This window comes from Apodemus sylvaticus, chromosome 9, assembly GCF_947179515.1.
Source record: "Apodemus sylvaticus chromosome 9, mApoSyl1.1, whole genome shotgun sequence".
In the NCBI taxonomy this organism is placed as follows: Eukaryota; Metazoa; Chordata; class Mammalia; order Rodentia; family Muridae; genus Apodemus; species Apodemus sylvaticus.
The window spans coordinates 94205526-94349704 of record NC_067480.1 but is presented as its reverse complement, the minus strand read 5'-3'; the positions used below and the strand labels follow the sequence as shown (position 1 = coordinate 94349704).

The 144179-nt window shown below is 40.4% G+C and overlaps 1 protein-coding gene across 1 annotated transcript; it reads right to left on the bottom strand.

Moving 5' to 3' along the window:
* Positions 1 to 56792: 56792 nt before the first annotated feature.
* Lmbrd1 (LMBR1 domain containing 1) lies at positions 56793 to 142934 on the bottom strand. Its single transcript, XM_052192616.1, has 16 exons — positions 142821 to 142934; positions 136404 to 136580; positions 129059 to 129119; positions 112476 to 112573; positions 111423 to 111490; positions 105960 to 106048; positions 101611 to 101684; positions 94339 to 94464; positions 91208 to 91360; positions 79596 to 79660; positions 79145 to 79247; positions 78508 to 78612; positions 76411 to 76560; positions 75283 to 75361; positions 58066 to 58157; positions 56793 to 57748 (listed from the first exon to the last, which is right to left on the bottom strand). Exons 1-16 carry the CDS (start codon positions 142878 to 142880, stop codon positions 57635 to 57637), a joined length of 1614 nt encoding a protein of 537 aa, XP_052048576.1. The 5' UTR covers positions 142881 to 142934; the 3' UTR covers positions 56793 to 57634.
* Positions 142935 to 144179: the final 1245 nt, after the last annotated feature.

Sequence of the window (144179 nt, the reverse complement as noted above, 5' to 3'; positions counted from 1 at the left end):
AAAGTAAACCAATCTGTAACTTTCTCCGGCTCTGGATTGGGGCTGTTGTCTTGAGAGTCACACCCGTAACTGGCCCTGGAATAGATTTGGGGATAGCACAAGAACCTTTTGACATCACACAAAATTGGATGCTAATGATGCAGAGCCGATAATTAAAACACTTAATAAGCATATGGCTCAGGGGCAATTCCAACTGGAATGTGTCTGGCCAGTCCAGAGAGCCTCTACAACATCATGTGTGTGTCCCGGAGGGGGGGGCAGGGAGGGGAAGGTCTGGGCCTGCTATTTCCAAAACTGTTTTAACCTTCATTCAATGGTTAAAGGACTGAGTGGTCCAGGCAAAGGCCTGAAGCACAGCTGTGAGTGGATTGTCGCAGGCCATGGAAAGGAACACACTTCAGAAACATGGTGGAAATGGACAGAAGTTATTATTATCACGTGGTCATCACGGTGTATTTTTCAAAATCGTTGTCACTGAGTGAAATCAGAGTTGAGTCTTCAGCTTTCGCTGGGGATTAACGAGGAAGATTCTCATGAAATTAGCTGTTAAGGGTTTCTTAGAGCCCACATGCAATTTATTTCATTGTGTGTTCTATCCAACACAGTTCCAGATCAATTGACCAGAAGTCAATTCAGGGACTGTCTAATTAGAAAGTAGGTTAAAAAAAAAAACTACTGTTACCATTTGCTGGTTTGAAGCTTACTTTTATAATATGATTAAAAGGAATGTTTTCATTCCCTCTCTATAACTGTACAACTCTTCTAACTTTGTAGAGAGCTCAGCTATGGCTACCAGAGAGAAAAATTCTCAAGTGAAGAGTAGAAGGCTGAAGAACTAGGCAGCGAAGATGACAACTCACTTCAAAAACATCAGCAACAACAACAACAACAAACCAACAACAGCAACAAACAAACAAAACAAGCAAAGAAACCCACCTTATCCGTCTTTTGAGAAGCAATGCAAGAGCCCACCATAATGGGATATATACCTATAGTAGTTAACTGTGATTCTCCTTTGAGGGGTCTGTACCACACACTAGCTTTCTATAACTGTCTGTTGGAGAAGCCCATTCTCTGACTCTCTGACATGTCTTATTTCCTTTGTTTAATGACTTTTCCCTTAGCCTTTAAGCTTAAGCCTGTGTTAGCTCCAATTCAACCCTTGCCACACAAGCTATCCCTATTCCCCCAATCTAAGTCAGGAATCCTGGTTGGGCCTAAATAGAGTTCCTGAACGTTTGGAGAAACGCTTTAGGCCGCCATGTGACTACTCAGGGCTGTGTCTCTGTCCCCTTACTGCTGACAAATGAATCTTGGCAGAGGGTGATTCTAGGCTGAGCTCTGGAGAAGCAGAGAAGAGGGCCCAGCCACTCAGGTTCTCACTCCCTCACTGGGGGCTATAGGCAACCTGCAAATATCTGCACAACCACCATAAGAGCACAGCAAAGAGAATCGCACCAGATCAAGCACAGATACCCAAGCCCCAGCTCCCAGGGTCCATCCAGTCTACTCAAGGTGGCTTTTTCATCTTCTGCTCTATGGCCAAGGTTTGAGGGTGTTGTAACTCCTCATTCTTTCTTTTCAGAAACTCCAAGCCCTGCCTATTCTGCGTGTTTCTTTCTTGTGTTTTAAAAAAAATCGATGAAAAGAAACAAAACCCATGAAACAGACAAACAACTCACCTCAGTGCTGCAGGGTAACCTAGTCAACCTTTAAATTAAAAAGCCTGGGGTTTCCAACAGTCTGCCTCTGAGTGTTGTGCGCACAGCCTGTCTCCCTGCTGATAGGAGCAATTCAGGAACTTTATCTTAAGAAAGAAAAGTCTGGAACAAAAAGCAGCAAGGGATACAAGCAAAACACAGCAGACCGTGAAAAGAAGCCGAGATGCAGGGAGAAAGGCAGCTGTGTCACCTGTGGGGGCAGGAGAGTGGCCATCTTTGAAGGGGCGTGACTGGTTTGGGGTCTTTGTCCATGAATAACAGATGTCAGTTTGACTGCAATTTTTCCGTTACAATTTTTAGACAAGAGATGTTGTACATATGATGTTAAAAAGGACTGGGAATACATGGTGGTTGCTCCGTGAATTATAAATGAAAAGGCTATAAAAAAAAAAGAAATTAGGGCAAATTTTTCATAAACAAATAAAAAAATGGATGTACTGACCACATTTGAAAATAGTGCTTAAACACTGAGAAGAATGAGACTAATAATAGCCAATAATATCTTTTTATACAAAGAAATCTCATTAAGTCATATTTGATATGGTCAAACTTATTTTTGTATAATTTAGCTCATAAATCAAAGGTTGGACTGGTCTAGAAGGTGATTCAAAATTCATAATTAAAGCCATCTGGCCCGTTACTGTGAAGTCAGAATAATCTTTCTTTCACTGCATAGCTAAAATAAAAGTCCTTGGCCCTGTTTCTCCAAATTCTCTTTGGTGCTATCATGAGTCCTATTGTTAATTTTATTCATTAGTCGTGTTATGCTTTTTAAAAAGCTCTATCTTGGTATCCTTATTTATGTGAATATGTGTGCATGTATGTATGCATACATGTGTATGACTGCCCCAGGACACGGGAAGAGAATGTCGGATTCCCTAGAGCTAGAGTTAAGCACAGCTGTGTGTCTTCTGACATGGGTACCAGTAGCCAAATCCCTTTAGGCCTTTGTTGTAGGTTTTGTTTGTTTGTTTGGTTGGTTGATTTGTTGGTTTTTCTGTTTGCTTTTTATCTGTCACTTCTTAGTGTATAAAACAACTTCAATCTGCGAAGAAAAAGAAATACACCTTTACCTACAGGTCAGAGGATTCAAGACATACTACATAAAGTTCCTTTTAGTCCACACCAGTATCTCAAAGCTGGCCTGCGTCAATCCAAAGCAGAAGGCTATTGTAATGGGAAAAGAGCAAAACAAAATGACCCCCCAACCCATCCCACCCCACCCCCAAAACACCAAAACAAAAATCATGAAGACCAGCATTTTGATTTTCTCTGTATTGCCAGGATCAGAATGGCCATGTCACATTCTGTTGTTTTGTTAATATTCTTTGTTCATTTTTTGAGGTGAGACAGTTTTACTTTGAGATTTTTTTCCCAAGATTTACTTTTTTTATCATGTGTCCAGACTGTGCTTATGTGAATGTGTGTCATATGTGTGCAAGTGGTCAGGAGGCCCAGAGAAGATGTGGAATCCCCTGGAGCTAGAGTTACAGGCCATTGTAGGCCACCTGATGTGGAGAGAAGATACAAAGTAGGTTCTTTGAGGAGAGCAAAGACAAAAACAAAAACAAAACAAAACAAATTTAACTGCCGAGCCAACTTACAACCCTGAGAAAACACCATCCTTGATACATTTTTTTAAACTTGTTTTTAAATTTATTTGTTTCACTTTTATTGTGACCTATACTTATGACATCAAATACAAAAAGGGGATAAATAGGCTTTTTGTTTTTGAAGAGTTATTAAGTTGTTACTATAAAACACAATCCAGGGTGTTGAGATAAAAGATAAATGTTACCAGACATTTAAGGGCAAATACTGGGCTTTGGCAGCCTTAACAAGCTAAGGTTAGCCACCCATGCCCAACATGCAGACAAATGATAGTGAGGAGAAGAGAAAGGACAGTCATTTAGTGTGACCATGCTTAGGTTCATAGACCAACCCCACGTCCATCTTTGTCGAAATGACTTAAGCTTAAACTTATACAGAAGAAGAAGCACAGTCTTCCTGGTGGAGTGGTCTCATCCATCACTGACAGCATCCGTTATGCGAATTATCAGAGCTGTGTGGATTCTCTCCTAGAAGAAGCTACTCCTGTGGCTGGGATGTATTTGTAGACTTGAGCCTTTTCCTCCTCCCAGCATGTGATTCCTGGGATGTTTTTTTTGATTCTATGGAGTCCATGGTTTCAACAGTCTTGTCTCAAAAATTCAAAATATAGGCTTTTCTGCCAGAACAGTTGCACTCCCAATGAGAAACAGCACAAGTGATACGGGTCCTGCTGAAAGCTCACAGTTAGGATTAGAACACAAAATATCTTAAGGATTCTGTTCAGGCCCTTGCTAAGGCCCTCTAACTATTTTACCTGATTCTCCCGAATAATTCAATGGTAGAATTGTGTCCATTTTTTTTAGATCAGGAAACTACAGTTTAGCAAAGTCAAGCAAATGACTCAGGTGCCATATGTGTCACTAAATTGGTATGAAATTGCTTTCTTTTCCTTATGAATACAACTCGTCATGGCTACTATTGGTGGTCAACTTGACTACATAGGGAATCAACTAATGCCCGAGCTACTGGGTGCTCCTAGGAAGGGATTTCTTTAATCAGATTATTTAAGGCAATCTCACCCTAAATCTGGGCCATACTTTGCAGATAAGAGGACCTGAAAGAAGTTTTGCTTTTTGCCTGCTTTCCCGCAGGCTGGCTGGTAAGGTCATCAGTCCTGAGGGGATGCTTAGTCATTCACTGATATTAGAACAAACTTCCTTAGGATTCCAACCTAGATCGAATATTGGCAGTTCTCCTGGACTTCAGTGCCAGACTGGGACCTCTCAGACATCCAGCCTTGTGGGATGAACAACTAGTAGATTCTCAGACTGATCAATATGAGAAAGCTATTGTTGAACTAGTCAAACCACAGCACATCCTCTAGTCTCTCTCTCTCTCTCTCTCTCTCTCTCTCTCTCTCTCTCTCTCTCTCACACACACACACACACCACATGCATGCACGCACACACATCCATACACACACATATGAATATGTAATGCAAGCATATGTATACAGATATGAATAATGCAAAGTTAAAGCAAGAACCAAACAGATTTTGAAAATGCTGCCTAAAGAAGGTTGGCCTTTTAAAAACCCAATCCACTCCAACCCGTTTCTATGCTGACTCTTCATTCCAAGCAGGTGGTAGCAACATTAGTCAGTCTCCTCTTGCAAGGAAAACAACCACCTCAAACCTTTAAACCTCTATTTGAAAAAGGTCATAGAGATGTCAACTGAAAGGGTCTCCTCTAGTATCATGGTATAGGTTTGACTTCTTCCTACTAACTGTATCAAGGAGAATCACTTGGATGCACCTTAGTTTAGCAATCAGGATAACATGATGCATTCAATTGGACCCACACTTGCGTTTTCCTAGAAAACAGAACACATAAAAATAATCACCCCTGTTGCAAACAGCCAGATTCTATGTGTGAAGAGGAAAACTAATGAATTCTTTCTTGATAGACAAAGGATAGAAAGTCCAAGCGAGACAACCAAATCCATTCTTTAATTTGCAGCCAAGTAATTAGACAGCAATGAAATGCATCCTTAAGTCCCTTGTACAACACCCAGGAAACAACCAGAGAGGGAATGAGCCTGCAGTTATTTAAAGACAGTGGAAGTTTGTATATATGCTAATGACATGATAGAAAATAAATCCCTTATCAAAAGAACGTCTAACGACAGAGAACAGTGCACAGCATCCCTATGATGAAAAGAGATAGAAAAATGTAGTTTTCTTAAATTTGTCAGTCTCTAAAAGCTGCTGCTCATCAGTCAGGGAAACCTGGGGATGGAGACTATTCAGCTTTTAATCCTCATATTCTTTCTTGTTCAGAATCGATCATAATACTTTGGTATTGTAGAAATGTAATGCTTTGAGGCTTGAAGAATATTAAAACTTGGGTGTCCGACATCTCATTAAATTGGACAGTTTTACTTGTTTCCAGACAACAGAATAACTTAAAATTGGAACCTGATATTTTTATTACACAACCATTGTCCCGTGTTTTAAATCAAAAGTAATAAATGTGTTTGTTTTATGTGTTCTATACCAAAAAATTCTATGAAAGTATTTTACATACTGTAATTATATAGAATTATATGTACTTACTGTTCAGATAATTGTAAATTTTACAAAGAAGCAAGAGTTAAATTGTAGGCTGGCATTTTAAAATATGTATTATATACAAATTGCAAGTCAAAAAACATACACTTTTGTGTTTTCTGAGCTGAGAACTTTTGTATTGCAGACTAGAAATGTATTCCTGTGACATTAAAGAGAATCCTAAGCCTGTTGTCAGCTCTTTATTATGATAAATATGATATATATTTATATTAACATTTTCTTTCTGTTTCTAGTTAAGATTTTCTACTCTATTCCTCTTAAGATATGCTTAATTCCTTGAGTAAATTAACATTCATTTCTACTCCTTCAAACAAAAGGCACTGCGGTTTTTGATAATTGCACTCACTCATGGGTCACTAATTACCTTTGGTCTTGCTCTCTATGACTCCATGACTATTTTGGTTCTTTTCCTTCATCCGACCTTCTGTTTTCATTTCATGTGTCCCCCTCAGATTAATGAACACATGGCTGTTGGTTTTTGTTGTACAGTGGTTGGAATGAAAATGGCCCAGGGTGGGCAGGCTCCTGTGTTGTCATGCTTAGTCCCTAGTTGATAAACAGTGTGTCCTTGTAGAAGTAGGTGTGTCCTTGTGGGAGGAGGTGTATCACTGGGGGTGGGCTCTAAGGTTTTTTTTTTTTTCTTAAAGATTTACTTATTTTATCTATGTGAGTACACTCTTGCTCTCTTTAGACACACCAGAAGAGGGCATCGGATCCCATTACAGATGGTTGTGAGGCACCATGTGGTTGCTTGAAATTGAACTCAGGACCTCTGGAAGAGCAGTCAGTGCCAGTGCTCTTAACCACTGAGCCATCGCTCCAGTCTGAGCTCTGAGATTTCAAAAGCCCATGTTAAGCCCAGTGTCTCTGTGTCTCTTTGTCTCTCTCCCCTCCTCTACCTCTTCTCCCTCCTCTCCTTCCTCTCCCTCCTTCTCTGTCTCTCTCTCTCTCCTCTCTCTCTCTCTCTCTCTCTCTCTCTCTCTCTCTCTCTCTCTCTCTCTCTCCCTGCTGCCTGAGGATCAGAATACAAAGTTCTCAGCTACTACTCTAGAACCATGCCTGTCTACTTCCAACTACAACCCACAACTGTCATGGACTAACCCTCTCAAACTATACGCAATCCCCAATTAATTGTTTTCTTTTATAATAGTTGCCTTTTTTCCAGCCTTTCTCTTTAACTGCAATAGAACAATAAATTAGTCATGCTGGTTTGTCAGCAGTAAGAGACAGAGAGCCTACTCTATACTGTCATCTTTGGAAGCCTGAAGAAATCCCTAAGTCCTTTGGGATTTTGACTCAAATCCAATCAGGATTCATGGCAGTGATACAGAAAAGAATTACAGACATAGCCAATTGGATGCAAAGTTGGAGGTTTGATTAAAGATACTTTCATGTAGGCTTTAAGTGAGGGTTTGGGGATGGAGAAGTATGTGTATAGAAACCAGAACACATCCAAGTGAGCATACCAAGGGAAAATAGGAAGAAAGTAGGAAATATCTAAGAGTGAGTATGGTCTCCTCAAAGGAGAGTCACTAGTGATCAGATTATAGTATCCACATATACCACTTTGGGTAGCTTATAAAGGTTGTTGTGATGGCTATTCTTGGTTGACAGCTTGCCTACATCAGGAATTAACTAAAATAAAAAAAACAGAGGGGACACCTGTGAGGGACTTTTGCTTAATATAAAGTAGAAGAATCCCCTTCTAATCTGGATCTTTGAGGTAGGAAGACACACCTTTAATCCCCATCTTCTGAGATGGGAAGACCCACCTCTTACCTGGGCCACATCTTCTGCTTCAAGCCTATTTAGGGACATTGGAAGTTCAAGTTTTTGCTCTCTCTGCCTTCTTGCTCCCACCTTTCTAATAAATCCATTATAGATAGATAGATAGATAGATAGATAGATAGATAGATAGATAGAGACAGACACAGAGAAACAGAGAGTTACTCTATACATTCCATTACTCTAGAGAACCCTGACTAACGTAGTTACTACAAAAATGTATTTTTTTCTTTTACTCTCTTCTGTTGATGGAACTCAAGGGTGGTTCTGCAAATGCTTTGGATAGAATATAATCTGATAAAATAAAACCAAGAGATACAAGGCTTACATGGATAGGTGGGTGGCCCAAGGGGTAGTTCATGTTCTTTCTCTGCAAATGGGATTTCCAGTGAGATTCCTAAAACTTTTCAGGTTTATAGCTAGAAGGGGCATAATGCCATAGGTTGTTGTTAGTTGTGCTGGGATTCTTGGCTTTATGCTGGTAAGAGACTTCCGATGGCTTCTGGGTGAGAAGCTCTACCTCATTCTCTGTGTTCTCATCATGTCTTCAGTTTCACATTTACATTTATCAGTTATGAAAGGGGGCTTAAGTATGGCCACTGAAAGTATGGTAACCCTAATCCATAAAAACATACATAAAGACTCTTGGATTAGGGCTGGAGAGATAGCTCAGTGGTTAAGAGTGCTGACTCCTCTTCCGAAGGTCCTGAGTTCAAATCCCAGCAACTACATGGTGGCTCACAACCATCCGTAATGAGATCTGTCACCCTCTTCTACTGTGTCTAAAGATAGCTACAGTGTACTTACATATAACAGTGAATAAATCTTTTTTTTTTAAAAAGCCTCTTTGATTAGAAAACAGAGGAGTCATTATAATTCAGATGGAAATTTTTTTATGTAGAAAAGCAAAAAAAACAAGATCCTTTACACAAATTAATAATAGTTTTATATAACTGGTATCTAACTTATCATCCTTCATTGGACTTAAATCTTCTGTTCTTTGAGTTCACCAGTTGCTGCTTCAAGGTGTACATATACCTATATTTCATCCAAAGCAATTCTCTATAGTTACCTTTAATTGATATTCACAGAGGATTTTGTTTTATAATTACATTATTGATCACTGGAACAGCATTATACAATGTTCCTAGATTAAGAGGAAGTTAATGACTTCAGGTAAAGTGCTATACCTGACTCTAGTAGGCATTAGCAAACTGGAAGGAAAGAGAAGAGGCAAAATAACTTCTATCTCCCTGTGGGCCATGTGAAAGAATATTTGGAAGAATATTTGAAGTCCCTGCTACTTCTGAATTATTAATATAAAAAATTTTTGAAGATGAATTTTGTGGGACTGCTTATTAATAGAAATGATATCCTTGTTCCACTTAGGTTACTGTGGACACCCTTCAGACACTACGAACCCATGGCCCAAACACATGCCAATTCTCGTTGCTTTTGAGATTGGACTAGAGAATCCTCCTAGTGCAAGACAGGCCTATCATGAGAACTAATACTTGCTGAGGATTTAGTATCTGCCAGGTACACCCCTTAATATTTCACACATGTGAGTCTACTTTAGATTTTCAAATCCCCAGAACAAATCTTTCTGATCTCATTTTACTTGTGAAGAAATTGATATAGTGAGCTAGACAGCTAAGTATATAAAAGAATTGACATTGAACAGTTTCAGTGCCTAGGATGTTAACCAGAACACTGTGCTTCTCTAGATTTGTCCAGGAAAACACACACACACACACATGCATGTACATGCACATGCACACATTCATACACACACATCATACACATATATATACCCACACTCACATATACCACCACACACATGATACACACAATCACATATACATACCACACACATACATATACTCATACACACATGCCACACACATTCACATATACACGCATGCTCATATACACACTCACATACACAAATCATACACTCACAAATCACACACACACACACACACACACACCCCTGAAGCCAGGTTCCCAGTTACCACATCCAAAGTCCCTGCTCTCGTTTAACAATATGAATGAGGAATACTGAACTTGATCTTCCATTAGCTCCTCCAGATCTACTTTATCCTCCTCTATGTCTCAAGAGCGTCCTCTGCTATCTTGAGAAAGGAGGCAAGAAGAACCCAGTAAGTAACTCTCCTACTTGCTTCATCTTACAAAAGGCCTCAGGCACAGTCAGGTTGCAGTGATCACATTTATTTTGTGACTTCCTGCCTCGCTGTATTTCCTCATGTCTTTGTTCATCTCTAAGGCACAGTCATGGTTGCTTCTCCTCCAGGTTCTCCCATTTGTGATGGTTGACATGGATCACCCATTTAACAGGATCTAAAATCATCTAGGAGGCCCGGTGGTGGTGGTGGTGGTGGTGGTGGTGCACACCTTTAATCCCAGCACTTGGGAGGCAGAGGCAGGTGGATTTCTGAGTTCAAGGCCAGCCTAATCTACAGAGTGAGTTCCAGGACAGCCAGGGCTACACAGAGAAACCCTGTCTCAGAAAAAAAAAAAAAATCATCTAGGAGACAAAGCCCTAGTTATATCTGAGAGCTGGGTTTTAGACAGAGTCAACTCATGTGGAGACCTAAATTTGGGTGTCTCTCTTCAATGTGCTGGAGTTCAGGGTTGAGTAAAAGAGCAATGTAATCTGGCTACCGGCATTCGTCTCTCTCTGCTTCCTGACTGTGGACACCATGTGCGTAGCCACCTCACATGCCTGATGCTATGTCTTCCTTGCTATAAGGCATTGTACCCTCTAAAGTGTAAGCTTGCATACTCCCACTCATTCTTAAATTGCTTCTGGTTGGGTATTTAACTTCAGCAATGAGAAAAGTAGCTAATACAAGTGCTTTGATTAACCACCACCACCAGTTATACAGACAAAACATGCATGGGCAAGTTTTGATAAATGGACTGCTAGATACCATCCCCTGCTCCCCTAACCTCTTGAGTATCCTCAGGATGTCAGGGTCATTAAGATATGTGAAAGTGACTTTTATTTGCCAGATATATTGTTACCTTGGCAGCATGCTGCTGGATAAGTTCTAGTTCTTTCTAGTTCTTTCTGAACCCTGGCTGGCTAGTTCAATTCAGCTGTTCTGGTTCAAAACTCCTCTCCAAACTGACGGATTCAAACTGGCTTCTCTCAGCTTCTCACTGAATTGCTCTGATTGGAAAAGCTGCCCTCTCCCTGACTCACTCTGTGCTGACCTTCAGTAGACTTTCTTTCTTATCTGTTCTCCTGAGAGTTGTCTGTATCCTATCTCTGAATCATTCTGTCAAATCTTTCTCTGATTCATCATTTTGTTTGCCCCTCAATTAGATGTCACTCTCACACATGGCTTCTTAATTCTACAAACTAAGTTTGCTTTCATTTTGGGGGGATTAAAGATGGGTGATTAAGGATGTGTCTGTATTCCAGCCAGATCACACAGACCTAGAAGGTGTTTGGATGTGATCCCTTGTCAGAGCAGCCATGTTGCTGAATTAAAATTCCTTTACACTGATATATGTCAATGTACAAGGTATATCGTGAGGCATAAAAGGAAGGCCCCCATTATTTTCACTTGTTTATTCAAAAATATTTTCTGAGCATTTATGACTAATTAGTCATTGTGCCCTGTTCTGGAGGGACAGCCATCATTATGACAGAACAGAGCCTAGCATGCAGCTTATATTTCAGTGGGTGGAGCAAATTTTTTTCAACAAACTGTATAATTTGGTAACCACTAGGAAGAAAATAATTATAATAGCAATGCAGAAAGCAGTTGGAGGCTGAGGGTATGCTGTTTCCCACATAATAGTCTGCAGAGGTTTCTTTGAAAGTTGTCTTTTGAATCTAAGATAAAAGAAAGCAGCTGGTGATGTGGAGAACTGAAAATGCAGAGTATTTCATGCAAAGCAATGACTTCCAAGACCACGAAGAACAGCAGCACTTTTGATGAAAGGAAAGAAAGGGAACGTGTCCAAGCATGACAAGGAATGAGGAGAGAGAGGGATAGATAGTAAAAAAAAATCATGTAGGGCTTTCTAATTCTTCAGAAACTCTTAATTCTTTGGCTCCTGGCAAAATTTAAGATTCTGTACACTACTGATTTTGATCAGGAAGGATATAAAGAACTATGGGTGAACAGAGTCCATGGAAGGTAAATATGAACGCAAAGGTGAGCCTTCATGGGTTGAAGGGCCTGTGAGGATTCTGCTCCCTGAAATGATTCTTGTTCGTTTGCTGACATTTAGAGTCTGAGAGAACTTGTCCCGGTGGTCAACGTCCATGTCTCCGAGCAGTGAGAAAATCTTCAGATGAGTAGAGTACATTCAGACATTTGGAGATGTTTTATTTCTCAAGGGTACTCTCCAAATCACATAGACAGCAGTTTACCTAACTCCAAAAACATCCTAGAAGTGCTGATAAATGTTCCTTCGGTTCTATGTTAATTCAGCATCCCTCAACTAGTTGAAACTTTCTGATAGAATGTGGTTTGTTTATTTTTTTTCTGATCTCTGCCATTTGCTTTACTTCAATTTCTGATTTGCACACTTTAAATTTTCTATTTTTATGTATCCCCCAAGAAGTATGAAAAGCATCCAGAAGTGCTAATATGGACACACACACACACACACACACACACACACACGCACACACTCACTCTTGTATGCATGTGTGTATATAGATATAGATAGATAGATGCAGATGTAGATGTAGATGTAGATGTAGATATAGATATAGATATATGCATACATATACATACACATACACATATTCCTGAAGTTATGAAGTTTTCAAAGTTGCCAGTACTGGAATTCTACATAAAGAAACTTCACTTCTTTTTTTTTTTCTAAATTCTTTGTTTACATTCCAAATGCTTTCCCCTTTCCCAGTTCCCCCCACCCCATATGTCCCATAAGCCTTCTCTATACCCATTCTCCTAGTCTTTAGGGAAATGCAAATCAGAATCTTCACTTCTATGGGCAAGGTAGGCTTTAGCTTCACCTCAAGGTTACATTCAATTCCCCTGAGACAAATCTTATTTCCAGTTCACTGCTGATCTAAGACTTCCTCAAATCTATATAGTAGTCCTATCCTGATTCTGCCATTCAGACAGCTGGAGCTTTTCTGAACCTCTCTAATGCTTGTCTTTCCTGTGACACTCATCAGTTTCTGTGAGGCCCATGTGCTTGGGACTCTGCAATGATTCACATGTTGAGCTCAGCTGAAGCTGAGATAGAAGTGGCCTTTGGCAGACACCATTCTTAATGAGCAATCATCACTTCCTTCGCCCCGTTCTGAGAAGTATCTTCTCTCTTTATCTCTCAGCTCTCCATGGCTTCTTTTCTCCTTTGCCTTTGCTTTTTCCTCATCCCATGCTTAACTGATCTACTCGAAAAGCCTTTCATGCTTCTCACATCATTGACATTTCTAGGTGACCTGCTTCATACATTTAGCAGTCCTTGCTGCTTGATGGACTCAGTGAATCTCAATGAATCTACATTCCACTGTGGAAATGCATCTCCAGATGAAGGAAGAAAGAATAGAAACTGGATCTTCATTTTAACATTGCATAAATGAAGTGTTTGAAGGCACAAAGGTCTTGCAGAAGTTAGAATTCCTTTGTTTTAAAATCATGTCTAAATTTACTTGCTCGCATCATCTGTGAAGTAAACCTGACATACATATGAACAATAAAGCTTAAGGAGATCAAGGGGATGGTGCCATGTGTAAAATGGTGGCCGTACAGGCATCAGGACCTACATTTGTAACCCCAGCATTCACGGAAATGTTAGGTTTGGAGGCAGGTATCTGAAACTCTTGCTCTGGAAATGTGGAGTCCTGGAAGTTTCCTGTTCATCTAGTCTAGTCAAAATAGGAAGTTACACGATCAATGAAAGAGACCTTGTCTCAAAAACTAAAAATAATGAAATGTGGCAGAGGGCCCAGGAGATAGCACGCTAAGTAAGAAATTAAAAAAAAAGCAACCCAAGCAACTATGAGTTCAGATCCATGAAACTCATATAAAAAGTTAGACATGGTAGTATGCATCTGTTATCTCAGCAAGCCCAGAGCCAAGATGGTGAACAGAGACAGGAGAGTCCTCTGAAAACTATCTGGCTAGCATTGAGTGCCAAGCACAGTGGCAGAAGCAAGAGTGGCTTTCCTTAAATCAAGTAGAGGGCAAGAACTGACTCCTCTAATACAATCACACCACAGCATGCATTCACACACAGTTGTTATAATTACTGTGAGTTATTTTTAGTCAAGACAGAATAAGTCATGCAGAATAAACAGGGACCAAATAAAACATAAAAACCAACTGGGTTTCAGAAAACAAAGAAGAAGAGGAGTGTTTTCCTTTTCTCATTTCTTTAGCTAAAGTGAATGTTTCTACTGGAAGAACTACCTGTGCAACCTCAAAGAGGACAACATCATTTAATGAAGTTAATGAGGTCAGCGGATAAGAACATACAAGCCTGAGGGTAGTGGTTTGAATAGGTATGGCCTCGTGGATGCATATGTGCTAGAGTGCTTAGCCCACAGGGAGTGGCACTATTAGGAGGTGTGGCCTTGTTGGAGGAAATGTGTCCTGGTGGGAATGTGCTTTGAGGTCTCCTATTTTTAACCTATGCCCAGTGTGACACAGAGTCTCCTTTGGCCTATGTATCAGGTGTAGAATTCTCAGCTCCTTCTCCAGCAACACCTCTGTCTTCAGGCTGCCATGATTCTGCCATAACAATACTGAACTAAACCTCTGAATGTGTAAACCAGCCCCAGGGAGAGGTATGTGCCCTTTTACCTTGATTGGATGGCTCTATCTCTAGGGGTCTGACTGCTTCTATAATTGGTTAGGGCTCTGGAGACTTTCCAGAGTGGTTACTTACTCATTGTAGCTACCTATTCTAGCTTCAAGCCAGATGAAAAGGTGTCTTCAGATTGGCTGCCCAAGGAGGCTGTGGTTGGCTGACCACTGCTTATGTTAAATGTTTTCTTTGTAAGAGATGCTGGATCCTCTGCCACAGGACTGCATACCCAGGTGGTTTAGGCACTAAGGCCTGTTGGTTTCTGTCTGCTGCTGGAGATCATCCTCTGCCACAGGGCTGCATACACAGGTGGCTCAGGTGGCTCAGGGAGATGGCTAGCCTTCCAGGAGTGCAGACAGGCCTGAGAGTGCAGGCAAGACCACCCCTGCTGCTTAGATGAACCTGCCCAAAACCCTCAGGACACAAGAACACAGAGCAGCCAGGGACAGGAGTCTTCTGATTTCCATCTACACCCAGAGCTGATCCTGGGCCACAGAGCTACATACACAAATATCGCAACGAGAGAGCTACTCTCCCAGGAGTACTGATAAATAGGCTTGCAGGACATGAACAAGCCACAGTCAGAGACAGCAAGACCAGCTATCACCAGATGTAACCAGGTGGCAAAAAGCAAACATAAGAACATTACCAACAGAAACCAAGGTCCTCATGGCATTATTCAAAACCAGTTCTCCCACAACAGCAAGTCCTGGATACCCAAACACAATGGAAAAGCAAAATTTGGATTTAAAAATCACATCTCATGATGCTGATAGAGGACTTCAAGAAGGATATAAATAACTCCCTTAAAGAAATACAGGTAAACATGTAGAAGCCCTTAAAAAGGAAATACAAAAATACCTTAAAGAATTACATGAAAACACAAACAAACAAACAAGTGAAGGAACTGAACAAAACCATCCAGGATCTAAAAATGGAAGTAGAAACAATAAAGAAATCACAAAGGGAAACAACTCTGGACATAGAAAACCTAGGAAAGAAATCAGGAATCATAGATGCAAGCATTAACAACAGAATGCAAGGGATAGAAGAGAAAATCTCAGGTGCAGAAGATACCATAGGAAATATTGACAAAACAGTCAAAGAAAATAGGAAATGCAAAAAGCTTCTGACCCAAAACATCCAGGAAATCCAGGACACAATGAGAAGACCAAACCTAAGGATTATAGGTATAGAAGAGAGTGATGATTTCCAGCTTAAAGGGCTAGTAAATATCTTCAACAAAATTATAGAAGAAAACATTCCTAACATAAAGAAAGAGATGCCCATGAACATACAAGAAGCCTACAGAACACCAAATAGATTGAACCAGAAAAGAAATTCCTTCCATCATGTAATAAAAACAGCAAATGCACAAAACAAAGTAATAATACTAAAAGCAGTAAGGGAAAAAGGTCAAGTAACATATAAGGGCAGACCTATCAGAATTACACCAGACTTCTTTCACCAGAGACTATGAAAGCTAGAAGATCCTGGGCAGATGTCATATAGACCCTAAGAGAATACAAATGCCAGTCCAGACTACTATACCCAGCAAAACTCTCAATTACTATAGAAGGAGAAGCCAAGATATTCCATGGCAAACCCAAATTTATACAATATCTTTCCACAAATATAGCCCTACAAAAGATAATAGACAGGAAACGCCAACACAAGAGGGAAACTACACCGTTGAAAAAGCAAGAAAGTAATCTTCTTTCAACAAACCCAAAAGAAGATAACCACACAAACATAAATATACCATCAAAAATAACAGGAAGCAACAATAACTATTCCTTAATATCTCTTAACATCAATGGGCTCAATTCCCCAATAAAAAGACATATACTAACAGACTGGATACTTAAACAGGACCCAGAATTTTGCTGCATTCTGCAAATTCTCAATGAATTTTCATGCATTGAGGTGCATGAAACACATCTCAGTGTCAACGACAAACACTACATCAGAATAAAGGGCTGGAAAATAATTTTCCAAGTAAATGGTCCCATGAAACAAGCTAGAGTAGCCACTCTAATATCAGATAAAACCAACATTCAACCAAAAGTCATCAAAAAAGACATGGAAGACATGGAAGGACACTTCATACTCATCAAAGGAAAAATCTACCAAGAAGAACTCTCAATTTGAAACATCTATGCTCCAAATTCAAGGGTACCCATCTTTATAAAAGAAACTTTATTAAAGCTCAAAGCACACATTGCATCTCACACAATGCTTGTGGGGGACTTCAACACCCAACTCTCATCAATGGAAAGGTCAGCGGAATTCAAACTAAACAGAGACACAGTGAAACTAACAAAAGTTATGGACCAAATGGATTTAACAGATATCTACAGAACATTCTATCCTAAAACAAAAGAATATACCTTCTTCTCAGCACCTCATGGTACCATCTCCAAAACTGAACATATAATCAGTCAACAGAGCTCAACAGATATAATAAGATTGAAATAATCCCATCCCTGCTATTAGATCACTGTGGATTAAGGCTGGTCTTCAATAGGAACACAAACAACAGAAAGCCCATATATACATGGAAGCTGAACAATGCTCTACTCAATGTTGACATGGTCAAAGAAGAAATAAGGAAAGAAACGAAAGACTTTTTAGAATTTAATGAAAATGAAGGCACAAAATACCCAAACTTATGGGACACAATAAAAGCAGTGCTAAGAGGAAAATTCATAGTTCTGAGTGCCTCCCAAAAGGAACTGAAGAGAGCATACACTAACAGCTTAACAGCACACCTGAAAGCTCTTTAACAAAAATAAGCTAATATACCCAAGAGAAATAGATGGCAGGAAATAATCAAACTCAGGTCTGAAATCAGCCAGTAGAACCAAAAAGAACTATACAAAGAATCAACAAAACCAGGAGCTGGTTCTTTGAGAAAATCAATAAAATAGATAAACCCTTAGCTAAGCTAACCAGAGGGCACAGAGACAGTATCCAAATTAACAAAATCAGAAATGAAACAGGAGATATAACAACAGAAACTGAGGAAATTCAAAAAAATCATCAGATCCTACTACAAAAGCCTATACTCAAAACAATAGGAAAATATGAATGAAATGGACAATTTTCTAGACAGATAACAAATACCAAAGTTAAATCAGGATCAGGTAAACCATCTATACAGTCTCATAACACCTAAAGAAATAGAAACAGTCCTTGAAAGTCTCCCAAAGAAAAAAGAAATAAAAAAAAAACAAACATGGGACCAGATGATTTTAGTGCAGAATTCTTTCAGACCATCAAAAAAGACCTAATACCAATACTATTCAAATTATTCCACAAAATAGAAAGGGAAGGAACACTACCTACTCATTCTATGCAGTCACAATTAAGCTGATTCCAAAACCACACAAAGATCCAACAAAGAAAGAGACCCTAGACCAATTTCCCTGATGAATAGCAATGCAGAAATACTCAATAAAATTCTTGCCAACCAAATCCAAGAATTCATCAAAACAATCATTCACCATCATCAGGTAGGCTTCATCCCAGGGATGCAGGGATGATTCAATATACAGAGGTCCATCAATACAATCCACTACATAAACAAACTCAAAGAAAAAAAAAACACATGGTCATTTCATTAGATTCTGAAAAAGCATTTGACAAAATTCAGCATCCCTTCATGTTAAAACTCTTGGAAACATCAGGAACTCAAGGCTCATACCTAAACATAGTAAAAGAAATATACAGAAAATCAGTAGCCAACATCAAATTAAATGGAAAGATACTTGAAGCAATCCCACTAAAATCAGGAATTAGAACAAGGCTGCCCTCTCTCTCTCTCAGTATCTATTCAATATAGTACTGGAAGTGCTAGTTAGAGCAATCAGACAACAAAAGGAAGTCAAAGGGATAAAATTTGGAAAAGAATAAGTCAAACTATCACTATTTGCAGATGATATGATTGTATACTTAAGTGACCCCAAAAACTCCACCAGAAAACTCCTACAACTGATAAACAACTTTAGCAAACTGGCTGGATATAAAATTAACTCAAGCAAATCAGTAGCTTTCCTATACTCAAAGGATAAACAGGCTGAGAAATAAATTAGGGAAATGACACCCTTCACAACAGTCACAAAAAAATATTACACACCTTGGTTTGACTCTAACCAAGCAAGTGAAAGATCTGCATGAAAAGAACTTCAAGTCTCTGAAGAAAGAAATCAAAGAAGACCTCAGAAGATGGAAAGATCTCCCATGCTCATGGATTGTTGGGTTTAAAAGAGTAAAAATGGCCATCTTGCCAAAAGCAATCTCCAAATTCCCCATCAAAATTTCAACTCAATTCTTCATAGAGTTAGAAAGAGCAATTATCAAATTCATCTGGAATAACAAAAAACCCAGGATAGCTAAAATTATTCTCAACAATAAAAGAACTTCTGGGGAAGTCAGCATCCTGGACCTCAAGTTGTACTATAGACCAATAGTGATAATAACTGCATGGTATTGGTACAGTAACAGGCAGGTAGATCAATGAATATAATTGAAGACCCAGGAATGAGCCCAAACACCTATGGTCACTTGATCTTTGATAAAGGAGCTAAAACCATACAGTGGAAAAAAGATAGCCTTTTCAACAAATGATGTTGGTTCAACTGGTAGTTAGCAAGCAGAAGATTGAAAATTGATCCATTCTTAACTCCTGTACAAAGCTCAAGTCCAAGTGGATCAAATACCTCCACATAAAACCAGACGCACTGAAACTAATAGAAAAAAGAGTGGGGAAGAGCCTGGACACAGGGGAAATTTTCCTGAACAGAAAACCAATAGCTTACACTCTAAGATCAAGAATTGACAAATGGGATCTTATAAAATTACAAAGTTTCTTTCTGAAAGGTAAAGGACTCTGCCAATAGGACAAAATGGCAACCAACAAATTAGGAAAAGATCTTTACCAACCCCTACATCTGACAGAGGGCTGATATCCAATATATACAAAGAACTCAAAAAGTTAGACTCCAGAGAGTCAATTAACCCTATTAAAAAACTGGGTACAGAGTTAAACAGAGAATTCTCAATTCACCAAATTTGAATGGCTGTGAAGTACCTAAAGAAATGTTTGACAGCTTTAGTTATCAGGGAAATGAAAATCACAACAACCCTGAGATTCCTTCCAACACCAGTCAGAATGGCTAAAATCAAAAACTCAGGAGACAGAAGATAGTGACAAGGATGTGGAGAAAGAGGAATACTCCTCCATTGCTGATGGGATTGCAAGCTGGTACAACTACTCTGGAAATTAGTTTAATGGTTTCTTAAAAAACTATACACAGTACTACCTGAGGACCCAACTATACCACTCCTGGGCATATACCCAGAAGATGCTTTAACATGTAGTAAGGACACATGCTCAACTATGTTCATAACAGCCCTATTTATAATAGCCAGAAGCTGGAAAGAACCCAGATGTCCTTCAACAGAGGATTGGATACAGAAAATGTGGTATATTTACACAATGGAGTACTACTCAACTATTAAAAACAATGAATTCATGAAATTCTTAGGCAAATAAATGGAACTAGAAAGTGTCATCCTGAGTGAATTAACTCAATCACAAAAGAACACACATGTTATGCATTCACTGATAAGTGGATATTAGCCCAAAAGCTCAGAAAAACAAGATACAATTCACAGACCACATGAATATCATGAAGATATAAGACCAAAGTGTGGGTACTTCTGTTTTTCTGAGAAAGGGAACAAAATTCTCACAGGAGCAATTATGGAAACAAAGTGTGGGGTAGAGATTTTAGGAAAGGCCATCCAGAGACTATCCTACGTAGGGATTCTTCCTATAAACAGTCACTAAACTCTGACACTATTGTGGATGCCAAGAAGTGTTTGCTGAAAGGAGCCTGATATGGCTGTCTCCTGAGGGGCCCTGCCAGAACCTTACAGATACAGAGGCAGATGCTAGCAGTCAACCATTGGACTAAGCGCAGGGTCCCCAATGGAGGGATTGAAGGGAGGAATAGAGGAGCTGAAGGGGTTTGTAGCCTCATGGAGAGAATGAAGATGTTGGCCAACCAGACCCCCTAGGTTTCCCAGGGAATAAACCATCAACCAAAAGCTACACCTGGTTCTAGCTGCAGCATCTGTAGCAGAGGAATGCCTTATTGAGCACTGGTGGAAGGAGAGGTCCTTGGTCCTATGAAGGCTCCATAAATGCCCCAGTGTGGGGAAATCGGGGGGGGGGGGGGGCGGGGGAGGGGAGGGGAATAGGTTGGAGTGGGTTGGACAAAGGGGTATCTCCTTGGAGGCAAAGGGAGGGGGTTTGGGGGTTTTCTGGGAAGGGGGAAACTAGGAAAGGGTGTAACATGTGAAATGCAAATGAAGAATATATTCAATTAAAAAAAAAGAAATGTTCAACATCCTTAGTCATCAGAGAAATGCAAATCAAAACAACCCTGAGATTTCACCTCACACCAGTCAGAACGGCTAAGATCAAAAACTCAGGAGACAGCAGGTGCTGGTGAGGATGTGGAGAAAGAGGAACACTCCTCCACTGCTGGTGGGGTTGCAAGCTGGTACAAGCACTCTGGAAATCAGTTTGATGGTTCCTCAGAAAATTGGACATTGTACTATTGGAGGACCCAGTTATACAACTCCTGGGCATATACCCAGAAGATTCTCCAACATATAATAAATACACATGCTCTACTATGTTAATAGTAGCCTTATTTATAATAGCCAGAAGCTGGAAAGAACCCAGGTGTCCCTCAACAGAGGAATGGATACAGAAAATGTGGTATATTTACACAACGGAATAGTACTCAGCTATTAAAAACAATGAATTCATGAAATTCTTAACCAAATGGATGGAACTGGAAAATATCCTGAGTTAGGTAACCCAATCACAAAAGAACATACATGGTATGCACTCACTGATAAGTGGATATTAGCCCAGAAGCTCAGAATACCCAAGATACAACTCACAGACCAAACTAATCTCAAGCACAAGATGGCCTTGTTGATCATCAAAGGGAGAAGAGGCCCTTGGTCCTGGGAAGGCTGGGTGCCCCAGTTTAGGAGAATGCTAGGACAGGGAAGAGGATGTGGGTGGGTTGGTGAGCAGGAAGTGGGGGGTTTTTTGGAGGGGAAACCAGGAAAGGAGATAACATTTGAAATGTAAATTAAAAAAATATCTAATAAAGAGTTGTTATGGTTGTAATGTCTCTCTAGAGTGATAGAAACCTTAACTAAGACAGGGGTGACTTAGTTGTTTTGTCCCCTTCTCTAAGCTAAACACTTCAAAAATCAATGTTGTTTAAATGAGCAGATGGAATATTCTCTGGTGTTACTAGACACATCTAATAAAATAAGCCCATATCCATTTTGAAGAGATGTCAACCATTGACTATTTTTCAGGAAGAACAGTATTTTACTTATGGAAACTTGAGAATATCTACTGAGAAGAAGCTGATTTTAAAAACAGGTCAACCTCCTTCATTTGAAGAAGATCAGTTAGAGTGTAGAGTTTGAAATAATAATAATAATAATAGTAATAGTAATAATAAATTCTTTGGAATCACGGGGTATTTGTTGCCCCATGGGATGTCTGTAAGTCACTGGAGCTTGCCAGTCTGAAGAAGGGGGAACAGAAAGGTCTTCGAGGCCAGGATCAGTCTCCTTTCCAAAAACACATATATTATTAAGAGTTTAGATATCAGTCACAGTAGCCACATGCAGATTTCTCAGAAGCATATTAATAAGCAAGAAACAAAAACTGTAGAGTTTGTCTTAGTCAGGGTTTCTATTCCTGCACAAACACAATGACTAAGAAATAAGTTGGGGAGGAAAGGGTTTATTCAGCTTACACTTCTACATTTTTGTTGTTCACCAAAGGAAGTCAGGACTGGAACTCAAGCAGGTCAGGATGCAGGTGCTGATGCAGAGGCCATGTAGGGATGTTTCTTACTGGTTTCTTTCCCCTGGCTTGCTTGACCTGCTCTCTTATAGAACAGAAGACTACCAGCCCAGGGATGGCACCACCCACAAGGGGCTCTCCTGCCTTGATCACTAATTGAGAAAATGCCCACAGTTGGGTCTCATGGAGGCACTTTGCCTACTGAAGCTCCTTTCTCTGTGATAACTCCAGCCTGTGTCAAGTTGACACACAAAACCAGCCAGTACAGAGTTACATTTTATCACTATCTTAAATTAATTTACATGACCTTGGATGGATGACATAGGAAACCATCTTCAACAGAAACCCAAAACCCCATAGGTTAAATTCAAGGGAAGTTGAAGAAACAGAAAACAGTAATCTGGGTCACTTTTCTCCCACCAACATTTTTTTTTCTATACTAAAGTAGAACAAAACTGCAGGAGCCCAGAGATAAACACTACCCCAAAAATACATTTGCTGCAAAACAATTTTAGGAAGAAAATAAGAACTATCCTCAAGGAGGCAAAAAATGAACAAGGTAACTATTAAATAAGATAAATAAGACAAGTCTGGGGCAAAATAAAAACAAAATGAAATCTATAGCAGAACATGGGAAGTCACTGGTGGTAGCTAAGAATTGGTTATACTGAAAAGATGCCCAAGAGTGTGGGGTGGACAGAGTCGGGCAGCTAAAGCTAAGTTGTTTCGATGGAAATTGGTTTGTCTACTTACTAATTGTATGATGGTGAGAAGTATCCCACAACCACTGGATTTCTTCATATGTTAAGGGAATTGAAAAGAAGCATGCCTCTGTACTACTGAGACACAATTTGTTATAAAGTATGGTAACGTGACCAGGTGAAGTCCTACTTTGAGAACGATCTGCCATCACACCTCTTAAGCACACAGCAAACACTCTCACACATGTTAATTATAGCTGAAACCATAAAAACTCAGGCATCTGGCAAACTGCTGAATCTGTAAAGAAGAGGAAAGTAGCCACTATACTCTGGCTACTGAACAATAAACATACATAGCTAAAATTTCTTGGAAATGTGATGATCAAGACGAGGAAGCCCAGAAATTTATAAATGGCTACTTTCCCCAAAGCAGATGTTAGCATCACCATGACAGCTGATCTTTTAAAAAAAAAAATTAGGTATATTCTTTGTTTACACTTCAAATGTTGTCCCTTTTCCTGGTTCCCCACTCTCCCCCATTTGGTGTCCAACAAGATCATCCTCTGCTGCCGATGTGTCTGGGGTCATGCACAACTCACATATCAAATGATGCCCAAGAAGGAGGAAGAACAAAGGATGGATCCTTGGATCCTTTGTAGAAAGGGGGAAAACACCCACAGAAGGAGATACAGAGACAAGGTTGGACAGCTGATCTTGATTGTCAGCTTAATTGAGGAGCAAAGGTGAGCGCCAAATATGAGCAGAGCATCCCAAGCCTGAGACCCGTGACTGAATGATGGAGAGAGTGTGCGCACGTTGAGCAGCGTGGTTTCTTTTTTTTTTTTATTATTTTCTTTTTTTTTTATTCGATGTATTCTTTATTTACATATCAAATGATGTCCCCACTCCCCGAAAGTCCCATAAGCTCTCTTCCCTCCCCCTCTTCCTCCATCTACTCCTTCCCACTTCCCTGTTCTGGTTTCCCCTGTACTGTTGCACTGAGTTTTTCCAGAACCAGGGGCCATTCCTCTGTTCTTTTTGGACATCCTTTAATATGTGGATTATTTCTTGGGTATTCCAAGTTTCTAGGTTAATATCCACTTATTAGTGAGTGCATACCATGATTGATCTTTGGAGTCTGGGTTACCTCACTTAGTATGATGTTCTCCAGCTCCATCCATTTGTCTACAAATTTCATGAATTCATTGTGGTTTCATTGTGACCAGCTGCCTCATGCTGCGCCGGCTGCCGTGCCTTCCCACCTTAGGGCACTGTACCTGGAACTCAGACTCCAGGCAAGACCTCCACTCATTGTCAGGTATTTTGCCATGGGAATGAGACAAATGATACTCTCTCACTATGAACAATGTCTAGGTGAGGTGGAAGGATCCACATACTGGCATATGTCATGATCCTGATCAGGTATTTAATATGGGGAAGAGGGCATGTCTGTGTTTTTTCCTCAGGATACTGAAGGAGTGTGGTAGCTGCCAGAGTGATTGAGACTTTGGGATCAAGAGATGCTATAATAAAATTGTATCCCACAGTATCACAGAACATTTACATATTAACTTTTCAGATGACAGTGGCATCTGTAAAATCACTCAGGAATATATATAATATATATATTATATGTAGATATCATATACCATATAATAAATGTCATATATAATATATGTCATATATGATATATTTCTAATGATACATTATATTTCTATATCATATGTGAAAATATAATATATGTCATATATGATATATTCCTAATATAATGTTACATGTCACATATCATATATCATGTATCATGTATTATATATTAGTTATATATTAATTATATATTCATTATATATTATATATTATATATTGTATTATACATGTTACATGATATATATTATGCTATATGCTGTATGTTATATGGTATATATTATATGTTAGTTGTATATTATACATGTTATATATATTACATATATAATTATATATATGGAAAGGTTAAAATAAGACAATTAACTATTTCAAAAAATTTTTTTAAATCCTGGATGCTGGGATTCACAGACAGTAAGACCATGAAAGTAACTTTTTTATGCATCAGAGTTAGGGTTACCCTTCATATGTACAGGAAAAACCCTGTAACTCATAGCATACATTAGTCCTGAATGTGATCTGAAGTATTGCAGGCAGTGTTATCAGTGTGCGATGAGACAGTGTGCAATGTAGAGTAAAGCACGTGTGCTGAGTGCTCAGAACTGTGGTAATGCAGTACCAGTGACAGCGCCAGGAACTGTCTCATGCTGTTGATATTGAATCAGTCATTGGTCACTGAGTGTTTAAGAAACCTTTTATGTTGTACCGAATGTTAATGACCTCACCCCTCTCAATTTTGTTAAACAGTTCAGGGAGCTAGAACACATTTTGTAAGTCACAAGTGAAGTATCTCTATTTAAATCTTTTAGCTATTCCCAACAGCCTGGTTGTAACTACTCCTGGTCATTTTTTTTCTAGCTAGAATGGGCAACCAGGGGCTATTTATTCCACTCCAGTCAAGCGTAAAAGAAGTCATCCACTACATAAACAAACAAAGAAAAAACCACATGGTCATTTCATTAGATGCTGAAAAAGCATTTAACAAAATTCAGCATCCTTTCATGCTAAAAGTCTTGGAAAGAACAGGAATTCAAGGCCCATACCTAAACATAGTAAAAGCAATATACAGCAAACCGGTAGCCAGCATCAAACTAAATGGAGAGAAACTTGAAGCAATCCCACTGAAATCAGGAACTAAACAAGATTGCCCCCTCTCTCCATATCGTTTCAATATAGTACTTGAAGTTCTACCTAGAGCAATTAGACAACATAAGGAGGTCAAAGGGATACAAATTGGAAGGAAGAAGTCAAACAATCACTATTTGCAGATGATATGGTAGTATACTTAAGTGACCCAAAAAACTCCACCAGAGAACTCCTACAGCTGATAAACAACTTCAGCAAATCAACTCAAGCAAATCAGTAGCCTTCCTATACTCAAAGGATAAGCAGTCTGAGAAAGAAATTAGGGAAATGACACCATTCACATTAGCCACAAACAATATAAAGTATTTTGGGGTGACTCTAACCAAACAAGTGAAAGATCTGTATGACAAGAACTTCAGATTTCTGAAGAAGGAAATTGAAGACCTCAGAATATGGAAAAATCTTCCGTGCTCATGGATTGGCAGGGTTTTTACAAACAAGTTAAAAAGCAAAGACTCTAAAGTATAAAATAATTTGTGTAAACACCATCACGGGATTAGAAAATATTAACACTGGGCTTTGACTTACAATGTTAGGACTTAGAAAACAAATGTTTACAGGCAATAAGCAGGCTGATCACGGCAAGAAGCTCGGAGAAATTACCCACTGTTCTTGAGTGCCTGTCTTGCTTCCTTGTGTTTCTTAGGTCCCTAAGGCGATCTGAATACATGCAGTTTCTAGTTTATAAATAATGTTAAAAAAAAAAAAAAAGCGAATCGAATCTGCTTTTCAAAAGAGCCCCTTTATCTAAACATCCAATCCTGTATTTCCAATTTTAGTAAGATCTGAAGTCAACATGTTTAAAAGGGAAGTATATCTCTGGTTAAAAGAAGCAGTGGAGAAAAATATTCCTTCTTTTCCAGAAAACTGATCTGGAAAAAAATCTTCTTAAAAGTTTATTTTAAGCTGTTCAGAGAGAGAGATGGGAGATAGACATATCATATAACATCAAGCTTGCAGCACTGCCGAAGCCAAGGGCCTGCCAGTGTGCGCGCAACTTTCATGTCAAACTTCTTACAGCTGTGCTCAGTTTGGTTGATACGGTGAGGTTTGATATTTCCGTGGCATTTCTCACTTTAAATGTCTTCAACCTTTTTAAACTTTCATACATGGAGATCCGGGGGTGAAGGTTTCGTTATTAAATGCTAAAGCAAAAGAGAAGGTTTTAGATAGTCCGCCTTCGATAGCCGTGTGGTTCTCAGAGTCTGGGTCTGAAACCTGCTACCTAAGGTGAAGGAAACGGCTTGGTATCCAGTGGGCTCGAGAAAAGCTCGAGTATCCGGGCTTTCAGAACCGCTCTTCCCCTTTAGTGCTGCTCTGTGCTTTGGGCCTGTTTTGGTTTCTAGACTATCAAAAATCATTTTCTTTTGTTCTTTTGTGACTGTCTTCTCTTTTAATTCGTCTATTGATTTTGTTTGTTTGTTTGGTCTTCTAGAGAGGGTTTCTCTGGGTAGCCATGGCTGTCCTAGAACTCAAAAGATCCGCCTGCCTCTACCTTGCAGTTTCTGGGACTATAAGCATGGGACACAACTACCTGTGAGCCTATTGAGTTTTCGAGACAGTATCTCATGTAGCCCAGACTTCTCTCAAACTGGTAATTCTGAGGACAAGTTTGAATGTTAGATTACCTCCCTGCTGAGCACGAGGATTACAGGCATATTCCACCACATGGGTTTTTTGTGGTGTTGGGGATTGGTCCCAGGGCCCTCTGCATGTTAGGCAAGTACTCTAGCGACTGAGTTACAAACCCAGCGTCCATCTACGTTTAATATAACTTATTATACACATATACTTATTCATCCAATTTAATGATTATTGTAGTAGAAGTCCATTTAGTTAGACGATTATATGATAAATATATTAAAATCACTTAGATTTATTTACATTTTTTAAGAAGGCCTATTTTGCACCCTGAAACATTTCTGAGGTTTATTTTAATGTATTTGTGTTCTCATTTCTTTATCAAAGAGAATTCATTATTCTACATGAGCAAGCTCAGAGCGTGGGAGAGAATCTTTGACTCTACACTTGATAGAGGATTACTCGCCAGAATATTTAAGGAACTCAAAAAAAAAAAAAAAGGAAAGAGTCAAGAAAACAAAAGTTCCAATTTAAAAATGGGCTCTGAACAGAGTTCTCAAACAAAGAAATAAAAATGGCTAAGCAATATCTCAGAATGTGTTCAACAGCCTTAGCGGTTAGAGGAATGCAAACTAAACTACTTAGAGGTCCAGCTTGCCCTAGTCAAGGCAATGATTGAAGACAATTAGTGCTGAGGCCCTCCTGTTGAGATTGCAGACTGGTGCAGCCACTGTAGAGATTAGAATAGAGAATACCCAAAAGAGTTTTGTTTTTCAAATATTATTTATCTTTATTTATATGAGTACATTGTTGCCGTCTTCAGACACACCAGAAGAGTGCAATCAGAGCCCATTACAGATGGTGGTGAGCCACCGTGTGGTTGCTGGGAACTGAACTCAGGATTTCTGGAAGAGCAGTCAGTGCTCTTAACCACTTAGCCATCTCTCCAGCCTGATTTTTGTTTTTTGTTTTTTGTTTTGTTTTGTTTTGTTTTTCTTTTCTTTTTTTTTATTCGATATAATTTATTTACATTTCAAATGATTTCCCTTTTCTAGCCCCCCCACTCCCCGAAAGTCCCGTAAGCCCCCTTCTCTTCCCCTGTCCTCCCACCCACCCCTTCCCACTTCCCCGTTCTGGTTTTGCCGAATACTGTTTCAATGAGTCTTTCCAGAACCAGGGGCCACTCAAGAAGAAAGGAGGAGTGGCCCCTGATTTTTGTTTTTTAAATGTTTCTTAGGCCGTTTTCTAATTTCATTGTTCTTCCTCAAGCAATTGTGTTCTTTCAGTGTTCAGAGTGTCTCGGATTCTCTGTCACCATCTACAGACTATCCATTCTTGTGTGCCAGGGGTGGGTGAATTGGCCGGTACCTCTGTAGGAGGGAACATCATAGACTTCGAACCATGGAGAGAATTTTCCATATCTGCTTTTTGATGGTTTTTCATGCATTCCCAATACAAGTCTTTTTACCAGTTCAAATATCTCCATTCAGATCTCTTCATCTGGCCATTTTGTCTACAACTTTTAAATGGTAGAACTTCTCAATTTTGATGAAATATAATTGACAATCTGTTCCTTTATGTTTTGGTGTTGTATCTATTAAAAAGTTGCCCAAATAGTTTCCCTAAATATTCTTTTAAGTTTATTACAAGTTTGAGTTTTGTTGTTGTTGCTTTATTTTGTTTGTTGTAGATTCCTTTATTTTCTTTTTTATCTTTTCTTTTTGCTTGCTTTTGTTGGTTGAGACAGACAGTTTCTCTTGTAGCCTAGATTGGCCTCAACCTCTTTATGTAGCTGAAACTGGTTTTGAACTCTTGATTCTTTGTCTTCCAAAGTGCTAGCATTACAGTCATATACCACATCCTGCTCAAAGTTTAAGTTCATCTATGACAAAGCTTATATTGAATGTTGTGTGTGCTACTCCGCACTGCTTGAGGGATCGACTACCCTTTAGCCAGCTCATTGCATTTGTAATCACGTAAGCCTACTGCCCACAGGTGCTTGGATATATTTCTGTTCATTTCCTTTCTTAGGCACTACTATTTTGTCTCTATACCAACATGACATACTTTGAGCTATTTTATCTGGTCTTGAAAAGAGGTTCAGTGAGTTGTAAAGGTTTTTTATCTCTTATTATTTGTTTTGGCGGAGGGCAGAGGGTGGAGGGTGGAGGGAGGAGGGCAGAGGACAGCCGCGGTTTTGAACCTGGCCCCAAGCGGAAGTGATCCTTGCACATCAGCCTTTGAGTGCTGGGAAAACAGTTGAGCATCATAGTGCCATTTCCATAGCTACTTAAAAATATATTGAAGGGGTCTAGAGGGATGGCTCTGCAGTTAAGAGCCTGACTGCTCTTCCAGAGATCCTGAGTTTAATTCCCAGCAACCACGCGATGGCTCACAACCATCTGTAATGGGATTCAATGCCCTCTTCTGTTACATCTGAAGACAGCTACAGTATACTTAACATATAACAAATAAATGAGTCTTTAAAAAAAATTATTGGTAGTATACATGCCTTTAATCCCAGCACTTGGAAGGCTAATCTCTGAGTTTAAGACCAATCTGGTCTACATGGCAAATTTCAGATTAGCTAGAGCTAAATAGTTAATCTGCACATGAATTTGGGAGATAATTTGCATCTTAAAACGCAGAGCTTTAAACCCATGACTGTATTTCTATTTATTCATGAGTTTTTCTCAGCAATGTTTTACAGTTTTTTTTAAGTCTTGTATATATTTGTCACCTTAAATCTTAAGTACTTTTATGCTTTAATGCTAATGAAAATGGTATTATTTAAACTCTGACAGTATACAAGTATGCTACTTGTATATAAAAATACAACCAGTATTTTACATTGCCCTTAAACTGTTCAACCTTATTTAATCCACTTTTTCAACAATTTTTTTTTCATAGATCTTACTATGAAGCCAGGTTTTTTTTTTTCTATTTCAATATGTGTGCCTTTAATTTCTTCTGATGCTTTTGAAGCCTTCCCTTTGAAGTGTGTTGTCGAGATCACAAATGGTTGAGTGGGAGGGACTTTTCCCCTGCAAGTTTGGGCATGTTCCTTACTAAGTGCCCCCTCCAGTTGAAATTTTTCCTATTTCTAGACACTCTGGCAGCCCTAAATTCTGTCCTTTGATACCTCAGTAAGAGATTCCTTGCTTGAGATTTAATGGTTATGTTCCCCATAGGCTGGAGGGCCCCTTTGAGAAACAGTTGTCGAGAAGTGTTTTTACTCAATGTACATCTTTACTTTCAAAGTTGAAATTCTGAAATTCCTTCAGATTTCTGCTTGCTTTTGATCATTCTCCAATGCCATCCTTGTTCTTTTTTTTTTTTTTAACAAAAAAACAAGCTCTATTTAGAATTTATCATTGTCATGCTCAGGAGGGATGAGGAGGTGCTCTATGATGCCACCAAAACATTTAATGACACATTTTGTCTCAAAAATGGTCACAAGAGTGTTTGAAAAGAGTCCCAAAATATACAGCTTTGTGCTCCAATACATCATGAACAATAAGGTCTTTTAGTTTGACCCCAGGGACTCTATTTTGGTAGCAAGTAGGAGACTATGGCAAGCTAACTTCTTATCTTGAAAGTCCAGGAAAGCTGAGGCCTTCCATGATCTAAACAATGAGCTACTCCTGTGCCTTTTCTGTTACAATCAAAAATCTGAACCAGTTTCATTTTTTGTACTAAATATAATATCCCATGGTGTGATGATGTGTTAACACATTTAACACAACATTTCCATGTTAATGGACATTCTGTTTGTCTTAGATTTTCTCGCTAGCTCTCTCTGCCACTCAGAATAATGTAGCAGTGCATCTCTCTCTCTCTCTCTCTCTCTCTCTCTCTCTCTCTCTCTCTCTCTCGTCAAAATTCTGTTCTACTTTGGCATGTGTATTTTCCAGTTGCTTCGATTGCTAGGAAAACAACTTCTCTGTGCTATAATTCTGTGTTTATTATCTCTTCACCACAAGAATATTTTAATGTTCATAAAGTCAATTAAATATATTTGCACATGTTCAAAAGTGAGTCTTTTTAGCCATAATGACCAAAGTGACTCCAAGTGCCGTGGTTGATACTTGTGAGACACGTTGTGATACTTGTTGATACCAGTCCTGCTTACTCTTCAACTTCTTCGTGGACACGAGGTGAAGATCTGCAGGTTCTCCAAGCACCGAGCTTCTAAGAATTCCAGAGACTTCTCTCTGTTCTCCCAGACCTGGTGATAGGTAAAGGTAAAGGATGTGGTGGTAGAAGCCTGCCTTAAGCAATTAGCAATCTTTGGGTATCTTCAGTGTCTCTGTTGCCTTTGAGCCTCCAGCACTATGTGCCCAACTTTCTACATTAAATGTTCTGTGTCAAGACAACTAGAGTATGTCTTGCTTTCCTAAGAGGACCTACTATACAATTATTTAACATTTTAGGGTCTGGTGGTTGAAAAAGAATAGGCCCCATAGGTTCATATATTTGAATGCTTAGTCATAAGGGAGCGACACTACTTAAAAGGATTAACAGGTGTGGCCTTTTTGGAGGAAGTATGTCAGTGGGGGTGGCCTTTGAGGTTTCAGAAGCCCTATCTAGGTCCAGTGGTTCTCTCTCTCTCTGAGGATCCGAATATAAAAACTCTCAGGTACCTCTCTAACACCATGTCTGCCTGCATGCCACCATATGTCCTGCTGTGATGATAATGAACTCAACCTCTGAAACTGTAAGCCAGCCCCAATTAAATGCTTTAAAAAAAAAAAAAAAAAAAAAAAAGAATTGCTGTGGTCATGGCGTCTCTTCACAGCAATAGAAAACTGACTAAGACATACAGTTAAGTTTTAAAATATATTCTTTAAGCAATACCTTGTGTTTATCTTTTCTTAGACTTTTCTATAGTATTTAACTTTCTACATGTTGAAATCTGAAAACAAGTTGGAATCATTGGCATAAGGTAAAATTTTTTATTCAGAATGACTATTCATATAGTATAGCAAGAATTTCTTAACTGACTGAACCTATCCTGATTCAGAAAATAAAGTTATATTGTCAATTACCATACACTAAGATGTGTATGATTTACTTCTGAAGCCTGATCAATTTTTTGATTTCTTCTGGTCTCCCCACCATGAGAAGACAAATAGACATAGTGTTTAATATTTCAAATAATCTTGGAATATACAAATGATAAGTTGTGGTTTGTTTGTTGGTTGGTTTTTTTTATAAAAGTCAGAATTTGATTTTGGGGCTTGCTTATAGTATCAGACAGTCCATGAATATCATGGTAGGGAGCATGGCAGCAGGCAGGTAGGCCTGGTACTGGAGAAGTAGCTGAGAGCTACTTATATATGATCCACAAACACGATGCAGAGAGAGAGGGGGCGGGGAGAAAGAAAGAGAGAGACCTAATTGAAAATGACAAATGGATAATTTTAAAATATCATGTTATATTTTTCTTTATGTCTATATTATACAATGTTGAGTTTAGCATTAATATCTTTCTAACATAACTTTTACTAAAAGCATTCAAAGACCTTCTAACTTTTCAAAAAATGTAAGACACATTATCACTGTATTCAGTCAACCTACTGTTAGAACAGAAACAGTAGAACAGTTCTTGTTTCTCTCTTGTATCAATGTGCTTCCTTTCCCTTTTATGGGACTATGGTGGATGTTCCTTTGAAGTAGCATTTCATATCTTTCAGGTAAACACTCAGGAGTGGGATTGCCAGGTCATAGGATGATCATATTTTTTTATTTTTGAGGGAGCTGCACACTGTTGTCCACAGTAGCTGTACTGATTTTTATTCTCCAACAGTAGACAAAGCCTCCTGCTTCACATCTTCAGCATGTGTCACTTCTTACCTTGTGTCTTCCTGAAAATAGCTAGTACAACAGGTATTACCCCAATGAAGTGTGTGTGTCATGGTAACAAGAAGTAAAATCACATTAAAAGGAGGAGAAATTTACTTTGGGTCCCAGTTCCAAAGTTTTCAGTTCATACTCCTCATGCTCCACAACCTTGTTTGCTCCACAACCTTTTGGCGAGACCAAACAGCATGTGAGGGTGTGCACGGTGGGTGAAGTATCTTGTGGTGTTCACGTAGCTTGAGAGTATGGATGAGGGATTCCAATGTTCCTTCCCAGATCACCTCCCAAGTTAACCACACTCCTCCCACTGCACAGGGATGACAGTGACCCCCAGTGGTTTGGGCCTTCCCAAACCAGTCATTAATTAAGAAAATATCATACAGATTTGTCTATTGGCTAAACTTTTTTCCTGAGAAAATACCTTATTCAACTGAAAATCAGAATTTTTATTTGAAAAGTTTTAAATATTAAACCTCTTGCTTTTGCATTGTAAAAAATATCATTAAACATTACCTTTAATAACGTCCTAAAATTACTAATAAACGATGTAAATTTGGCTGAATACTTATAAATCAAGAAATCCTCTCCGAATACCTTCAACCTTTCTCCTATATTTTCAAAAGAGATTTCTTTGGTTTAGGGCTTAAAACTAGGAAACACTCCCACTTTAGACTGGATCGAGCACAACGTGAGTAACAGAGAAGCAAAATTCTTTGCCAGTGCATGGTGAGAACCACAGACTGTCAAGGCATTCCAAATCTGCAGCACCTGGATTGGGGATGCCCAGCCCCCAACATTAATGTCTAGAAATTCTGTAGTGGGTTTATATTTCTGCTGTCCATTCAGTCCAGAGGTAGTGACTATAAGGTTGCTTTTCAGGTAAGAGGGCCTAAGTTTATTTATTTTGTTAGAATTTCCAGTTTCAATAAATTTTATTTAGAGTAATGTATATATCTACTTTATAAAATTTACTGGTACTCTTCTTTATGACCAAATTAACATATTTTAAATTATCTTCCACATGTACTTGGACAAAAGTTATATTCCTATTATCAGATGTAAAGTTCTAAGATAAAATACACACACACACACACACACACACACACACTGACTGGTTTTATGTGTCAACTTGACACGAGCTGGAGTCATTACAGAGAAAGGAGTCTCAGCTGAGGAAATGCCTCCATGAGATCCAGCTGTAAGCATTTTCTCAATTAGTGATCAAGGTGTAAGGGCCCCTTGTGGGTCGTACCATCCCTGGGCTGGTGGTCTTGGGTTCTATAAGAAATCAAGCTGAGAAAGCCAGGAGAAGCAAGATAGTAAGTAACATCCCTCCATGGCCTCTGCATCAACTCCTGCTTCCCTCCCTATGTGAGTTCCAGTCCTGACATCTTTGGTGATGAACAGCAGTGTGAAAGTGTAAGCTGAATAAACCCTTTCCTCCCCAACTTGCTTCTTGGTTATGATGTTTGTGCAGGAATAGAAACCCCGACTAAGACAAATTGTTACCAGCATAGTGATGTATTCCTGTGACAACCTAACCATGTTTTGGAGAGGACTGTGGCATGACTTTGGAACTTTGAGCTAGAAGATCCATTGGGATGTTAAGAGCTCTCTGGGATATTGTGTAAGAGCTTGGAAGATATAATGTTGAGAACAGGGCAGAAGATGGAGGCCTCTGGCTTGTGAAATTTCAGAGGAAAAATTAAAAACTCTTATCAGGGCCATTGCTGCTTTGATTGTGAAGATTCTGTGGTTTAGGTTAGCTGGGACTGAAGAATCAGCTGTAATTAACAATATACCAGAAATACTAAAGCAAAAACTGCATTACTAGGATTATTGATGCTCATTATCTGTAGCTAAGAAATTAGTGGTGATTAAGAAGAGACTAGCATCATTGAGGTGAAATCTTCTGGGAAGTGTTTTCTGAGAGCACAAAGAGGCTGTGTTCCAGAGATAGCCAATGTTGTACCTCGTGCTGCAGTGGGATGTGGTAATGTGTAAAGAGTCACCCAGGTGGTACTGGTTTTGAAGGCATGAAGGGGTCATGAAGAGCAGCTGAGGCTCAGCACTATGAGAGGCCATGAAAGGCCATTGGTAAAGGCATAGCCTCAGTTGCACTTGATGGCCCAGGACTGAAGGGGTCATGCAAACGAGTTGAGGCTTGGCACCATGAAGAGAGCCTATGAGAAGCTATTGGTGAAGCCTAGTTGAAGTGTTTTGGAGATGCCAATACTGTGAGATGACCACCAAGAACAGCAGCAGCAGTGGAATTCAGGTAGCTGGAGCCTAGAAGACACGGTGTGCGCTACAAAGGGCAGGGCCAGAGAAGTGACCCACGCCCTTGGAGGGGCCTAGAGAGAGGATCATGAGTAGATCCCAGATGTTGCACGTTTTAATTTTGTTTTTGCTTGTGACTGTGCCCTGATATTTTTCCCTCTTGAAGGAAGAAATTATTTAGTGGAGCCCACAGTTAAGAGATTTTGAATTTTAAAAGATATTGGATATTTTAAAGAGATTGAAATTTTAATATGTAAGAATTTGCAAAGATTATGTGACTTTAAAAGTTACTTTCGGGAAGTGAGGAGCCAGAAGAGGGGAAATCATTTGAAATGTAAATAAAAAATATATCGAATAAATAAAAAAAAAGAAGCATTTCAGAGGCACAACTTTTTGGCCAATTGTGCTGAACCACATAACCACACACCATGTTTTCAAAGGACCAAATGATTATACTTGTGAACACTGAGAAATAAGTCAGTATAAACTTCATTATCACATTTCCAGCTTTCTACTGCATATATATGCGTTTAACAATGATGGGCATGTTATAGAGTGCTGGTGGTTATGTCTGCCCAAGCAAATGCCATATAATGTTGTATTAAATTTAATCATATGAAATCTAATTGATCATTGTTATGTTAGGCCCATGACAACATAAAAAATAAAATGCAGAATAAATCACCCATGTCAATCTCTCACATTCTAAGAAAACTCTTACATTCTGAAGTAATTTAAATAGATCAAGAAAGAATCAATTTTGACTGATCACACAGAAATGTCTCGTTTTGTTCAATAAACTTAGCATGATGAAATTACAAAAAAATAAAAAGTTATTTAGACCTTGGGGATGAATAAGAAAGTAAGAGTTGAGGTGTAATAGTGATGTGTTTGCATGTAGTTGACAAGGGATCAATTGTACTGACTGGTTTTGTGTGTCAACACAAGCTGGAGTTATCACAGAGAAAGGAGTTTTAGTTGAGGAAGTGCCTCCATGAGATCCAGCTGTGGGGCATTTTCTCAATTAGTGATCAAGAGGGGAGGGCCCCTTGTAGGTGGTGCCACCTTTGGGCTGGTAGTCTTGGGTTCTATAAGAGAGCAGTCTGAGCAAGCCAAGGGAAGCAAGACAGTAAGTAACATCCCTCCATGGCCTCTGCATCAGCTCCTGCTTCCTTCCCTATGTGAGTTCCAGTCCTGACTTCCTTTAGTGAAGAACTGCAATGTGGAAGTGTAAGCTGAAAAAACCCTTTCCTTCCCAACTTGCTTCTTAGTCACGATGTTTTGTTCAGGAATAGAAACCCTGAATAAAACAATATATATACCCAGAAATCTGTCTTTTACTCTAGATAATCAAATTTTCTGGCATGAAACCATGTTGAAGAATTTCCAAAGAGCCTCTGTATTTCTGTAATATGTCAATTGTACCTTTCTCCTTGAATACTTACTTTCTTCAGTCTTGCCTCCTTTTCTTAGTCTACTGATTTGTCTATTTTATGTTTTTAAGGAAGCCACTCTTTGCGCACTGATGTTTGTATTTTGTGGTATGTGGTCATCTGTTTCTTCGATCATGTTTTCTTTTCCCATTCTAGTTCTCTAAGCCACAGAGGTAAGTGCTTTATTGAAGAACATGTCTTTTTTTGATGTAGACACCAAATGCTATAACCTTACCCCTAAGTACTGCACACATATTGTACCTTGCAGGATTTGGTATGTCCTGTCTCCACTTTGATTTCTTTCAGGAAAAATAAATTTAATTTACTGCTTCAAAGCCAAGCACAGGAGTATATGCCTGTAATCCTTGCTCTAGGGCATTGGAGGAAGGAATATTGCTTGAGGCTAGCATGTGCTACAAAGTAAGTTCAAAGCCAGCTTGTCCTATATAGTGAGACTGTCTCAAAGAACAACACAAAAAATTAAAAACACTGAAATTCACTTCATGATTTTCCCCCCTTGATCCATTCTTGTAAAGTAGGTTATACAGAGATGGAAAAATGTTTCAGTAAATAATGGGCTTGCTGAGTGAAAACTGATGTTTGAATCCTCAGAGCCTACACAACGCTGGACATGGCCGCATCTTTCTGTAATCCTAGGACTCCTATAATAATATGAAAGGTGGGAGGAAAGAGAATCCTAGGAACTTCTGGCTGCCCTAACTGACCTGTAGAGTTGTGAACAACAAAGGCAGGCTGTCTCAAACAGCATGGAAGGTAAGGGCCACTGACTCGCCAAATGCTTGCACACACACGCTTAACCACAAACACACACCATACACACACATATGCAAAGTCAATTATATACTTTGTATGCATTTGTGTGTGTCTCAGTGTTCCATCACTGTGAAGAGACACAATGACCAAGGCAAACGCTTAAAGGAAAAGTATTTAACTGGGGCTGGCTTACGGTCCAGAGGTTTAGTCCATTGTCTTCATGGCAGGGGGCATGGCAGCGTGCAGGCAAGGTGTGGTGCTGAGAAGGAGCTGAGAGTTCTCCATCTGGATCTGTAGGAGAGACACTGAGACTGGCTTGGGCTTCTGAAACCTCACCAACCACCCCCAGTAGCACACTTCGTCCAGCCTCCACCCAATCCTGACCAGTGCCCCTCCTGATAACTAAGCATTCAAATATATGAGCCAATGGGAGCTATTCTTATTCACACCCAGAACCTTTTCCTTCTAACTTATTTCTAGTTTTATTGTAGCGAAGCCAGAAAACAAAGCATACTTCATAGGATTTATTTTTTTTTTAAAAAATGTATTTAGAATTATTTTGTAGCAAGCCTTATGATGTATGAGGGGGAAATGTAGCATGTAGTGATAAAAGAGATATGTAGCAACTAGTGTTTGGATAGAATGTTATAGAGATCACAGGTTCTTGTATGTGTGTGTGTGTGTGTGTGTGTTGTTGTTTTAATATATTCATTTCTCATACAATACATCCCCAGTTCAGCCTCCCCTCCCTCCACTCCTCATAGTGCCCCCAACTTCCTCTCTTCCCAAGATCCGTTATGTCTCCATTTCCCTTCAGAAAAGAGAAGGCCTCCCAGAGATACCAACTGGACACAGCATAACAAGATGTGAAGAGATTGGGGACAAACTCTCATATTAAGGCTAGATGAAGCCACACCACAGGAGGGAAAGGGTCCCATGTTCAGGCAGAAGAGTCAGAGACACTCACCCATACATACACGCCTACTGTTAGGAGTTCTAAAAGTAAACACCAGGCTAATCACCCAGAACATCTATGCAGGGGACCAGCACCCACACGCATGCAGTCCCCTTCCTGCTTGCAGCGTCAGGTTCTGTGAACTAAGAACCCTGCTTAGTTGATTCTATGGTCTGTGTTCTCTTGGTGTCCACAACCATTATGGTTCCTGCAATCCTTTCTTCCTTTTTCGAGGGGTTACCTAAGTTCAACCTAATGTTTAGGTGTGGGTCTCTGCTTCTGATGGGTGCAGCCTTTCTGGTGATGATTGATTGGGCTAGATATCAGAGGTACCAGGGGTGTTTTCTTGTTTTGTTTTGTTTTGCTTAGTTTTGAGACAGGATTTCTCTGTGTAGCCCTGGCTGTTCTGGATGTTCTAGAACTCACTTTGCAGACAAGGCTAGCCTTGAGCACAGAGATCTGCCTGCCTCTGCCTCCTCAATGCTGGGATCAAAAGCACGTGCCACCACACCACACCTGGCCTTTTTAAATTTTTAGATTTTTATTTTTATTTTATGGGCATTAATGTTTTATCTTCTTATATGTCTTGTGTAAGGGTGTCTGAGCGTAGAAGGTTATCCAATGATCAAGCTAGCTTTTGTCTTCAGTGAATAATAGTATTATATGTGTAGCAAATAATTGTTTAAAGGTTTTGACTTATTATTCGTAAATGTTTGACTTGTGAACCTATTTTATATACATATACATATACATATACACATACACATACACATACACATACACATACACATATACATATACATTGAGTCCCAGGGTAGTGGGTAGTTAGAAAGGAAAAATATTAAGAAATCTCTTCTAAAATACCTGGAGACAGTTGGAAGACACCGTCATTGTTCAAGTATCCAACTGTCAATCAAATTCAGAATTTCTTTGGAGCAAAGGTCGTAAATTACATGCAACCACCATGATAAGGGATTTGGGAGATAATGTCCAACTACAGCTACCAACAACAGATGGGGTGGAGGCTTTGCCATTAGGGCTGTGGTATTATGAATGACTGAGCCATTAGGGATCTGGTATTATATGTCATTCGTTCATCAAATCTGGACTTTTCCAAGACCCCAGGAGTGAGCCTGTGTATGAAATGTGACTTCTTCCAGGCTGAGATTTTATCTTTCAGCTCCTTTGTCTTAGTGTGTCAGCATCACCCAGATTCTGTCATAGAGAAAACTTTGTTATGCTTCACTTTGAAGAACTTTGGGGATGTAACTCTCATCGCTTGTATTGATTGCTGTTCTCAAGCAAGTATCATAAAAATCCTGCTGCAATCAAAGATTTGTCTGGATTCACTGTCAGTACCTGCTCACTGAAGGCTGGGTAAGATGTCTTCTAGGCAATGTCTCTCTAAAATTGCACAACTTGCAGGCATAGCACACCTATTATATCAGCAATTGTGTGTGGAGACAGTGCCCTTCCCCCAGCCTTGAGCAGGCTAAACAGACCTTAATTATTTGCCACAGTAGGTCTTCCACCCACTTAACCCTCCTAGGGTGGAGTCTTCTGACCTAGGTGGAGTCTTCTGCCTTGCTGCATCTGCAGATTCCTACAGGAGCAGACTGCCTGCTGAGCTTGCTTTGCAACATTGTCTAGCTGAAACAAAGCAACATAATCCAGCTGAAACATAGGATGGGTCTTTGAGTTTTTCCCTATTCAAACACAGAGCTGAAAATTAATCTTTGAGCTGTGATCAGAAACCTTTGTCTTGGCTTCATTCTACTCTCGTCTGCCCATTCCTTTTTCATTCCCAGCCTTCCTTTCTGGTGTCCAGTTCTCTGCGGCTGCTGAACACCTACAGGAGATGTAGGATGCTGCTGGTTTCTGGGCCATCCTAGAATTACAGAAACACATTTTATCTAAATAAACAAGCAAACAAACAACCAAAAGTATTATGACTCTCATAAGAGTTGTTGAAGTTTCCTTTCACAGAAACTATCTGCTGTACCTTTAATGCCTAAATATTCCCCATAAAGGTAATTTTCATCAAGGTATAAGTATAATTGTGTGTGTGTTTTGGAGGGTTGGGTGAAGAAAATCTAAGAACAAGCTATTGTTTCAATTATTAACCATGGCGTGATTGGGTAAAAGTCACTGTGAGCAGGTATGCCAATGGGTAAGATAATAGGTACTAAATGCCTACTAAACTCAAAGCCCCACCCCAGGTGCTGTATGTGGCTCATTCTGACAGTGATCGTGCTCATGCAGGCATGCAATACAGGCAAATACAGCATCGAGCTCCACCAGGCTCTGCAGTTACCCAGGATGAGTTGACTTCTCAAAGGTAGAATTATGGACCAAGGTCCCTGAGTTGCAGCCAACACAAAAGGTTGGTTATTTTGTGGGAAGAGCTAAGTAAGTTTACTTATGCCAGACTTTAATAATCTAGTAAATTCCTGGGATTCTTGGGTTTTTTTTGTTGTTGTTGTTTGTTTGCTTGCTTGTTTCCCCCCTCTGATGAAAGTGCCCAGATGTTTAAATACTGTACACAATATTTATTTATCAGTTCCAAAACCACAGTCTGTATAGAAGGGACAACTTTGAAGTCGCTATAACTTTTATATAGTGAGAACTAGTGTTTGTTTGGATTCTGATTACTTTATTTGACCATTATGGTAGAGGGCAAATTCACATATCCATTTAAATATGGTGAGTAAGATCCACTTGTCAACATCATTTTGATATATCAGAGAGTAAGCAGAACAAGGTGGGCCAAAGAAAAACTCTGCAACACTCATAAAGGAACCTGTGAGTTTAAGTGAGTTCACTGAGCTTAGTCAAGGTGAAAAATTGAAAAAGAATCATGCTGGGAATGGTGGGGCCTCCCTATTCGAATTTTTTTCTTTTTTTCTGTTAAGCCAAAGGGAATTGATAGTTTTGAAAGAGGTGAAATTCCCCTGGAGAAATTACTTCAACTAAATAGAGAAGGACTGAGGTAACAGACAGCCACCGTGTTGGGAAAGCTACTGGAGGCCATCCATCTTTGATATGCATGAAACCGTATCTTTTCCACAGAAAGTATAGACTCAGAGTAGCGTATATGAAACCTCAGAGGTTCAGCTTTCAACGCATCAGGAGGAAGAGTAAAGGGATTGTGGCTGAGAAGAGCTAACGACAGAAACAAAGCTAGGCAGGGTGGCCTTTTGTGGTCTCAGCTACACTGGAGGATGACACAGTAGGACTGTGGCAGCTCAGTAATTTGGTGCCTATTTGGGAAACCTCACAAAACCCATGCCCCTCGCAAAACAAATGGAGAAGATGATGAAATCTGGAATCCCCAAAGAGAAAAACTCAGTTCATGATATACTGGTGTTCTTGTGCCTTTAAATTTTCCTGTATGCCTGTTCTGGACATAAAATAGTAATTTTGAAAATTAACTTGTTCAAAGCTTTATGGAGGCATACTTAGCAAAAGTTTATATATTTTAAAAGTATACAATGGAATGTTTTGATATACTAAAACATTGAGAAACAATTACCAACGGTCAAAATAATTAGCATATTTTTCACCTCAACTAGTGTTGTGTTGTGAAAATGGCTCAATTCTATTCTTTGCAAATTTGAGTACACATTGTTATTAAAATCACTAGGTCTACAGAAATTATTCATTCTATAGTTGAATATTAATATACTTTATCAGTAGCTACACCAGGACTACTGGTCCCAGGTAACCATCTTTCTATTTTAATTTTATGAATTTTATACTTTTAAGTTTCAGAAAAAAATTCACTGAATAATAAGTATCTTTTGATTGCTTTCTATGCTTTAGATATCTTTGTGGCCCCTTTCTTCTGGTGAGTCCACAGAAAATATTCAATGGATGGGGTGAGGGATATATGAGAATATATATATGTGTTTGGTTTTGTGTTTTTTTTTTTTCAGCATGAGCTTTGGGTTTTATAGTTTACTCTCTTGACATAGATATCCATTTGAACTCTGGTGATAGACCCTAAGGTCCAGTGTTCAAGCCAATAGCCTTCTTTGGGCATGTAGTAGTCAATGTGTGTTGGTCTAAGTGGGAAGGGTAGAATTGAATATGTCTTACCCCATGGTGCACAAATCCCACTGTGGCTGAAAATGTGTTTTCCTAAGGCTATGCATATGCAGCAATTATTGGAAATGTCAGCTGAGAGCCCAATATGTTCTGGATCCTGTGATTTATTTTGATAATCTGTAAGTGTTTTACCAAAAAAAAAAATTGTAGAAATAAAAATTGCTCCCCTAAAACCACCCAGTTAACTAAGCATCTCTGGTTGGATTTTGACCCCAGGTCTGTCTTTTCTTTCTCCTTTTGCCACAGTTAGCTGCAGCAAGCTTAGAGGGTGTGAGAAAACCAACGTCTATGTACTGAACACAAATTGTAGCCTCCGAAGGGACACCAAATGTTTTATTCAAATTTACTTTGTTTTTATACTCTGTAGTGATTAAACATGTACAACTTTTTTCTTTATCCTGAAAGGGAAAAAAAAAGCTTTACAAATGTTAAAATTTCTGACTTAATATATTCTGTGCAGAGCTGAAGAGAAATCCTTTACTCTGTACATTAAAGCAAGCAGACAAAGCAAGCTTGGGAGACAGAGATGATACTGTTGACATTGCTAATCACCCTGAGAGAAATGGAAGGGGGGTGTGCAGTGGCCCCTGCTTCCAAATGAAGCAGGAAGTGCTCTGACTGCTTCTGTGCTGAGTAACTATCATGCTTTATTCTTGAAACTCATTATGTAAAGTTTTGAAAGCCAGCTTGAAGAAAATCCCATCACTAAACAATAAAAAAATGGATATATTGATACTGAATACTTAATTTACTGAGTTTTGTGGGGTTTGTTTTACTTTAATTGTTGATAATGGCTAAGGTATTTAGGCGTTGGATTTATTTCATGCCAGTTTAGTGGAATGATAAGAGTAGGTTTCTCCTCTAGAAAGTAGGATCACTTTAAACACATCTTCTTAATCCCAATAATATTGCCAAGTATGGGTGTCATTGTGTGGAGTAGGACTTAAATGCTTTTGTTGTTGTTGTTGTTGTTATTGTTGTTTTAAAGTGGTTGGTTACTTTCATGCAATGGACATGTTTGGCAAACTGACCATTATAGTTTGCAGGATTACCCAGCTGGGTAATACTGACAATTGCTTTTCTCCTCTCATAGTATTCATAGAGCTTTCTTTCTTTTATTTTTCTCCTTTTTTCTAAGGGGGGGTTGTTTATTTTATTTATTTACATTTCAAATGCTGTCCCCCTTCCCACTCATACCTGCCTCTCTCTGCCTGAGCACTGCCCAACGCTGGGGCATCAAGCCTCCACAGGACAAAGGGACTCTGTTCCCTTTGAGGCCAGATAAGGCCATCCTCTGCTGCCTCAGCATCCTGCATTTGCTGCTGGAGCCATGGATCTCCCATGTATACTCTCTGGTTGGTGGTTTAGTCCCTTGGGAACCCAGAGGGGTGGGGTGGGTGTCCAGTTAGTTGGTATTATTGTGCTTCCTATGGGTTTTTTAACACGGTGAAAAGTAGCCAGTAGTGATGAAGCTATCAGGTCAGTATCAGCTTGATTTATCCAAGTGCTATGACTCAAGCATATGGTTTCTCCAGCAATAGGTTCTCACCATGAAATTCTGGAGTGGAACTAAGATCATTAGCCTGTGCCATTTGAGGATCTATGGTAACTCACTGGTTAACAAATCCAAAGAGGTCACCCATTACTAGCACTGGGCTTCTTGTTACCCTGTGATGTCTAGTGGGGCATTGTTGCCCTGTGATAATGTAACTTGATTTAAATCCACTCTCTCATATATGTGTTGTAATGGCTATTCCTGGTTGTCAACTTGACTCTATCTGGAATGAACTATGATCCAGAATTGGAGGGCTCACCTGTGATCCAGATCTTGAGGCTGGAAGACACAAGTTTCTGACCTGGATCTTGGCAGGGAGATCTTGAGGCATAGTGGTCATGAAAAGCTTAGGCCCTGGCAAGGTAGTATACATCATTAATTCCAGGAGACTAAGACAAAGAGGTCTCTGAGTTCAAGGTCAGCCTAGGATAAAGCAAGCCTCAGATCTAGGCCTGAGATCCACACCTTTAATCTGGATGACACCTTCTGCTGGAGGGCTACATAAGGACATTGGAAGAAGGAAGATCCACTCTTTTCCTGCTTGCACTTACTTGCTAGCACATATGTTGGAACCTACTTCTACCTACAGAAGACCAGCTGAAACAACTAGCCTTGTGTTACTGAGCAACTACTAGATTCTTGGATTTCCCATTCACAGCTGCCTATTGTTGTGTTTGTTGGACCACAGACTATAAATTCCCTCAATATAGAGACACTCCAAAAGTTCTGTGACTCTAGAGAACCCTGACTAATGCATGTGTGCATATATAAATTTTATATATGCATACAGATACATACACACATAAATATATACATGTATATATGTATATATATATACATATATATAATATGTACATATATATAAAAGCATCTATAGTGGTCACTTGCATGTTACTTTTTCAAAAGGTCTTTGGTATATCACTTAGTTATCTCCTTATCTCTCCTCATAGATTAGTGAATCTCTCAGCCCTCGTCACAAAAACTTTTTGTAATAAATGGCAATTAAAACAGAGATCTAGAACTGGTCAACGTGCAGACAGATTAAAAAATACTCAATCCTAACAGGTACAGCCATCCTACGCCCCTCTCTCCTAAAGCTCAAAGATCATTGTGGAAGACGTAGCAGAAAGACTGTAAGAGCCAGAGAGAGTGGTAGTGGTGGTGGTGGGTGGCTCCAATGTCTTCTGGACACAGAAGGGCAGTCACACATATGAATTCACGGGGCTCATGACAGCATGACCAAGACCTGCATAAGCTCAAGCCAGACAACGTCCTAGCATGGAGAGGGGAAGGAAGGGTCAGGTATCTGCCCAAGTCAAGGAGCTACTGGGAACTGATGAGGAGGGTCAGTTAGGTTTAGCCATTACAAAACTATGAAAGAACACATCAACTATCTTTATAAAACATGCCCTTTGTTTAGATCTACAATCCTCCTTTTAATTTTATACTTTGGTGCCTACTTAGTGTTTCTTTGCTCAAACTTATACTAGTTTTTCTCCCCAATATGGGTCCTTTTTGCCTCTTAGCATTGTGGAACCAGTACCATGCAGGAGACATTTACTTTGGCCAAGAATGAAGGTGAGATAAAGCAACTAGGCAGGAGGAATTCCCACATATTTCTGGAACTAGACAATAGATTGCAGGAAATCCTGTTACTGCTACATTGGATTGCTTTTATGGTCCTTTCCAGCCCTTGACATGTCAACAGGTAACTGTTCTGGATGGAATTGTAGTGCTGCTAGAGTTTGCTTGGGCAGCTGAAGACATCCTAGATCAGAGTGGTGAATTAACTGGCACTACAAGCACCCTGCCCTCAAGTGTGAACAGGTTTATGGCAGGGGAGAAATCTAGCTAGGCCCTCTACATGGCGTGCATGGTAATAAGCCTACTTCAAGCAATGCAATTAATGGGAAAGTATAGTTTGATATGTTATATAATAAACATAACAAATCAAAGTAGATTGTTTTTGTTTTTTAAAAGGATTGTAAAAAGAACAGAAATGAAAACAGAATATGTGACAAAAATCCTTGTGTAGCCTACCAAACACAAAAATCCTAACTATTCTTTGCCCTTTCCAGAAAGCGTGCTAACTAAAGGGGCATTCTCAAATAACAGGTACAGAACAGTTCCACTTTTACACTGTAAGTGTAAAATCCTTTCCTCTGCTTCCCTAGAGGAGTAACTAACTATCTGCTTGGATTTAGCAGATTACTAAATACAAGTGTATTCATGTGTATTGGTATAGCCTGGATATAGAATGATATCACCTTTTGAATTTTGGCTTGAGAAAGGCTTTCCACTATTATTTTGGTTCTTAGCACACTTGAACTGAAGATAGTGTTCATCAATTTCTGGTCCCCACTTCTACCTCAGGCCTAGTTCTCAGGCTGAAATATGGTAAAAGGGGAACCATATGTGAGTACGACTTAGGCCCTTCTGCTATGGTGTTCCCATCTCTCTTACTCTTAAGAAGCAACCCCCACTTCCCATGCACACAGCCCCATCGGGGCTTATCCATCATTATCTTTACCTCTGTCACAGACTCTGCAAAAATACTGCTTTCCTTCCACTTGGACAAATGATTGTTTAGAAGTGGGTTCGCATTTGTTATCTCAAGTGTTAGCTCCTCTATAACTTCAAGAAGTCACCAGATAACATAGTATCCCTTTGATGACATTTGTGATACCAAAGTGTGTCTCAGGATTTCTAACACCTTGAAAGTAGGTACTATTTTGCTTCTGTGCCTCTAGTATTTATCTGTTTCTGATACACACTAGGCATCCAAATACTAGCACATGCATTGGCAAATCCATTACCAAAAGCTTTCAGGCTAGATTATATTGATGATCTTGTATACATGGGGAATATATTTATATTTCTCATAAATTACTCTTATTTGGGAAGGTTGTTCTTTCCTTACATAGACTTAGATCTTATGTATACATATATTTTTACACACACACACACACACACACACACACACACACACAGGTCTGAGGTTTTCAATAGCTTTAGGTGAATATAGTGAAAATGCTACCAAGATTAATTATACTTGCTACTTTTCTCATATCTGTCACAATATCCCAACAAACACAATGCAATATAAAGAAATAAGGGTGCATTTTGGTTTCTGGTTTGAGGGCACAGTCCATCATAGCAGGGAAAGCATGCTGGCAGGGGCTTGAGTCAGCTAATCACAGTGCAGCTCTAGTCAGGTAACAGAAAAAATAAACAGTGGTGGTCAGTTCTCTTTCTTCTTTTAATTGAGCTTGGAGTCCCAGTTTGTGGCATGCTGTCACGCATATCCAGAGTAGGTTCTTTCTACCCTGTCAAACAGTTCTAATTGCAACCATGCAGAGACACACAGAAGCATGTTTCCATGGTGATTCAAAGTTCCATTTAATTGGTGATGAAGATTAACTATCCCAAGTCCCCCTCTAGTAGACCCAACAGTACGCCTCACAGTCAGGATGAATCTTGCCTGCTCTAAATCTTTCGGAAAGCATTGTCTCAGACATGCTCATAAGTGTTTCAAGACCCTATCTATCCTATAAGATCTTTATAGTTGGCTATAAGATTAATCATTGCACCTTGCCATTAAACATTAGAATAAACCATACAACATAACCCAAAATATCAGTATATTATAGATGCAAGCCACATAGTCTTCAAATGAACTTTGGCTTCAATATAAGATAAAAAATTTTAGACATAAAATTTATTGTTTCATGAATCATCCTATGGTTTTGTGCATGAATGTCGGAAGGGATGTGTTCTCTGTACCTCCTAATCTCTCCAAGTGGCACCCTAGTCACCTGATTATCTACTATCAGAAACAGATGTCTTTTGTGGACAACAGGTGCTGCTGCTTCACATATATGTGCCATAGTACTCAACCTTGACCCCATTCCTGTTCAGCAGCTTTGGTATTGACCTGGGGCAGAAATAAATTCATAGTGAACCATCTTGGAAGTGAGCCAACTTAGCTTTGGTTGCTACTAAAATGCTATCCATAAACTGTGGCTTACTTCTTATTTGCTTTATTATTAGTTCATTTTCCTTGTCAAATCATTATCAAAAGTTATAAGTGGTTGTAGAGGTGCCTTCATGAGAACATTCCAAAGAGTGTAATAAGATGTCTCTCAATAACAATGTGTATGAGGAGAGGAACTTTCCTAAAAACAGTGTAGCTTAATCTCCATATATAAAGTATTGAAAATGCATAGTCTGGGATTTACTTAACTAATCACTGCTCATCCGTTCATGGCAACACAGTTAAGCTTAGTAAATGAGAAATTTGTTCTCCTTGAAAGTAGATATTACTGGAGAAGAGAGAATGTGATGGTTGGTTTTTGACTGGCAACTTGCTCAACAGATACACGGGGGACTAAAGCTTACTTCTAGGTGTCTGTGAAGGTATTGCCAGAGTCCTACCATATTGGGACACCATGAAGGCGAAAGCCCCACACTGAATGTTGGCAGCACCAGAAAATAGACTGAGTCTAAGGACAGAACAGAAGCAGAAGGAAAAGAAAAGCCAGGCAGCACGGGTGTGTTTCATTCTCCTCAACTCTATAGGCCTGGTGTTGCTGCCATGCCTTGCAGACATCATCCTATCAGTGACTCTCAGCCTCAGGTTTCCAGCCTCAGACCACAACCACTGGGCTTCCTTAGGCTGAAGCTTGAAGCCTCTCAGACTGAGTAGCTACCAAGTTCTACCTCTCCATCTTGCGTGGCCAGTGTTGGATGATCTATCTTCTGGTTGTGTAAATCAGCCTAGTAAATTCCCTCATGTATGTATAGCAATACATTCTTTTCCTCCAGAAAAGTTTGAATAATGAAAGGGTAATTTAGTCAAGACTAAAACGGCCCTCCCAACTACATATCTCACATATCTTCAACCCCCCACTCATCAAAAACTTGATTATGGTATCAGAAAACAGTATGTTGGACTTTGAAAACATAAGTATTTCTGATACTATAACATTTTTATTGTAATTAAATTTCAATGAAGTGACTTTTCTATATTAAAGATATGGAGTCCATTAATTTTAGTATATATGAATGAGCCCATTTACTGCAAAATGCTATGTGCCCAGACCACATTCTGAAAGGATGGGACCATCATCTGAATTCCTAGAAACTTCTCAGTGGCCACTATCATATGGAGAATGCACAGGCACAAATGTTTGCTGAGCAAAATAAGTCAAGTATAAACCCAATGGGTGTTGAGAATTCTTGACAGAGTCAACATTCTGCATCCTTATAGTCTTTTCTGTTCAAGCTCTAGTCGTCATTTGCTCATTATTCAATGTTTATGTAAGGATTCCTGTTGTAATTTCCTTTTACGATTCAATGCCACTGGGAAGAACAGAAAGAGACAGGAAAGTATCTGCAGGGAACTGAGCACTGCTATCTCTTAAGTGTAAAACCCTCATCTATCATCCTTTAGTCCCATCTGCCAGGAAATTCCAAGACTGATTTACATATAATTGCAATGGACAATTTATCTTCTAATGAAATTTCCCCATAAATAATATGACTTTTATCGTTAATGTATTTATTACAGACTTTAAATCATTGTTCCTAAGTTTATATATTTTAAGTGTCACCTACTGAGTTGCTATGATAAAAGCCATTTGCATGTTTGAGACAGTACACCTTACCTCTACCTCCTCGTCAAGATCTTTCTTCCTCCTCCTTCTCTTCCCAAGTGCCCTTGCTGTATCATCAGTCGAAGGCTCAGCTCACACTTACCCTCACAATTTTTGCACTTCAGTGAGAGAATGTAATCTCTTCTCTATTTTAGGATTCCAGCTGGGTCTCAGTAATAGAGAAGAGGAGAAAATAATACATGTTCACTTAAGTTTTGAAACAACATAGAACCCATATGAAAATGAAGTCTCAAAGAGTAAGTAAATTTGAATGTTTCTATGTTGGACAAAGACCAGTAAGTCATGGAAATGGAACTAGACATTAGAAAACTAGACTCTAGAAGATGACCTCAGGTGATTGATGGTGGATAAGTAGCTAGGAAGATGAGAGTCAGCAGAAAATTTGTACAGAATATGTTTTTAGGGGGTGCTGGTGACAGGGATGTTACTTTTTCTCCTAGTATGGAGTTGACAGCTTCTATGAAGGGGCTCATCTCCTGATTTTAGAAAGAAAAGATGATTAGACAATATTGGGCATGTTCAGGGTGGTATGGCCCTAGGCAATGCTACAATCCACAGACCCAGAGAGGCAAGCAACAAGGATGGCTCTAAGTGGGGAACATATGGGTCTCCCTGGGAAGGGGAAACAGAATATGACTATGCATGTAGACTGGGGACAGATGGGAATGGGAAGAGGAGGGATCCGGTGTGGGGAGGATGAAGGGAGAGTATGGGGAGAGACAACTGGAGTTAAAAGGCATTGGGGGGGGGTGATGTGGAAACCTAGTATAGTAGAAACTCCCGAATTCTATGAGGGTGACCCTAGTGAGGACTCTTAGTATTGGAGGATATGGAACCTGAACCAGCCATGTTTTGTAACCAGGCAACTTCCAGTGACAGGGTTGCAACACCAATCCAGCAACAAAACCTCCAACCTACAGTCTATCCTGCCAGCAAGATGTGCTGGGGCAGTGGAGGCATGGAACTTGTGGGAATGGCCAACCAATGACTGATTGTCTTAGGGTTTTGTTGATGTGAAAAGACTCCATGACCAAGGCAACTCTCATAAGGACAACATTTAATTGTGGCTGGCTTACAGGTTCAGAGTCTTAGTTCATTATTATTAATGCAGGAACATGGCAGTGTCCAGGCAGGAGTAGGACAGTTCTACATCTTCACCTGAAACCTGCTAGAAGACTAACTTTTCTGCACTAGGCACAGCTTCAAAGCCCATCTTCATAGTGACAAACTTACTCCAATAAGGCCACACCTATTCCAACAAGGCCACGACCTCCAAATAGTGCCACTCACTAGGCCACGCATATTGAAACCACACTGGTCTAATTTGAGGCCCATGCTAACTAAGTGAGGGAACCCATGTCCAATACTACCTCAATGACTAGGAACAGAGAGTGATAGCCAGAGACCTAGAATAGGGGCGAAAAGATCAATAAATGGTTCCTAATTATATCCTGCTATACTTACAGATTAGTGTCTTGCCCAATTGTCATCAGAGAGACTTCCTCCAGCAGCCAATGGCAGATAGAGACTGACCGCCAAACATTAGGTGGAAAGAGAACCCAAACTGGAGATCTGTATGAGGACCCTTCCCTTGAAGCCTGGGGGACACCGCAGAAGAGGAGGAGGAATCAGAAGGGTTAAGGACACCAAGAGAACAGGCCAACAGAATCAACTAAGCAGGCCTCATAGGGTTTACAGAGATTGAAGCAGCAAGCATGAGCCTGCGTAGGTCTGTCCTAGATCTTCTATAAGAACATTGTAGTTGTTTAGCTTTGTGTTTTTCTGGGACTCTTTTTTTTTTAAATAAATATATATTTATATATGATTATACACACACATATGTTTGAATTTTTTTTACAAGTGAATCACAGTGGTTCAAAGAATATACATTCTGGACAAATGAAATAAATCAGCTAGTATCAACCAATTAGCTATTACTTAGGATGTGCCTGCTATGTTCTTTTTTTTTTTTTAATTTTTTTTATTCGATATAATTTATTTACATTTCAAATGATTTCCCCTTTTCTAGGGACTCCTAACAGTGGGAGTGGAGGTGTCTCTGCCTCTTTCACTGTTCTTGGGGCCCTTTTCCTCCGACTCGGTTGCCTTGCCCAGCCTTGATATCAAGGTTTATGCTTAGTCTTATTATATATTGTTATGCCATGTCTGCTCGACATCCTTGGGAGGTCTGCTCCTTTTTCAGAGGAAATGGAGGAGCAGTGGATCTGGGGGAGAGGGAAGGAGGAATTGGGAGGAGTGGGGGGAGTGGAAACTGTGGCCGGGATGTACTGTATGAGAGAATAATAAAAAGAGAGAATGATAATGACATGCAATGATTAAGGAAATTGAATGGTAAATTAATGCCACATTAAAAAATAAAATCCCTATTAAGTATAACCTTATAGATTAAATATAAAAATTGATATTTGCCTTATGCAAAATCCTCTTTTCTGTTCTAAAATGTTTAGTGCACAAAACAATAATTACAAATGAATAATTTGCCTATACAACATGTAATAATGAATGGAACCAACCCAATGGCAGTGGATTTTAAGCAGTGAAAGACAGAATACAAAGTTTATGAGACACAATGGCTTATACTTTTGGAATGATTGGAGTTGGTTTCCATCTTCCTGCCCTTTATATGGTCTTTCTCCTCAGTTTGATTGTACTTTTTTTCTAATGCGAAAGTAAAATGTCTAATTAACAAATTTCTCTTATGTTTTCCTTTATCCACATTGCATACTTGCACATATAATAAATATTCAAGTTGTTTTTCAAATGATACTGCCCTGAGTATTTAAGTATCTCTGGCAAATGTGTCAGTATTTAATGAATGAGGGAATACTTGAAAAATCAAGTAAATGAGCTTATATCAACACAGGTAATAATCAATAAGGTCCAAGGATTTGTAACACAAAGAAGAGGAGAAGGAAGGAAGAGGAGGAAGAGGGGGAAGAAGAGGAAGAGGAGAGGGAGGAGTTCCCAGTGCCCTTGCATTTGCCATTTTTGAAATACCTTTAGCTCAAAATGATCCTTATACCAATATATTTTAAATGGTATAATTTGTCATACATTAGTATAACTAGTCATATTAGTATGACTTGCATTAGTATGACCCTTGGATAGAGGTAGAATATTTGATGTCTCTTCCATTTGCTGACAGTTCTCCATGAGCACTCAATGGCTCTTCCAGCCTAAGGTTCTAAACCCTTCTCCAATTTTCAGAACAACATGGTAGGTCAGGTCTGTTGCAGCAATATTGTGCTCTGGGTTCCTTCTCTCTTCTAGTTTGCTTTCCATAGTTGAGATAAACACCATGTTTAAACGCAGCTTGGGGAAAAATGATTTATTTCACTTACACTTCCTTGTAACAGTGCATCACTGAAGGAAGTCAAAGCAGGGAATAGAGCAGGGATCTGGAGGCAGGAACTAAAGCAGAACCATGAAGGAGTGCTGTTTATTGGCTTGCATGGACTCAGCTTGCTTTCTTATACTACCCAGGTCTCCTTGCCCAAGGGGTGGCATCACCCACAGCATGGGGCCAGGCCCTTCCACACTAATCATTCATCAAGAAAATGTCCTACAGATTTGCTTACTGGCCAATCTGATGAAGGCAATATTCTCAATTGAGGCTCCCTCTTCCCAGATGTCAAGTTGACAAAAAATTAGCCAGCATGCCCTGTGATAGGAAGATGCTAGCATCATTTCCTCTAAGGTCTTCCCCTTCTCTCTGCTTCTTTTATTTTTTTTACCAACTATCATCTTACCTGCTTGCTATGGCTTGGATCTTAAGTAAATTCCAAAATTCTGGTTGCTAGTCTGTGGCACTGTTAAGTAATGGTGAAACCTTCTGGAGATGAGACCTAGCAGTTCAGTTCCTGGTGGCGTGTGCTCTGGAATGGAACACTGGAACACGCGCACATGCGCGCGCACACACACACACACACACACACACACACACCCGCCCCCCATGCACTACACTCTCACTGCTACTGGAACGCAAGACATCTTGCCCATTGGATGATTCCCAGCATGCTGTTTGGTCTCACCAAAAGGTGCGGGGTGAGCAGAACATGGACTGGAACATTTGCAATTGGGAGTATATCCTCCTTTTAATAAGATTTTACTCTCAAGGTTGTTTGTTGTTATGTCATAGCTACAGAAAGATGACAAAGTGACCAAGACCCATACATATTTTTCTGTGCTATGATCAACCGCAAGTGCTGTGTCTGTAGATTGTTTCTAAATCCGTACATTTCTCTAAATAGTGTACTAGACGACATTATTTATTAGTTTAAGCTACGTGTGTGGGAGTGCAGGCATAGGCAGGTCAGGGGACATGTCCCAAGGACCTGTTCACCTTAGAAGACTGCGATGGGATGCAGGTGAGAAGGTCTGTGCGAAATCTACCTGCTGATTCATCTTGTAGGCTCATGAAAACATTGCCACACCGGTTTTCTCCCTGCAGCTCCTAACCGGGTTTCTTTACCTACTTGGTAAGATATTTTTTTTTAAAACTTCCTTTGCTATAGCATCACTGAGCCAGCTAGAAGCTGGTTCAAGTTTCTCATTTCCCTGATACACTGCTACATAAATTAATCACTTTGAAGTCTGCATGGAACATGAGGGCCCTCAGTCTTTTGGAAAGTCAATGCTCTGGATGATCTCTAATTTAGGCATTTCCGTGAAGACTTCAAAGGGGATAAGCCATTCATTAGTGGAAGTTGTGACACTTAGAAGTCAGCTTTATGGAAATATAAATCCAAAGCATTCGACTATATCAAGAGGGGGACAAAGTAGCATTTGACTAAAGTAGGCTTCTAAACACATAGCAAATGAGAGGAGCAAAACATATATTTAAATTTTCTTGTTTAAACAATAAAAGAGTACCATGGTAAGCTAAGAAGTTGGTCTAACAAAAAAAAATCCTATGGTAAGTATATAGAATAATTAGGATATTTCTAAACTTACTAGATAGTGAAAAAAATCTCAAAAGATATATATGCCTCCTGATATTTTGATAAAAGTATAGTTTACGTAGGCTTAATCAATGTGGACATGTTTACAGCCTCAAATGGGCAAATTCACCTATCAGTACTCTCTACATGTACGGAGTTATTCTGGGTCCCAAGAACAAAGTCAGAAAGCCTTTGCAATGTGCAGGTGCACAGGGAGGCAGTCACCATACATTGCCCTGTACAAGGTCCACACGAACAGGCAAGGGCCAGCATCTCCCCTCCTCAGGGCCTTTGAGAAGCAACACAACCCCAAGCCCAAGGGTCGATAGAATTTCCTTAGGGGACCTAGGAAAGACTGCCTGGGTGTTTCAAGCAGAAGGAACCATTCCAGTGTGGCCATGAAGAATCAGTCATGTCAATGCAGAGGAAATGGCCAAGAGCCCTGCAAGCAAATAAAAACACCAGAACAGCCTTAAATACCATGCAGGGAATTACAGGTTTCATTTTAAAATAAGTGAAAGCCTTTCACAGCGAAGCAATGAACTAATTCCATTTCTGTTTTAAATGTCAAGAAAAGGCTGAGAGGAGTCAGGACTTGGTGGAACAGCCAGTGAAGAAGTTTAGGAGTCAAGGTGTGTTAGTGTGCCTCGGCTCAATGACTCAATGGGTTGTAAAGTGACAATGTGTTATCCAGCAGCTATGGAAGTCAGACGTTGACGGTAGGGCTAGCTTCTTGAGGTCTCTTTGGCTTATAGATTATCTTTTTCTGTGTCCTTCCATGGCTTCTTCCCCATGCTGCCTCCTGCACATCCCGGATGTCTCTGTGAGGGATCCACTCAACTGCCTAATTTCGCCTAGATTACTTTTTTAAAAAAGATTTTACTTATTAATTAACTAATTATTTTATATATGTGAGTACACTGTTGCTGTCTTCACACACATCAGTAGAGGGCATCAGATCCCATTATAGATGGTTGTGAGCCACCATGTGATTGCTGGGAAATGAACTCGGGACCTCTGGAAGAAGAGTTAGAGCTCTTAACCACTGAGCTATCTCTCCAGATGGTCAATTACCTTTTTAAGTGGCCTCTAAATAGTCAGGGAGTGAGGGCTTCAACATGTGAGTTTTGGAAGGATTCATTCTAACATGGTAAGTGGCACTAAGAAGGGAGAAGAGTGGACCGAGTAAAGGAAGGCTGGGCAGAAATAAAACCAACACAACTTCATAATGAGCTTCATATACAAGGCTGTCCTGAAGCTTGGTTGGTATAATCAGGGAGCCTAATACTGACAGATCAGGCCAGTCTGGTCTTTGCTATAAACAAAAAAAAAAACAACACAGAGTGAGCCAAAAAGGTGGTTCAATTCAACCTGTTGCAGTTGAAGCGGTAATGGAGCTTACAGGCAAGCAAGAGTACAGGTCACGGGAAGAGTAACACAGGCGGAAGCTGAGTTAAACCTGGAGCAGAAGGGCCTGACATCCTTGCGAGTCATGAGAGTGGGAACAGAAGCCAAGCCAACTAGAAGGCTCTAGACATTCATCAGGAGAGGCAGGAGAGCCATCAGAACAGCAGGTACTGTCCGAACTTGGGCAGACAGAAGATCCAGTTGCGGACAGGGGTTAACTCTTAGGTCTTCTCCAGCAGCATACGGGTATTTTACTTCAAGCATCCTGGTACATACTTTTGAATGAGTCCTAGTTGACATTAGCAAATTTTAGTTTATTTTCACCGCCCAGAACACAGTTGGAAAACTTGTGAATAACACAACTTTCATTTTCTTTCACAGGTTTCCATGAAATGCAGCTAAGTATGACATTACATATCTTACAACACTTAGTAAACTCAACCTTCCGCATTCATTGCTCTTGATATTTCCATTTATGATAATCCAAGTTTCAAAGTCTTCTCGAAAACAAATCATATCTACATTGACCAGTATATTCTTGTGGACATAGCAACACTCCATGGATTAAGATTTGAACACTGAAACTTGGAACACATCTTAGAATACCACAGTCTTAAGCAGCTTAACAATGTTTCATAAACTCTACTTGAGTTAGACTCATAATTTTATGGACAAAATTGAAAGCAAGCTGCCCGTGAGTTATGCTTATCCATAAGCAATACTGCGACACTGTTTAGCCAATCAGAGGAAGATACTTAAAAGCTTCACATTATTCCAGAGACCCTAAGGCACAAGACAAAGTGACTTCTTGTGTTTTTAAAAAGCAACAAAGGGAATGTATATTCTGTAAGATTTTAATAAATTTAACACTATTATACAATAAAGAAAAATTTCCACAAACATTCCCTCACAAACATGGAAACTTTTGTATTTACACAGTATTATAGCAATTTCAAATGTTAATCTATGATACAATAATGTTACTTCAGGAAACATAAAAAATATAGTTCTTTTTAATGGCCATGCTCTCACTTCTGATGAAAGCTAGACAGTTCATTTTAATGTTACTTTAAACCTTTGAAAACCTCTAACAGGTATTCAGCTAGCTTCATTAAGCCCTTAGGACAGAAGCTGTTCACGCGGAGTAGGTGGACGGCTCATCATCACTTAAGTCCGAATCGTCATCCACTCCTTCTATGACTGACTTCTTCCCTTTACAGCAGGATACAATTAATCCGATCAAGAACACCTATAAATTCAAATAGACAGTGTTACTAAAATCTAAACATTAAGCAAAACAGTGCCTTCTTAGCAGCTGGAGTAAAAAGTGTGACATAATCACTAAGATTGTCACTTGGGACAGCTAGCGACCTCCCATAAGATCAGCTCCCGGACCCTTGATCTCCTTCTGGGTTCCATGGGTGCCCTCACACACGTGGCATTCACTCACATACATAAAGGGCACCTTTCAATGACAGTAATAAGATTCAGGCAGAATACTGAGACAAGAGCATACACTTAGTTGTATAATGGAAGGCCAAGCCATGCTTGGCTACATAGACTTACCACAAGAAAGGCCCAGTTACCAAAATAGTATGCAGCACTGAAGAACCAGAATTTGTGGAGGAAAACGTATGTTCGGGTAACAGTACACTGATCTAAAAAATAAAAAAAAAAAATTATGTTAAAATTGTTTCTATCATAAACCAATGACTCGTTTTGAATCTGAAGGGCTGTTAACCAAAGCTATTAGCTAAAAACAGAGTGAATATTAGAGAGTGGTCTGGTCTTCTCCCATGACTGTTCTCAATCATAGCCAGTATTAAATTATCAACTATTATGTCATATTACATAATAAAATGAGAGTCAATATTATAATTTTGATATCAAAAGTAAATTTTATTTATTGGCCAGTTCGAATTATTTGAAATAAAAAAATTAGTACAATATGGAGTCCCAGACAGAAAAAGACAGAAAACAAGGCTTTCCCATCTAGAAAAACAGAAAGAGTCATCATATCTATGGTTAGTAGACATGGCACTTTATAAGGAAACTGATTCTCAGGACAGCTCACCCTTGGAAAGATTTTGAGTTTGCCAGCCCCTCAGAGCACTCTACTGAAATATTACTTCTTCTAAAGAAATGCCATTACCATTGTTTACAGAGAGAAATGGCTCCTGTTAGAAATGTAAACAGCATTATAGTTTCAATCAAAAACAATTTATTAATATTTCTCCAAGTAAGATGTAACTTAAAGAGAAAGAAGATGGTCGGTCGCTTGAGAGCTGAGTTAGATTTCATACTCACATCATCCAAATACATTGTAGTCATTATTCCCACCAAGTTACAAGACACAGATGAAGATGTCTTAAGTGAAGTCTGAGGAAATATTTCAAGCTATTCAGAAAGGCCTCTGCAGCACGGCAGGACACAACTGTGTGAAACTCTGTGTTTGCTGCTGCTACAGGGTTTAACAACCTTCCGCACGGCAGGGGGCCTTTTTTCTCCACAACAAAACCGACTTACAATGCAACTTCTGTTACATCTATTAAGACAGACAGAATTCTGCATTCCTATATCTGAAATGAGCAAGGCAAGGATCCTATATGCAATTAGGGGACATATCCTGCTACTGATTAAGAAAATACACCCTTAGTATTTATTTTATGAACTGTCTTCTAAGTGAACTATTTTCTTGAAACAAAATAACGCATCGAGCTTTTGTTGTCCAGTTTATTATTATGTAAGGAATCTAAAATACTTTTCTAAATTTTATGGCTGACACGCAGTTTTCTGAAAAAGTAGAAATTGGGTTATATTATATTTTACGAGAACACAAGACTGGTCTAGAGATATGTTAAGCAAATATTTAAGTAACCTGAATCCCCTTTACTCTGACCATTTCCACTGCGCTTCAAACATGTGCTGCTGAATGCCAATACCAATGCTGAGTCAGTATAAATGTAACCTCCTGCACCCCGCCCCGCCCCCAGGGTTACCAGTGACTCCCAGGCTCCCCTCATAGCCTTCCTACTTTTGTAGGAATTGTGTTTGTTTAGTTTTCAGGCAGCGTGTTCCCATGTAGTTCAGGCTGGTCTCAGGATCCCCCACCTCACGTTCCTGGGTGCTGAGGTTACAGCCTTGGACCACACCATCTTTACCCTCCCACTTGTGGCTCCCAAGACTATGGGTTTTTTAGGTGCTAGGAGTCAGGGCACCAGAGGAGACTCCTGGACTGGAGGCTACTTCCTACTTTCCTCTGCTCCTACCACATTTCACTCTCGCTTCAATCGCAGAATTATTCCATAGAAATTCACAGTGATACGATCAACTGGCTTGCTACTTACATAAGTCTGACTATTCTGAAGTACCCACAGGGCATCGACCAGCTGTCATATTCAAGATGATGAAATAAAGTAAAATTTAGGATGGGGCTGGCCTTACTAAATTCAAATTACTGAAGAGAACACTTTCTAATATTAAAATCTAACAATAGTCTAAGGATGTCAAAACAATACCCTTGAGTGCATCTTCAAAATGAAAGATAAATAGCACGCCCAGTGTTGTGAATGCGAGGCCGGGCACCACAGCCTGAGAGTTACACAGGCGACCATTGCTTAGCCCCTTGCTGGATTAACTATGGAGCTGTGCACTGTACATCATGGCTACCATCCTCTCTTCCCAGGATCTCTACACACACTAAATGAAGTATATCAAGAACCCTGGGTTAAGTGACAGTTACTACTTTTCCTTATTTTTTTTTTTTTTTGACTAAGCATAATGAAATTCATGATAAAACAAGTTGCAGGAGCTGCAAAATGAAGCAAACAACAGTAGTGAGGAAGGATTCCTCTGGCAGGAGTAGCATCACCAGTCTGCATAGCTTCATTATTTTTCTCTACACAGAGTTGAAACAAAATAGGCTAAGCAAAATTCAGATGTGACCATTTCAACAACAAGATACACTGTTAGGAAGTGAACTCCCTTTAAAATAGGCAAGTTGAATGCTTATATAGGAAGAGAGGTATAGGCTGTAACTCAGGAAAATTTATTTAAAATTGTGATTTGGAGTCTCCCAGGAGAAGATTTCTGGATGTGTGTGTGTGTGTGTGTGTGTGAGAGAGAGAGAGAGAGAGAGAGAGAGAGAGAGATTTGTTTCCAGAGAGACGGATGGAGGGGCTAATTGGATGTAGGCGGCACCATCCTGTAGGCTGGCCCATGGACTGACTGAGGAGGAGCCAGGAGCCAGCAAGCTGGGCACTGCATTTATCTGTTTCCTGACTTCAGACACAATGGCCTAGCCACCATACTGCCCCACTCTGATAGAATGCATCTCTTCTTAAACCTAAGCCCAAATACACCCTTTTCCCCTTCCACTGCCTTCGCCATGGTAATAACAACCACAACTAATATAAAATTATTTAAAACCAAGAAGAGTATCTTCTCTGGCTAAGTATTACATGAGCCATGTGTGCACGTACAAACCTGGGAAGTGTCACGCAGTAGCCTCACTGTGAACCGGCAGAGTGAAGAGAGAAGCAGAGCTTCTATTCATTTCCACACTAGAAGACATGTCGGGAGTTAAGACTTGACTGAATTAGAATCTCGGGCCAGAGAGGGATTAGAGGACAGCAGCTGAGCCGGCAGAAGCAAGTACAAGTGAAATCCAATCATTCTTCCCAGAGGCCCAATAATCCACTCAGTGACATTTGAAACTGGCTTAGACCGGATTACCTGGACCACCACCAAAACTGTATCTTAAAAGTTTTCCCAACCACATTGTTTACATGTTTTCCATGTTTTAATAGTGTGCCTTCCTAAAATTAAGGTGAAAACATTGTTGGCGTTTGGCTTTGTCATTAAAAACAAAGCTACCCTAAAAACCCATGCACAAGCATACAGCAGCACGTGTTATCTTTATATGCCTGCTACACTGAGTTTATTTACAGGGAGTGGCATGCACTCAGAAAATAATGCGTATAAACGTGCTGTGCTGGTATTTCATGCCGAGAGATGATTCCCACTGAACAAAGGGAGACATCCCTGTTTACCATCTGCCGATGTTCAGCTGCTCACCCCAATCACCAACATCTAGCGTACCTCTAGCTATTTAAGTTATCTGAGAAAATGATAGCAAAAACAATTTACCTTTCTTTAACCTTCAAAGTAAATTTAAGGATGGAGAGATGGAGAGATGGCCCAGTGAGCCAAGTGCATGCTGGGTAGGTGTGAGAACCTGAGTTTGGAGCAGGGCACAGAGATGTGCACTGGGAACATCACTCTTGGGTGAGAGGGGAGGTGCTGAGGAGAATCCTGTAGCTCTCATAGCCTGGTTCTCATAGCCTGCACCCTGCAGCTGGACATGAGAGGCGCTGCCTGGAATCTCACACAATCTCTCCAAAGTGAAGGCCAACTTCAGAAGTTGTCTTGACATATACACACACATACACGTGAGCATGCACTCACACACACATGCACACAGAGTGAGAGACCCGACAGAGACACCAGTCTGGGGTTGTGTTTTAAAATTAGAAGCCCTCAGGAGTCTGTGACTGTTGTCATGGAAAGTGGTAAACGATGTTCCGACCACTAAAAATGCTAAATGCTTAGCATGAAAGCTTGAAACTTGTTTTTCTTTTGTAGTACACAAGTTAGGAGCTGAGCAGGGGCACCATGGGTCCAGAGTAAAGTGGAGAGACTTCTGAAAAGTCTCAAGTGTGCTCCCTTTCCTCCATTGCTTCTCATACACCACCAGAGAGAAACAGGAGATGTAACAAAACCGTTGTGTCTGAGCAAGCCTTATTTTACCTGATAATTCTAATATTATACTTCTATACTAATATTATGCATTGCCTTCTTTTTATAGCACTAGCTAAGCCATTTTTTAACCTAAGCTGAGATTCACTAAAATAGTGCTGATTAATAGCTGTAATAACAACACTTTTTATTTTAAGTGCACTTTTAATAAGCAGCGTCAATGTACTCACAGCTAAGAGCACTTCCAAGGTTTCTGGGTAAAAGCAGGTGTAATCACAATTGAGCCATCATGCTAAACTGTCACCCAAAACTCACTTATAAGTATTTAGACTTTGCATTTGTAATTATTTATCAAGAGTTTTTTTTTTTATCAAAAATTTAATTACTTATTAAATGGTTAAAACAAAGAAAATACCCCACGTGAAGGGCGGCCGAGCCTTACAGAGAAAGGATCGCGGAGGCAGGAGAGGCGCCCATATGTGGACCTCGGGGACCCTCACCATACACACGGACTACACACATCTGCAAGGACTGGAGGAACACATAAACCCAGAAACTCGAGCAGGAAGAACAAAGGAAAATAAAGCTGAACAAACCATCCAGCCGAGTCAGCGTTTCAGTGAGTGTCATGGACGGCCTAGTTAAAGGCGAACGGGACATGATGAACACGAAAGATGACAGAAGCCTAAAGAACGTAGTTTTATCATATTTCAAGAATATGTGAACCATACTAGGCTAATAAAGAGACTCGCTCAGATGTTTTATGTTGGTGAGCAAGTTTTACACTGACCAGATCTTACAATTTGATTTACTTTTATGTGTATTGGTGTTTTGCCTGCATGTACGTCTGTGTGAAAGGGATCAGATCTTGGAGTTACAGACAATTGTGAGCTGCCATGTGAGTGCTGGGAATTGAACCTGTGTCTTCCAGGAGAGCAGTCAGTGCTTTAACAGCTAAGCCAGCTCTCCAGCCCTCCAGATGACTATATTTCAGGCTTTAGCTAAGCATGTGGTCACACTTGTAATCCCAGTACCAGGGTGTGGAGGCAGGAGGCTCTGTTACCCAGAGTGGAGGTCAGCCTATGCTACTTTGAATCATCTCAAAACAAAGGATTGGGTGGGGGGTGCAGAGGTTCTTTAAAACATTTTGGGGGTGCTAAAATATATATCTTGCTCCTTTAAGAAAGATTGTTCCCAATTTCATTTCTATCACAATTGACCATATAAAAGTTGGCATATTGCATTCACATAAACCCAGGGTCTCGGTAGACTGCTCACAGGTAGTAAACAAGCTAATATCTTTCTTTTGCTTTCTTCTTCATCTATACGGTAATGCCATACCATACATACATATATACATGTCATTACAACTACACAAATACTTCTTGTCATGAGGAAACCTAATGAGTTGGTGTACAGTACCCAACTGTGGTTCTGAGTAGATAGTAAGTTACACAAATAGTTATAATAATAAGCTTACATTAAGTATACTACATCACATTATTAATCCTCCATTTATGAAGGAAGACCCTCGCCCCCCAAACCACAAAGTCACTCAGGCTCATCAATAATTTTAGTAAGTGTGTAAAGATTATTAAATAATTGTTTACATATTATCAAAAACAAAGCAACACTTTCAGCAAATATGTTTTAAAATAAGACCCTGAACAACAGTCGTTACTCCGACAACCTCAGTGTTCTAAAGGCTGAAGCAGGATGACTGTGAGTTTGAGGCTAGCATCGGGTCACACAGGGTATTCTAAGGCCAACCTGGGCTAATAGAGCAAGACCCTATCTCAAAACAAAAGTTTAAAGCTACCTTCCCCACCCCTGCCACAAAATCAGTAACAACAAAACCAAATTTAAATGTGTATATTGTCTCTGGTTAATTTCTCATTTGTTGTCTTCTAGACTCATCAGTAAATTCTATTGCCTCTACATTTAAATTACATCCAGGCTCTGACTACTCTGACAGTTAGGACCACAAGTGCTTCCCTGGATTACTGCAAACCACCTGTCAACCTGCCTGTGCCCTTGGCTCATCCAGTCAGCACAGGGGCCAGAAGAGCACGGCACTCAGAGCACGTCAGGGTCTCCACCTGCTTCTGTGTTTAGGGAACTACAGACATCACTATGCCGGAGTTGCTCTCATGATATAAAGGCCAAGCTGAATGGTGAAAACAGAGTGTGTGGTCCACAAAACTTGTAAAAAGCCTGCCAGGTTCTGCTCTATCTGAAATGCCAACATCAGAGTGATCCCTTAGGAAGTGAAATCACATTTTACCACTCTTCTGCTCACAATCTCCCAGCAAATATTTTCCTCTGAATAGAAAAGCTGAAGACCTTAAAACTTACCTGTCTGCTGTTACTACCCTTAGCATGCTCTGCCCAGCTTACTCCTCGGCTTAAAATGTTTTCAAATGTCACCATATTGGTAACAACCCCTTCCAAGAGCACCTAACAGCCCGCTCCATCCTTCCTCCATAGAGGGCCCAACTGCTCTCTAAGGCTCTCACACCCTAGATACTTACAGACTTGCCTGCCTTTTACTTAAAGGAAGCTGGGCAGGGACTCTGTTCACTATGATACCCCAACATTGACAACACTGGCCCATGACATTAACATGGACATATGAAATGAAGATACCAAGGAAATAACCAGAACTACGTGATCACATGAGATACTCAAAAGTAAACCGTTTAGGCTGTGGGACTGACTGCTCTGCATTACTGAAGATATGTTATCCCTCAAATACACGGCTATTTAATGTTGCGTCCTTCAAGTAAATTAGCACAATTCTGTTGGAGTTGACTGGTTTTCATCTTACACACTAAATCTTTTAATATTTTACTTAATATTTAATATTTAAAAATTCTGATCCCCACCTCTACATGTCTCTAAATTATTTGACAAAAGGACCGTATCTCCTTTCAAAAACACAGCAATGCCTTGGGTCCAAGGGACTAGGTGACTTCCAATGTCCTACAAAGTTGTCATCTTGTAATTCAAGGAGCTAACAGAGTAAATTTACTTAATGTGGGCAAGAGGGTTAAGAGGGTCAGGTTCAAATCTGACCTTCGAATCAGGATAGTAGGACGCTACCACTATCTTCATTCCACATTATCCTGGTGGACTAATGTGGCCACAGAGTACACACAAACATTTCTGAATCCTGTATCACTATGGCATTTCTGCCAACGTTTTAGGTTCTAGAGAAATCCATGCCAAGCCCTGTAAAATGCACATTGCTTAAAATAATCATTTATGTAAACATCAAATGCCAAGAACCTACTAGTGTAATAAAAGACGCAAACGGGTGAACACATCTGATGGCTAAAAAGTTGGTCTCTGTTGTTTTAATTTTTAAAATCACACAAATCCATAAGACAATAAATCTGCTTAAGCAGTATTGCCTGGGTGCTGAGATATTCAAAATAAATTCCCTGGAAGGGTAGATACTCAAGGATACCTAAGTATCTAATGTTTTGGGGAAAGATGGTAAAAGGAATTTTATAACAAAATCTTTAGTAAACATCTCTCTCGGATTTCCACTTTGCAATCAATGGGAAAAAAAGCAATCTTGCCCCCCCCCCAACATTTCCTGCATGCCAGAGGCTTGGCCCATTTATCCCAAAATGCTTGCTGGTGTTTCTTTTTCCTTTAATTATAAGTAATAGCATATGTTTATCTTATAGGCACAAAAAAATATTCAACTCGAGAGATGGAAAACTAGACTTTTATACTTTGCTTCTGTGTAAAGTATTGATTGACAAGATACATACTTAAATATATCCATAGTCTTCCCCTACCATTATAGGAGTGCGCTTTCTGTGTGAAGGCATGTGCGGCCAGAACAGTGCATTTCCTGTGTGAAGATGAAGACTCTCACTGATGGATACTGAAATTGTTTCCTCATTCTTGTGATGTGTCTAATGTTGGGGGGACTGCTTATTGAAAACTGCTTATTGAAAATGAGAGAAAATATGAGTATAATCGAGACTTCCATCAGAGTAAGTAGCTTAGCGGAAAGAGAAGGACCAAGATCACTCGGCCCAACCTAGGACCAGGAATGGCAGAGAGTGGGCAGGGAGCAGAGGAGGTCAAGCTCTGTCCAGGCGTGAGGATGAAGCTCTCTGGGGCTGGCAGGTTGAGATGTCCATAAGCCAGCAAGCAGCTAATTAGAAAATAAGAACAGCAACTAGAGACTCTACATTCTTCATTTTGCTCTTTATACTATGTAGTGCATTTAGCTTCTACATTTTAACTGTCAATTTCCAAGCACCACTAAAAGCCAGCACTAGTCTAGTGAAACTCAATTTACCAGACTGACTGCAGTGAAAAGGAACACAATGAAAAATGAAAAGAGACAAAGTTTCCGAGGCTGGCGTGGGCTGACTCACTTCACTCAAGGTCTTTCAAGGTGGAAACCTAGCACAATGGCTCTAAGCCTATGTCCAAATATACTCGACTTTGGATACAAATAAATGGAAAGTCTTGAACCAAGTTCCACTGTGTAATTAATCTTGATAAATAAACTATTTCAATTATTTCAAACAGGAATAAATATCTCCTAGAGCAAGCAGAGAAACATGATTTCTTGTGCCAAGAATTATTTAATGCGGTGTATTGAGGCAGTCTTGTCCTTTAATCTGCTGCAATACCACATAAACTACTTTGGTCAGAAAACAAATCCTGAGAGGGCTGGAGAGATGACTCAGCTTCTCTTGCAGAGGATCAAGGTTCGATTTCCAGTATCTATGTACTGGCTCAAAATGGCAAACCACCATATCTAGGCAATCCAGTGCCCTCTTCTGATCTCTGCTGGCGCCAGGCATTTAAGTGGTAAGTAATCTTAAGTGCGGGCAAATTTCCACATACAAAGGGCAAAAAGAACAAAAACCAAGCAGCCAAACCAAGCAGTTGTTTGGCTAAACACCTGTTACCTGCTACAGCTTCCAAAACTAAAATTCCAATTAGAAAATTCAAAAAGTATCAGAAAGGGCAAAAAGCAAGCAACAGTCCTACTTATAAGCAGCAGCTACAAACAATGTCTGGACTGACAATAGATCCTGACGGTGCACTAGTTGTGCATTTATTTAGGGATAACCAACAGCTGTCTAATCAGACTTAAGGCCTACTCAATAGGAGGAAATTAATCCTGGTACCATCAGCTGTGGCTGGAGAGGTAGGTCACAGACTCCAAAGGGAATCCTATTCCTGCCTCTTTTCCTAAGCCAGTATAATTTCCAATTGTATTCTAAATACTGATCCTTACACTAACGGGTTAAGTATAGGCTCTTGCCCCTTAACTAGTGAAATTTCACAATGGCGGTAGTAGCTAGGCCCAACCGAAGCATCTACAGTCCCTTACACCTAAGGGAAAACTGTACAGGAGGAGGAGGGGCAAAGATTTAGACGCCGGATACCCAGGATGCCTTCTGCTAGACAGGGCCTTGTGGATGTGACAGAGAAGCTGTATGTATGGAATCCCAACAATAAGCCTGTCTAAATAAGACCTGCATGATGACAACTTGGACTGGCATGCCAGCAGGGTTGGGGAATGTCACCCCGTAGTGAAGAGCTTTGGGCAATCAGTAGTTGCTGAGAGAGGGAGATTCAGTCTTCTCCAGGGATGAGCCCTGATAGGTTATCCAGTCCCAAGTAGTCAACCTAAAGACATGTACATACAGGTACTACTAAATCAACTCAGTAGATTACATGCATTCATGTGTTTATATGTGTGTGTATGTGTGTAAATATGCATGTATATATAAACACAAATAGATACAACAGTAATTAACGAAGAAATGATGAATTTGAGAAGCAGTATAGGGGACAGAGAAGGAGTTGGAAGGAAAAATGAAGGTATAAAGACAACATAGAGTACTTTCAGAGTATGAAAAAACTTATTAAAAAATGTATACTAGAAATGATAGAGAACTATGGGACAAACCATTTCACGGACTGTTCAGAATCAAAAGCAAATGAGAAAGATTTAGGAGTTTCTTTTCACAAGGAGTTTATTCTTTTAACTGAAATTGCTCAAGCACCTTCAGGTAAGTCTTGCACTGGACAAGATGAATGCTCAATACTAAATCTTGGTATTTTGTAGAGCAAAACACATTGTGTTAAACCACTGGGCATAACACTTAAACTTACAGAATTTAAGAATGGTATATATATGTACATATATATATATATGTATGTCTATCATGTATATATGTGTATATATATATATATATATATATATATACATATACAAACACACACATACACACACACATTAGAGCATTAAGATTTACATAATATGAAATTAGATTAAAAAAAATAGTGAGCCGGGTGGTGGTGGCGGCGCATGCCTGTAATCCCAGCACTCTGGGAGGCAGAGGCAGGCGTATTTCTGAGTTCGAGGCCAGCCTGGTCTACAGAGTGAGTTCCAGGACAGCCAGGGCTACACAGAGAAATCCTGTCTCGAAAAAACCAAATCCTAAAAACCAAAAAAAAAAAAACAAAAAAAAACAAAAAAACAAACAAACAAACAAACAAAAAAAACCTGACTCCACCACCCCCTGCTGGTTCATTCTGCTATGGTAGACCCCTGCCAGTTCTGCCACAAGGAAGACACCATATCTCCTGATACTTTCTAGAGAACCAGCAGCAAGCAGGGCAGTCGATCTTTGCCAGGTCTGCCACAGGGAAGACCCCATCTCCTGATACTTCCTGGAGAACCAGCTATATGTAGAGCATTTGGGTGAATGGGAATCCCAGGAAGACAGATACACAGGCTTGCAGGGCACCACACATTCATAAAAGAAACTTTACTAAAGCTCAAAGCACACATTGCACCCCACACAATTATAGTGGAAGACTTCAGCACCGCACTCTCAACAATGCACAAATCATGGAAACAGAAACTAAGCCGAGACACAGTGAAACTAACTAAAGTTATGGACCAAATGGATCTAACAGATATTTATAGAACATTCCATCCTAAAGCAAAAGAATATACCTTCTTCTCAGAACCTCAAGGAAATGTCTCCAATTTGACCATATAACTGGTTACAAAACAGGCCTTAACAGAAACAGAAATATTGAAATTATTCCATGCACCTTATCAGATCACCAAGGCCTAAGGCTGGTCTTAAGTTCAAACTAAAACAATGGAAAACACACATACAAGTGGATTTTGAACAATGCTCTTCTCAATGATAGCTTGGTCAAGGAAGAAATACAGAAAGAAATTAAAAACTTTTTAGAATTTAATGAAAATGAAAACACAACATACCAAAACTTATGGGACACAATGAAAGCAGTGCTAAGAGGAAAACTCATAGCTCTAAGTGCCTCTAAAAAGAAAATGGAGAGAACATTCATTAACAGCTTGACAGTGCACTTGAAAACTCTAGAGCAAAAAGAAGCAAATACAGCCAAGAGGAGTAGATGGCAGGAAATCATCAAGCTCAGGGCCAAAATCAACCAAACAGAAACAAAAAGAACCATACAAAGAATCAACAAAACCAGGAGCTGGTTCTTTGAGAAATTCAACAAGATAGATAAACCCTTAGCCAGACTAACCAAAGGGCACAGAGGCACTACCCAAATTAATAAAATAAGAAATGAAAAGGGAGACATAACAACAGAAACTGTGGAAATTAAAAAAAAAAATCAGATCCTACTACAAGAGCTTACACTCAACAAAATTTGAAAATTTGAACAAAATGGACAACTTTCTAGATACATACCAGGTGCCAATGTTAAAACAGAATCAGAAAAACCATCTAAATAGTCCCATAAGTCTTGAGGAAATAGAAGCAGTTGTTAATAGTCTCTCATTTAAAAAAAAAAAAAAAGCCCAGATCGGTTTCATGGCGAATTCTATCAGATCTTCAATGAAGAGCTAATACTGATACTATACTATACTATTCCAACTATTCCACGAAATAGAAACTCAGGGAACACTACCCAGCTCATTCCATGAAGCCACAATAATGCTTATATCTAAACCAAACAAAGACCAAACAAGGAAAGAGAACATCAGACCAATCTCCCTTATGAACATCTATGCAAAAATACTCAACAAAATTCTGGCCAACCAAATCCAAGAATACATCAAAACTATAATTCATCATGATCAGGTAGGCTTCATCCCAAAGATGCAGGAATGGTTCGATATACGGAAATCCATCAATGTAATCCACTACATAAACAAGGAAAAAAAAAAAAAAACATGGTCATTTCATTAGATGCTGAAAAGGCTTTTGACAAAATTCAGCATCCCTTCATGATAAAAGTTTTAGAGAGCTCAGAAATTCAGGCCCATACCTAAACATAGTGAAAGCAATATACTTCAAACTGGTAGCCAACATCAAACTAAATGGAGAGAAACTAGAAGCAATCCCACTAAAATCGGGGACCAGACAAGGCTGTCCACTCTCTCCCTATCTATTCAATATAGTACTTGAAGTCTTAGCCAGAGCAATCAGACAACAAAAGGAGGCCAAAGGTATACAAATTGGCAAGGAAAAAGTCAAGTGAAAGATCTGTATGACAAGAACTTCAAGCTTCTGAAGAAAGATATCCAAGATCATCTCAAAAGATGGAAAGATTTCCCATATTCATGGATTGACAGGATTAATATAGTAAAAAGGCCATCTTGCTAAAAGCAATCTACAGATTCAATGCAATCCCTATCAAAATTCCAAATCAATTCTTCATAGAACTAGAAAGAGCAATTCTCAAATTCATCAGGAATAGCAAAAGCCCAGGATAGCAAAAACTCTTCTCCAAAACAAAAGATCTTCTGGGGGAATCACCATCCCTGACCTCAAGCTCTACTACAGAGCAATCATGACAAAAAACTGATATCGATACAGAGACAGGCAGGAAGGTCAATGGAATCAAACTGAAGACCCAGAAAAGAACCCACACACCTATGGTTACTTGATATTTGGCAAAGGTGCTAAAAAACATCCAGTGGAAAAAAGACAGCATTTTTAACAAATGGTGCTGGATCAACTGAAGATCTGCATGCAGAAAAATGCAAATTGACCCATTCTTATCTCCTTGTACAAAGTTCAAGTCCAAGTGGATCAAGGACCTACACATAAAACCAGACACACTGAAGCTTATAGAGGAGAAAGTGGGGAAAAACCCTCAAACACATGGGCACAGAGGAAAATTTCCTGAATAGAACACCAATGGCCTATGCTCTAAGACCAAGAATCAACAAATGGGACCTCATAACTGCAAAAACTGCAAAGGACACTGTCAATAGGACAAAACGGCAACCATCAGATTGGGAAAAGATCTTTACCAATCCTACATCTGATAGAGGGCTAATATCCAATGTATAAAAGAACTCAAGAAGTTAGACTCCAGAGAGTCAAATAACCCTTTATTAAAAAATGGGGTACAGAGAGCTAAACAGAGAATTCTCAACTAAGAACTCGAATGGCTCTGAAGCACCTAAAGAAATGTTCAGCATCCTTAGTTATCAGGGAAATGCAAATCAAAACAACCCTGAGATTCTACCTCACAAAAGTCAGAATGGATAAGAAAAACTCAGGGGACAGCAGAGGATGTGAGGAAAGAGGAACACTTCTCCATTGTTGGTGGGATTGCAAGCTGGTAAAATCACTCTGGAAATCAGTTTGGCGGTTCCTCAGAAAATTAGACATAGTACTACCTGAGGACCCAGCTATACCACTTCTGAGCATAGACCCAGAAAGTGCTCCTACATGTAATAAGGACACATGCTCCACTATGTTCATAGCAGTCTTATTTATAATAGCCAGAAGCTTGAAAGAACCCATATGTTCTTCAACAGAGGAATGGATACAGAAATTGTGGTATATATAATTATAATTGTGGTGTATATATATATATATATATATATATATATATATATATATATATATATATATATATATATAATGTAGTACTATTCAGCTATTAAAAACAATGAATTCATGAAATTCTTAGGCAAATGGATAGAACTATAAAGTGTCATCCTGAGTGAGGTAACCCAATCACAAAAGAACACACATGGTATGCGCTCACTGATAAGTAGATGTTAGCCAAAAAGCTCAAAACAAACAAGTTACAATTCACCCAGCCAGAAAACTGAAGAAGAAGGAGGACTTAAGTGAGGGTTCTTTGGTTCCTCTGAGAAAGGGAACAAAATACTGGAACAACTATGGAAACAAAGTGTGAAGGAGAGACTGAAGGAAAGGCCTCGCAGAGACTGCTCTACCTGGGGATTCATCCTATAAATAGTCACCAAACCCAGACAGTATTATGGATGATAAGAAGTGCATACTGAAAGGAGCCTGTTATGGTTGCCTCCAGAGGGCCCCTGCCAGGGCCTTACAGATACAGAGGCAGATGCTAGCAGCCAACCATTCAACTGAGCTTAGGGTCCCCAATGAAAGGAGTTGGAGGGTGGTCTGGAACTAAACCACCAACCAAGAGGCACACATGATTCCTGCCAAAAATGTGGCAAACGAATGCCTTGTTAGGCGGGCATCAGTGGGAGGAGACGTCCATGGTCCTGTGAAGGCTCAATAGAGGCCCCAACAAAGGGAAAGGGGGGGGTGTGTGGGGGTGGGGGGTGGGAATGGGTCGGGTGGAGGGGCATATACTTGGAGGCAGGGGGTGGGGTTGGGGGTTTTCGGGGAGGGGAGAAACCAGAAAAGGTTTTAGCATTTGAAATGCAAATGAAGCATATGTTCAAAAAAAGAAAAAGAAAAAAATAGTATGTGTTTAAACCCAAAATGATATCCAGAGATGTCACCTTTTGTAGTCTATACTTGGTATGTTCTTTAAGGCAGCAGCTCCAGGGCAGACAGGCTCTTCCTGTTTTCTTCAACTATGTACCACAGGGCGTGACTGCCTACTATTTCAACATTTTTGTTGTTGTTGTTGCTGGGATTAAAGGTGTGTGCCAGGACACTGGCTACATTTCAGCACTTTTTAAAAAAGAGATTTATTTATTTATTATATGTGAGTACACTGTAGCTGTCTTCAGACACACCAGAAGAGGGCATCAAATCTCTTTACGGATGGCCGTGAGCCATCATGTGGTTGCTGGGATTTGAACTCAGGACCTTCAGAAGAGGTCGGTGCTCTTACCCGCTGAGCCATCGCTCCAGCCCCATTTCAGCACTTTTAAAGCAGGCTCTTCTCTGTGTAACTACAGTTCAGAACAGATGTAGGATTTCACCTTGACAGGACAGGCTTCATTTCGTGGATTTTCCACCTGGACTCCATGGCAGTAGTCGTCAGGATTCTCATCTCCACTCTAGGTCCGGCTCAGGACCACGCACCACATCTGAGCATGTCTCCTTTATGTTTTCACTCCTGTAACAGTTTCTCCACTTGCCTTGTAAGACACCAGCACCTGCTAGTCGAGGCTAGTTACAGTATCCTGCTCTCTGGCCTGGCTCTGGGTGACATATGAATCCGCTGATTAATGCTATCCTCTGTCGTCGTCGGCTGTTGTTTCAGGAGGCATACAAACCCCATTTGCTCCTCAGTGATGCTGATTTTGATCTCTTGATGCAGACTTTGTCCAATTCCTCTGAGTGTCAGCGACAATTTTCTTCTTCAACTTACTCAATATTGCCTTCATCTGAATCACTTCCAATCATTCCAGTTATATTTATCTCAGATTAGAGTCATTTATAAATCTGCTAGGAATTTATTTACTTGTTTTCAGCTTGTTGTTATCTGCTGGTATTTTGAGCCTGTTTTGATCTTTCACTCCTGGTAGATACTCTACTCTGTTGATAATCCCAACACTAAGCCTGGGCAACTCTATCTATACTCACTTTCCTGGTAACATCTTATTAAAAGTCTTTCCAGTGATTCTACACTGTGTCGAATTGACAGTTAAAACTAACCAGCACACACAGAGAATTAAGAATACATTCATTTTTTGCAAAAAGACTCAATAAGAATTGGTTAAACGGCAAGTTCCTCAGTGTCTCTTAGTGTGAGTCTGTATTAAGAATTAGATTTACATACAATTATTAAGGCTACTTCAAAGCTGCATTAAGATCGGGAACTTCCTTCATTTTAAAATTCCTTTCCTTAATTCTCTAGTACTGCAGTCTATTATATGCTATTAAAACAGCATTTTCAAAGGCTTAAGGCTTGCTAATTATCAAGTACTTCTGTCTTAAGCATCTACACTATTGACCAGTGCATGCGGCATTTTTTTGGGCACTAATATACTAGTCTTCTGTTCCTTCGTTTTCCACACTGTCTTCTCTAATGACCTAGGCTTACCCTGTGTGTTCTGGTCAGTCCCTTTATGTTGTCTGCGACTTCCATTACCTCTCTGCTTGGAATGACCACTCCACTGTATAAAGCATTCCATTGTTTTGATGATGTCATTCCACTGGTTCTTGTCTGAGGGTCAGGACCCTTTGAGGTGGAACATATCTTTCCCAGGTTTCACGTATCAGATATTTACATTATGATTCACAATAGTAGCAATATTACAGTTATGAAGTAGCAATGAAGACAGTTTTATGGCTGGGGTCACCACAACATGAGGAACTGTATTAAAGGGTCACAGTGTTAGGAAGGTTGAGAGCCAATGATCTCATTCCTAATTCTGCAGTTTCCTTTCGTCATCATTATAACCCTAGTGCCCATAATCTAAAAAATGAAATGTCAGAATAGTCATAATGCAAACATCTGCTTTCCAATGGTCTTAGGCAACTTCCGTGAAAGGGTCATTTGACCCAAAGAGGTCATGACCCATGGGTTGAGAACCACTATGTTAAAGTAATGATGTTTAAAAGTCTCTTGAGCATACAACTGTGTGCTTTTCTCTTTAGCAGGGGGCAGCTTGAGCTTGGTGCACAAACTACATGCTCCGGCAGCCCTGGTCCGAATGTGCCCTTTGATGATTTTTCTCCCAGGCTCTACTAGGGAGAGTTAGCCACACCTTCCCATGGTAGCCTCACTAAGATCTCACAAACCATAAACTCTAAGGCAGCTTGACAACAGCGACTTTACCTTTAGGGGCATCTGCATCACATCTTTTTGGCACAGCGAGGGTTGAATTGCCTTTATGGGCATCAGAAGTGATATTGCTCTGAAAGACAAGAAGGCGATTAAAATATAAATGTTGCCATTACAAATGTATTTGGATCTAAGTAGTCACATTGCCAATTTCATGTTCTACTTTCTACTAATGATGTAGATTAGTCACTAATATTAGACTAATATTAATTTATAATAAGATTCTAAAAGGTTAATTTAATATATAAGACACAGAGTTATGGTACGCTTAATATTAAGGTGCTTTTGCAATAATGACTTAGGTCATTTACTAAACAGCAGAACTTCTTTTCAGAAGGAGGTGACATCAAAAATGAACAGGCAAAGCCTTAGAGCTTAGGTTCCATTTGAAAGCCCAGTAGTTTGTAGTCTGCAGCAAGACTGTGAGGAAAAAAAAGACCCTATTCAAAAATCACTCTTTGCCACTGCACAAAAGGAACAGAGATGTGGATGGGGCTGGGCAGGGGCCAACAAAGGAAGGTGGAGGGAGGGAAACAGGGAAAGGAAGAAATAAGAAAGATATCTCTTCTCAATAGTTTTCATTCCCAGAAGAATACATACAGGGTATCAACTAGGAAAACAGATGTGTGGTGAGGCAGACCAACAGACCATCTAGCACGATGTCCCCAAACTCCTGTACCACTCCTTAGACTTGAGTGACAAGTGCTTTGCAAAACAAGTGATGTTACTGAACAAATTTTGTTTCTCTCACCAAGTTACAGCAGCAATGTTACAAACATGACATGTTCTCTGAAACTTTTGGGGACACATTATTAAAATTACCTAAGCTGCTATTTCTGTAGAAGCATTAGGAGTCTTAGTCAATAAATTATTGAGTAAGAGAACAGTAGCTTAGTGACACAGGATCCACTTAATGAATATTTATAATGAAATTCTGTTATTTTAAAAAGGATGAGACAAACATAAAATGTTCACAGATATTGAAAAGCCAGTTTTGTCAATAATAAATCTAATAATTAGTAAATAAAATTTGTTTTTAAATACCTCAAAGCTCTTTTCAAGAGCTTCATTATCATTATTTCTAAAATATAGAAGTAGCAGGATTTTCTATTCTGCACTCACCTCTATCAAGTAGTTCTGGCTTCCGTACATCACGTACTGCGGAGCGAGGCTGTAGATCATATAGCTGGTGTGAAGGACAATGAGCAGAAGGATCATGCAGAGGAACAGGAGCGCCTGGGGCCTGGTTCGCCCTCTTCTGATTTTATATAACTGAGGGAAAACAATGCCAAAGTTTCACCAGTGATATTTTTAAACTTCCAGTCCTCCTGTGGACACAGTGGTACAGTCCCACTGCTCCAGAATGAATACAAGTGACAAGAACAAAAGAAGAAAAGGACCGTGCTTGTTCCTGTAAAGCTTTTAGTATTAACCTTATGTGGATTCAAAAATACTGTCAGAGCACCCAGGTCCAAAGGATCCTTCTAAAATATTTCAGAATGAAGTAAGATAAACATGATCCACTAGTGAGCACCAGCTTCTACATCCCCGGCCTGACTTCCTCTGTGATCTCTTTCAGATGTTTATAGAACTAACGACTGTGAACTCAATCTGTAAGTATTCAGGAAATGTGTACAGTTCTGGTTTTACTACATTACCATATAAGCAGAGATATGACAAAATTGTAAGTATTAATTTCTATAAAAATAGTCATGAGAAGGATGATACGCTCATACTAAATTCTGCTTTAAAAATCAGTTTTGAAAGTTTATGATAATCTGGTTATAGATGTGACATTTTCATCTGTGCTGAAGCAAAGAAGAATTAAAGTGTTAATTGTAATTTTTAAAAATGATGTTACTTGCTCCATCTTAATGGTGAATCCCACTTTTACTCAAGTAACTGCAGCATCTGTCATCTTCCAGCCACATCACCACTAACAGCGCAGTGCAGGCTAACAGAATTTCTGTTCTGGAGGAAATGGTAACACTATCACCTAGAAATGTACATTTCCCACATCCCATTATACCCTGGAGCGGTCACATAATAAACCATTCCCAGTGATCGAAACAAAGGAACCCAGCACCACCCGACCTCATACTTATTAACTATTGGGGCATTTCCCCCGTAGCAAGAAAATTTTCTTTAGTTCAAATACGTATTTACTAGGTTTTCTTTGATTTATATCTAGAAGTAATGTCTATCTGATTCAGCTTTGATGCAGAATTCATAATTATTTCAGGATGAAAATAAAAAATAAGCACTATTCATGGTTGTCTTTGGTATTGAGAGGGAGGCTCTGGGATCTACTATGACAGCAAAATCTGCATATCCTCAACTCTACTATGTGAAAGGCTGTAGGGTTTCCACAAGCTCTCTTGAATATGCTAAGTCATGCTTTGGTTACGCTAAGTCATGCCTTGGTTACTTATAATTGACACAAGTGTGGGGTCAATAATTACATTACATTGTTCAAGGGAAAGGAAAGAGGCCAAGCCTGGCCTCTGTACTCATTTGACTGGCTGCATGTACGAATGCGGAGCCATGGATACGGAGGGCTAACAGTGGTCATCTCCAACTCCTAACAGGGCAGGAGGTCTCTGAAGTTCAGTGAGTCCACTGTGGTCACTGTATGAGCAATGCAATCAAACAGGAAGCCACACAACGCGCGTCCTACCATGGTTTCTCCACTTCGGCAGTGCTGACATTTCTGGTTTGATTAGTCTTTGCTCTGTGTGGTACATCATGTCTAATTAGCAGCGTCACTGATCCCTATCCACTAGATTTCCACAGCAGTCCCTAGCAATTATAACTAAAAAATGTTTCCAAACATTGCTAAATATCTCAGTGTGCATGCTCTCTCTCCCTCTCTCTCTCTCTCTGTCAGACACACACACACACATACAAACTCCTACTTAATACGTCCTGCTCTAGAAAGAAAGCACTTTTGTCTTAACATGAAGCAAAACTTTAGTATTCCTATCACTTTTCCTACCAATCTATATGCAGTATATTCTAAATACAACAGCCGGCTACGGCTGTTCACACTATCCTGCTAGCGGAAGAACAGCAAAGGCAGGAAGATCACAGACTTGAGCCAAACGGGGCTACACAGGCTTTCCCAAATATCATACAAAACAACAACAAGAATAAAACCGCCATGAGGGAAATAATGTAAAAAATCATAAGAGCAAAACCCAGAAAATAACATATACTTACTCGAATCCAAAAGAACCATATGCCAATATTTCGAATTCCTGCCATCGAAGTAAAAATAAAGTACATAATAATAATCGTTATAAGAATGTAATCAAGAGGGAACACCTGAAAAAAAAGATGAAGATCACATTTAATATTCTAGTTATGAAAGCTCTAGATACTAAACAAAATAGCCAAAAACAATTATTTACATTTGATAATTAAAATGCTAATCCCCTTCAAGATTAGGCTAATATAAGAATATCTTAAAAAGAAAAATATTTTCATCAAACCCCACCTACTATCATGTTTTTATCCTACAGAGGGGTGGGGGAAGAATCCTAAAATAAATTATATTATACTTGTGTTTTAAAATAAAGTACTTAATTAAAAATTGAAATCCAAATACTGTTTGGAAGAGTTCACCTTTGGTAATATTATGCATCCCATATCAATAGTGTACCTGACTGTTATTATATCAATAAACAGATATAATCATCTATACACCAACGCTAATGCAGAAAGCATCTGCAAATAATAAATTAGCACAGAGTTCCAACGCATGTCTGACTGTTCTAAGTTTGCATAATAATGATTGTAATGGGACCGGATAACACAGTGTTTTGACGTAGCGTACAACGACTGACACGTTACTTACTGTTTGTAGCAAAGGCAAAAGCATATTCAGTGGGTTGCTCAGGTTAGTTCCGAAGATGATGAAACCCGAGTCTATTCCCGCTGAGTGAAGAGCTTTATCCAAACTAAAACAGAGAGTTGTGAGGAATGAATTCACATCACACCATCCACATTTCCAGCCCAGCGAGAAAGAACATGATTTTAACCTAAGCATGCTACTTCTGTCAAGCCATGAGAAACAAATTAACCTCGGCTTAAGTACTTCACAGAGATTGGCAATAAGTAAAAAGGAACACTGTCCATTATGAGACCTTTTAGAGATTCTTTGGATTAATGTCGTACGATACTTCAGGAAGAATGGGCTACACTAATGCAATTCAGCACCAAAATGTATGCTATTATTTAAAAGTTCTTACTCCAGGACAAATATCACTTCGTCTAAGTGCTTTAGAAAGTATGTCTACTGTACTTACTTTGACAGGAAGAGAGAAATTACAAACAGCAATGCAACCAGGATGAAAAATATTCCCCAAATAATCTAAAATGAAAATACATTCATTAGAACACAGCTTTCAACGTTGATACTGAGAGCATAAAATCTTTCTACCACATAACAATGATCTAATGCAAGGTACAATCTAACTTAGTGTACAGTCCTAGGTTCGTATAGAAAACCTCACAGGGAGACTGGTTGCTCAATAATGCATATGCAAAGAGGTAAAACATCTAAAATGACTAACAAGTAAACAAAGAAAACTTTGGTTTGATCAAAAATATTCTGTCCTATTACGGAAAAGGCCATTAAAGAGAAAAGTATCTTCACTCACACATACAGGCATGCACACATACACACACACACACACACACACACACACAGACACATACACATGTGTGCAACACACACACACACACACACACACACTGCTAAATAGATCTCAAGTCAGAAAAATTCCTTCCAGCTATTGCAGCTGTCACAGAAAATGTTTCTGTGGCAAATACGTCAAGTGTTTGAGCTCAGCCTTACAAGATGAACTTTGTCTGAGGGATGGACATCAAAGAGTTAACAAAATACCGAAACTGAGTTTCCAAATAACTGTTTCAAAATGAAAAAGAAATTGACTCTATAGTGGCAAAATCGTGAGAGCTGTTGTTTTTGTTTTGTTTTGTTTTGTTTTTGCTGGTTTTGTTAGAGTTCGAGGACCACCTGAGCCCAGGAGAAGAGCTGGAGGGCCACAGGAACCAGGGCCTTGTTCTCGGCATAGGCCAGTTCTGCTTGGTTTTCCCTTTGGAACTGATGGGAAGGTGAAGACAAAGGTGAAATTTCATTAGACATGATACTGAAGTGTCTTTAGAATGCTGGGGGGATGGAAGAAATGAATACTGATGTACGATTTCACCCGTCCTAACAAGATGAGCTTCCGGAATCAGTGTTGCAAGAGAGGGTCAGGCTTGCCTTTTGTGGACTGTCCAGTTCCAACAGCGTGGCCTCGGGGCTCGATGAGAAGGAAGGACGCGGGACGGACGGGGTCAAGAGGATCTCTGTGAGCAACACTACCTGACCGATCTCCTACGACCCAGCCTCTCTGAGAATTCATTATTAGAAAAAGGGTTTCCCTGGCAAGGAAATCTTCCAACAAGTAGCACTGCACATGCGACAGACATTGCAGACCTTGAAGAGGCAAAGATTCCCTTCTGTTATGTTTTTTGCAAGAAAAAAAAAAGTATAGAGCTGCTTAGCTGTCCTGTCAGCGTACACGTACATATGAGTTGGAGTATTTAGTTACTTAAGATCACAGCATAAACACGAGGAATCTAAATACTTTATGACGCTCCCCAGACTGCATGCATACAGGAACTAAAATGAGTAATTAAAGCATCTATCACGACAGTGATGAGAATATCGAGTTAGTTGACCTGGAAACCATAGATTATACTTTTGCCAAGATGCCAATTTCTATATGAAAATGAAGCTGCAAATGTGGCCCCCGTGAATGTCCTGGAGAAAGGACTTTTAAAGCACGTATTCCCCACAAAGGCACAAAGGAGCTAGCACAAATGACTGGAATCAACTTTTTCAACATTTTAGGGAGGAACCAAAAGCAGACAGCAATGCGGGGCCATTAATTCAAGAAAATGTGGATAAACCTGGGCAGGACACAGCGAGCTTCTATTTGCCCTAGCTCCGAATCTCCCACGCGAATGCTAGGGTGATCCTGAGAACAGTCCCAGAAGCCAGCAGTCTGGAGATAACACAACACAAAAAAAGTGGGCTGAAGCCCTTTAAAGCATCATTCCCAGAAAAATGCCATCACTTGACCCGACTGACTGGTGGTTCTCGAGAAAACTGCTTATAAAGTGGCCCGTACTTGACCTGGATGGGTGTTCACACGGTGCTAAAAGCCTTTGTGACGGCTGCAAACAGTGGCAAGCAATCTATGAACCGCATAGCCTCAAGGGTCAGTGAACAGTGTACAAAAATATACTAACCAAAAATCTCTAAAAGCAGGTCTAGGAAATGAGACGTCTGTTGGGAGTCTCAGGTTCTCACTTCCTAACTATCTAAAAGGAGCTGTGTAAGCGCAGGGCGATGCGCATGCTCAGAACAGAGTCGAAGAGCGCCTACGCTCCTGCCTGAGACTGCATGGAAGGAAGTTCAGCAGTGGCTGAGCTGGGACTGTCCGCTGCCTGCCGCATTGCACCGCACACACAGAGAGGACGCACAGGCAGACGCTGAGACTCATGGGTTGCGAGACGTTAAGATTTTGTTATTAATCCACAGACTAAATCACTCTAGGAGCTAGAGTGAACACAGAATAAGGGATAAGGGCCTTGTGGAATTAATTCATAAAAACCCAAAGAAAGGAAGAAAGAGCGAGGGAGGGAGGGCAGGAAGAAAGGAAGGACGGAGTGAGGAGAATCAGGAATCAAATCAAACCCAGAAACTATGATAACACAAAGGAGATAAAAAAAAGTTAAAGAGCACTTATAGAACCCCACACTTTGGAATTAATAGACAAAAACTTTATATATTTGTATTAAAACATTTTAAAATTATAATCGGTGCTGGAGAGATGGCTCAAAGTTAAGAGCACTGACTGTTCTTCTGAAGGTCCTGAGGGGGTGCGAGGGAGAGAGAGTGCCCCCCAAAGAGAGCTCCTGCGATGAGAGAGACTCCTCATGTAGTTGTTCCTCATTCCTTCAGATGCCACATATTAAAGACCGTGAGGACGAATTAGATAAAACCAAGAGAACTGGGGAGTGGTGTTGCTGTGACAGGCATGCGAAGACCTTTGCTCAATATCCAAAACTTACAGCCAAAACACTACATAACGTCTACGCACTCTGGGACTGGAGAGATGGCTCCGCAGTTCAGAGCAGTGATCCAGATTCTCCAGATTACCTCGCTTTATTATTTTTGCTATATATACATCCTGAACAGCTTGCCTGTGTCCAAACAGCAACAGTGTTTAAACAAAACCACAATCCAATCGTAAGAATCAGGAAATTAATATCGATATGACCTTAGCCAAATATGAACACCAATTACCAAAAAGCAATCTTTTCTAGTCTGAATGCAACCCAGGATCACACAGTGCTTACTCGACTTTAGTAACCTTCAGTTTGGATCAAATCCTAATTACCATCTCCCGCCCCAATAACCTTGACATTTTGCGACCAGGACAATTATTTTATAGCATGCCCTTCAAGTTAAATGGTCTATTTCTCATGAGCATTTTTTTTTTCTTTTTTGGCAGAAATGGCAGAGAGGATCCTGTGACTGTATCATATCAGGAGGCACAATCAGGTCTATTTGTCCTACAATTAATGAGGTTTCTCCACTGTCGAAGTATCATTCCCTTTCTATAACTAATAGGTTTTGTGGTATCATACTTGAGAATAAGTAAAATTTAACTCCCAGCAAATTTTTGCCTTTAATTTCAAGTAGCTATTAATGTCTTTCCCCAGAAAAAGTAGGTGTTACCTGCCAAATGCTGCATTCTAACTGTGCTGGGTTCTTCTAAACTTTGTTTAATAAGCTTTATATTATTCAATTTATTTACTTACATCATGAGTCATAGGTTGAATTATTTTTTTTAAAAGATTTATTTTACTTATATGAATACACTGTAGCTGTCTTCAGACACACACCAGAAGAGGGCATCAGATCAAGTTACAGATGGTTGTGAGCCACCATGTGGTTGTTGGGAATTGAACTCAGAACCCCTGGAAGAGCAGTCAGTGCTCTTAACTGCTAAGCCATCTCTCCAGCCCCCATAGATTGATATTTTATTCACTGAGCTATCGTCATTCCTGCTACTATGCACACTGTGAATACTCTATACCTAAACGGCCCTTCACTTAGGCTGTGGCAGGCCCCCAGAGCTGGCTCCTCTCAGTACTGTTCCCTGAGCAGTTCTCCCTGCTGTCTGAAGGGGAAGCTGTTTTCAGCTCTCATGTGCTCTCCTAGGCACAGTCCTAGAATCAGGCAGCTGCCTGCGTGGTCCTACTCCCTTTCCGCACAAGTGGCCAGGGATGGTCTACTAGGGATCAAATCCTCTGAATAGGAGCCACTGATCATCCGTCTCTCCCTGGATCACTGTCACCTTTGCACTCAACTTCATTTCCTTAAGTGTCTTTTACTCTTGTTAGCTTTTTAGTAGCTAGAAATTCTGTTGTGGAGTTACATTCTGTTTCACTTCCACTTTTACTGAGGGGTGTGTTCTGGGCTACAGATTTCTCAGATCATCAAGTTACATGCATCTTCTAGTATAGACAAAGACTTGAAGCCTCAGCTCTACAATCTTAAGAAACAGCATTATGAGCTCAAGAATCAGAATGAACAGACGTGCTTTCTGCCCCTCCTGTAGTTGCCAGGAAGGACTGGGTCCTGTTGATACGGACTTGAGTATTCCTTATCAAATAGACAGGCTCAAAAGTGTTTCCTTTCCAACTTCAGAGTCTTCCATGCTTTGGTACAATTGTATGAACTTTACCACTGTACATCCTTAATCCAAAGATAGAAAAATGGAAATCCTACCAAATCTTTTTAGTACCACAGAGCGCTAAAGTGTCTCAGCTCTGCAGCATCTGGATTGGGAAAGCCCAGCCTGCTGCATCATTAGTCTAGAAATTCTGTAGTGGGCTTCTCCCTCCTGCCCACTCAGGCAAGGGTTGGTGACTGTAGGGTTACTTTTTATGGAAGAGGGCCTTAGTTTACTGACTTTGTTTAAATTTCTAGTTTCGAAAAAGTTTTAATGTATGTATATACTTTATAGACTATATTGGTACTCTTCCTTATGACTCAATTAACATATGATGAATTGTTTTCCACATGTACTTGGAAAAAGGCATATCCCCTATTATTCAGATGTAAAGTTCTAAGATATATACTGAACACACACACACACACACACACACACACACACACACCATGTGCACAAAGTACCAAGGGGGCCTGAAGGGGATGTCGGATGTCCTGGGATTCTCCAGTCACAGTTACAGCTGACTGTGAACTGCGTGTGGTTGCTGCTGGAAGAGCAGCCAGTGCTTTACCATGAACCATCTCTCCAGCCCCTCCTCCACATCCTCATTCAATGCTGTTTACATGAAACGTCTTACCTTGCATGTGGTAGCTATTTGTTAACCACCTACTACCATGTTTCAATCTGTTTCTAGCAATCTTCCATGATTTTTTTTTGTTTGTTTTTGCTTCATAAAACACAGTGGATTGGTCTCTACAATTCTTAACTGCTACATTTTTATTTTAAACTGGAATTTTTCAGATTAAAAATGTGTTCGTTCCCTATCTCAGCCATAGTACAATTTTCTAATCTTTTGGCAAAACCAATCAATACCCAGTTTACTTCCGTCTTACCTGCTGCTGTAGGTGGCACATCTACACAGATGTGGTTCTTATCAGCTGCATGCCTTAACACTCTCACCAGGCCCAAAGCCAGCTGTCAACAGAGTCAGGGAAACAGTCCACACTACTCCTCTGAGGTAAGCAGGGCTGACTCATCCATAGTCTCTTTGCCATGTCACTTCTCTAACTCATGATACCATAGCAAGTAATCATACCATGATCCCTACATGTTGTTGACCTCCATGCTACTTATAGAATTTCTGTCTCTTGTCAAAAACTTAAAATGCTTTTAAGTTTCAGGTTGTTATACTGAAACTGCCCCCAAGCCCCACATAATCTCTATCTATATTTTGAGGTCTCAACTATACCTGTACAGCCCCCTTTGCTACTTAAGGTAAGGTATTTGCAGTCCCAGGGAAGAGGTCACCAAAAGCATCATCCTACTTACTGAACAACATCTTCTGTTTAATATTTTTTTATTGAATCTGATTTTGTCAAACATCAGGATCACTTTCTGTTTTCCCATGGTTTCTGCTTGCTTGTCTCTGAGGACCTCCTTATTTTCAGTCATCTTGAGCTGCTGCTTTAAGTGTATGTCTTTTAAATAACATATAGTTGGATCTTGCGTTGTGGTAAAAATTTAAAAATTATTGTAAGAGTGGGTTGGGTCTTTCACATTTGTTGATATTACTGATACATTAAGCATTAATAATGTCTTATTGATGGACAGTTGTATATATAGTATACTTCTTATACTCTTTGCTTTATGTATCTAGAACAGGTAAACTTAAGAGAAAGAAGAAATCGAGTAACAGTCATCAGGAAACGGGACTATTTTTAATGGGCACGGTGGTTTTGTCTGGGAAATAAGCTGGGGAAAGAGTAGAGGTGATACTGTCCCGGCCGATGGATTCACTGCTCGGTCACTGGGCACACTTAAGATGGTAAATGTAAAGCACTGAAAGCAAGTGCAAGGGAGCAATAGAAATATGTGATGTCTCTAGTAGCATTATAACTCTGTACAGAAATAACAAGAAACCTCAGATAATATTTAGACAAATGGATCTAGGTTAAGCAGGCCAGTGAATGCTAGAGCTTTCAGAGTGGTCCCCTGCTCTTCCAGAAAAGAGTTTATCCAAGTATTGATGAACACGGGATATATGTACAGTTAGAAAAATGTTACTTTATATCGATTCTGGCTAAAGGAGCCTCTAAATTATCTAAATGAAGTGCTGACTTTTTTTAAATTTGTCTCAGTAACGTAACAGCTGCCTTTAGTTCCACTGTTGTATTTTAACAGGTGAAAAGCTTTCATACACAAACAAGAGCATCAGAAACAAAGGGTGAGTGGCATGAATCACTCCATTTAATTCTCATATGAAATGTAAGTGTTATGACTTCATTCAAAAGAGAAGAAAACAGGTTGAGGAAGAGGAAGGAAGGAGTTGTCACACAGCTAATAGGGTACACAGAGAGGACAGAAGCCAGCGCTAACTAACCGCAGAGCATCTGCTCGGAGTCATCCACTTTGAAATGACATTTACATAGCCTGGGGAGAGGATGGGCATGCGAAATCAAAAGACCAACAGGCATCTTTATGGGAGAAAAAGCAGTATTGGGGTGGACAAATTATTTCTAAATCTCTCTCTCTCTCTCTCTCTCTCTCTCTCTCTCTCTCTCTCTCTCTCTCTCTCTCGTGTGTGTGTGTGTGTGTGTGTGTGTGTGTGTGTGATATTAAAAACAAAGTGGGATTACACAATAGAGCAATAGGCAATACTGGCTCCAACTTTTAAGACAGGATGTGACTTGAGCATGGTGGCTCATGTCCCCAACACGCAGGAGGGAATGGCTCGTGGATTCCTACAAGTTCAGGACAGGCTGGTCTACACAGTGAGTTCAATACAAGCCAGGACTATAGAGTGAGCACCTATCTCAAAACAAACAAGCAAACACACAAAACATGTAAATAAATAAAATATTGGAACTTTTAAGTCAATTTCAGAATACAGTGTGCATAGATGGATGAATCTATAAAGACCTTCACCAAGGCTAATTTTCATGCTTAATGTTTAAGAAACACTAAGCAAAAGGTAGTTTTCTACTTCTGAATTACATCAACTATAGACAAAAGACCAAAGGGATAATTAATGACTTTGATATCTCACTTAAAGAGAAAGGGAAGTGTTTATCTCCTTGCATTTAAAAAAAGGGGGGCTGGTGAGATGGCTCAGCAGTTAAGAACACTGACTGCTCTTCTGAAGGTTCTGAGATCAAATCCCAGCAACCACATGGTGGCTCACAACCGCATGTAATGGGATCTGGCGCCCTCTTTTGGTGTATCTAAAGACAGCTACAAGTGTACTTATATATAATAAAAAATAAATCTTTGGGCTGGAGCAAGCAGGGCCAGAGAGAGCAGAGGTCCTGAGTTCAATTCCCAACAACCACATGATGGCTCACAAGCATCTGTATAGCTACAGTGTACTCATATACATTAAATCAATCAATCAATCAATCAATCAATCAATCAATCAATCAATCTAAAAAAAAACCCAGCCTATCCCCTAGGGATTTCCTTCAGGCAAGCCCGTCTTACTTCTAGGTAAAGAGCAGATTACTGGTAAGAATTCCAATCACTATTCAGGAATGACGCATTTATATAACAAATAGGAATAAATGTCAAGTCAACTGTATTAGAGGTCTCAGGCAGGAAAACTGGAACAGGGGAAAAGCTGACGACTGGAAATCCTTCGGTTGTCATCATTTCAGTCTATCATGATCATCATAACACAATACTTGGAGTTACACACTTTTAAGGAAGAATGGTTTATTGTGAGTTAGTTTTAATCAGAGTCTTGGTTCATGGCCAGCTGGCCTCATGCTTTTTGAGTACAGCAAGGCAATGTATCACAGGCACACAGTGAAGTAAGGTGCTCACCTCACAGCAGGTAGGATGTGGGCAGAGCTGGGTCCTAACCTCCCCCATGAGGCAGACTCCTGACAGCAAGACTGCTTCTAATTTTGAATCATCTCATCTCCCGTAAGTGCCAGAGTCGGACACTAATAATTATTTGTGGGGGACACTTGTCCAAACTACAGTCCTCACAGTAGAAGGGAATAAATAAGCTGTCTTTTAGTTGCTAACACAACCAAGAACAAAACCTTTCTAAAGAATCTACAATAAAGCTATAAGAATTGACAGGCCAGCCAGGTGGCAAGAAGGTAAATTCTTAAATTTTACAGATGAGTAATAAACATTGAAAATTGAAATCAGTAATATAATTTTCACCAGAATATAAAAGAGTGTGGAAGCAATTTTTCAAGATGTTTTTAAGCTAGTATAGTGAATATAACAAACACTGACAGAGAAATATAAGATTAAATAAACAGTTTCCAAACTAGAGAACTCAGTAATGTTAAAACATCAGTTGTCCCCAAATTACTTATAGATCTTGTAAATACAGAATAATCCTAGTAGATATTTCAACAAGTGTGTAACAGAATTATCAACTGATTCTACACTCTAGGTGGAAATGATCTGTCACAATCAAAACTCTGAAAAGGAAGATAAAAGTGGTAGGACTTCTGTAGAGTCCATGCAATGAAGCTTCAGTACAGGACCACAGCAGTGGGCAGGGGCAGTGGGCAGTGGGCGCTCGGACACCCTGGGCAGGTATTCCCAGAGAGTGAGGCAGCTGCCCAAATTCAAGGAGGAAGGAAGCCTTGGCACATACTGTCCTGGAACAGGTGGGTAACACACAGTAAGTCACAAAATTAACTCAACGTAGCAAACCACAATCCTGAGAGGAGATTTAACTAAAAATCCAGAGGATGTAGGAGAAAAACTACCTTCAGAGAGACAAAAAATTTTAGAAACATAACACAAATGATAAATAAATAATTTCACAAAAATATAAGCACCATTTGTTTGAATAATAACGTTAAAATAAAACAAGCACAAATTGCAATATGATATTAGCAATGAATATATTTGACGAAGTCCTTGACATAGAATGCTTAGTGAATTTATACAAGTCTTAGTAGAAAAATTGAATCTGATGATTATACACTGTAATATGTACTAAGATGTCTCCATATATAACTACAATATATCATCAAAACATCTATTTAAGGAGAAAACTCTAATTTAGACAATGGTCAAAAGATTTATAGGCCCAGTTTGTAGAAGACCTATAAACAGCAACCACATGAAACAGTATCATTACCAAGCAGATAAACGGAAGGAACCAAAACATGAGCTGTTACCATTCGTTAGTAGAGCAATTCTCAAAAATATTATGTAAGAGGGCAGGGACATGGAACAACTGATATCTCACTATTGAACGAATAAAGCCAGTGTAACCATTGTAAAAGCCTTGGCAGTTTCTCACAAAGTTGGACACCAAACATTAGATCCAACATCTCTCCTCACGGTATTTAAGAAAAAAAAATGAAAGAAAGCTCATATTTGCATAAAAATTTAGTCTCAAAAGGGAAATAACCAAGATATGCAAATTGTGATTAGCATATATCAGACTACTACTTAGCAGTAAGGCAGAATAAATCACATGACGTGAAGTAACATGGATGGATATAAAGACACTGCCAGGGGCTGGAGAGGTGGCTCAGTGGTTAAGAATACTTCTGTGCTTCAGAGAATGGTTCTCAGCACCCATACTGGGGGCTCACAGCACCTGTAATCCCTACTCTAGTTGATCCAAGGGCCTCCTCTGTCTCCAGGAGTGCTCCCACAACCGTGGTTTACATTCACACAAAACAGACAAACATAAACAAAAATATCTTTTAAAAGACATGCAACACTGTGCTGTGGCAAAGTAGGCATTTCTGTATTTCATGAAATTCTTGAAAGCTTAAACTAAAGTGTGGTCTGGGCTACGGGGAGCAGGGGACAAAGAGCATTGAGAGACATATGAGGGTATTCTACCCACCCACATAGTTATATTTGGCAAAATAAATCTGTACACTTAATAATGTTGATTTAAAAATTCTTCTAAGCATGTGTTCAGTGAAATAACACATGCTAAAACAAAGGCAGCTGATGACAGAGATTGCAATATCTTGGAAGTGTTCATTAGCTATGACAAGAATTTAGCACTAAAGTTAAGATTTGTGGTAGGATACATTCAATCACTTTGGGGAAAAGGACCAGGGCAGGTCCTTTAAATGGTTCACTCTGGGCCGAGCACATCGCTCATGGGAGAGCACCTGCTTACCATGCACGAGGCCCTGAAACAGCCCCAGCACCATGAACGGATACAAAAAGCATCCTAAGAGACTCTTACAAAGCTGACCACCTAGAAAAATTAACTGATATAATGGATAATATATTCTCAGTTTTTAAACGTCAAAGATGTTAAGGTAGTAGATAAGGTGAAAACAAGGTTCAACCTGTCTGATCCATCTTGTACGGCATTCTCTGAAATGTCATTCTATTTTGTGTTTTTGACACAGTGTCATCATGTGGCTCAGGCTGGCCTGAATTCACAAGCCTACAGTTCCAGCCTACCAAATACAGAGACTGAAGGTAGTATATGCCACCCCACACCAATCTAAAACATTTATCTTAAGGTGTAGGCCAACCTGTTTTCTATCTTCCTAACTTCACTTTTAGTCAACCTATGCAATGTGCAGCATAAATTACAACTTGCATATTATCGTATACTGACGTCTGACGTCAGAAAGTTCCCCAGATGCAAGACCAGGTAAAGCTGGTTCCGCAGCTAACGCTGTCAGTTACATTTAGTCTGAGTTGCCATCATTGCCCTCGGTACTTAAGTTCTGGAGCCAAAGTGGCAAGAATCGAAGGCTGGCACACAACAGACTCAAAAATGGGAAAGTAATGGCTTCCAGTTCATAAACAGAGCCATGTTCTTCTAGACACTCATCTAACAAGCTAAGCTGCCCCTTGGAGGCAGTCCCCAGTCTCGCACATACAACACGAGCACAGACATGCAGAGTATGTTCTGAGCGTCTTCCGCTCTTTCCCTTCCTTCCATTGCATTTCTGGATGACGCACTGCGCAGGAGCAGTGGGCCTCTGATGGTTACAGGCCTTGCTCAGACTACCAGCCACAGAGCCGTGCCTTGGTTATTTCTGCTCCAAAGTCCACGCTCTAGAGTGCCGTGGCGCACTGCCTCTCTGAGAGGTGCTACAGAAGGGCTTGCGAGATTTGACAGAACCATTTTATAAAACTCCATTTACCTTCAGGGGGCGCAGGGCACCACAAAATTTCGTCCACCAGCTGTTTTCAATAAATTCCAAGTGTCGCTCTCTTTTCCTAAGCGTTCTTAATCTCTCTTCACATTGCTTTAAGGCACGTCTATCCCTCGCTGATAAAGGTCGGCCATCTTTGCTCTACAAATAATAGAACAAAATCAAGTTTTTCCTTTCCTCCTTTCAAATTGTTAAAGTCTTAACAAAATACTCACAGATTTGGCAGATCAGGCAGCCTTTGTAAAACTGGACACTCCACGGGTGAGTGCACAACTCAAACAACGGGCACTGCAATTTAACAGGCACTGCCTGGCTGGTCTGTGTTGAAATGGACCTGCCCGCTGTTTCCGCAGTATATTACTAATATGTGCTATAGATATGTGAGCATAATGACTCATAAAAGCATCCCATAAAAACAAATCCAGGGAGGATGAAGAACACGCCTGCTTTTATAGCAGAAGGACAAATATTTACTTGGGCCTCTATTTTAAAAATGCAAAAACATCAAGTAGTGGAGGATGCCCGTACTGTTCCTATTACAGTACAAAACGCACCATCTCTAGCACATGCCACTGTGGGCTCACTTTGAAAGAACAGATGAAGCCAAAAACCTTTCAGAGGAGCCTCTCAGTTAGCAATGTCTTCATGGTGGCACCAGGCCCCCTGAAACCAACCACCCTTTTACACAGCTTATCTTGATGGACCACTCCAGACGGAGTTCAGAGCCACAGTGTTGGAGAGCATTGGCATCAGGGTTACAGAGGATTCAGAGGGAACAGTGACTCGAACAGGAACAGAGCAAGGACCATTCATTCATGTTCCTGCAGACAGCGTATCCTTCAAGCTATGGAAGGCTACTGCTCCACCCTAGACTCATCCTGAGCTCGTGGAACAGAGCGATGTGAAGGATGAAGAGCCTGGGGAGCAGAGGGGCACAAGAAGTCCCAAGCTATGAGCAAGACGGATGCACACAGGCAGCCTCAGGGGTTTCTGAGATCCGCCCTACTGCAAGGAAATCATGGGCTCCCACTGAGCGGTAGGAAAGGGGCTGGGAGGCAAGTCTCTACCTGCTGAGAATTTCAAGAAGTTATATCTCAAATCTACCTGGAAAGATGGTACCTGAAAGTACCATGGTGAGCCAGCTGGTTTTATGTGTCAACTTGACACAGGCTGGAGTTACCACAGAGAAAGGATCCTCCCTTGAGGAAATGCCTCCATGAGATCCAGCTATAATGCATTTTCTCAAGCAATGATCAAGGGGGGAGAGCCCATTGTGGGTGGGGCCATCCCTGGGCTGGTGCTCTTGGGTTCTATAAGAGAGCAGGCTGAGCAAGCCAGGGGAAGCAAGCCAGTAAGTAACATCCCTCCATGGCCTCTACATCAGCTCCTGCTTCTTGACCTGCTTGAGTTCCAGCCCTGACTTCTTTTGGTGACGGACAGCAATGTGGAAGTGTAAGCTCAATAAACCCTTTCCTCCCCAATTTGCTTCTTGGTGATGATGTTTGTGTAGGAATAGAAACCCTAAGACAGGACAGTTCCCTCAGGGCTTGGAAATGGCCACCAAGGGAAGTGCTTTTCTAGGTTGTCACAAAGATACACAGGCCACTGAATACGTGGCTCAGGGGACTGGACTGTATCTTGGAATAGTCTTGAACAGCGGGCTATTCATGAAGTTGCGAAGATGAAGCCTAAATTCGAATGGAAACCTTGGGATAGTGGAGATGCCCAAAATGCAAGACATCTGCAGAGGAAGCTGTAGATAAGGAGGAAAACAAGCAAAGGAGCCCTCACGTGCCACCAGAGAGAGCCGGAAGAGCAGAGCCATCCCAAGCTCTTGTCACAGATGACACCTCCAGGAGCCCCAGATGCCAAACATGGAACTTCAGGCTTGGTGTCTGTCCTCGTTCCCTAGATCCCCGTTCTCCCTGTTCGCAATGGGAAAGCTCACTCTGTGCCACGGTATGGTGGATCCCATCATTTTATTACTCTACAGGGTCTCGGGTGAAGAGAGAATACCCCTTTCCCCAAGACTGCATTTTAGCAGCACTGGGACTGTTAAAATGCCAGGGACTCTGAAAGACAGACTAGCTGCATTTTATAGTTGTGACATGGGGGTAGAATGTGCCGGGTTACAGGGATCTCTTGAGGCATCTGTTTATAAAGGCTTGACTTTTGATGATTGATTTCATCATGAATTTACTGCATTAGGAAAGCACACATGGCCTTGATAAGGCACACTTTGGGGTTTGTCTACAAGGACTATTCCAGAATTAACTGAGGAAAATCAGACTACCCTTGAATACAGGCGGTGTCATCACATGGGCTGGGGTCCTGGGACTTAATGAAAAAGGACAAAGGAAAAGAATCCCTTTTCTCTGTGTTGACCCACCCAGATAACAGAGACAGCCTCCCATTCTGGATCAAGAACACCTCCAGGTCCTGTCAGGTCGCTGGTTCAGTGAGAAAGGGCGCCTGCTGTCAAGCCTGGTGACCTGACATCGGCCCCAAACTCACAAAGTTAAACAGGTTAAATGACTTCTGTACATTGTCTTTCTCTTCTACTTGTGTTCTGTGGCATGTGCCGCCACACCCACCCCTGCCAAAATAAACAAAAGAAAAGAAAACCCAGGGCTAGCTTGGTCAACAGCGTGTGCCCACCTAATGTTAAAAGCCCTTCTAGTTGTTAAAAAAAAAAGTGTGTCTGTGTTATTTGAAAAAGACATGAAAAGAAAAACTGTTATCATGATTTTAGAAATATGTTTACCTCACACGTGACTAAATGTAACCTTAAACTGCTCAACAAATACCTATACTTGGACTCCAACAGAGGCAACGAAACACAGGACACATAAAATCAGGGTGACTGAAAACTGCAGAAGTCTTGGTCATAAGCAAGCAGCGGGTCATTCTTAGTCGTTAAAATACCCACAGAAATTCTCAAATTGCCAGTGTCCTATGTATTCTCAGAAAATTAAAAATAATAATAATAACACAATTCTTAAGTATTTGTTGCACAAAATGGCTCTAGGTTTGCTAATGGCAGAGCAGCAGCGCTGTGAAGGACTGCAGTGGCACGGCGCCATCTCGCTCCCCGAGCGAGCGAGAGGAGGCAGACGGACCTTGGACCGGATTGTCTGGATGTGCTGCTCCACTTCCTCGATGTCCTCAGTGTTCTCCAGGCGCTCGTAGGCAGTGCTCCTGGTGCCCTTTATCAGGTTCAGAGGTAACGCCGACATGCCGTAGGCCTGGAAGGAATGGCACGTGACTGCTTTAACAGAGCTGCTCAAAACACCTAACCCGGGTCGGGGGTCAGGTTCAAACAGGTGTCTCTTTAGCTGAAGGGGTGTGCAGCCCCATAGGAGGAACAACACATCAACCAACCAGGCCCCCCAGGGCTCCCAGGGACTAAACCACCAACCAAGGAGTACACATGGAGGGGCCCAGGGCTCCAGCCGCTATGTAGCAGAGGATGGCCTTGTTGGACATCAATGGGAGGAGAGGCCCTTGCTCCAGTGAAGGGCGGATGCCCCAGTGTAGGGGAATGAGGGCAGGGAAGTGGAGTGGATGGGTGGGGAACACCCTCAAAGAAGCAGGGGGAGGAGAGGGGAGGGGTTTCCGGGAGCGAGAGAAACATGGTAAGGGGATAATACTTGAAATATAAATAAATTAAAAAAAAATTGGTGTCCCTTTGGAGTAATGCCTGGAAAGTGAGCATCAGTGAAGAGGCGGCGAAGAGGCCCGTGCGGCCCTCAGCGGGCCCTCCATCACCTCAGAATTCTTCTCTTCACTCCAGTTACTTGTGAGCAGGTATATTTTTAAAACAAATTAGCCAGACTCTATCAAAGTGATAAGTTACAACTTCAGACTAATCAAGTTAATATAGTATGAGTCAATACCAAACCGAGCAACTTTTATTTTTGTAATTTTCTCTAATTACACAGATAAACATCTAGAATATACCCCTGACATTTGATGACTAATTCAGAGACTAATTATCTATATACAATAAATTTAATATTCTTCATATAATCAAACTTTTTACTAACTTCAAATAAATTTCAACAATACTTCCAATGTTGAAAGTAAACAGACCATTCAGTCCCAAATTCTATTCCCAAATATGTTTTACTATACCTATCAATGTAAGACTCGACATTTGCCATGTAGCCGCTACTCAAAGGCACACTAACTTTAAGTACTTAAGAAGTGCTGACTATTATCTAGTGGTTGTATCACCAGACTCTGACAGATGCAAGCTTGTCGTCTAAAATCCTTTTTTTATTTCCTCTAATTACACACTGTGGTGCCTCACTCAGTCTCCCCTGGAGTTAGGCAGGGACATGAGACTGGGTTCCACCTTCTGTGCAGGAAAGCTGTGAATTCTTTAGTGTGTTAACTCCAGTGACACTGAAGTCCAGTGTGCTAACTGCTTCACTGGGAATCTACTGTTTTAGTTAGTGTCTGTGACATACTCTGGATTCAGTCTACTGTCCAAGCCCAGGGTGTGTTCATTTTCCTGACTGTTCTGCTGGTCTGACTTAGTCCAAATCCATCTTCAATGCTGCTCCAAAGTGATCTCGCTCCAATACCTACATCAGGCTATTATCTTCTAGTTAATAAGCTTTCAGAGTCTCCAGGAGTCATGAGGATATCATTCAAAATCCTCTCACAGACAGGATTCAGGGAAAGTGCTTCTAGGGTTCATGCAGGAGACAGGGAGGGGAACAGTACACAGTACCCCCAGCTGCTGTAGCTAGGGTGCTTCTACTCACCTGCCCATTCTTAATATGCACATGCAGACACATGATATATATACATATGTATATATGAATATAATAAAAATATAATAAACATATATTCACATATACATCTATATGATATGTATATGCATGTATCTTCTGAGTACCTCATTTATGACTGTTAGAAAGCAGTCTTGCTAACTGTTGACTGTGGGCCAGGCTCAGCTCCATCCCGATCATCGTGTTACCCTCATCTGTCCCCCAGGAGCTCACCACACTTAAACCCCTCTGCTGACCCACTTCAGCTGTGGTGGATTGGTCTTTAACACATGCAGTGCCCTCCCAGAGTGCCACTGCCTGCCTGCCTGCCTCATTAGAAAATTTCAATGCACTTCAAGTCTCCGCTTAATTACACCATGTCTGAGAATCTTCCCAGATTTGCAAATGTGCCCTGCTTCTAATAAATAACACTGTGCAATTAACATTACTGGTCTGCCAGCCTTGGCTAATCAGGCTTCTAGGTTATGTGGAGTCACAAGGGCAGAGACTGTTTGATGTGTTCAGATTAGTTCCCAATTCTTTTCTTTCCTGTCCTGACTGTATGAACATTTCCTAAGCTGATAATTTGCCTATGAAGATAGTACTTGATTAAAAACCTTTAAGACAAGAGTGCTCTTCATTAACAGGGGAGTTATTTTCTTTCATACACGGAGGCATTTATTAGAAGAGCTGAAGTGAACTAACTACTTAGTAGCTTCATGGTAAAGTATGTTAGAAAAGAAAAATATTTGTGTGGTAACAACCTGTACTATGGACAGCAGGAGACACCCCACCTCTTGGGAATCTCTCAACACAAGACAATAACCACTGGCTTGCTTAGCCAGCTTTGGCTTGCTTCTAAATTGCACGTTTACGTTTCAGTGATTATCAAGGAAATTAACTATAATGTTTAGGTTTTAATAAGCCTGAGATAAACAGTTTAAAATATTAAGGTTTCTAAATAATCTTTTGAATTTATCTTGATACTTTAGGGAGGGAAAATGTACAAATCCGGTTTTATTGCTTACTACTGCCCTCCAGTGGAATTCTAGGGAACTGGCAACTCTAATGAGAGTGAGAGTTTTAAAAGCTTCTTCTAGGTTAGCCCTAACTGCCTCCAATTTTTGTTGCTGTTTTGTTTTGCTTCCAAGACTAAATCACCAACCAAAATATCTAAAGACATTATCTCTGTAATGTTCAAACATGTTTCCACCTTCTTCACTGATGAGTTTAGAATGGAAATTTTTCTATATGTTACTCCCCTACTAAGAATGACATTTCCAACTCAAAAACCTTTGATTTTTGCTAAGGTTCAACAAGCACATATAGAATAAGCAATCACGCGTTTGTAAAACCTCTAAGTCACTGACAGGCCTGTTGTTACGATCAAGGAATGGATTCACTGCACAACTGCTGCAGCCTTTCTCATAAGGACACACCGGGGAAGTCTGTGTCCTGACCCTGACCACAGGGCAGAGGTCAGGACACAGCATCACTGCATGGTTATACACATTGCTGGTATAAAATAGTGATGGAACCTGTCGCTTGTATATCTAAGCTAGTCTTACAGCACAGCACAGAGACAAATGCTCCACACGGACCAAAGAAGGAGCACAGAGAGTAAAGCTCTCCTCCCATTCACGAAGACAATAGACAATAAAGCTCTCCTCCCATTCACCAGGACAATAGACAGTAAAGCGCTCCTCCCATTCACCAGGACAATAGACAAACTGGGCAGCGGTTGCAGGACAGCAGTAGAGGGTTCTGTGCTGACAAGGGAGGCCTCTTCCAGAAGCCATTCCACAGTCGCTACCCAGGTATATGGAGGTACACATGTCTCCTTAAGTATTGCCTTTCATGTGGGAAGACAAAAAGCAACACAACAATGAAAGATTCACACAAGGGTGGTGTCAGCCACTTCAAAGCAGGTCCCAGACATGGTACATTATTAGTTCTCAATAGCATAAAAGAAAGAATTGTACAACATTTATTACTATAAATATAACTAATGGCCACTAATAACTAATCTATAGGAAATGTGCCTAGAATAGGATACTGGATGCTTATAATTTATGAGAACTTCAGAAGACTAGCTCTGTCACTAAGCATACCATTGGCCATATTTTTTTTATATGGAAAGATCTTCATCTAACATTCCCCACTTGGTAGCACCAAGAAAAATCACAGTACCTGCATAGGTGTGGATCCCCAGAGGTTTCATTTTAAAATGTGAAAGGTAGCAGATCCTTTTCAACTTTGGCTTAAAATAATAAGCTGATTCAAATAGTTTGTCGTTCTCCTAAAACTGAGTGTATGATTACATAGCTAATACTCAAGACAGAGTACAGGGTCAAGGGGAAGTGAAATTTAAATGATCAACTAGTTTCTAGACTAAATGATATATACTATATATAAGAAACACACTTGATTGGTACAGAAATGGCTGTAATTTTAATATAAAAAATTAGCTATAAATTCTAGGACAAGACATAATTTCCATTTAGTTGATTCTTTAGATGCAGAGTCAAAGTCCTCTATATCTTAATTTCTCACTTTGGATACTGCAGTTAAAATTAAATCCCTTCTTCCTTTATGAATATCTTCCATGCTTCCTTTCACACTATATGTCACGAAAGACCAGTTCTTGAGCTTTTCCATAATGAAGCTGGAAAAACTGTTTAGCGCAATTGTAAACAAATACAATCATCAGTAATATTAGTTACCTATTAGGCAGCCATCTACAAATGGTTGCTATTTGATTAATTTTCAAAGGAATTGTGTAGCTTCCCAATTAGACTTTAATAATGGTAAGAAATCACTGGCCCATTTCTATGAGGGAAGGAAGCCCACAATCAGGAAGCCCACACTGCAGCTACACTCGGGCACCTGACTCAGCTGCACACGTTCCTCTCCTTTCCACCGCAACATCAGTAGTACAGAGAGCCAGACCCGGGGCTGGGGTGACATATTATCACGCTGTGCTCCAAGCATATTTTTGGTGCTATTTAAATGATATTTATTCTCTTTCCACCTCCTCCCAGTTCCAACTAGCCATCAATTATGAATACATGTCTGACTTGCACATCCCTGAATAATTCATTTCCTCACTCCTCATGATATAATTGCCTTGTGCGTGTTTTTACTTTCGCAGAGAGAAGAAAGCAGCAGAAATTGCAGTTTGGTTTATATAAAACTAAATATTTAACCAAGTTAACAATGCTATTTCACAAGTAGTCAGCAGACTGATTCTCAGACTGACTACACTGTTGAAACCATCACACTGAATTTCTGAAGGAATTTCACAAAGACAGTGAAATGATGAAGTAGGTTAGGAGGTTCTGAGCTCCACAGCAAGGCTCTCCATTTGCTGTATGCTCAGCTTAAGGAGAAGCTGGACCGCCTAGGTAGTTTAAGCCCACACTACTTAACTCTCTTCCTTGGCCCCGGGACTTAGGTCCTTTTCTTTCTATTCAGCAGCAACTCTGTGACCTTTGGCTCCCAATCTTAGTATAAATTCCTCCAGTTACTTTATCAATATCTTTAAGGTCACTCCTCTATATTTGAGGAAAAAATTGCTTTAAGAATATCTCAATTCAAAATGATCATTTGGCTTAAATGATTAAATGAAAAAGTTCAAAGTTGAACAACCCAACAGATTGGTTAAATACTTCTCCATGGGCTGCAGAGACGGCCCAGCAGGAGAGCGCCCTGGCTGCTCTTGCAGAGGACCCTTGTCTGATTCCCAGCACCCACAAGGCAGCTCACAAGCATCTACGACTCTGGTTCCAGGGGATTTGGCTCTCTCTGCTGGCCTCTGCAGGCACCAGCACACGAGTGCATGACTGGCAAAGCACCAACACGAAAGTAATTAATTGATAACAATACTCACTGCTCACTCAGGAAGCATCTTTCAAATGGTCTTGGTGACTACACTGATTTTTCTCCTCATTTGCAAACTGGAAGCCAGGCTATTACCTGACCCTTGCCTCCCTCCCTTCCTCCCAGTAGTACCTTTTTAAGGACATAGATATAGCAGATTGCCTAGGCAGATACTCGCAGCATCTACCTTTGGGACAAAAGGCAGCCATGTTTGCTGTCCATGTAAATGACTTAGTTTCCTTGAGTCAGAATCCCTTTTCTGTAGCACACCTCACTGTGTGTGTGTTTCCTAGATTCTACTCACAACTGCACATGGAAACTAAACAAGGAGCTTGAACAAGACAACATCAAGATTATGGAGCACGGCTGCTGTGATTATCCAAGGCTCCTGTCTGATTCAGAGAAGTCTGGCATCTTCTTAAGAAGCCATAGACAGATGTGTAGCCGACTCCAATCAAGGTGAGTCCTGCCATTCATAGCACTCATGGTGTTTCCTCTCTTGTCTATTCATTTCTCCTGACTAATCTTTCATTCACTGCCTACTCCAATTCCCTGTAATTACCAAAGCTCTTCTACAGACAATACCTGATGAACTTCACAAATACCTGCAAAACCTTTCTATTTTCCTAGAGGACATAGACTTGAGAAGGCTAAGAAACAAACTCAAAATCAGCACGGCAGACCAGCCAGAGAACTGCAATTTGGATCTCACTCCTGATTGGTTTACAACTTGTGACTTCTTTTTGAGGACCAAGTAATTAATATGCTGTAAACATATTCTTTGAGACAGATAGCCCTACGCCCCACTTACAGCACATGGCAAACTTATGTCCTCATACATTAAAATACAGACAACTAAAAATGAATAATAAAACTAGTACCTAAATGAAACCCTTGAGACATCAAAATGTGTGTGTGTGTGTGTGTGTGTGTGTGTGTGTGTGTATGTGTGTGTGTGTGTTTGGATATGAATGTGGATAACTAGTGGTGGTTGGTTCTCTCCACCAAGCGGGTCCTTGAGATCAAACTCAGAATGTGAGTCTTGGTAGCAGGCAGCTTCACCCAGTAAGCAACCTTGCCAGCCCCAGGTCTTTTTATTACACATGGAATTAACTTGATTCTGTTGTTATACAACAGACCATTTCCCTTATGTCTAAAGAATAAAAGAACAGTATTTTTCATCTTTACATAAATCAAGAATCTCAAAAGCTTCCAGATAATTTAAATGCTGCTTATACAGCTCGGGGGTTGGGAGGTAAGAAAGAGCACTGATTATGGTTTTAATTTCACCAAACCAAAGAGCAGTCTGTATAGGTAGCAGCCATTAATCCATGCCTTGCCTTCTAGGAAAATGAACAAGGTCAGAAAGTTAGAAAACATAGCATCACAGCCTATTCACCATATACTCTACAGTTTATATACTATAGAGGAGCGCCAGTGTCTGACTTCATAAGTACACAAATCTAGGAACTAGTAACAACCTTGTGAATGGTCAAGGGCTCTGGCATGTATACATTACTAACTCCACATCTGTACAGGATATAACTATCTGCAGTTCACAAGTTGTATGATTCACGTCTCAGTCTTAATTTTGCAAATAGGTAATCAAGTCTCAAGCAAGGAAAACAAGAGTAACAAGTTGAGGAGGGAAGGACAGTGCGCAGATGCTGAGGTTCGAGGCTGCTGCCCCAGGTGACGCTCTAACTCCAGCTCAGACCCTCCCGCTGCACTTACTGTGTAGGTTATGGCTGCCAGCATCCCAATCAAGGTCAGAGAGCTGATGGAAAACGACAGAGCGGCCAGACCTTCTGCGAAAACAAAGACATTGTCAATGGAAGCTTCTCCTAGACTACCGTTTCTATTTATTAATGCACACAATACAGAAGTCAGGATCCTTTAGGCATAGAAACAAATAGATACCACTATGTCCTTCAAGAGCTAATTCTTTCAAGAGTGGAATTTTTAAAGAGCTCTTCATAAACTGATTTCAAATAATCCTTTAGATCAGCTAAGATTTCCTTTCCTTTCCTCTTTTAAAATCAGAAAGAAAAATCAGTTTAATTAGTAGACCTAAAAGAAATCAGTAAAATATTAGGTACATAAAAGAGATGATGAAAGATTGAACGGACATTTTGTGCCCACTTGTGTATGTCGAGGTGTGGCATTATACACACATGTGAACATGTGTGTAAAGGGGGGGGAGGTCAGCACTGTGTTTTCCTATTGTTCCCCTCTCTCCTGTCCTCTCCTCTCCTTCCCTCCCCTCCTCTCCTCTCGATTTCTCCCCTCCCCCTCCTTTCTTTTCTTTCCTTTCCTTTTTCCTTTTTCCTCCTTTTTCCTTTTTTTTCCTTTTTCCTTTTTTTCCTTTTTCCTTTTCTCCCTTTTTCCCTTTTTCCTTTTTCCCCCTTTTCCTTTTTTTTCTTTTTCCTTTTTTTTTCCTTTTTCCTTTTTCCTTTTTCCTTTCCTTTCCTTTCCTTTTTCTTTCAGATAGGGTCTTTCAATGATCCAGAAGTGAATAAATTCATTTAGACCCAGTAGCTAACAAGTTTAGGGGATCCTCCACCTGCCTCCAGCTACTTGTGGGAAGGTTACAAATCTTTTATGTTGGTAATGTTTAAATAGTAATATGTTCTCGAAGGTTAACAAAATTAAATGATGTATTTTTTTTTAAACTCAGCTCAGTTTTATTTAACACATAAAAAGAACATATTAACAAATTCATGAACCAGACAAGGCCAATCCTTAAGTCTTTGTCTTTTAAAACTACATTTCAGGGTTAGAAGAGACAGAGCAGTGGCTAAGAGCATCCTCGTTCTTCCAGAGGACTGAGTTAGGTTCCCACCACCATCAAGCGCCTGAAACTCCAGTTCCAAGGGATCTGATCTCCTCCCCTGGCTACCACAGGTACCTACAATGCACAGCACTGGCACACATGTGGTATCACTACATACACACACACACACACACACACACACACACACACACACACACACACAGAGAGAGAGAGAGAGAGAGAGAGAGAGAGAGAGAGAGAGAGAGAGAATCTCTTAAAAACTGTATTTTACCCAATCAAAGATATGTCAATGTTATCTTTTTAAGTGTCACAGAAGAAACAACAGAACTGTTTATATCACCAAGTCAGGTCTGGCATCCTGCTCACAGCTATCTTGAGGAGCCATTACTTCAAAGATACACATTGAGATCTGAGAGGAAACCATGTGAACAGCCTGAGGCTGTGGCTTACAGGCTAGCGTATCTGGTACACAAAGCGACCCGAGCTGCCATCTCTGGCCCTCAAGAGGCTGTGCGGGCGATGCCTCCCTAGCTGAGCTAGCGAGTGGAGACCAGCGGATCACAGCACTTGCTGGCCAGGCAGATGATCAGAAACAGTGTGTGCTCCAGGATTAACTGCCAGATGTGTCCCAAACAAGAAAGACACCGACCAAAGAAACCATGTGATGTCAACCTTTGATTTACACATTCACATGAGCAAGTGCCACAGCCCCATGCACATGTGCACTAACCACACACACAAACAACATGAGAACATAACACAGAATTAATAAGCCAGAGTATTATACTAACAGTTAGACTATTAAAAGGTTAGTATTACTAACAATCAGAATGCTCTGCTCCAAAGAATTCAAAATTAATCATTGAGGATTATGTCTAGGGCTGGAGAGATGGCTCAGTGGTTAAGAGCATTGACTGCTCTTCCAAAGGTCCTGAGTTCAAATCCTAGCAACCACATGGTGGCTCACAACCATCTGTAATGAGATCTGACACCCTCTTCCGGTATGTCTGAAGACAGCTACAGTGTACTCACATACATGAAATAAATAAATCTTAAAAAAAAGAATTATTCCTATATATCTGAGCTAGCAAGATGGTTCAGCATGTTAAAATACTTGACCCACAAACCTGATGACCTGAGTTCAATCCCCAGAGCCCACATGAAAGTAGGATAGAACTTGTAAATTGGTCCTCTGACCTCCACACTAGTGCCATAGCATCTGTGCGCGCGCACACACACACACACACACACACACACACACACACACATTAATATTATTTTTAAAAGGCAATCACTCCTAACTGACTAAAGGATAACTAAGCTGGTTGAAGATGCTGATGCCATTTCCTTGAAAAAAATCTACGATCTATGTGTGCACACCAACAGATACTATTTACAAAATAGTTGTAGCAAATTTGTGGAATTGATTACTTTGCTACAAGAAAAAAAAAAACCTACTTGCACAAATTATTTTAAAGCATTGTTCAGTGAAAGAAGCCAAACAGGTACATATGAAAATCACAATATATTGATATACTTTTAAACAAGTATACTAATATGTAGTTTGATAAATTATAACATGGAAGGTCATACTAACTGAATAGTACCGTAAATGGATTTCTATAGTAATGGACATGTTCTACACCTTGACTATATATTCAAATATGTAAGTCATATTTATGGAAGATGAATTACATAATATGGGTCTGTTTTAGGACACATTAAGTAATATTTTAGAGCAGTTTAATATACTCTATCTTACACATCTAGGAAGTAGATTAAGGAAATGAGACTAGAATTCAGGAACACTTGGGCTGGAACTGGAGGAAGGTCTCACCAATTGAGAGCACTTCTTGCTCATCCAAAAGACCCAGGTTCAATTCCCAGAACCCATCCAACAGCAGCTAACAGCTCTCACAATTCTTGCAGGAGGACTTTCCAGTCCCTAGCAACCACATTGGGACTCAGAGACAACCATAAGAACAGCTCCAGGGGATCTAATGCCTCTGCCCTTCACAAGTATCTGTAGTGTTCTCACTGGTACCTACATACACTCTCCGTGTGTGTGTGTGTGTGTGTGTGTGTGTGTGTGTAATTAAAACTTTTTAAAAGAAATCTTTATTAACTCAATCAGAATGACCTAGGTTTTCTTTTGTTAGAATTCCAATAAAAGCAGTGCTGACACATTATAGTACCATAAATCTACAGTAAAACATTATTTAATTCCTACAAAACTGACAATTTACTTTCTCAATACAATATGACTTGATCTTTAGTAGCATGATAGAGCACTGTTCTACTAAAAGTTTAAAATAAAAATCTATGCCCAGCCCATTTCTTTAACATATATTATTCTACATTATCATAAGGAATTAAAGATCACATTAAAATAACAAGCCCATTAAAATATGTTGTACATTAAAACTTCTTTATAACAGGTACCTTTCTGTAGAGCTGAAAAGCAGCCTACACAATGGCTGGAAGGCACCTTTAACAGTGTAAACCTCCTCACTGAAGTACAGATCGGTAGAGTTAAGTCCTTAGAAAACTAAAATCTAGCTAATTGCCCAGTCACTGAGCGGCCACCGAGGACTCAGCTGCCTCCCCCTCAACCCCTCTCACTTCCCAATGCCCCTGTCCCCCCTCCCCACCCCCACCTGTCTTCTCCGGCAACTGCCTTCCGCAGGCCATTTCCACCGAGAAAATGTCCGAATCCAGAACCACCACTCTTTCGACCCCTTTGCTGATGCAAGCAAGGGTGATGACCTGCTTCCTGCTGGCATTGGGGATTATATCCATGTAAGAATTCAACAGAGAAACAACAGGACCCTTCCAACTGTCCAAGGGATCGCTGATGATGATGATAGAAACTACTGAAGGCGTTTAAGAAGAAATCTGCCTGCAATGGGACTGTAATTGAGCATTTAGAATATGGAGAAGTAATTCAGCTCCAGGGTGACCAGCGCAAGAACACGTGCCGGTTCCTGACGGAGATCGGACTGGCTAAGGACGATCATGGGTCTTAAGTGCTTGGCTCTCTGACACTTAAGTGAGGATTTCCTTGCACTGAGTAGAATTTTCCTTCTGTCCCTTGTCACAAGTTTAAAAACCTCACAGCTTGTATAATGTAATCATTTGGGATCCGCTTTTAACTTGGACTTGTGTAACTCCTTCATGCAATAAACTGAAAGGAGCAACAAACAAACAAACAACCCAACTTAGCTAATCTTCATAAATTCCCATAGAACACAAACTAGGAATTCCTTGAAAAAATGTTTTTAACACTTACGACCAGTTCCAAGATCTTCAAACAGGAGTTTCACCTTCTCCCATTCTGTAGAATTGTTGTTGTTGGGCAGATTCAGCGGCACAAAGGCACTGTAAAGGAGAACATAACTCTTCTAAAGGCCTTGGCAATAAGATAGGTAGGTAGGTAGATAGATAGAGAGAGAGAGAGAGAGAGAGATAGATAGATAGATAGATAGATAGATAGATAGATAGATAGATAGACAGACAGACAAACAGACAGACAGACAGACAGATAAATACATCTGAAACTAAATTGAGGTTTTTTAAAAAAAGAACAATTCTCCCAAATCTTAAATCTGTATCAGACACAAGAATATGAGGAGTTTCTCACTGACAGGCTTATTTTATTGTCTATTTGTTTTGAAGTATGATATTAGAAAAATTCTATGTTGACTTAGCAGAAAAAATACATACAGTCATTTCAATACATTTACATGTAAAACTGAAACAAATGTGTCACAGTCAGCAGTGAACACCACACAGTGAGGTCAGAAGTGGCTTCTGCTTTCTTTCTGGTTTCTTTCAAGATGCTGCCCAGTGTACACACATTGTGTGTACACACACCATGACACAGGCGAGAAGAGCACACTAGACATAAACATAGCCACAAGAGCTTACGCTAAGAAATGATGGGAAACAGAATGCAGAATAAATTTTCTGGTTTATTTTCCAGGCCAGAAAAACAGACATCAGAACGTTGAGATTAAAAAAAAAAAAAAAAAAAAGCAAGATGTCCTCAACATAACATATGGGAAAAATCACTTTAAAGAATCTATATGCTATTCACACCTCCTTTCTAAACTCATTTAATTATAAGGAAAGCAGTAGTATGTATCCAATTTTTTTACAGAATGATGAATATATTGAATTGAATAAATATAAATGACTATTTTCCAAACAAAGCAATTATTTTGAAACTTTAGTTTTAAAACTTTTTACTCTAAAAAACATACCTGTATATGTTGGGTTATTTAATTCCCAATCAGTTGGCGGCAGATGAGGGCAAGAAGTGCTACTTAGAGACTAACCTAGTTTCATTTAAGCATAACTTCTTGGCAGCCCACAAAGTATATTTTGTTTTTCTTTCTTTCTTTTTTTTTTGGTTTTTTGAGACAGGGTTTCTCTGTGTAGCCCTGGCTGTCCTGGAACTCACTCTGTAGACCAGGCTGACCTTGAACTCAGAAATCAGCCTGCCTCTGCCTCCCAAGTGCTGGGATTACAGGTGTGCACCACCACGCCCGGCTCACCAAGTATATTTTGAACATTTTAGTTTGGAATGTGAGTAAAAAAAATCTTTTATTAAAAAATTATCTAAAGTATGATTAAAACATATTATAAATGCTTAAAATGTTTGAGTATTCATACTCAAAAATTCACTTTTAGATAATCAAAAGTACTGTAATTTGGCAGAATAGACACGCAACTTGGAGGAATGCCTGATGATTCAACTCTGAGGCTGGCTGTTAACAACTCAGAAGTAACAGAGTAATACAAGAGGAAATGTCAGATGACCCAAAGCTTTTAACTAAACTTTAAAAAAAACATGTTACAAACGTTAAATTGGACTGACTTCAGAGAATTAATTCTTTTGATGAAATCCATCAGAGACCTGACACTCGTTAGTTTAGAAAGAAACCAGAGCAGAGACTCAAAGCGACTCCCCAACCACATCACCACAGGGAGTTAATCATTAATAAACAGGACCCAAATAACTCGATGTAAAGAGAACTATCAATAGGCAGAATGAAAAATAATTACGTAACTAAACCCTAAATCCTAAGCCGTGGTGCACGACTATTCAATGTAATGCACGGGAGTGGTGATGGTCAACGGCAGCAGCGCAAGCTTAACTCTACACTGGGTAAGCTAACCGAGAGGGCTGGGGAAGCAGATCGCAACCTCGCACTGCCTCCCGGAAGCGGAAGCGGAAGAGCTGAGAGGGCCGCTGGACTCATGACGTCACTGAAGCTGGGATGGCCGCACAGGCCCCGCAAGGGATGAAGCCTGCCAAACTCCAAGCACTCATCTGAGACCTAATGGGCAACTGAGGCCTCCCAGAGAGCGGAAGTCAGCGGAGGCTCCTGGTAGGGTGAGACTACATGCAGAAGTACATGAAAGGCACAAAGTGGAGTCCTTAACTTTTAACTGGGAAAATATGGAGTTGGGTGGTGGTGGTGGGGGGGGGGGTGAGGCTAGATCTGGGAAGCGTTAAAAGGAAGAGTGCGGGATAAATTTAATCAAAATATATTGGGTGAAATTCTCAAAACTTAATAAAACAAATAAAAAAATTTTTAAGAAGGCAACTGAAATCACATAATGATGTGATGTATCACTTTTGAAGAGGCAAAAAATAAGTTGATAAGACTATCAGGCATCTGTAAATGGTGGTGATTTATGGTCAACAAGAGTTGTATTTTAAAATCACATCCATATATCCTTAATTTGCCTTATTCAAAGGCAGTGACTAGAGAGAACTCCAGTTTCTACAGCCACAGCAGCAAACAGAATGGGAACACAGTAAGATTAGAATCCTCCCTCTCCTCACTGAAAATAAGAAAGCTGAAAAGTTCCTTAGTGAAAACATTCCAAAGTCCTTCTGAACCACCGAGTTGGCTTAATTCAGGGTATCTTTGGGAAGAGGCAAAGAAGGTTAATTAATGAATTTCAGGAGATAGGAAGTTGAAAAGATGAATTCATCACAATCAAACAAGATTCTCACCTCCTACCCCACCCACCACGTCACATCCTATCTCTCTTCCCACTGACTCGTCTGTCTCCTCCTGATCTCTGAGAAACTTCTCTTTCTGACCCTCTCCTCTCACCTGAATTACTAGTGGCTTACCCAGCTGACCTTTAGTACATCACTGCCCACACCCAACGTCCAAGAACCCTGTCTGCGCAACCTTTATAATTCTATAACTTTTGAAGCAGGGCCATATATAAATATATTAACTTCCCTTGAGTCATGATCACAGATTTCTGCCTCTCAACTGCTAAGCAGGATAAAGCTCACTATTCCACAAACATTGCACGCTAAACTTGGAGTCTACATAGCTATCTAATATCATGTGTCAAGGATCTAAGTGATTACTTGAAACATCACATTGTGCTTTGTTGATTCTTTGCTTGTTGGTTTGGGGGTAAAGGTGGGTCTAAAGTCACATAGTTTTTATGTCACTCTTCGCTGTGGAGCCCTTCTCCCATGACACTGACATCTTTGAAAGGGGATAACAAACAGTTCCCTGCACATTGCACAGAAAAGGACACAGTAAGAAGTGGCCATCTGCAAGCCAGGCACAACGCTCACCAGAGGCCAATCTCGCCAACACCTCCAGCACAGGCTTCTTGCTTCTACAGCTATGAAAATTAAGTGTCTACCGTTTAAGCCTCTGGCCTGTGGCGCTTTGTTATGGCAGCACAAGCAAACTATTACAGCCTGCACGCCGTTTGCCTTTCCCCCTCACATAACTAACTTCATTTCAAAAGTTAGCTCAATTGCTACGCCCTCCGAGTCGTCTGATTCTCCAAGGTGCTCCTCTGCACCAGCATCTCACGTGCATCTCTCACAGGAGGATGAAACACTGTAATTCGTTTATTTAATGTGTCCTGGGAGTGGACCGTGAGGGCAGAAACCATCAATTCCTTTGCTGGCCCCAAGATCTAACACTGGCACAAACCACAAGTGCTCCAAAGGCTGCCGAGCCCTACAAATATCCAAGCTAGACCGCACCCTGGCTATACAGATTACCTATAGATTTATCAGCAAGAAAACCCTTTCAAAGAAACTAGATTACTGTGCCTTAAAGATATCCTCAAGCCAGTCAGTAACTATGGTAATGAGAGGAGCAGTGTTCGGATAACTTCAATCCCTTATTCTCTTCCATGGCGTGTGTACAGAAAAGTGGGTTATTGATAGTTCTTGGTCTACTGCTGCACATCTGCAGCACACTGAGCGCCTGTATTGATGAAAATAAATACTGTGACTTTTGCTTTATATGTCTATGATCACCTCAGAGCTACAAGGGGACACATGACAACATAAGCTAAATGCATTCCAGCCCTACAGTACCTGCTTCCTAACTGCCCTTCAATCTTGCTGTCCCTGTTTTATGTAACAGGCTAACGGATATGACTTAAATGTCATCAGAGAAAAAACTAGCATAAATACCTCTCTCTGGCCTTCTTTATTGGAAAAGGGGGATTGTAAAAACATATTCTACAGCTATAACAAATAACAACCCCCTGAACTAACAGCCTTTTTTGACCCAGGAAGACAGGCAAGAGAAGCAGGAACAGAACTAGACCAGGAACCATGAGCTCCATGGTCCTCGTGAGCCACGCAGGCCTCCGTGGGCTGCAGTCCTATCACCAATGACATCTAACGAATGTTTAAAGTATCCAAAACTATTTACTAAAATTTAAAACACCAAATTATGGGATGGAAAGATGGCTAGCAGTTAAAGAGCACTTCCAGAGGACCCCGGTTCAAAGCCCAGCACCCATAGGACAGCTTACAATGCTCTATCACTCCAGATCCAGGGGTCCAGTGCCACCTTCTGACCCCTGCAGGCATAAGGCACACAGGTAATGCACAGATATGCATCAAGGCAAAACCATCTTACAGACAGAATGGAACTTAAAATTTTGTTTAAAACCTACCAAATTTATTATAAAAAACTGTTAAAATGCATATGACCCCCCCCCCCCATGTATGTCTTCAAGGGAAAGTAGACAAAGGGGCTCGGAGGAATGAAAGGAAATATTAAAACAATTTTAGGAATGAAAGGAAATATTAAAACAATTTTTAAAAAAGTAGGACGCTTGACATTACAAATAAGGATCGTTTTATCACCCTTCCAGCTATTAAAAAAAAATTAAAAGGATCAGTTCTGTTTTAACAAAGATGAAAGTCTGCCACAAACTTTCTGAGATGTCAGACTTACTTCACTGACACTTCCATTAAAATGCATAGAGCTGCACAGACACAGCTTCGAGCTTTGAACCTACGGTCATCATGCACATCCACAGAGGACCCCCAGAGTTCACTTGATCAACTGCTGTCTTCTGAGAAGGCCCTGTCCCCATCAGCAGAGAACTCCACACTCCCAGTCCAGGGAAGACTCCCAGAACACTGCAGCAAGTGTTAGTATCAGAACATCACCAAGAACTGGATAAGATTCAATACACAAAACATGAATGTACTTGTGTAAAACTTGTGTATCAACATGGAGGGAGGGTGCGTGCTGGAGGGAGAGGCAAGTGGCTGGAAGGAAGGTCAGTGCTCGCTCACAGTGGCTGCGCACAGTGGGGGCATAAACAGACACTTGTTTGGTCCCCCCCCTTTCGTTTATTTTCCTTGTCTAGGTTTTTCTGAATGAACCTTCTGTTACCATTACTCAAATAATACTTGTTTCCATTGGCACATTGCAATTTCAAGACTTACCCAACAAGAAGCAGCAGTGCGCAGATCACAACAAATCCCAAAGTGTACTTAAGCGCCGTTTTAATTTGCTAGAAGCCAAGGGGAGAAAACGTATCTTTTAGCAAGCCTTTACATAAAACGGTATTGTGACAGCATAATAATACTCTCTTTCATATCAAATATACATTGCAAGTCAAGAGTGCAGAGCTGTTAGACAGAAAACTCTTAAAATTTAAAGAAAACTATAATCAGTATTCTGCATCTTAGGTGCCTTTGCAAATATCTGGAATGGTCTGAACCCAGAACTCTTGAAAAGCACCATGCTGAATCCAGTGGATGGAACAGTCAAGATAGAAAAATATTCCCCCCCAAAACTCAGTACCTATGGTATCCCTAACCCAAACACTAAAAACAGTCATAAGAAAAAGCAATAGTCTTTTTGTTTTTATTTTTTCAAGACAGGGTTTCTTAGCATAGCCCTGGCTGTCCTGAACTTACTCTGTAGACCAGACTGACCTGGAAAGATCTGTCTGCCTCTACCTCTCAAGTACTGGAATTAAATGTGCATGCCACTGTGCCTGGCTAAGAATAAGAAATATTCTCATGTATATACTTACATGTTTATATCCATAAAATATAAATACATAACAACTATATGTTCACGTTTTGCTATATATATAAACGTAAGTATATACACATATACATTACTATGCAGCCAGACTGGCTTTCAATTTGACAATCACCTTACTTCCATCTCCCAAGTGCCAGAATCACAGGTGTGTATCACCCTACATAGCTCATGTGCATATTTTAAATATGCATGTATTTATTTGTCATGCCAGGCAACACCATTCTAAACACTTTGCACACCTTAGTTCTCACAACAACTATAAGGTAGATGCTTTTCTATTTTAGAGACAGGGAGCTAAGGCCCAGAGATGAAACAGTTTTTCTTGAGCCAGCCAAGTCTAGGGAAGGGCTAGAATACAGTCAAGAGTAGTCATGGCACTCATTGAAAACTGGGCCGTGATCGCGGGGGCTGGGAGGAGCCCCATCGTAAGGCGATTGACTCACGGTGCATTTGCTGGCGTCGTCGTCATCCTTCTCTTCGTAGTAGAAGTAAACAAAAGGGATCCAGAAGAACACACAGAACAGAATTACAGAATACAGAGCTGTGGGGAGGAACAACACAGGGCTGGTCAAATCTACTACACGGATGTCCTAGAACCCCAACTCTGTGGATATGGTGTTCAAACAGCCTTTGGTTTTTCCATCCCAAGAAACCAACAAGATTAGAATAATACAAACAACTGGAGTTAAGCTTCACTTCAGGCAATGCCTAGCAAAGTGATTGATGGATGGTCCCTGTGGAAGCTAACATCCGGTTCTCGTCAGGTACACAGTATACAAACCTGCACATGCTCTCGGTTCAGTTAACTCTGCACTCTTTCCAGCCCAGCATTTACCAGCCACTCTGGCAACTTACAGAGCCAGCTAAAGAAGATACAGCAATTGTTACAGAAACGAATTCCCTTTGCTAAATATAAAACAGCAGAATTAGCACACTGGCCTTAAATCAAACAAGGTTTAGAAAAGATAAGAATAGCTATAAGTCGGTAAAATGAGATTCAAAGTTATTTGGCAGAATTATTATTCTGCTTTGGGATGTTAGATTTGAGATATTTTTACATGTTGAAATATCTAATTCAATACAAAGCTAACCCAGGAGCAAAGATCCAATACATTCATGAATTAAAGAAAGCAGTGGAAGTAACTTTGAGAAACTTAAAAACCCAGGAAACCTGTTTTTGAACTATGTGCATAAGCATTTTCTTGCATATATATACATATATAATCTGGAAAGATAGCAACAGTTATGTCACCGTCATGAGTTTCAAAGGAGCAGCTACCAAATTCCTCCATACCAGGCAACAATGTGACAAGCTCACACACATCAGAAGGAAACTGTAGGAGAAAACAAGATTCCCCCATACCAGGCAACAATGTGACCAGCTCACACACTCACTGTACAGGAGAAAACAACAGGTTGGCAAGGACACAGAAGCCTGTGTACTCGCTCCTGTAGCAATGTGAAACGGTGCAAGCACCATGGCAAGCAGTAGGAACTTTCTCAAACACTGAAGATACAACTACTGTATAAGTGGAACCCAACAACCAGCTCCAACAAAGCCGGCTAAATATCTGCTGTGATTAAAAACAACTGCAAAGACCAACTGTCCGCCAGCAGCTGACTGAACAGGTCGAGTGTACATTCACACGAAAGATGTGCAGCCAAGACAGGCAAGACATAAATGCCTTCCCAGACATCACACTGATAAAACAAGGCCCGGACAGGACAGTAGACACACTATGAGTGAATGCAAAGAAATTCTCCAGACTTGCCAAACTAGTCTCATAGGCCAAAAACTGTCGAGGGTGGTGACTGATTAAGAGAAAATCTCAACAAAAGAGACTTTTCCAGCAGAGAACACTTCCCCGAGGTAGCAAGAAATAGAAAAGCACTGTGGAGACTCAGCAGTCTCCAGGCAGTGGCCACACAAAGCACACCACACGCCCTCCCGAACTGCTAGTGCCCTGACAGCCCAGCTCAACTGCCCTCTCCACCTGATCTTTTTATTTCCTTGGTGCCCATCAAGATTTCTATGTTTGGCCCATAAATGCTGAGCTATAAAGCAGAACTAAATTACCATTTATGATTGGGTTATTTCTATCACCCAGTTATCCTTCTATGTCTATAGACAGAAACTCAAATATTGGTTCTTCTACTGTCGTGAAACTGAAGAACTATCTCTTTTAAAGATGCATTCCAGATTCATATTTATCACCAGAGGAAGGCCTCCTTACCTCCCAGTCAGAACACTCTGACTCCTGGCATTTCCATAATGTGCTTGTACTTACTTTTCCATTACAGACTGCCATTAGCAACTTACAGTAAGCAGGTTTCAGGTAGGCAGGCCCACTGATAGTAAGGATCACATGCACAGAAATTGACACAGATCAGACTCACAAACATGATTTCTTTTTTAAAAATTTAAATACATTTATATTTCATATGCATGTGAACATATATTACATTACATACATATAAATAAATCAATGAATGAACAAACTAGCAAAACAATTGAACAGAGAGCTACTGCTAAAGGTGACATGCTAATCCCTCCACACTGTTTTTTGTAGGTTCACAAAAAGCAAGCAGTCTACCTTCTAAATGCTTTGTGTTGCTAAGGGATAATGCATGTGAAATGAACTTAAATACACTAGGCTTCTGAAATATTAAAATTCAAGAACATTTTCCTGTTTATTATTAACTGTTAACCTGAAGAACTTCGATAAAGGAGAAGAGATAGGTTTCTGTGGCATAAACCCATAATCCCAGCTAATGTGGAGGCTGACGTACCAAGATCATAAATTCGAGCACCCCTTGGATTATAAAGCAAGTTCAACGCCACCTTAGACAAGTTACTTGAAGCCTGTCTCAAAATCAAAATAAAAAGGGAGCGTGGATGCAGCTCAGTGGTGTGGCGCTTGCCTGGCCCACCAAGGTCAATCTTTAACACTGAGAATAATTAGTCACTACAAAAATGTTGGAGGGTCAAAGTATAAAGATACCGTACTCTGGGAATAAGAAAAGTTTTCCAATTTCTTTGATCCGGCTGAAGAAACCCAGGGTCCACTCTGAGAGCTGCACCCCCAACCCCCATCTTCCTTTCAACTTCTCTGTTTCCACTTCCCCTTTGACCTGCTTCCTGTGTGAAACTGATACACGATGCCGTAAAATAACTCTGGCACCATTTTGGACTTGTTATGATCGTAAGAGACTAAGTGCCGAGGATGAAGACCGGAAGAAATGAACTTCGGACCCTTTCAATACAACACAGCACCCCGGGCCAGCCTACCATTCCAGCTCTGAGTATGTGCGAGCATAGCTTCACCCTCTGCAGCAGGTACTGCCAACAGCTTCTAAGACAACACCCCAGTCACACAGCTGCGTTTGTTGTTGTTGTTGTTTTCTCTTCTCTTCTCTTCTCTTCTCTTCTCTTCTCTTCTCTTCTCTTCTCTTCTCTTCTCTTCTCTTCTCTTCTCTTCTCTTCTTTTCTTTTCTTTTTCAAGACAAGGGTTTCTCTGTGTAGCCCTGGCTGTTGTGGAACTCACTCTGTAGACCAGGCTGGCCTCGAACTCAGAAATCCACCTGCCTCTGCCTCCCAAGTGCTGGGATCAAAGGCATGCGCCACCACCGCCCAGCATGTGACATTCTTTAAAAGAGATTTCTCGATTTATTTTATAAAACTACCTGAGTCTTTATATTTAAGCCTGACAAAAATCAAACAAAGGGAAGGCCACGGGCCTGTACTAATGCAAGTTAACTGACGAATTCTAAATGAGAGCAAAGCAAATGCAGCAAATCCTATTTAAATGACACCTTTTCTTTTTACCAAATTTGTAAGACATGCAAAGTTTGTCTAATAATAATTAACCTACATAGTGTGTATTATTTTTAAGAGAGTTACACAAGCCCTGAGGGCATGATCCTCTTCAAACACAGAAAAGGCTCCAGATACTATGTGTTCAGTTATAAGCACCCTGGATATGCCCCAGCCCTTATGGGAGGACGGTATATACCTACATCAAAATGGAGAACCCTAATCTCATGAGGTTAGACCTGAGTAAAGAAAAGATACCGTATCTCGACTCCCTGGATATACTAGTCATCTTACAAGGAGCACATCACCAAAGAATAGAAGGTCACTCTGAGATTACAGCAAGACTGTCTTCTGTCTTGACCACACAATCCGTCTTTCTCTGAGACTCCAGTTTCCAGGCTGTATTATAGCCCGTAGAAGAGTTGTTGTACAAAACTCAGGTGACCGGTCAACAAGCAAGGGCGTGGGGGAGGAGCTAAAGCTCTCCTAGCAGAGCCCAGGGAGGGCTCTAGGACCAACAGACAACTTCCCTGCAGCTCTGCTGGGGAAGCCAAGCTGAGAAGCAGCTAGATTCGTGATGCAGAGAAACTGCACAAAAAGTGTTGCTTCACACTGCTAATTTCCCCCATACTTTGTTAAGTGATAACAAAGACAGATTCTGAGAGCAGAGTGAAGCCATTCACGTGTTCTCCTGCACATGCACTGAGAATACAGAAGGGTAAATAAAATTGTTGGTGAGCATTAACTTAGAATTTATATCATGAAGAACAGTCATTCTGTTCCTGATTTGGTTGTTGTTACCCTTGTTATAATATTTATTTCACAGTTCAGAGTACAAGGTAATTTTTAATATGAATAATTGATTAAATAAATAACAAAAAAAATTAGGTAATTTCCAGTGCTACTCCTAATTGTCTAGCAACTGAGGAGCAGAACATTTGCTTTAAAGCTACATAAACATCCATAAAGCTGAAATAGCAGTAGACAGAAACATGACGACCAATACTACAAACTGGTTACTCTAGAGGCCATGTTTCATACAAGTCAAAGAACCACATTCCAATTTGTAAGCTTTAGTCTTAGTCCAGAACTTAGACTCACTTTTCTTTTTGTTATCTGCTAATTAAAATTAAGGGTAAGGTTCTAATTATAGAAAATCACAAAAATGATAAAACCAAGAGTTATGTTGTTGTTAAGCTTCCTGTTCCTATGAACACCTGAGAGGGTAATTTGGGTCACAGTTTGGAGAAGTTAGTCGAAGAAGGTGGAGCAAGTGCGAGAGCTCATGTCGCAGCAGTCAGGTGGCAGTGACAGGGAGCATGGTCAACAGGCAAAGGAGAGGAAGGGGAGGACGCCAGGATGTTGTGTTCCCAGGAGGGCACGTGTCAGTCCATGTATTGCTTGTTTGTTTTGCAAATGCTGACATAATATGTAGAATGCTTCACAGGCTGCACAACTGTGCAAGGATTTGACTGTGCACTTGCAGCATTGACAGAAGGCACAAGAGGCAAGTGCACAACTGGCCAGGTGTAGTTCAGTTCTGGGTCTTGCTGATCTCTAAGTCAGATTTCTTAATATCCAGTCCACTCTATGGGCACGCATTTTATTTAAGCATTCACCACCTTTTGGGCTTTCAGAGTCATAGCCTGAGGCTACTGTAAACACCTGTGGCTTTGTGGGGGTACTGTTGTTTCTGTTAGGAAGATTCTAGAAGTGAAACTTGTTGGGACAGCCTTTTTATTTTACTTTGCATGAAGGTGTCCCTCTGTTTTTTTCAACTGCTAATTCTGTATGAGCAGAAAGCTATATGTCAGCAGAATTTTGACACTGTCATTCCCATGGCCCATCAGCAGGGTTTTCCCTTTTGTAAATAAATAGCCATCCTTCCTCACCTGCCTAAAGGCAATCTGAAAATGTATCAGATGTCGTCTAGCTACAGATTGGTTGTAATAAAGATCTGATGGTCACGAGCTGGAGCAGGAAATAGAAGGCGGAACTTCTGGGCAGACAGAGGTGTGTGTGTGTGTGTGTGAGAGAGAGAGAGAGAGAGAGAGAGAGAGAGAGAGAGAGACAGAGAGACAGAGAGACAGAGAGACAGAGACAGAGAGACAGACAGAGAGAGAGACAGAGAGAGACAGAGACTGAAGAGGAGCAGAGAACGGTAGAGAGCTGGCCATGTGTCAAGATGCAGGGCCAGCTAGACAGGCCACATTTGGAGTAGCCAGGAGACAGCCCTAGCAAGAGGCCTAAGCTTTAAACTCTACTAAATGTCTCCGTGTCATTATTTATACACTGGTGGGTCTGAGAAAGTCCCACTATAAAAACTACTGGGTCACGTCACAGATGAACCTTTCTGAGAAAATTACAGACTGTTTTCCAAAGCAATATAGTATTTTACATTCCCAGTATAAAAATATTTGAAGACTTTATACTTGGCAATAATGTATTATAACCTGCTATGGACCTGAACAGCTAGTGCTCCCCAAATTAAAAACAGGTTTTGATGAGTAATTCTAAGCTATGAAAATAATCAGCCACCTAGCAGAAACATCTTCAAGTTGAAGTCAAGTGGATGGAGGTAGGATGGCTTTAAGGTAGACTGACAACTCATCAGCTCCTATAGGTTGTCTGGTGAGAATGTGGGACCCTCTCAGACAAGAGAATAACAACCCCACGAGCTAGCCAGAGGTCAGCAAGGCTGCATCCAAGAGTCAAAGGGAAGGGAGGGAGCACTACCCAAGTTTCTCTGTGTTAGAATCCACATGGCATCTGTCCAAAGTCCTCCCAATAGGACTGGAGAAACATAGCTGTCACCCCACTGCATCCAGCAGGAAGGATCATACCCAGCGGTCCATACGACATCAAGCCAAGAGCAGCGCAACTCTGAAGCCCCAAGAGCCAGTGGTGTTTGTGCTGATATCCTGCACATATTCTAGCTCCTCTTCTTTGGGTCTTCTTCCTTTCAGAGTGAGAATATGGCTGATATTCTATGTGTTTGTGCAAGTACACTTCTTATCTGCTTTCATGGCTCAGAGAATTTTGCCTCAAGATGAGTTATACTTAAAAGCTCCATCTTATCTAATTTATGTAATACTGAAATGAGTCTTTGGACTTTGATCTTTAGAGTCTATGACCTTGGGGAATTACAGGGCAGAATGAATATGCTTTGCATGAGACAACAATGTGGGACAAATAAAAGTTGAAGTTTTGCTAGTATTTCAAGGTGGGCTTTTGGGAAGTAAGCAGGCTAGGATAATGGCATAAAGTGGGGCATGTGATGGGATTGGTATCCTGACCCCTTTCCCAGCCAAACAATAACAACAACAAAAAGGCAAGAAGAAACAGTACATAAGCACTGCTAAGAGGAACAGTGAGAATTTGCTGTCTGAGAGCCAGGGCGGAAGCCCTCGTGAGAAACTTGCTTATGTAAGCCATCAAGTCAGCTGTATTTCAGCCTTGGCTACACAGCCGTTCTAGCCGAGGCAGTATATCTCTCTAGAAATATAATCTATATTTCTCTAGTGATTAATAATGCTGGCGTTTTTATGTATTTATTAGCCCCTCATATATCTGCATGTCAAGAATGCCTATTTAAATACTTTTCTGATTTCTAATTCATCAGTTTGTATTATTAATGATTAATAAAAGCTATAAGACCACATACACTCCCTATCATATGTTAAACAACTCTGCACTTCCTGTCTAGCAATTATCTTTTTTCCTTTACTGCAGCTTCTTGATGCAATGTGAACTAGTGTTTTAAACTCATGGGTTCAGGTGAACCACCTATCTCAGTCTCCCAAACAGACTGGATTAAAGGTGCATACTCCCACAAACAGCCAATCAATTGTTGTTCGTCTCCTGTGTTCTGAGGGCAATTAATACACATGAAGTACAATATACTAAAGGTTTTACCCCCATGAACTAAATCCCAGTATATTTTGTCTAACCAAAGCTTGTCAGGATTCTATTTTTCATTTATTTTAAACATTTGATATTTTTATAGGTTAGGATATATTATATGATTACAGTCCTAACATTATAATATATTAATAATTATTATATCTTTTAGTATACTAGCCCTTTAAACACTAATAAAAGCTCTTTGTTCTCACGGGTAATACTTGTCTTAACGTTCATCTTGTCTGATACTAATACATTTATGCCAACTGTTATAATTACTATTTGTATAGCATCTTTTTCCAATCATTTGGAATCCATTTTCGAAGCTATTATTTGTGCCACGTGCACAAATTTGTGCAACAGAAGAAACAACGCATCACAGAATTGATTAGAAGAGACCTTCTTTTTTTTTAAAAAAAATTCCTCTGTGCCAATCAATGGTATGTTGGTAGTTACATGATTTACATTTAATACAATTTTTAATAAGGATATGTTTACATTGACAGTATGTTATCAAAAGCATTGACTCTAACTCTAAGAATAAAACCAGGATTCGGGAATAATTAAATCTACTTGCTACAGTCACTTAGATTTACAACTTCAACATACATAAAGGTTTTTAAAAATAGTGGTGATATATGTTTCAATGCACAGCACTGAACACGAGACTTTAATTTTCACTGGATAAATATTTGCTAGATGGATATAAAATACTGGCAAAAATCATGCTCAGTAAGTGGGACATTCATAGTATAACTAAACAAGTGGATTCTAATAAAATGTTAAATTAAAAGGTAGTGAAGGGCTTGGGCACTAGCTCAACACTCAGTCCCACAAGGCACAGAGGAAGCTCTACTCGCAGATTCTCTAACACACCCAGGATTGCAGGAGCTTGGTCACACCAGGATCTCAGGGTCCCAGAGGCACCTTGACTCCCAGGAGCTCAGATACACCAGGGATCTCAGGATCACAGGATCCTAGAATCACAGGATCACAGAAACAGCTGGACTCTGAGGACTTCCAACACAACCAGGATCACAGGAGGGACAGGCTCTAGCCAGAGACGGCAAGGGCAGGTAGCACTAGAGATAACCAGATGGCAAAAGACATAGACAACAGAAACCAAGGCTACTTGGCATCTTCAGAACCCAGTGCTCTCGCCATAGCAAGTAGATACCCCATTACAACGGAAAAGCAAGATTTGGATTTAAAATCACTTCTCATGATCATAGAGGACTTTAGGAAGGACATAAATAACTCCCTTAAAGAAATACAGGAGAATACAAGTAAACAGCTAGAAGCCCTTAAAGAGGAAATACAAAAATCTCTTAAAGAAGTACAGAAAATGCAAGCAGTTGAAGGAATTGAACAAAACCATCCAGGATCTAAAAATGGGAACAGAAACAATAAAGAGATCACAAAGAGGTTCAACCCTGGAGATAGCGTATAAAGGACACTTCATACTCATTAAGGGAAAAATCTACCAAGATGAACTCTCAATTCTGAACATCTATGCTCCAAGACACTTTACTAAAGCTCAAAGTACACATTGCACCTCACACAATAATAGTGGGAGATTTCAACACCCCACTCTCAGCAATGGACAGATCATGGAAACAGAAACTAAACAGAAACACAGTAAAACTAACAGAAATTACAAACCAAATGGATTTAATAGATATCTATAGAGCATTTCATCCTAAAAGAATATATCTTCTTCTCAGCACCTCATGGCAACTTCTACAAAATTGATCACACAATTGGTCACAAAACAGGCCTCAATAAATACAAAGATTGAAATACTCCCATGGATCCAATCAGATCACCATGGATTAAGGCTGGTTTTTAATTACTACAAAAAACCAACAGAAAGCCCACATACACATGGAAGATGGAAACTGAACAATGTTCTATTCAATGATAACTTAGTCAAGGAAGAAATAAAGAAAAAAAATAAAGATGGTTCAGAATTTAGTGAAAATAAATGTACATCATACAAAATCATATGGGACACAATGAAAGTGGTGCTAAGAGGAAAACTCATAGTTCTAAGTGCCTCCAAAAAAAAAAAAAAAAAAAAAAAAAAACAAAAACCAAAAAAACCCCCCAAAAACAAAACAAACAAAAAACTGGAAAGAGCATACACTAGCAGCTTGACAGCACACTTGAAAGTTCTAGAACAAAAAGAAGTAAATATACCAAAGAGAAGTAGACAGCAGGAAATATTCAAACTCGGGACTGAAATCAACCAAGTAGAAACAAAAAGAACTATACAAAGAGTCAACCAAATGAGGAGCTGGTTCTTTGAGAAAATCAAGAAGATAAACCCTTAGCCAGAGGGCACAGAGACAGAATCTAAATTAACAAAATCAGGAAAGAAACTGAGGAAATTCAAAAATTCATCAGATCCTACTACAAAAGAAGTCTATACTCAAAAAAAATCTGGAAGAAATGGACAATTTTCTAGATAGATACCAGATGCCAAACTTAAATCAGGATCAGATAAACCATCCAAACAGTCCCACAACCCCTAAAGAAATAGCAGTAGTCACTAAAAGTCTCCCAACCAAAGAAGCCCAGAACTAGATGGTTTTAGTGCAGAATTCTATCAGACCTTCAAAGATAATACCAATACTCTTCAAACTATTCCACAACATAGAAACAGAGGGAACACTATCCAATTCATTCTATAAAGCCACACTTATGCTTATACCTAAACGACACAAAGATCCAAAAAGAAAGAGAACTTCAAACAAATTTCCCTTATGAATAACTATGCAAAAATACTCAACAAAATTCTCACAAACCAATTCCAAGAATACATCAAAACATTCATCCATCATGATTAAGTAGACTTCATCCCAGGACTGCAAGGATGATTCAATGTATGGAAATCCATCAATTTAATCCACTACATAAACAAACTGAAAGGAAAAAAAAAGTACATGACCATCTCATTAGATGCTGAAAAAGTATTTGACAAGATTCAACACCCCTTTGTGGTAAAAGTCTTGGAAAGATCAGGAATTTAAGGCATATACCTAAACATAGTAAAAGCAATATACAGCAAACCAGTAGCCAACATCAAACTAAATGGAGAGAAACTTGAAGCAATCCTACTAAAATCAGGGACTAGACAAGGCTGTCCACTCTCTATCTATTCAATATAGTGATTGAAGTCCTAGCCAGAACAATTAGAGAACAAAAGGAGGTCAAAGGGATACAAAGTAGAAAGGAAGAAGTCAAAATATCACTATTTGTGGATGATATAATCATATATTTAAATGGCCCCCCAAAATCCAGAGAACTCCTAAACCAGATAAACAACTTCAGCAAAGTGGCTGGATATAAAATTAACTCAAACAAAACAGTAGTCTTCCTATACTCAAAGTATAAAGAAGTTGAGAAAGTAATTAGGGAAACGACACCCTTCACAATAATATAAAATACCTTAGTGTGTCTCTAACCAAGCAAGTAAATGATCTGTATGACAATAACTTCAAGTCTCTGATGAAAGAAATCAAATTCTGAGAAGATGGAAAGATTTCCCATGCTAGTGGATTGGTAGGATTAATACAGTAAAAATGGCCATCTTGCCACCAACATTCCAGTTCATTTCTTCAAAGAGTTAGAAAGAGCAATTTGCAATTTCATCTAGAATAACAAAAATCCCAGAATATCAAAAACTATTCTCAACAATAAAAGAGAAATCACTTCTAGGGGAATCATTATCCTTGATCTCAAGCTGTATTACAGTGCAATAGTGATAAAAACTGCATGGTATTGGTACAGTGACAGGCAGATTGATCACTGGAACAAAATTAAAGACCCAGAAATGAACCCACACACCTATGGTCACTTGATCTTTGACAAAGGAGCTAAAACCATCCAATGGAAAAAAGACAGAATTTTCAATAAATGGTGAAGGTTCAACTGGAGGTCAACATGTAGAAGAATGCAAATTGACCAAGCAGAAGAGCAAGTGGGGAAGAACACATGGGAACACAGGAAAGCTTCCTGAACACTCCACCAATGAGCACATGGTATGCTCTAAGATCAAGAACTGACAAATGGGACCTCATAAAATTGCAAAGCTTCTGGTAAGGCAAAGGAAAAAATGTCAGCCAACATATTGGGAAAAGATCTTTACCAACACTACATCTAATAGAGGGCTGATATCCAATATATACAAAGAACTTAAGAAGTTAGACTTCGAAGAACCAAATAACCCTATTAAAAAATGGGGCACAGAGTTAGACAAAGATTTCTCAACTGAAGAATACTGAATCACTGAGAAGCACCTAAAGAAATGTTCAACATCCTTAGTCATCAGGGAAATGCATATCAAAAAAAAAAAAAAACCTGAGATTCCTCTCATTAGTCAGATTGGCTAAGATCGAAAACTCAGGTGACAGCAGATGCTGGTGTGGATGTGGAGAAAGAGGAACACTTCTCGGTTGCTGGTAAGATTGTAAGCTGGTAAAACTACTCTAGAAATCAGTTTGGTGGTTCCTCATAAAATTGGACATAGTACTACCTGAGAACCCAGCTATACTACTCCTGGACATATACCCCAAAGATGCTCCAACATATAATAAGGACACATGCTCCACTATGTTCATAGCAGCCTTATTTATAATGGCCAGAACCTGGAAAGAATCCAGATGTCCTTCAACAGAGGAATGGATACAGAAATTATAGCACATTTATACAATGGAGTACTCAGCTATTAAAAACAATGACTTAATGAAATTCTTAGGCAAATAGATGGAACTAGAAAATATCCTGAATGAGTTCATCTAATCACAAAAGAACATACATGTTATACAGTCACTGATATGTGGATATTAGCCTGAAAGATTGGACTACCCAAGATACAATTCACAGACCACATGAAACTCAAGAAGAAGGAAGATCAAAGTGTGGGTGCTTCAGTGTTTTTTAGAAGGGTGAACAAAATATTTACAGGAGCAAATGTGGAGACAAAGTGTGGAGCAGAGACTGAAGAAAAGGCCATCTAGAGACTGACCAACTGGGGATCCATCCCATATACAGTCACCAAACACAGACACTATTGCGGATGCCAAGAAGTGCTTGTTGACAGGAGCCTGATATAGTTGTCTCCTGAGAGGCTCTGCCGGATCCTTACCAATACAGATGCGGATGCTCACAGTCAACCATTAGATTGATCACAGGGTCCCTAATAGAGGAGTTAGAGAAAGGACTGAAGGAGCTGAAGGAGTTTGCAACCCCATAGGAAGAACAATAATATCAACCAACCAGTCCCCCCCTAGAGCTCCCAGGGACTAAACCACCAACCAAAGAGGGAGGGACCCATGGCTCTAGCTGTGTATGTAGCAGATGATGGAGTTATTAGGCATCAATGGGAGAAGAGGTCCTTGGTCTTGTGAAGGCTTGATGTCCCAGTATAGAGGAATGCCAGGGTGTGGAGGCAGGACTAGGTGAGGGAACGCAGTCATAGAAGTGGGAGGGGGATGGGATAGAGGTTTCAGGGCATGGGGACTAGGAAAGGGGATAACATTTGAAATGTAAGTTAAAAAAAAAAAATCCAATAAAAAAAAGGGAGTGAAGGTGTAAATTCCTATCAGAAATCTGAAGGCAATTAGTACTCCTTAACATTTTCACTGAGAAAGACAAATGAAACCAATTTCATGAGGGCTTTAAGAATTTAAGTCATGGGGCTGGTGAGATGGCTCAGTGGTTAAGAGCATTGACTATTCTTCCGACGGTCCTGAGTTCAAATTCCAGCAACCACATGGTGGCTCACAAATATCCATTATGAGATCTGGCACCCTCTTCTGGTGTGTCTGAAGACAGCCACGGTGTATTTATATATAATAAATAAATAAATCTTAAAAAAAAAGAATTTAAGTCATTTTGCCCATTTCTTCCATAGGAAGTAAACTCAGACTTAGCCTACCCCCTAAACTGGCATCTACACAAAAGCTGATGAGCCCAGGAAAAACCCGTAACAGCCACTCTTTGAAATTAAATATGTTCACAAACTACATTCTTACTAATTAGGCATTCGAGCATAATCTTATATTCTAGGACAAAATGACTGCCAAATGGTTTGCAAGAAGATTGTTTTTGTGTTGAAAGCAAACACTGCAATAAATCTCAGTGGTTCCGTCAGTATCAGTGTTTGCCGTCTCCAAAGCTCTCTCCACACACACACCTGAGAAGTAAATATGAAGCGCTGCCCCCTCACATGGTTCCTCAGTCTGAGTGCTAAAACCAGAATTGTTATGGTTTACTAATCGGGTACCAAGCTGCCTGTCACGGCCTCTAACTCAGCACACCCCGGAACTGTTCTGAGTTATTTAAAGGTCCCAGATGAGCTTGTATTTGCCCTAGAGTTTTAATACTACTAATTAGTCTCATAGGTTATATTCCCAAAACCAGCGACTAGAAAGCGGTTAGCTCCCTTAGAGCAAACAGCCCAGCTAGGGCTGTACACGGCTCCTCTGGGTATGGCCATGCACGAACAGGATGATCGCTAACACCAATGTCTTCACCGGCAACACAGCACAACTGTGTGAAGAAGTGGAAGAGCCCACAATGCCTAGCGAGATTAACAATAAAAGTATTCATACACCAGGAGGGCTAACAGGGTTATGAATAAAAACTGTGTCCTGGCCCTGCAAAGGAAAGGGACCTTTCAGGTGTATGTGCCGAGGCAGAAATGCACAGGAGTCCAGAGTTATCACACTGCAGCTGGGTACACACTCCCACACAGCACGCCCCTCTCCAACAACCAGAAAAGTAACTCCCTTTCAAGAAGATAACACTGTTCTTGGCAGACTGTCACCAAATGCTGCTGTGTGTTTGGAAGACCTTGTGGGACAAGGGTATTGCTGACAGCTGGAATCCTTTTCTCCTACTTCTCCACCTTGGCACAACTCCACCACTAGATGGTCATAAACTTCCTGGATCATGGTGGTATTTGATGTGTTCCCAACAACAAGAACGATTAAAAACAATCTATAGTGTCTATTAATACTATTTAATATTAATAAAATAGTATTAATTAAGACTAAGCACATTATGTTAATTAAATTAATATTTTAAAATAATAAAATATTAACTAAAACTAAGCACATTATGAAAAAATAAAGTAAAAATGGTGCTTTGGATGTTTTGAGTTTTACGATCCAGAGGAAAATCTAATAGGCAACTTGAAAAATCTGACATTTCCGGAGAAACAGCTGGTCTTGGGGACAGCTAACTATTTTAGAAGCTACACAGTCTTATCAGGGCGGGAGCCAGAGCCGTAATGAGGGAAGGCTGGACAGAGACAGTGGCAAAGACAAGAACCACCACCATTACCTAGATAACTTTCCCCTGTTAGACTTACTTCATGGTTGTTCAAATTTCTTTTTGTAAATGTCTGACTCAACTGTCCGTGTGTGTGTGTGTGTGTGTGTATGTGCGTGTGTGTGTGTGTGTGTGCGCATGCGTGTGTACACTGGGGATTAAATTTGGGAGCTAACAATCCTACATGCAATCTGACACAGAGCTTCAGTCACCAATTAGGTTTCAGCACTGGCTAACTTCTGCAGCCTCTCAGCCCTCAACCCCTAAGGCGTCCCACTAGTATTAATGACAAACATGAGACCAGAACACTTTATCCTTGAGAGACAAAGAACATCCTTGGGAAGATTCAGAAAAATACATTAAAATCCTTCTTTGTGGGTCGAAGAAATAAAGTGAAAAAGTCTGCCTGAAGTAATAGACTGGCTTACAAGTGTCTTGTGATCTTGGTAGCAACAGGTCACCTCAAGTCCTCCAAGTTCAAGTATAAGATAAGGTTTCTGGACTCAGACTTCCCTAACATGTTTGGTTATCTTGTCACATGATCTAAAGGCTGGTGACTAACACTGTAACAGGTGACAGGCCCAGTGCCTGAAAATAAATGTTCAAAGAGGTCATTTGTATCACTTTAAATAATTTGTTGTGAAAAGGCAGAGTTAACACAAAACCATTTGGCACCTTTTCTTCCTCTGTCGTAGTAGCTTCTAGGACTTTGCCCTAACCTATCCTATGTTTTCCTTCTAAATGCTAATAAAATGTTCCTTACGCTTCAAAAAAATAACATTGATTAAAAAAAATTCTACAACAATACTCTAAAAATCTTCTAAAACCTAATTAAAGCAAAGGAATGTCATGGTTCTGATGGCTCAGAGAAAGGATACAGCACAGAACCAAAACTGCTAAATTAAAGTGCAGTTCAAATTAAAGTGCTAAATTAAAGCTTCTGTTCAAATATCATTCCCTTGGGGCTGGAGAGAAGGCTTAGTGATTAAGAGCACGTTCTGCTCTTCCAGGGTGCTGAGTTCAATTCCCAGCAACCACATGGTGGCTCACCACCATCTGTAATGGGATCTGATGCACTCTTCTGGCATGCACATACACTACAGCTAGAGCACTCAGATACATAAAATTAATAATAATAATAATAATAATAATTCCCTTAAGACCAGCAAGACTTAGCCCCAACTGCCGGCCAGAGTTCAATACCAGAAGGAGAGTAACCTAATTCCCACGCATTGCCTCTGACCTGATAGGCACACTGTGACACTCAAATGCCCCCAAACATAAACATACACACACACACAAATAAATGTAGAAAAAAAATTTAAAGGACTCCATCATTAAAAATTTCTCTATATTTTTAACTTCTCAATATAATGTCCTATAAAACTCTCAGTCAACATCTTGATTTACTGATTTAAAAAAAAAAAGTGACATCTCTTTCCTAAATATATATTTATACCTTTTCTGAAAGGCTCACTCTTGGGCAAATCAAATGAAGGGAAGCCTGTAGGCGGCTCTATCAGCCTGTCACAATCTACTACTGGAATGGGAGGAAGAAGTGACAGAAAGAGAGTCACCATGAGCCCTGGTCAACTCAGCTCTGCAGAGTAGAAGAAAGCCTGTGGTGTAAACCCGGGTGCAGTCTACCTACCCCTGTCAATGTTCATTAGCAATTAGTACAGGAATGTTAGAAAACACAAGTATCTAACCCAGAGCACCAGTGTGGGAACGTGCTGACTTAACACAACTCGAGACTTCCGGCAACTCTAAACCCCCTCAACAAGTGTTACAAGTGAAACGAAGACAAAGTAGGTTTAAAATGTTTTAGAATATTAAGAACAGATGCATATTATTTATTTCTGGCATGCAAACTATAATTTCATACGCGATATCAATTAAGAGTATGCATGCAGTTTTACTTTACATTTGATTGGCAATCCGAATAGAGAAATGAAGCTGTCTGGTACTTACTATAGTAGCCATACAGAACGGTGTTCTCAATCTGCACCGTGACATTGGCATTAGCCCAGTCCTAGGAGAAAAAGGAGACAGTAACTACCAAAGCTTTAGCAACAATTTGCCTTACATGCAGACTTAAGATTTGGTACGACTGAATATCATTTCTGGGGCCTGTTAGGAGATCAAATGAAGTATGGTCTCTGCAAGAAATGAAACCAGATAAGCAAATACTTGCCAATACATAAATGCTAAGTCGGCAACACGGTTCTGGGGCAAGCCAATCAGGAAAGACTTCCTAAAACTGTCCTAAAATGTGACTCAAGGAATAAATGAGTCATGTAAAGAAAATACAGAGAGGAAAAAGAAAATGGAATATACAGAACAGGGCTGACAAAACCTGCAAGACTCTCAAGGTGGGCTCCCCGGAGCTGTGGGAAGGCAGACAGAACAACTGCGGGGAGAGGACGGGAATGCCAGGGACCCGGAGGGCCGGCAAGGATTTTGCATTTTGTCGTGGAAGGATAGAAAAGAGTGAGGACCTGATGCGGAATCGCAGGTCTGATTTAGGAAGATTTGGATATTGTTGCAGTTAGTCCTTGCTGTCAATGTGGCTGTACTTAGAAGCAGGTTGCAGGCCTGACAGAGCCCAGAGACTTAAGGAGGCAGGAAGGCGAGCCTTGAAGGAGGGCAGCGTCACCCCATGGCTGTGAGCACTGCCCCAGAAGGGGCCCTCTCCCTGCACACAGAAACATGTTCTATGGATCTGCCTATGGGACAACCGGATGCAGGCAATTTCTCAGTTGAGGGTTGCTCTTCCCAGGTTGACTCTTTGTGTCAAGTTGGCACAAACTGCCCAGCACAGTGACACAGATGAATTGTACGTTGCTAGTACACAAAGGGCACTTTGTTAAAAACACCTATAAGCTAACTGAAATGCCTCTGCATTCATCCTTTATACCTGTTACTTAAAACTATAATTTAAATTCATCATTTGCACAGCACAAAATCCGTACACTGCTAAGACAGAACTTAGGTATAGTGGCAAGTAGACATTCCAAAAGTCATTTGACAACAGACAGATGTCAAGAAAAAGAATTAGAGATTTCCAAATTACTACAGAGATAAAGTATCACAATGTTATTACCGGATCCTTCCACCCACCTAGTTCCCATAACTTAGCATGCTGGGAATAGCCAGTGGTTGAAAACTGTAGCAGAAAAAAAAAATTCATATATTAAGTGCAAGTAAGTCCATTCTGTGCTAAATCTAACATAAAGGTAATCTGACATATCAAGAGCAATAACAGTATATAAATTATTTAAAGTGCTACCCAATGACTTCGACTGACTGGCTTTAGGACACTTACTGGGTTCTCTGACAACAAAGATTCCTGAACTGGGCTTCCTTCCCCTCCTGAAGCTGCTGGGTAGGAAGTTTCAATTATTCATGGGACCTAGAAACCCAGCTTCAGGTGTTCAACAGTCAGAATGTTCTATCACCCCATGAATGGCTTATAATTGCTCAGCTCAAAATAGTTGATACCTAGTTTATCTACTAACAAGATTATTCTGTCTTCCTTAGAGCAATAAGCTGAGGTATAGATGAGTCTATATCCAATGAACTCCAGCCTGCATCTTTGATTTTAATTAGGAAGGGCCCTTTATAACAAAAAATATTCAGTGTAGTTTGTTTAAAATAAAAAGGGCAACAACAATAATGATGAAAATCTAGAGGCAATCACTGTCCAGAGGAAAGATGAGAAAAGATATCATCATAAATTCTTAACAAAAATGCTGTGTAAATACTAAAACCTAAGATCTTTATCAAAGAAACAAAAACCACACAGAGTACTGGAGAGGACGGGGAACAGAAAAAGTCACAACCAACAGCTTGCAACTTCTATCTTTAAAACCAGGGACAGGAAAGCCTCCAAACACACAGAGGGAGGCTGACACTGTCAACAGGGCCTGATGCCTGCTATGGTGAAGCATGGAAAAGTCTATGGACCAGGAGAACGCTGTGTCCCGCTTCACAAGTCTATAACTGCTGGAGCCCCCACCCTGGAGCCCCCACCCTGGAGCCCCCACCACTGGAGCCCCCACCTGCTGGAGCACCTACTGCTGGAGCACGCACCCTGGAGCACCCACCACTGGAGCCCCCACCCACTGGAGCACCCACCCTGGAGCACCCACCACTGGAGGACCTACCGCTGGAGCACCCACCTGCTGGAGCTCCCACCCTGGAGCACCCACCGCTGGAGCACCCACCCTGGAGACCCCACCCTGGAGCACCCACGACTGGAGCACCCACCCTGGAGCCCCCACCGCTGGAGCCCCCACCCTGGAGCACCCACCACTGGAGCCCCCACCTGTTGGAGCACCCACTGCTGGAGCACCCACCCTGGAGCACCCACCACTGGAGGACCTACCGCTGGAGCACCCACCCGCTGGAGCTCCCACCCTGGAGCACCCACGACTGGAGCACCCATGACTAGAGCACCCAAGTGAATAATGAACACAATCGTATGTATTACAGCTCCTCCTCACTGAGCTCCCTAAAGATTCCTTACACAAGGCAGATGATTAAAAAGAATTTTATTCTTAGGCAAATGGATGGAGCTAGAGAACATCATACTAAGTGAGGTAACCCAGACTTAAAAGGTGAATCATAGTATGCACTCACTAATAAGTGGATATTAACCTAGAAAACTGGAATACCCAAAACATAATCCACACATCAAATGAGGTACAAGAAGAAAGGAGGAGTGGCCCCTGGTTCTGGAAAGACTCAGTGAAGCAGTATTCGACAAAACCAGAACGGGGAAGTGGGAAGGGGTGGGTGGGAGGACAGGGGAAGAGAAGGGAGCTTACGGGACTTTCAGGGAGTGGGGGGCTAGAAAAGGGGAAATCATTTGAAATGTAAATAAATTATATCGAATAAAAAAATTAAAAAAAAAAGAATTTTAACTAAGATGATCAAATCAGTGAACTAAAGGATGTATTTTTCTCTTTTTATTTGTTATACATTATACAAAGCCTCAAGGCATTTCCTAGACAACCCCAGGGTATAGTGTCGTCCTCAGTGAGAATGACTTAAAAGTTAGAACTTAGAAACTCCACAAAAGTCCAATTTCAAAATATATACTAAGAATAGAAAATATAAAATTAATTTAAGGCCAAATATTCATTGAAATTTAACATCTTTTAATTAGTGGATCCTTTTGTCTGACCAATTTTTAAGACAATAGACCAGATTGTTATTTTTTAACTATAAATTGTATAAGATAACAGAGCTCTGGGCTATTAGGGCATTTGCCTTTATGTCCTTCCCTTTCCCAGAGTACCTGATGTACTGTTGGAAAGACTTACTTTAGAAAACCTTCCTTCTATGTCCTTATTATATTTTATAAACCCTGGCCTCCCAAAGTAGAAATTAATGGGAACTTCACTTATTTAAGCTCCAGAGGAATGGGGAACAATCAGGAGCTAGGACTTCCCTGTGCTGTTTGTCACGATAACTTTGGAACCTCTGTGTCTGCTCTTCTGAAGCACAACATGACCCTCCAGATCTCAGCCGCTCCTCAGGAAAGGGATTCTAAGTGAGGAGAAATTCCTCTCTCTATGGGCACTGGGCAATGTCCTGAGACATTAGAAGTCAGGGAGGGGAAAAGGGTGGTGGGGTACAGTGCTACAGGCATCTGGTATAGGAGAATCAGAACAGTAACGGTTATCCAGGACCAAACAGTTATTTACAGGTAGGTCTCACTTACAGGTAGATAGATAAAATTAATATATTTAAACCTGACCTCTATCTGTATTTAAATTTTAGGCCTGTCTTCTTTCAAAGCATCCACACTACTTCACCCTCAACCCTTCTGTTTGAGTAGCAATAAAAGTCCATTAAGGAAAAGCTCCTGGTCAAGTGAAGGCGGTCTGGGTGGATACCTGACATGCCAGTTAGGGAAGGAGACTGTCCCTAAGACAGTGGGCACCTTAAGCAGACAGAATTATTACTTTTTGTTGAGATACTTGTGATGGTTTGTATATGCTCGGACCAGGGAATGGCATTATTAGAAAGTGTGGCACTGTTGGAGTGAGTGTATCACTGAGTGCATGGATTTTAAGACCCTCATCCTAGCTGCCTGCAAGTCAGTATTCTACCAGCAGCCTTCAGATGAAGATGTAGAACTCTCAGCTCCTCCTGTACCATGTCTGCCTGGATGCTGCCATGCTCCCACCTTGATGATAATGGACTGAACCTCTGAACCTGTAGGCCAACCCCAATCAACTGTTGTCCTTAGAAGAGTTGCCTTGGTCATGGTGTCTGTTCACAGCAGTGAAACCCTAACTAAGATAGAACTTGGTACCAGGGACTGGGGCCTTGCTGTGATACGCCCGACCAGGCTTCTGCTTGGAAGAATGTGGATCTGGGGTCTTTGGATTTGGAAAGCCATGGAACATTTTAAGTGGGGCTCAATGACCCTTCCTAGTAGGAATATGGAAGACCTTGTTGCTGTGTGTGATTTGAACTGTGCGGACCTGGCCCAAGACATTTCAGTGGAGAGAATTTCAGTATGTGGCATAGAGACTGTTTTTGTGGTATTTTGGTGAAGAATGTGGCTGCTCTTTGCCTTTGTCCAAGGATACTGCCTGAGGTAAGGTAAAGAGATTTAGATTAATTGCTTTGAAAAAGCAAGCCTGAAAACAGCTGTTGTGTGGTTACTAAAGTTCAAACTTATGAAGAGAATTTTAATGAAAAGGAGCAAGCTGAGGAAGGAAAAATACAAAATATATGACTCAAGGATTAAAGGCACACCAGTCAGTGTAATGGAGCTGAACTCTGGTCTGGGAGTGAACAGATTAAGGGACTGGAACCTTGGGGCAAGTTCTCACCCAAGCCAAATTTAGGTCCAGGATTAAGGATTAAAGGTGGTGCACACCTTTAACCCCAAGAGACAGAGACAAGCGGATCTCTTGTTTTCAAGGCCAGCCTGGGACAAAGCAAGTTCTAGGTGATGAGAACGCTCAAGTTCAGACACCTATTAAAGGAAACTAGGATTTAAACTGAGTCAAAGGTTTGAGACATGCCTGAGACAAAGATTTGAGAGTTCTACCAATCACTCACACCCCAGTCAGAAGGGAAAGGCTTGAACTCTTGCTCAGGAATATAATGAAATCTCTCGAATTAAACTAACGCAAAAGCTAGTGATGTAGCTGTCTGGTAAAGTCCTGAGTCCAATGTCTGGCACAGAAGAAAAAAAAAAAACACAGAGAATGAATCCAAACTAAATTTTAAAAAAGGAAAATAACTATGATTCAGAAAAAGATGAGTAATTTAGGCATGGGTACAAAAAAATCAGCAGTATATAAGAAAGTTCATAAGCTCATAAAAACATTTGCGTTAGAAATTTCAAGAGAAGAAAAAAAAAGAAATTTCAAGAGAAAACATTTCCCTATAACATAGAAAAACTCTCCATGAAAACCTAAAATCCAATCTCAGTTCAAACAATAAGGACACAAGAGATAATTACATTGCTTATACTGTATCAGAATACTTGGGCATATTCATGTACATATATATATATATATATATATATATATATATATATATATATATATATATATTAACTTCACAGGTTGCAGGTTGCGGAGAGAACACGTCCTAGGAGTTTATAATTATGGACTTCCTGGATTCCATTATACTACTACTAAATAAAAACACCCCGGCATTCTGATAATGTCAGAATCTTTTATCTAAGAAACAGCTGCATACCCAAACCCAGTGGGTGAAAAACACAAAACACAGATTAAAGGAAAACAAACGAAGAGAGCTGTGGCGTGTAGGCTAAACTACTGAAGTATGTGTTTCTTAAAGGTTCAGCTTCCCCAACACAAACAAAAATGAAGACCTCTGGAGGCAGGGAGCAGAGCTTCTATCTCTTTCATATTTTCGGACTGAACCTGTTATTTGGTTTTTTGCTTTGATTTGTTTTGACCCAAAAGGCCATGAGCAGTCTGTCTGCCTCACAGGGCTCCTTTCGAGTCAACAGAACAATGTATGTGACCACTTGACACTCAGATGTCACCACCTCTACAACACTATGCTGTCTGGCACACACTAGGACTCCATTCATGTTGACTGGGAGTCTGCCCTACAGGGAAAAAAGAAATTTTAGTTTCTACAACTGTCAGAATACATCCAAATATAGCCACAAAATGTTATCAATTGCCAGGCAGTAGTGGTGCACGCCTTTAATCCCAGCACTTGGGAGGCAGAGGCAGGTGGATTTCTGAGTTCAAGGCCAGCCTGGTCTCCAGAGTCCAGGACAGTCAGGACTACACAGAGAAACCCTGTCTCAAAAAAAAAAAAAAACAAAACAAACCAAAACAAACAAAAAAAAGTTACCAATTGTTGACATCATTTAGGCCACAATCAGAGGGTTATTAAAGAGCTATACATTACTGAAATTCAAAACTTACTACTTTATTCAAGTACTATGTGTCAGACACTGGCATACAGTACCCACTTCACAAAGGCTTAATTGAGCTAATAAGGAACAAAAGAAGTTTGCATAACTGAAAGAGAACATCTTCCAATCTATGCCTTTCCTGTTTAAAATGAGGAAGCCAGAGTGCAGAAAAGTTAAGTAAATTGGCCCAAATTCCTCAGCTCAGCCTAGCAACTTCCTTCTGTACTGGAAAACTATGAAGTAAACTAAATGCTGTTCTGCCGTTAACAAAAGCCTTCCTAAATCATTTATTTGTGGTATTAATGGAAATAAAATCAAATAGGCTACAAAGGATTTATAGGAAGCACAAAGATAAAATCTCTTATAGTGAACTATTTTCACATTAACACAATGGCTCCTGATACTGGCTGGGTTGCTGGACTGAAGATGATACTCATATAAGGTAGCTGTCTACATCTTCTCCACCACTGTGTGTATTCATTTCTACACTTATTTATTCCCAGACACTCAAGGAATCAGGCCTGGAGGGACTGCTCGGTGGGCACAAAGGCTAGGAAAATGAAAGCTAAGGTTATGTCCTCAGCAGCTGCACACAAGCCAGGCATGGCCACCAGTGCCTACCTCCTCAGCCCTGAACAGGTTGGGGCAGAAATGGGATCCTGGAGAGTCTCTGCCACCCACCAGCCTAACCTAAAGACAAGAAGATGCCCGATGTCCTCCCCTGGACACCTCAAGCCTCTGCGCGCGCACACACACACACACACACACACACACACCACAGAAGAGAGAAAGAGTAAGGGGAAGAAAATGAAGCCCACTGGTCTGTTAAGTGGAACACCCGCCGAGTACCCACAAGGGAGAATGATCGCATAGCACAATACTACTTACCTTGAATGTGCCATTTTGATTTTTCATGTAAGAAACCAAAAATATATCCACCGGCAGCAGCGCTGATGTGATAAGTGCGACGGCCAGTGAGAAAATGGCTGTCACAGTGGAAACCACCTCACTTTCCCGCTGACTCTGGTATTTACGAACGTAGACCCAGCAAAAGGCCAAAATAGCCTGAAACACAACAAAAAGAAATACCTCTTTACCTTATACATTCTTGAACACTGACATCAACGTGTACTGGAAATTTATTTGGGCAAAGGTTCTTTTTACCTGTTAAGGACAACCTTTATTTACTTGCACTAAATAGGATGTTAGAGCCTTTATGAACGCAGTACAATTTTACTTCAGTGCACACACCTTATGAATCACAGTGCACAATTTGATACCAAACCCTCACCAAACATTAATAGTTACACACAATGTCACCCCCCCAATATATCTCTCCATTCTAAAGGAAATGTACCTGAAGGTCTTTTCTAATCTTAAGGCTAAAGCATCACAGAACAGAACACGGATGGAAAGTGGTTTCTGCAATGACAACCCACAGACAACATCAACCTGAAGGGTCACTGCCAGTCACCACACAGAAGCTGTAATCCAAATGTTAAGGGCATTAAAGGAAAGTCAGCAATAAGAACAGGTGTGCATTTAAGTTTTCTAGTGAAAACCATGCCCAGAGGTTAAAAAAAAAAAGTTGACATCTCTAGTTAAGTGGCACTTTTGGGACCTCTCTAGTCACTAACAAAGATCAGAGGTCATGGTTCGACATCATCAGACAGCATGAGATCACACAAGGAGGGCCTGCTAAGGCAGGGAACTGGGCCCATCTCCCAGAGGTTCAGAATTAGAGGTTCAAGTGGACTTTGAACGTCTCCATAAGGGACATGATCACAGCAGCACTGGTCAGGTACTGTATTGTACTCTATTCAATGATAGAAGATGCAGGCACACGCTAGTGGTTCTCAGCCCTGACTGTGACGCTGACTTAACTTTAAATACCTTTAAGCATCTCAGCTCCTATTAAGCTGATCAGTTTGTAAGAATCCTCCAAGCACCATGGCTTTAATGTTAGAGAATAGTCTGACCTACATGAACAGTCAAGATCAGTGTTCTAAACAAGAGTGCTGAGAAACCAAAACCAAAACCAAATCTTACCACAAGATACCAAGAACAGTTTCACTACAACTGAATGCTTCAATTTGTCCTACAGTACCACTCTACATTCCAGCCCCTAACCACCACCACCTGGAGTCTGTAACCTCCACCACCTGGAATCTGTAATCTCCAGCACCTGGAATCTGTAACCTCCAGCACCTGGAGTCTGTAACCTCCAGCACCTGGGGTCTGTAACCACATCTGCAACCACCACCACCTGGAATCTGTAACCTCCAGCACCTGGAATCTGTAATCTCCACCACCTGGAATCTGTAACCTCCAGCACCTGGAATCTGTAACTTCCAGCACCTGAAATCTGTAACCTCTAGCACCTGGGGTCTGTAACCTCCACCACCTGGAATCTGTGACCTCCACCACCTGGGATCTGCAACCACCACTACCTGGAATCTGTAACCAATACCTGGCATCTGTAGCCACCGCTACCTGGGATCTGTCCCTACAGTTTCTGTCATTTCTAGAGTGTCACTGTGTAGGAATGCTACATCTCAGCTTTTGAGATGGCTTCTATCACTTAGCTCAATGCATCTGAAATCCATCAAAGTTCACAATGCTGTGATTTCAACACTGTCATTTACAGAAAGGAAGAAAATAATTATATTATTATTATTTAATAATAATAAAAAAAGAAGTTAGATGTTAGGCCAATACATGCATGCATGCATACATACATACATACATACATACATAAACACATATATAATAAAATCACATCAAAAACAAGACCTAAGCTCAAACTCTGGTTTAAATGTTCAATTTTTTTGTTTTATTTTAAGAAAGCTATTTCTCATAAAATATTATATTATATATTTTATGAGAAATAAACATTCCTCAAGCTTGTTCTGAACTCATTGGATGCTGAGCTTTATCTATCTATACTTAGCATGCTTAGCAACAGCAAGGCTCAGTACATACTACATAGACTTCAAGACAGAGATATTAACATTTTTACCAAGCTGGAGGTGATAAGTATCACAGAGGAAGCATGCATTAACCTCAGACAGACAAGTTACAAGAGAAGCCAGGCAGAATCCACAAGCAAGAGGTCTCAATGTTTACTACTTTAAAAGAACTCAAAACTTTTCCTTCACCTTATGCTACAGATGACAACAGTAAGTAACTGTATCATCAAATGAACCAACTGTCCCAACAAGAATAAAAGACAAGAACAGAGAACTTTCCTAATGGGTTTTCAAGATTAACCAAGCTATTGTGTAGTACATTGTTTAAGGGATGATAACTACTTAACAAATAGCATTGTTAAATTAGCCATTAACAAATAGTTAATAGCTACAAAGTAACACCTCAGTTTGTTTTCTTTTAAAAACCTATTATTAAAAAAATCAAAGAAAGATTTTCAAGTATCATTCCAACTCTTCCCAATTTGGACTTACTTGTTCTGGGCATTTGGAATGTTAATGTCTCCCCAGGTGGTTTTAATGAGTGGTTAAGGTTAGAACCAATGGGCCACAGGGAAGAATCCTAAAGAGTTTTGTCAAACTAAGATGGGAGTTTGTTTCCAGGGAGCTTGTTAAAGGGCAGACTCCTTGGGTGGGATGGGGTGAGGCCATAGACTGTGGAGTTCCAACAGATCCCAGACTTTAAAGAACATGAGTAAATCTGCTTTATAGATACGGAATTGCCTCTACAGTAATGGAAGGGGCAACTGAAAGGTGGAGTGACCACGATTACAGAGAATTTGGGGAACTCAGGGAGGTGCCTACATTTAGCATAGCAAACAGATTAAGAGCATAAGGCACCAACTGTAATTAGTCTGTATGTGGCACAGGAAACTAAAGTCCAATTGTTTGTCCAAGAACATTAAAAAAAAAAAGGAGGGAACAGTTATTTCTTAATATTTTCGTACCAATTGGCATTAGTTCTCAAAGTATAAAGTCCACAGACACTATGTGTTTCTAGGACAATTTTTGGATATTCAAGAGTTGAAAACTATTCTCATAAGAATGTCTCATTTGCCATTGTGCTGGCTAGCCTTATGTGAACTTGACACACAAATTATGCTTCCATCAGATCCAGCTGTAAGGTATTTTCTTAATTAGTGATTGATGTGGGAGGGCCCAGCTCATTGTGGGTAGGACCGTCCCTGGGTGGTGGTCCTTAGCTCTATACGAAAGCAGGCTGAATAAACCAAGAGGAACAAGCCATGAGGAGCAAGCCAGAAAGCAACTTAAGTGCACGCCTGTTTTCACTGCTGACTTTCCTTTAATGCCCTTAACGAGGCTCCATGGCCTCTGCACCAGCCCCTGCCTCCAGGTTCCTACCCTGCTTGAGTTCTTGTCAGTGCCTTCTTTCAATGAAGAACAGTGCTGAGGAAGTATAAGCTAAATAAACCCTTTCCTCCTCAAGTTGCCTTTTGGTCATGGTATTTTATCTTAGCAATAGAAACCCTAACTAAGACAGCCATTTTAAAAAGCACATGATTTAAAGGTGGGGGAACACACGAGGACTGCTGGCACATTATCATGAAACAAGACCCTAACTGTCCTGGTTTTGGCATTCTTCACCACTACACACAAATACTAACAACAACTACACAACTACTTATTACTTTGATGAAATAATAAAAATCCATTTTATTAAATTTCAACCCGTAAGTTTTGAACTCTGTTCAGTAAGATAGAAAAGCACATATAATGTCCCGTTCTATACCACAGTGTGTTGTTGGTTACCAGACAAAGCTCCTTAAAGCTTTTAGAGCTGAAAGCCAATCTTCCGGACACAGCAGTATTCTTTATTTGAAAAACAACTGAAGCTAAAGTGACTTAGACTTCGGTTTTTAGTGGTGCTTCTCAAATGAACAATGAAATATCACTTATACAACCTACAGAGGGTTTAACCAGCATAGTTGTTGGAGCCAAAGCTAAGCTTGCTCCTAAGACCCATAAGTAGAAGGAAGTTGTTGTCAGGACTCCACCGACACATCGTGGTGCACTCTCTCATGTATGAACACATGCACACACACACCTGCACTGACCCCACCCCAGCCCCAAGACCAACACACATACAAACCATACAAAACATTAAGTAAAGTGTAATTTAACATAATTTTAAAAAGATTTATTCATTTATTTCATGTATGTAAGTATACTGTAGCTGCCTTCAGACATACCAGAAGAGAGCGTTGGATCCCATTACAGATGGTTGTGAGCCACCATATAGTTGCTGGGAATTAAACTCAGGACCTCTGGAAGAGCAGCCAGTGCTCTTAACCGCAGAGTCATTTCTCCAGCATTAAAGTGTAATTTAAAACTTCAAGTTTTTGAGTGACAATTAAAAATTTGGAAAGCTTGTACACAGTAGTGTAAGCTTGACAACTTTTCAATACGTAGGACTTCTCAGGGCATTTCTGATGAGATCTGTGTTGATTTAGTAAGTGTAATAATATGATGCTGCATAAATATCCATATTTAGGAGGTGAACCTCACTAGTTACCAGCAGCTCCTGAGTAGCAAACAGAGATCACAGAACAAAACCAGGAATGGGCAGAAGATCCACTCAGTGTTCAAGTCGGACTAATGGCTTTGAAGGTAAGGGAAGAAACTATTCGGTTTTGGATTGCACACTGCCGCAGAACCAGAAGAAACTGGTCCTTTCTGGCTTTGGGGGCAGACACAAAGAACACCCCCCCCCCCCCAACTATCAAAACAGTTCTCTACTTCTGACTAGATTCCGTACCCACACCTCAACCAAATTAACTTTCTTCAAGACGGAACGAAAAGCAGATATGAATACGGATCCTTTCTAATAAGCCAAGCACTAAACAGAGTGACAGTAATTTAATTTTTAACAAATCACTTTTCCCACCTAGCAAACATACTCTTCTACCCTAGGGTTTCTAATGCAACGGTTACATGATATCCAAAGGCTACCAGCACTTTCTTTCAACAGTATCTTCTTCCACATCCTATTTCCCTTACAAAATCATATTTCTCTTTCAATGCTTAAAATCTGTAAGTTTCCTAACTTAGGATCAGCCCCCTCTTAAAAAGCCATGTATTATTTTGTTTGTATCCTCCTAGGTAAAACTACTGTATCCACAGTAAAATTAATGTGCTTTCGATGCTTTCTCACTAATCAAAGTAGTCCAACTATACTTTCCTGCTCGTTACATGCTTATTTTACTCTAAACAAATGGGCTGAGAAAGCCAGTGAATTCTCCCAGTACAGGGCTAGATAGCTTTGGAGAGGTCACCCACTGTTAACCTCTGGGATTTCTCACTCTCTCCAGGGCACAAGATAACCACAGCCCAGGGCAGTGAATGGATTTGTGTAAGTGAAGGAATCATGCCAGTACTGAAGACTGAATTTGGGATCCCTGAACATGCAATATGCTAGGCAAGTGTCGTGTGTGTGTGTGTGTGTGTGTGTGTGTGTGCGCGCGCGCGCGCGCGTGCGTGCATGCGCACTCACGCGCATGAGCGTCCTCGAGTGTTACCTGAGGAAAAACTGAAAAATTTGACTAGTTGAGCATACTTCCCAAGTGTCAGTCTAGAGAATCTGAGAAACGACATCAAACAAGTTTCAAAATTGCAAACACTAAGAAACCATAAGACTGACGTCTTTGAAGAGTGGGGAGGGATTTGACAATATGAAATGTCTTGAGAGAAGCAAACTAAACGAAGTCAGAAAGTAATAGCCAGGCCTCTTGGGCCATTACAGTCAAGTTTTGTGCACTCAATGATCAGAAGTCTGGAAAAGAGGCACCTGAGGTCAGACAGCCTCCTGCCTGGCCAAAGTGCTCTGCACCGTTCTAAGTGGAATGTAATACCTAGACCATGACACTCACGTCATCAAGGCAGAATCGCACAATGGGCGCGGGGAAACATGAGGACTTACTACCCCAAGGGCTGGAGCACAGGGGGAAAAGGAGGCATTTAAAACAAACAAACAAGTGACTATGTCAGCGCCCAGGAGACTGGCTCAGAGGCTGCGAGGACTCCAATCCAAGCCTTGATCACGCCTTTCTCCACCCTGAGGGTCGCTCGTCACCATACCCACCCTCTAGCCACGTCCTCAGACAAGAGACAGAAGCTGGCTGAAGTTAGGAAGGAGACCTCGGGGGATCGGCGCCTCCCCACCGTCCTCAGAGGACCCTCGCGGACCCAGCCGAGAGCAGGGCGAGGGAGGAGGGTCCCCGGACTGGCGAGGCCAGAGCTGGCCCGCCCTCCTCCTCCTCCCACCCCATCACCCTGGGAGCACTCGGAGCGCCTCCCCTACCAGGAGCGAGAGGCCGAAGATGCACCAGCCGATCACCAGCTCGGCCGCCGCCGCCGCCATCTTCGCTTCCGGTCCCGATAAACCCAAAGGGGAGGGGAGGGGAGGGAAGGGACGGGACGAAGAAGGGACCCGGAACTGCGCAGCCTAAAGGTTAAAGGGGCGGAGGGGCGGAGCGGAGAGTTGTCAAGGAGACCCGGCCCGCGAGCGTCCCCTGGCGACCAGCCGAGCCGGGGCGGGGCGCTGCCGACGCACCGTGACGTCACCACGCTGCCCGCCCACGCGCGTGCTGCGTTCCACTTGATCTCGCTGGCACTCGGGAGCTTTAGAAACAGGACTATGTGCTTCTGAATGTCGAGTGAAATTACGGGTTTTCATTGCTTCCCAAAACAAGGTTTGGGTCGCATTGTGCAATCTGAAGTCATCCTGGTGCAGGAATGACTCAGAATAAAAGAATGTCATCTGCCCAGATGACTTTATAATTTGCTGGTGACCAGGTCATGCCATTGCTTGGCTTGGGCACTGCGTTACCACGTGATGTTTTTTTCATCTGCGTGTACCTGTGAATTTCCATGAAGGTTTCATACAGTTAAGATAGCCGAGTCTGTGAATTGTAGGTGCTAATAATATTCTCAAGTAACAAAACAGAGATTGTTGTAAATCTTAAAATGTGAAGCTGAGGGAAAACCTGGGATGCTTGCCTGGGTCCCGTGGTGGGTGCGTATTTAAACTGAATAAACAAACCTTGGCGTGATGTTTAGTTTTGATTGTGGATGTTTGTCTGTGGGCTTGATACATTGCAGAACCATCTGGGAAGACTCTCAATGACAAATTGTCTAGACTACATTGGCCTGTGGGCTTGTGAGGAGATTCTTTTTATTGGGTTAACTGGGGTGAGAAGCCCCGCCCTGAATGTGGGTGGTAACATTTCAGGTCCCTGGCCCAGAGCTGAGCACTAAACAGGCTTGTTGAACTCATGGCTGTCTGCGCTTGACCTTGGATGTGAACACCAACCTCAAGTTTCTGCTGTCTTTAATGTCACCACAACGAAGAACTGAAACCTTGAATTGTGAACCCAATAAACCCTTCCACCCTTAGGAAACTAAGACACTTAGGATGCAGTCAAAACAGTTTATGAATGAACTCCATCGTCGCTACAGTTTATTCCACGGTGATATTATTATTCAGCTTGGTCTTATTTCTGGCTAAAAGTCTGCAGTAGAAAGTGGAAAAAGAAAGTGTTTTATATGAACCAGCCCCATTACAAACTCTCTGCTTTGTGCACTCTCTGAGATCTCACATATGTTCCTAAGCGCATCGCCAGCAAGTCATACTTGCGCTTTGCATCTTTGAGCTAGTGCC

Bases quoted from the DNA above. Each gene is read 5' to 3' on its own strand.
- Lmbrd1 (XM_052192616.1), bottom strand. From the start codon at position 142,880: ATGGCGGCGGCGGCGGCCGAGCTGGTGATCGGCTGGTGCATCTTCGGC. The intron at 112,574-129,058 runs GTAAGTACCAGA...TCCTCCCCACAG, and splicing joins CGTTCTGTATGGCTACTATA to CTCTGTATTCTGTAATTCTG. The intron at 75,362-76,410 runs GTGAGTGCAGAA...CTTGTCTTTCAG, and splicing joins GCCAGAACTACTTGATAGAG to AGCAATATCACTTCTGATGC.